This window comes from Schistosoma haematobium, chromosome 2 (assembly GCF_000699445.3).
Source record: "Schistosoma haematobium chromosome 2, whole genome shotgun sequence".
In the NCBI taxonomy this organism is placed as follows: Eukaryota; Metazoa; Platyhelminthes; class Trematoda; order Strigeidida; family Schistosomatidae; genus Schistosoma; species Schistosoma haematobium.
Window position 1 is genome coordinate 33,684,319 of NC_067197.1, and position 144,179 is coordinate 33,828,497.

Sequence of the window (144,179 nt, forward strand, 5' to 3'; positions counted from 1 at the left end):
CTTACTTACCTGTTACTTCTCGTTGAGGAGCATAGGCCTCCCACCAGCACTCCCCATCCAATCCCGTCCTGGGCAACCCTTTCCAGTTGCTATTCATTCTTTTCATGTCTGCCTCAAATTTTCGACGCAATATGTACTTCGGCCTTTCATTTGTCCGTTTCGCTTCCAAATTCCAAGTTAGAGCTTGCTTCGTGATGTAGTTTGATGTTTTCCGAAATGTATGACCTATCCACCTCTATTTTTTTCCTAATTTTTTCCTCAGCCGGAAGCTGGTTTGTCTTCCCTTACAGTAGGCTGTTGCTGATGGTGTCCGGCCACCAGACAATTCAGTATCTTACGTGGACAATTGTTTATAAATACTCATACCTTTCTGATTTTGGTTGTAGTAGTTCTCCACGTTTCAGCTCCGTACAGTAGGACTGTCTTGACATTCGCACTGAAGATTCAGATTTTGATGTTGGTTAACAGTTGTTTTGAGTTCCATATGTTCTTCAATAGTAGGAATGCGGCCCTTGCTTTGCCAATCTTCGCCACTACATCTGCATCGGATCCTTCTTGTTCATCGATGATGCTGACCAGGTGCGTGAAAGATTTCACATCTTCCAGAGCTTCCCCATCAAGTGTGATTGGGTTGGTACTCACTGTGTTGTATTTGAGGATCTTGCTTTTTCTCTTATGTATGTTGAGGCCTACTGATTCAGAGGCTGCTGCTAGTTGGTAATCCAATAAATATTGATGTAGATCATTTCGTCAGTTTTCACTCATCTTTGATTCAATCGATTCCTCTTTTGTACAGGAAGATATATTGAGAGAAACATTCATTAGATATTCCGACCTGATTCGCTTAGTAAGATCTGATGACGACTGGTTACACCACGCATTGCCCCAGTCAGTGAATATTATATGACATTGAAACTTGTTTGATGAAATGAGTTTTTTTTAATATTAGGAACCCTCAAACATACATTAATGAATATTACAAACTACGAATCATTTGTCATGATCAATGAAAACATAATTCAAATTATTACAGAAAGTTCTGATTACAATAAATTGGTGGAAGTTTGTTTACATGAATATTGGTTAATTATCTAAATACACTGTGACAGTCATAAATCCAGTTAATCAAGACTTACTTTTTTAATCAAAGGCAACGAAAATTCCCAAGTATAGAGATATCTATTATATCTTATTGTATAAATTGACATTATGAGTTTGCATAGTCTTCACTATATTTACTCCTGAAACATGCCGTCCACGCATCCATAAGAATATGTACATTAACTTATGTAAACCATTTAATTTTTTCATGTCTTATCTGTCAATATTGTTAACATTTTTGTAATTTGACTCCTGGGATATCTGTAGTGTGATCGCTCAGATTGATATTCAATAAATGTATAAAATCAAAGTAGACTTGAATTACTCATTTCCGAAACCACTGAATGATACTGTGAGTCACGTGAATTCTGCTTGACTTTTTCGTGACAGGGTTACGAAGCGAACAAATATTATAAGCAGAGATGGATGGTAGCTAGCAGTCGAATACAGGAGGTAAGTTTTGTTTTATTTGGGACTTGTTAAATGGATGTACCTGCATTTCACAGTTGATGTTCACACAAGTTAGCTTGTTTGTCACTTGTTTGTGTAATGAAGTAAAGTTTAATTCATCTTCGTATTGGTTGTTTGAATTATCCTATTGATTTGGTATTATTTTACTTGAATCTTCCCATTGTTGTTTAGCACTGTAACTGATCAGTCTCTTATTAGTATATGTGCAAAGTGTGTGTATTGCCTTTATATTGCTTTAATTCACAAGCATTATATGCAAAGATGGATAGTGACTAGCAGTGGAATCCAAGACGCGCGTTTCATCTCTTTTAAGACTCATCAGCCGGACGTACCTGCGTCTCAGAGTTTGTGTTCACCCCGGGACTCGAACTCGGTACCGTTCGTTTCAAACACGAGCGCGTTATCCAATTAGCTACAAAGTCCTGATAACCGCTTGCTTGTGCAATGCGGTGAAGTTTAGATTCAATTGGTATTGTTTTACTTGAATCTTCCGATTGATGTTTAGCACTGGCCCGGATTCCACTGCGAGGCACACTATCCATTTTCGCTTATCATCCTATTGATGTTCAGGACTGTAATTGATCAGTCTCTTATTGGCATATATATATCCTATGTGGATTGCCAACAAGAGACTGATCAATTAGCAGCTCTAAACGTCAATGGGAAAACTCGGACAATCATATATATATATATATATATATATATATATATATATATATATATATATATATGATCAATAAATTGTGATTACATCTCAATCCTACAGGAGGTCAGTGGTAACGTCTATGACTGTGAAGCTGGGTGACACGGGATCGAATCCATCGGGAAGCACCTGGTCCCTCAAGATTACAGGTACACCTTGCTGACGAGTGTCAAGTAGCACGAAACCCGGGTTCAGGGTTTCCTGTTGATAACCTGCAACCATCATCTTACCTAAACCTAAACTTTATTCAAAATTTCTCCAACATCTTAATAAGTAGGATTGTAACTATAACTTCGACAATGTTTACAATCACTGAGAATTTTCGTTAAACAAAAGAAGGATAATTTTTATTCCAATTTACCATTTTATTTATCACGTATCAGCTAGTTCAATGGCAAAGTCTCCGTAAACCTATATTTTACACTAGTACATTATAAGATTTCTACTCTATAGACTAAGTAGTATCTAAATAGCTTAAAAACGTTATGAACTTCTAATGTTTAACAACATATATATGTGATGACTTTGATAGATTGTGGACTGTTTTTGAATAAGATTATCAAATGATAACCTAAATGACTGGAGTCTGTTTACAAAATCAAATAAATTTGTGTCGAATCACAAGTTGAATTATTATTTACTGATAGTTAAGTTTCCCTTCAGTTGATATCGTGGAATTTCGTAGATTAACAGTACTACATTTCAAGATCAGATTGAATTGATCTCAATGCACATTCACTATTCTTCCAGTGTAAACACACATGTTCTCAAACATCTTGCTTTAAACAGTTTGATATTGAAAAAATAATGTAGTATTATCTCAATATGCTACCAAAAACTAAACTATTTTCTCTAACTACAACTGTAGTTTAATGATTTGAACACAAGAGAAAATAAAGGAATACAAAAAATGGTACAAAGTTAGGAGACTTGAATAATACAATATCATTTCCAGATCATATAAACATTCAATGAGCCTTATAATAAGGAACTGGGACAAATCTATCATAAACAGATTTTGAAGTTGTACAACTAACTTGATATTATTTAGTCAATAAGCCAATATGAAACTAATTTTTCCCAGTGTTCAGATAATAAGTAATTTAAAGCAAATGGTCTCTTTTATAAATTTCGATGGAACAATGAGAGGACAGAGTTGATCAGATCGACTTTGTCTTCTCATTGTTCTATCGAAATAAGTAATTTCTTAAAATATATTTTAAATATCCATTTATATACTCATAAGTAAGTCATTGTAGTTTATGAAGAATAACATAAGTTAATTTTCAGTCATACTTCTAATTGGTCATTTTGATAACCAATTGAGGCTATTTATTCATATGTAAACCAAATACAAAGTAAAAATTGGCATAAAACAATTCGTAAAGGAAATATTATTCACAGATATTGACTGAATATGTATGGAAAAATAAACTTCAGGCCTAATTAACTTCAAAAAGAATTTAAATATTTTACTGAACATTGTGAAACATTACCTATTAATTTATAAATTATTGAGCTGATGGGATTTTTAAAGAGTCTTGTTGAAGGACTATTGGAATATGAAACACAGAAAGTGGTACAAATTCATTCAAAGAAAATTGGAGTCACATTTAGACTCATACAATTAGGAATTATTCTCTATGTTGTACTATGGGTGATGATCTATGAAAAAGGTTATCAATCATTTGATCAAGCAGTGAGTGGAGTGACTGCCAAATTGAAAGGTGTCGCTTTTGCCAACGTGACTAATAATCCATCACTTGGAGCCACTGTTTGGGATGCGGCTGATTATGTGATACCACCACAACAGAATTCAGCATTCTTTGTGATGACCAATTTGATTTATACACCTGGACAGACATTGGGACATTGTGAAGAATCGCACGATGTTTTTGGTAATAGTTGTCATAATGATTCACAATGTCACTCTGGACAGTTAGTTCAACGTGGTAGTGGGATACAAACAGGTAAATGTGTGAATTCTACAAGGCAAGCAAATTTACGTGTATGTGAAATATATGGTTGGTGTCCTACAGAACATGGTGTTATTCCGAGACCTCATTTATTATCATCAGCAGAGAATTTCACAGTAATACTGAAAAACAGTATCGAATTTCCACGTTATCGAATAAAGCGCAGGAATATACTTAAATGGATGAGTCGTTTATTTTTGAAAACCTGTTTATATAATCCAAATGATGATAAATTGAAATATTGCCCGATTTTTCGTCTCGGTGATATACTGAAATATTCTGATCCAGTAAATAAAGATATATGGGAGACTGGTGGTATGGTATCAATTCACATTGAATGGAATTGTAATTTAGATTTCGATGAGGAGAAGTGTTTACCGAAATATGTATTTCGTCGATTAGATGACTTTGAGAGTAATGTGGCGAATGGATGGAATTTTCGATTTAGTCAACATTACATTGATGGTGGTGTACGTAAACGTAATTTGATTAAAGCTTATGGTATCCAGTTTTTTATAACAGTGTATGGAACTGGTGGTAAATTCAATATTTTAACATTTTCAATGAACTTTGGTTCTGGATTAGCACTACTCGGTATAGCAACAGTTCTATGTGATATGATCATATTGAATACAACTAGAAAACGTAGTGTATATCGAAAGGCTAAAATTGATTATATTGCTGAAAAACGCCGTAAACAACAAGAAGAAGAGCTGAAGAATAAATGTAAAGAAAATGATTTTGATACAATGAAAAATAACGATAATAAATCGTTTGAATTGAAACTTTATCCCGGTAATTATCATCTTGACGAAATGAATACTGATAAAGTGCGAATTTACGATCGAAATAGTTTATCAATCTATGATCCTGTTTCACACCCCATGTGGGTAGATAATAATAATGAATGTAAAAAACGAGAAATGAGTAAGTGTCATTTACTTATTTCAAAAAATGAACAACTTTCTTTAGATCAACCAAGTTTTCTTGGATTTCATCATACTCCATCAACATCTTCATCACAAATTATCAACAATAAAAGAGAATCAAATAGTGAAAATAATTTAACAAATCGAATAACTAATCCTTTAAATGAATGTTTCACTTCTATTCCTTATAGAAATGAGAATAATAATATCTCTTTTCTTAAAAAGAATACTACATCAATCAATGATCTTATTTACACTACAACTAAGCATTCAATACAAAATTCAAAATATATTCAATGTGATTTAAAGTCAACACAATTGTCAACATTTATGAAAGAGTCAAATTTGAAAGCTACTACTACTACTACTACTCATACTACTAATAATACTACTCATACTGAAATTGAATTATTAAAAACTATCTCAACATTACCAAAGTGTTGTACATCATTTATAAGACCAACAATTAATCCTCAACCAAATATTCTTATCTACCCAAGAAAATAGACTGGAGAAAGAAAAAAAACAAAAAAATTCATACAATCTATTACATGTAAGAGGGTACAAATTGTTTTTTTTTGTTTTTCTTTTTGTGCATCAAATGATTCGTTATTCTATTATAAGAAATGAAAAAGAAACGATTTGAAAGAGTTAAAGAATTTAATACACTTTGATCAAATACTTCAACAATGTTTCTGTTTTTTTTTTGTTTTTTTTTTTGCTTTTTGAAAAATGAATATTTATTTGAACGAGGAATATTCTTTTCCTAAAATTTCTCATCGGGTTCTACAATTATCATATCCAAATTAATAATTCATAAAATTGGCCAGGTTTAAAGCAGAGTACATTATTATCATTATTATTATTATTACACTAGTTAACCTTTTTGAGAGATTTATTCAGTATCCACACCTATGTGCTAATTCTTGCCTAATTCATATTATTCTGTATATTACGTAATTTCTGATCTGTGAACACAACATTCTCTCTCTCTCTCTTTCTTACCCCATGTTGACCGTATTTATTCTGGTCACTATTTATCATACGATTTCATTTCACTTATAAACTAATTCAAGTTAGCACTTCATATTAGTCAGCTCCAACATTAACGATTTGACTAGATTTCTAATGACAAACAATCCTTAATTCACGTGTTACAATTTTATTATTATTATAAGCTTTATTCAACATTATATTTTTGGTACAATATAGAATTCTCAGCATAAAGTATTTCAACAAGTTTCCTTTTCTTATTGCTTGATCGACTGTGACGATAAATTTTGAGTGATGGCCAGTTAGATGTTAGGAGTTCGGCAATCCACATTTGAATAATGTTCATTCGTTTCAATGCATATTGCCAGCCACCATGATGTCGCTGATTATACCTTTTCGTAACCCGTACAGCGAAAGGTTGTAAACGTTTCATAAACGCGCCTGAATAGATTGTGAGCACAGTAGACATAATAATATGCTGAAACAAACAAGAAAACAGATAACGTGATGAAATATCTAGATCGAAGGAACAGGTAGCCCAGATAAATGATGTACTCTACCTTAAACTTGCCCAATTTTATGGATTATTAATTTGGATATGATAATTGTAGAACCTGATGTAAAATTATTGAAAGGAATATTCTTTGTTCATATCATTGTATTTTAGTAAAATGGGATTAGTTCAGCGAATATTTATTCAATAATCAATGATTTTATGTTTTTAATCATGTTTTCATCAACTGGGAAAAAAGCACACTTTTTATTACATAACTAAATATTTTATATTTTAAATGGTTCTTATTGTTGCTGTTTTTCTCCTTTTTTTCCTGTTTAACCTAATCTATCATAATGTGTTATTGAATAATCTTCAATTCGATTGTTTTTTAATCGAGAGAAAAACAAACAAACAAACAACTTCATTGTCTGTTTTACATCACCATAGTAACGTACAAATATTTCTCAAGTTGTATATTTTAATTTTTTTTTAATAAATGGACTTGACAAATATTAAATGTAACTATCATTCATAATGAATTAGGAATATGTAAATTATTATTAGCTTTGCTTCTATTTACTTTTTATTTTATGTCAACATATTCTATTTGAGATTTTTGGTTAATTATTTGTTGTTGTGTGTTCTTACAATGAAATAAACTATAGTTGATAAAACATAAAAGATTTTTAAGTAAAGATGGATAGGTGGCGAGTAGTGCAATCCAGGATGTGCGTTTCATCCTATTTGGGACTCGTCCACTGGATGTATCTGCATATGAGGTTTGATGTTCACTCTGGGACTCGAGATTATGAGTTAAGGCTATATCGAGGCAATCCGTACAGGATGCATATATGCCAACAATAGACTGATCAATTGTAGTCCTAAATAACAATGGGAAACAACACTAGGTGAATATAAATGATTGTTTTTTCATAAACGTCACTTACTAAAACTCTATAATCATATTTTGATTTATTTGACATACATTATAGTCCATTAAGAAATAAAATGAAATCGTCATAGTTGTTTGAAAGTATCGAAAATCGTGAAGTGTTTGTACAGTAATCTGAAGGCTAATAAAGAAAGTGATAAGATCAAGGTGGTCTGAAGATGAGAGATAATTATTCACTTGATGAATATAAAGAAGAAAATTACTGAATATAATAATAACAGTACCAGTTATGAGAAAAATCAAAAAATGTTGCTAAGTACGGAAAATAATAATTGAGGCTAATAAAACTGAAGAACGAGGGACTGAAAATGTTGTCGAAGCCTCTATGGCGTTAGAGATTAACACCATTGGACGACTACTCAGCGCGATGCCGAGGGTCCTGGGGTCGAATCCCGCTAGCGAGATGGCGGATGCGGGTTGCTGAGGTCGCCCACACTAGGACTAAACGACCGTCCAGTGCTTCCAAGTTTTCTATGGTGGTCTAACATTAATTGACTCATGAATTCAACCATTAAATTTCTACAATCTCCACAAAATCCCTTTCTGATAAATCTCATTTTGTTAAGTTAAATCCATCTTCAATGTCATATTCCTATTTGTTATCACATTAAATTTTCATTATTCATGTTATATTTGAGTAGAAATTTAATGTTTTCAGTTATCACTTTTATATTTTGTATTAACCTAACACAAAGTGAGCAGTAAGTTTCATTAGATCCTTTTCTAGAAGATGTCATTCATTTACTGTATTATTAAAATAAAATTACTTGACTTTCATACATTTAAGTGTTGTTTATATAACATAAATGAATGAAGTGTCATTTTCATCTGAAACTTTTGAGGAATCTGAAGCTATTTATTTCAGAAAATGACATCAATGCACAACCATTGAAGATCATAAAAATCTTTAAAGATGCTTTTACTTAAATTGGGGATCTTAATTAGTCTACATTCACAACTATGCACAAATTCGAAACAAAAGTTTTCGATAAGTTGTAATGATATTCTTCCATTGAATGAGTGACCAGTGTTTTATTTTCACATAACTGTATGACACAATTCATATTGCAAATTGGATGTTTGTCTCATTTTTAACTCAAATAATAACAAGTCTGTATCTAGTTATACTACTAATCAGATTGCCATACAGTTTAAAACATATGGAATGTTGTCAAGTGGATTACATTGGAACTTCAATTACCAAATGGTTTAAATGAAATCGTGTTTGAGGCAATTAGTTTAAAATTGTATAAACTTCAATATAGTTTTCAAATGTTTTCAATGCTAACAAGTTATATTTCATCAAAATAATAACAATTATGAAGATAGATTTTATGAATGAAATTTACTTAGGTATTTTCAGTTCATAATTTAGATCATTTTCTTAAAACTAAGAATCAACTGTTCAATTATAACCGATTCATGTACTAAGTAAGCTACCAAACTTATGTATAAGAACTTTCGTTTAAATTTGATCGAATCGTTTCATAGTATTTGAGCGTCAAGTTAATGTGAGACATTAAAGAGGAAGAATGTATTTGTAAAGTCTCAGAGAATGAATTTCAAGTATATTCAACATTTCACCTGGCAATCTGGCTCAAACTTTTTCAAGGAAATATAAACAAACATCAAAATGATCGAACAGCTTGAACCAAGTTGCCAGACGAAAGGTTGAATCTACTACAAATTCATTCACTGAGATTTTACAAATATATTCTTCTTCTTTAATGTACCAAACTTTACTTTTACATTACTTACGCCTGTTACCCTCAATCGAGCATAGGCCGCCGATCAGCATTCTTCCACCCACTCTGTCCTGAGCCTTCCTTTCCAGTTCTGTCCAATTTTTGTTCATTCTTCTCATGTCTGTCTCTATTTCTCGGTGTAATGTGTTCTTTGGTCTCCTCTTCCTGATTTCTTCCTCCTCTGGGGTCTGGTTTGTTCTCTCCCACAATAGGTTGTTGCTGATAGTGTCTGGCCAACAGACCCGAAGTATTTTGTGTAGACAACTGTTAATAAACACTTGTATCTTCTGGACGATGGCTTTCATAGTTCTCCAAGTTTCCGCCTCACGCAGTAAAACTGTCTTGACATTTGTATTGAAAATTCTGACTTTGATGTTAGTTGACAGTTGTTTTGAGTTCCAGATGTTCTTCAGTTGTAAATATGTTGCTCTTGCTTTGTCGACCCGCTCCTTCGCATCTGCATCTGATCCATCGTGTTCACCAATGATGTTGACCAGATATGTAGAGTTTTTTACATTTTCCAAATCTTCTCCGTCAATTTTGATTGGATTGGTGCATGCTGTGTTGTATCGGGGAAATGTACCGAATTCATGATTTGTAAAATGAATACAGTGATTGTTTAATTAAAATGTCCCTTTCTTTTTTATTCATTTCTTATTTGATATTCAATTATTATTGTTGTTCAATGCTCATTTTTATAAAAATCAATAATGTTAATTAATCATTCAAAAAAAATGTTTTTTTTCGTTGAAACTATCATCACAACTATACGATTCAATAAATCAGAAGAAAAAATTATATTGAATTAAATGAACCAGAAACATTTTCCCCGAGTATTATTATCCCATGCATTGAAGAAATCTTTGTTTTCACATATGAGAATAATTTTTTTTAGAAAAAAACGGTGTGGATATTTTAGTCATTTCAATAGTTGAAATCATGAGTCAATTGATGTTGGACATTAACACCGTTGGATGCCGGTTCAGTGCTCTCTCGCAAGACTGATGGGTCTTGGGTTCGAATCTTGAGAGGGGTGAGATTGTGGGTGCGCACTGCTGAGGAGTCCCATACTAGAATGAAATGGTCGTCCAGTGGTACCAGGTTTCTCATGATGGTCTAGCTTGAATTGATTCATGATTTCAAATATTGAAAAAAAACAGTGGTTGATTCTTATCACTAGCTAACATTTGAGTAGAGTAATGTAGACGTTTTACAGTAGTTTGTTTGTTTACATTTTCAGTTAAAATTCTGTTTTGAATAGATATAAATCATTAAAAAAGTGGCGTACTTAACTATTTGGGCTACCTGTTCCTGACATCTAAATGTTTCAATAAGTTATCTGTTTCCCTGTTTGTTTTAACAGATCATTATGTTAATTAATTGTATAACCTATTTAGGTGTGTTTGTGAAATGTTTACGACCTTTCGTTGTACAAGTTATAAAAATGTGCAACCACAAACATCGTGATGGCTGGTAATATGCATTGAAAAGAATGAATATTATTTAGATGTCGACTTCTAAAATGATGATAACTAACTGGCAATCACTCAATATTGATCGTCAGGATCGATCAAGAAATAAGAAAAAACAACTTGTTGAAATACATTGTAAGATTAAACGACTATCCAGTGCTTCCAGGTTTTCCATGGTGGTCTAGCTTTAATTGACTCATGATCTCAACTATTAGAAATACTTTGTACTGAGAATTCTATATTAGACTAAAAATATAATATTGAATAAAGTTATTAATACTAAAAATAATTAACATTTCAGAATAAATTTCTGTGTTAAATTTGTATTGTTTAGTTGTTGTATTCTAATTTGTAATTTCTCAGCAGTTCCTATTTACGATCCTATAAGAATGTTGTTATGATTTTATGTCCAGCTTTTATCACGTGATCTATCTACCAATGAAAATACGACTTATACGATCTTAGCACTATGCCAAACCAATGACGTTCGACCGGTGTGAGCAGCCTAGCGTCCTTATTGGTCCTATGTACGCCTAGCCAGTCCACTTGAGTCCAGAACAACAATACCAGCTTCTGCAATATGAATCATTTGTTTCAAACATAATCGGTTTATATATCAACCAGACAGACCACAACGTACCATAAAATAGAAAATAACATGTGTACACAATAAAGCCAAAAAGTGGCTGTGAATGAGGTAGATAGTAATTAAGAGACAGGCCATAACTCAAGAATGATAAATCGTATAGTAACAGTCTATAGTTGAAATTAAAGCTTATAATAATAAGAATATAAATATACATAATTATTTGTTGAATAGTTACACCATAAGAATATATAGACAATATTAGTCAATTAATGTCTCAGAAGTTACTAGTGATTTAATCTTCGCTCGGATATAACAAATGTAATACATCAACTTTATTCAAATAATGGTAGTGAACAACCATTATCGAATGATCTCTTTTACTCTATGCTTAGATGAACTTCATTAGTCATGATTTGTCCTAATATAATTTAGTTGTTAGTTTTATAGCATTAATTATGAATTATAGCTCGTTTCTTCAAGTGATCACTTACTTATGGAGTTAGAATTATGAACATTAATTATTTTAGGAATTTGTATTGTAGTTCAGTGTTAATTATAATGATCATGACTAGTGTTTAAGAAACTATTAGGGTAGATATTTGATTGTGACTTTTTCTGTGTATCTATTTCATATGAACAATATGAACAAGACTAAACTGAATGGTTTCAGCTAGTAAAACCTGCAATATTAATAGATCCTTCATAAAAATTGTTAAGAATAAAGTCAAGTTACACAATTAGTTAAATAGTTTTCAAGAATGAGTCGAATAAATTTGATTAATATCAAAGATTTTTACAACTACGTTATGAACAGAAAAAGAAAGTCTACAGATTGAATGAGTTAATCAGAACAAAGAAGTGTTTCTGGTACAATTCATCTGTACTGTAAGAAATTCCTAGTTTTTATTTGGGTACGCTCTATACAAAAACCGATCATACTTTACTCATCATTGAATAATCCAAATGAAAATCTTGTCCTGAAGAATAATTGGTAGAGACGAAAAAGATTTATCTAGTAGGTGTCATTATCAAGATTTGACTTCATAATTTCGAATAAATTAAGCATTCGGTAGATTGTTGCAAATAAATAAATGTATAATTGTAATATCCCAATAAATTAAAAAATTAAATTTTCTGACGTTTCGTGACTCAGTGTAAGCCACTTCTTCAGAGGATATAGAAACTTGCATTAATTTTGATTCGGTTATATATTCTATAAAGAAGAGACTTATTTAGACTAATATTGATCATACATAAATATATTCCAAGCATCTTTGAAAAGAAACGTTCATTATTTATGTATGAAAGTGCAATTAACAAATAGGTAAGTAGTAATTTTGTACTTGATGCAACTGAAAAATACCTCAGGACACAATTTTGATTGAAAAGCAGGAATTGAAATTTAAAAAACAAAATAACTAAATGTTGAGTATTATAGTAGTTTTGAGTAAAAATGAAACATTCGCTATAACTTCAAATAATGCTTTTATGAACTATTTGTTTAAAACAAAATAAGTGAATTTCTTGTTGTAAATGAAGACAGTTATGTAATTGATTTCTGAAAAAAGATTGTGGTATTTGTATGAACTAATAATTCCTTTAAACTTGTTGAATGCTTGATTTGGAATTCCAAATACATTACATTCATTCGTGCTTATCTAATACTTCTTGATTCAATTGTGTTATTTCTGGGATTCCTAGTTTATACCATAATTGAAATACTTCTATTTATCATAAAAATGCAGTCAACACATTAAGGTACCTATACGGATGGATGCCGTTAGATGCCGACTCAGTGGTGTAATGGTTAAGTGCTCGCGCACAAGACTGATAGGTCCTAGGTTTGAATCTCGCGGGGAGTGGGATCGTGGGTACGCACTGCTGAGGAGTCCCATACTAGGACGAAAAGGTCGTTCAGTGGTACCAGGTTTTCCATGGTGGTCTAGCTTCAATTGACTTATGATTTCAACTGCTGAAATTACTAAAATCTCCACAAACCCCCTTGTTATCGATTTATGATTAGCTTAAAATATTATTTAACCATAGGTTACATACTCATAGTAAGTGTTTTTAAAACAAGTAGATCAAGTAGACTTAATGGTTCTACGGTCTATTAATGCAATAATATATATGAACCAACGTTTGTTTGTTTTTTTACCTGTAAAGATAGGTTGTGATTGTTACTGTCGTGGCTCATATTATGAACATTGGATAAGTGCATTTTTGTTTATTTCCGGTAACATTTAGTTTTATCTTTAAAGTATAAATGAGTCAACCATTTAAAGAATAAATATAAAAAAACTATCTTTGCTTCATTTGATCATAAATTTCAAATTATTCAAGCATATTAAATGATAAACCTTAGTGACTCAATTTTCTATTTAACAGTTTGTTAAAATTTGGAATCATAGTTATTTCATAATTTTGAAAAGAACAAACTAATCGATAACGCATTATTTGTCTAGAACATAAGATCTGTTAAATGGTTTGAACATATTACAGAAAGAAAAAAACCCAAAAACACGAAGTTTAGCGAGGGGATCTCTTTTCAATGAATTTATTATCAAGCTGTACAATCGTTAAAGTACTAATTCTGTAGTTCTACAAAGGTGAAAGAAAAGCAGTTAGGAGTTCTATACTTGAATACCTAATCGACTGTAACTATTCTACAGATCTGCAGTTTGATTTTAAGGTTGTATATATATATATATATATATATATATATATATATATATATATATGATTCGTTTAAATCTATCTAAATTTCTTCGTATCCAACTCATAAAAATAGCCGAAGCTCTAAACATTCATAAGTTTAAACCAGAACTATGCGTACAAAAGAAGTACGTCTTATCGTTATCGTTACCTTGGCCTTAGTTAATATCATTATTAGTTTACTATTATCATTATTATTACTGCGTTTCCCTTTACTTATGTCTTATATTCTCTTTATTTTATTCATAAATACTCATCATATCGCCCTATTTATTTTTACACCTCTGTGACCTTTAATTATCGTAACAAAAACATGAGTCCTGGGTTCGAATCTCGCGGGGAATGGGATCGTGGATGCGCACTACTGAGGAGTCACATACTAGGACGAAACGGCCGTCCAGTGGTACCAGGTTTTCCATAGTGGCCTAGCTTCAATTGACTCATGATTTCAACTATTGACCTTTCTAAAATCTCCACAAAACCCCTTCTGATAAAAACATTCTAATCACCTTACATCATTCGCGTTATAATTCGTTACTAACATATTCAGTCTATTGTTATTATTCGTATTACGTAATCTAGTATTATAATCTTTTTATTACGTCATCTTGGTTATTCGTGTTCACATTTCCTCATGGAATTAGTACTTTATACAAAGAAAATTTTCGGATATATGCAATTGTACAGCTTGATGATAAATTCGTTGAAAAGAGATCCCTTCGCTGAACTTTGTGTTTTTAATTTTTATTCTTTAAATGGGAATTATCTGTCAATATTACAGAAAGTCTATTAATCATGGTAAACTAGAATGAATTATGAGAATAGGCTGAAAAAATATGATAAATGAAATATATAGATGTCCAAGGATTCATTTTGTTCCATTGAGTAAATATGGAATCTTTGAAAAGTTTCACTCAATTCTACCTATTACTGAGATTGGATTAATAAATTACAACTTTATCGAATCGATGAAAACTTTTTTTTAAAAAAAGTAATGGTTCATGAATTTTATAGTATTTCAACGCTTCCACAATCATGTTAATCGCTCAGTCAGCTGTAACTTTATGTACATCACTACCCAATTAGCATAAATCGATTAAAGTTTTAGGAGAATTCTCACAATTATAGACGTAGTAACAGTATTCATTGCAACTGGAAAGATTAGGTATTGAAAATAATATTCAAGAAAATATAAGTTAGTGAATTAAATAATAGATTGTGAGAAATGTAGAAGCTTAAATTCTGAGAGAAGAGAAAGAGGAGTTGATACACCTTTATTATTTCAAACGATTTTGAGCCACTTGTTACAGCAATCATAAAGATACCAACCAGGTATTCTACACTTATTAATATGTCCATGACTTCGTGGATTACAGTAATCAATCATTTTAACTGTTTCTTCGTTGGAAGAAATAAAACACAAATCTCATCATGTACATTTTTAATCAAAACATATTACTAATCCAGAATTAATTCACTTTTTCTTTAACTCAATCAAGAAACCTTAAGATTGTTTTTCTTCAATTATTTCCTCAGATTTATTTTCATGTTATGGATAAAATCATGCTCGTGTTTCACATAAAAATACATTGTTTTGATCAGTATAAAGTTGTGGAGATTGCTGAGTTTTTATTGAAAGCATGGATCGATCAATGCTAGAACACCATTGACCATCATTTCCACAACTATATACTGACAATTATCATGTGTTCACTAGTGACTTGCTTTGAGAGGTAACTCGTGGAGTTCTAGTGAGAAGTCGTGATCAATGGAGTTCAACCGTGTCGGTTGTGAGGTAGTTACTTATCAAAGGCAATGGAAGATGGTTGCGCAATATCGTGGATTGGTTGAAGTTAGACATAAACACCGTTGGATCCTGGCTCAGTGGTCTAAAGGTTAAGGGTTCGTACGAGACTTTGGGTTTTCATTGTTGAGTAGTCTCATAATAGAACAAAACGACCGTCAGGTGTTTCCAGGTTTTCAATGGTCGTCTAGCATTGATCAGTTTATGTGCAGTGGATTAGCTTTAAGATAATTCATTAGGTCCCGTACATCAATCGCCTAAAGGATTAACGAATTAAGGCATTCGTCTGGTATGCTTGCGAATGCTATTTTCCAACCAATACTCTAAGTAGGTCCTCGGATCACAGGGGTAAGAACCTGCAGTATTCAGTGTTTATCACGCAAAATTATCTGTAGGCATTACGTCATTACCATCTGGATTAAACCATAAGCTGGAAGGCTTGAATGACAGCTCCATAAAAAGATAATGTAACTCAGTTTTTCTTTTAAAATAGTAAAGCAGATAATGCACCACTTAAGGTAATCGTAATGAAGAGAATCAAATGTTCGCTTAACAGACTACCGCTCACAAAAGGTGTATGATTTATAATTTGCTGCTAAAAGATTATGTTAAGTATGTGAAGTATGGGATCAATATTCAGCTATGATGTTTTTTAGTCATTTCTAGACTCACATGAATGGTTAGACGTTTGGATGATTTTTTGTGCTAAAAATTACCGGAATGTGTTGTGGTGCTAGCTTAGGACTTAGATTAGCATCTAAGGCTTTTTGGCATAGAGTTGAATTTTTTCAATGGACAATACGAGTTTGATAGTTCCATATCAAATAATAGAGAACATTTAAAGTATTCAACAGATCTGTGTTATGCAGATATTGACACTGACGTTAATTACTTCAACAATTTTGTTCAAACAGGTTTGTTTGACTACTACTACCACTACTATTAGCAGGTTTATTGACTGCTAATACTTTCTCTGATTACTACTACATACTGTTAAAGATTTCTCAGAGTACTCCTTGTATTGTAAATTATTAGTGTGACAGCACCAAAAACTCTGTCTTCTGTTAGTAAATAATCAATTAGATTATGAAGTTATTATGTTAACGATAAAATCAAAGGTAAATACTTTATAATTATTATTTATTGTTATTCATAGAGGTATTAACTTGTCAGGACAACATCTACATATACGTATATATTAGCTTTATTGAAATGACAGGATAGTTAATTATTATTCATGATGATTATAATCACCAGTCACATATATCCTATAAACTTAAGTGAATACATAGTTTTGTGTTTACCCCAGTTCAATTACATAATGGAATGAAAGTTGAAGATATCTAATTCTAAAATAATATCTGTCTTATTTTGGTGATGAAATATTTGAATCTGTTACAATTTGTGGTGATGCTTTTAAGGAATTATTCACTTCTCCAGAAGGTGTTTCTATGGTATCAGATAGCGTTGTACGAACAGCTGTATCATCAAGATTAGAAATATGATCATCACTGACAATTGATTTCTCATTGAAATCTGTTTCTTCATGTGAATGATTCTTTTGTGGTTCTTGATTTTCTTCTTGTTCATAATGTTGTTGATGATGATGATGATTAGGACTTGTTTTATTTTTTGATGATTTTTTAACAGTTGAATTTTTAACAGCATTGAATTTAACTTTTTCGTGTAATTTTGTCAAATGAACTTTTTCATTTGCTAAAGCTAACCTCCTTATATTACTTATACAACCAGCACTGGCAGTTTGAAGTTCTGGATCCTTTAAAAAATAGAGAAAGAATTAAGTAAATAAATTCATTACATAATGACATTTCTTTAAAAGGATCTATCTTCAGGACAATAATTTGTGGATGAAGTAATCAAGATTGTAACTCATGAACGTTTTCACAAAATTCATTGATCTTTATGGCTGAATAGGATTCTGACATTAAAATTGATGTCATTTTGTTATGAAAACCCGGACTCTAACTCTTAACTATAACGTATGACACTAATTACCAATACCAACTCCTGAGAATAATTCATAACCTTATTTTGGATCTAATAAAAGGTCAGTTTGGAATTGTTCTAGGTTCGTTCATAAATTATAGTCCGGCCAATCTATAGACTCGGAAATTGTATTTATAACAAACCATGGCTAGTTGGAGAGCCATTAAACAATATAGATAAAATGTGAATATTTTGTATATGTTTAAGAATGATAAAATATGTACACACATGAGTCGGCAGACCAGTAAAACAAATGGATACGAATCATACAATGAACACGGTACTATTCAACTATTTTAAGCAAAGATAAGTAGTGGCTGCCAGTGGAATCTAGGACGAACGTTTCGTCCTATTTGGGACTCATCAGATGAATGTAGTTGCATCCCAGAGCCGACGTTCACTCCAGGATTCAAACATCGTATAGTTCACTTCAAACAGCATCGCATCTTGCACTTTGCTATTGAGTGTAGATAGGACAAAACTATATTCCTAAATTTCATTGTTAGCTACTATCTATACCAGCGTAAAATGTTTGTGACTTAATGGTAATATTGAGGCAATCTGCACAGGATACACATATGCTAAAACGAAACTGACCAATTATATACCTAAACAACAATGGGAAGATTTAAACAATCAATATATAAAAAAAGTTTGTTTGAAAGTTTACGAGATACAGATTCCGCTTATCATCGAGGAGGTCAGCAGAGGTAAGTATTAAATGCAATGTTTGGTTGTCTTAAATCGCTTGGTTTTCATGGTTGGCTTCATGAAATACTCGAGAAATTTTGACAGTGAATGACATAGAGTTTTGAATTATAATAAATGGAAAAGTTACTAATGTTTTGTCTTCCATAAGGAAAAGAACTCTATACCTCTATTATCTTGTTAGATTAAAGATGAGATTGTTGACCACTTACTGAAGAGCCGACCATTTGTAATAAATACTTTACCACATTGACTTGATGCATTGAAACACAATTATTTGGATCACGACTGAGTTGAAATAATGCTTTAGCAGTTGACCTATGAACATTTGGATCCGATGATTTAAGATAACGAACAATAGGTATAACAGCACCAGCACGGCCAAAATCAATGCGATTTGTTCCCCATGTACAACACTTTGCTATAGCATCGGTTAATGGACATCGAAGGCGATCATCTTTCTATTAGATTATTTTTAAAAAAGACGATAAGAGTATTTATGGTGAGTTAAAAATGGTATCTGAACTGTTTAATGCAAAACTTTATCTACAGGATATGCTTACTACAGAGCAGTTAATTACATCTGACATATTTTATGCTGAAAAGATGTTTCGTGTAATAGTCAATAAATTATGTGTGAAAATTATATTAAAAATAATCTCAGCGATTGAAATTTTAATAATTCCGACGTTTCGTCCACCAAACTTGTCTGGACTTCTTCAGGGTAATCACAGTCAAAGTGTAAATTTCACATATAGTGTCTTCTCTATACTTGGTGCTCAATCTCTATCAAACTGTTCATTATAATATTGACGAATATTCGTAAAAGTCAATAAATTAGTTTTAATAAAAATTCAGGGAGTATTAACTACCAGGGAAATTGGAGACCGTTGTTTATTGTGATAGCTTGAGTGGCTACTAAAAGATAACAACAATATTTCTACCTTGGTTCCTTGTCGAGTGCTAATTCTTTTGGTTAAATGTGGTTGACTTGAGAACGGATAATTCCATTTTCACAAGATAAACTTCATTTATACTAGTTTGGTCAATGATAAAAAAGTATTTTTGTTATATCCCAATAAGTAGAATTGTATTTATGGAGTTTCGTGACTTCATCTAAGCCGCTTCTTCAGAGTAAATAAATAACCGAATTAACTTAACATCGATGCCGTCTAAGTAAACACGAAAAGCTCTTATAGGATGGGAATCTCATGGATCGAGGATCATCAAAGCATCCCTCAAAGCAAAGAAGGAAAGGATTACAATGAATGTCAACCAGTGCTATGCACTTACATGCGAGGGTGGTGGAGACGATAAAGATCAGTCCGATGGAAAGCTGTAGTTCATCGTACAAAAATGTTCAGTAAAGGACCCAGTCGTTAAGACAGAACTAAACGCCAAAGTCGGAATGGACAACACCAAGTATAAAGATATCATGAGACGACATGGACCCGAAGAAAAGAACGAGGATGAAGAAAGATCGTAAATTTGTATACCTTCAAAAAACGTATACATAAAACCACACTACAGACAACCAAATCGATCACATTTGCATCAATGAAAAATTCGAAAGGTCCATGGAAGACGTAAGAACGAAGAGAGGAGGTGTTTTAGCTTCAGATCACCACTTGGTGGAGACCAAGGTGAAACTAAAGCTAAGGAAGCACTGGATAACAATAGAATTAACGTTACGAAAGTTTAATACAGTATTCCTTCGAGATACTGACTAACTCAAGAAATTCAATATAGCTCTCAGCAACAGGTTCCAAGCATTATACGATCTACTCCAAGAAGAGAAAACCACTATGAACGAGAACTGAAAATGTACAAAAGAAGCAATAACTTCAACATGTCAGGAGATCCTTGGTCACGACAAGCACCAGCATAAAGGGTGGATTTCTATTGATACCCTAAGATTGCTGAAGGGAAGAACACGGAGAAATACGCCTATAGCCTAGCAACGACAGCGGAAGAAGCTAAAAGAGGAGAAAATATGAAGCAGATACATGATACAACGAAGAAACTGGCAGGGAAATATGGTAAACCAGCGTGATCACTTGAAAACAAAGAAGGAAGGGCAAACGCTGAAATTCACGGACTGTGAAACAAGTAGGCAGAACACTTTGAGTAACTCTTGAGTAGACCAGCCTTACGGAACCTACAAGGCATAAAAGCAGCACGCAAAGACTTTCCAATCAATATCAATTCACCAACTATTGAAGAAATTAGAAGTGTGGAAGTATGCCGGCTGATGCACTGAAGTTAGATATAGAGGAACGTGCAAACGTGTTCCATGCTCCTTTCAGGAAAATCTGAGAGGAGAAACAAGTGACGACAGACTGGAAAGAAGGATACCTCAAAAGATACCAGAGAAAGGAGATTTGAGAAAGTTTGAGAACTACAAAGGCATAGGTTGGATGCAACTAGATGAATTGGACTTCGCAAATGACCTGACTATTCTATCCCATACACGCCAACAAATGCGGATGAAGGCAACTAGTTTAGCAGTAGCCTCTGCATCAGCAGTCCTCAACATACACAAATGAAAAAGCGATATCCTCAAACTCAACATGGAGAACACCAACTCAATCACACTTGATGGAGAAGCTCTGGCAGAAGTGGAAACATTCATGTACATGAGCAGTTTCATCGATGAACAAGGAGGATCTGATGGAGATGTGAAGTCATGGATTGACAAAGAAAGTGCAGCGTTTTTACAGTTGAAGAACATATGAAACTCAAAACAACTGTCAAAAAATATCAAAGTCAGAATCTTCAATACGAACGTCAAGACAGTTCTACTGTACGGAGCTGAAACTTGGATTACTACGACAACCCTCATCAAGAAGGTAAAAGTATTTCTAAACAGTTGTCTACGCAAGATACTATATTTCCGCTGGTCAGATACCATCAGCAACAACCTACTGTGAGAGAGAACAAACCAACTTGCTGCTGAAGGGAAAGTTAGGACAAGACGTTGAAAGTGGATAGGACATATGTTTCAGAAATCATCAGACTGAATCAACAGGCAAGGGCTAGCTTAGAATCCTCCAGTTAAAGAAAATAAGGAAAATGAAGGATAAACAGGGGCAAAAATTGTAGTCAGACATAAAAGGAATGAACAGCGCTTGACAACAGCTGGAAGAAGAACCAAAGACAGAGTTGGTTGGAGGATCCTGGTCGAAGACTTATGTTCCTTCATGAGGGGTAACAAGCGTAAATAAAACAAAGTAGATCTTATAATCTAAGACGTAGATAAACCCTCATTGTTAAAATTGCGCGCTAATACGAGTAGTTCATAACTACTTCGTCTATGTTTATTCTGGTTATCCTCATATATTATCTTTGAAAAAATAATTATGAAACATTTTATTACCGTGTGTGTCAAACGTGATAATAATGGGACTACACCATGATCAGTAATTACAGCTAGATTTTCTTCATCCTCTGCAATTTTTGAAACAGCGGCGCAAACAGCAGCTAAGACCTCCAAATCCTTTGAATTTAATAAACTGACAATTAATTCAAGTCCACCAACAAATGAACGTACTAGTTCACCAGCATCCTGTAGTAATAGTGATGAAGAATGACAAAAATTATTTAAAAGTTGTGTTTGGTGAGTTGTTTTGAATATATATATATATATATATATATATAATGTCAGATTACAATTGACTGATCAGTGTCATATTTACCAAGTTCTTCTAGTGTTGACAGAACTTCATTAATCAAGTAAGACTAGGATGATTGTAGGTGAGTCGACATCACGTGCATCATGTTGAAATAACAGGTGGTTTGAGGTAGCCGAATATGAACCGTGGACATAGGTTTCGTGATATTCGATACTAGTCAGCGAGCTATGTCTATAATGTTTAGGAAACTTATGAGCTCTGAAGGAATCAAATCTATGTCATTCATAGTTATACAATATACCCTTGTGGGTCAGGGTAATTTTAAATTGGTTTTCAGGAGAACCAGACACCATCCAGACTTTCATGTGACAACCCAAACAGTTCAGCTAAATCCCGTTTAACAGGAGAGCCAGACACCGCCTAGGCTTTAACGGTACAATCTGAATAGTACAGCTCAATCCTGTGGTGCAACCACACAGGGACCAAGCACCCTGGTGGACCATTCGAACCATTCATATACACATTCACGTCACATGTATAGTTATTCCGATCAATGATCGCGTGTATCTGAACAAACAGGTCAAAGTTGACCTATTCCGCTTATACGACAGTCAAACTCATGAATGTTAGCAATGGCTACATGCCTTACAATGTTCCAGTAACAATGGCCCTTGAGAACACTGAAAAGAAACCACCAGCATGAATGAAATCGGTTAACCAGCAAACCAATTTTGTGCATGAATAGTCAGCAAAACTTGCCAAAGCAATGCCGAACCATCCACAATACCAATGGCGAACCTCCAGTCGCATATGGGACCTTCAGCTCTACATAGCCATATCATTCAGCTACACGGTAAAAGGCGTTGTTATCGGGTAATTATATATATATATATATATATATATATATATATATAGAGAGAGAGAGAGAGAGAGAGAGAGAGAGAAACTGTCGTAAAGACAGTAAGGTTTGCAATGAATATTCTTAGAATAGTCCACTCTTTAATTTACTACTATCACCCAAAAATCCATTTCCGTTATCAAAAGAATTTCAGACGAATTCCTATAGTTTCGTGTAAAACTCATATCAGTGATCAAATAATCTATATGTTCATGTCATTAACATAGGCTTGTAATTTCTCTCAAACTCCAGTTGACGTTATCATTATTTACTAAAGTACATGATCAATGTGAATGATAAATATGTATTCCGCTTACTTACTTTTATCTCAGTATTACTCATTGATTAGTTCTGTAATGAACGAGTACACAAGTAGTGACAATTGAATGTATGTGAATACAAAATTATAAAACGTCTTAGTAAAATCTGATAACCATACAGTGAATATTTCATTCGCAAAATATCAATCAATTGTCTCAAATTTCATTATTCCTTCGTTCCTACACCAATCATTCTCTGTTCTCATTCTCTTTTCTTTGATCTTCTTAACCTACCAGGTATTTCATTTTTGATAGATGATACATACTACTTATATCTACCGACATCAGTAACACACACTACAAAAATTCAACTTTATGCAAATTACAGTGTTTAGTGATTTGTAGTAATTTCAAAACAGTCAATTATTAAATGGTGACTTGAATAGCAAAACTAAATTAACTACCATCACTATGAATATTTGAAGAAAAATAAAACTTTTTATTAACTAAAATATTTGAGAAATTATGGTTTGTTTGGTTTTCCGGAAAAACATATCGAGATCTCGTCAATAAAAATAGGGAATAATAAATGGAGTAATGCAATTCTGTATCTTATATGTAGTTACCTGAATTTCAATGACATAAACATTTTATTCATTATTTGCAATATATATGTATAGCTTATCATGGACATTTATCTATATAATATTTTTGTAGTAAAAATACCCATATATCAAGTCTACCATAAAAGTTCCACTTGATTGAAATCTATTTATTTTCTAATGTTCATCCTTGATAGGATAATGAATGCATATAGATAAGTAGTCCTATACTAGAACGAAACAAGTGTCTAGTGCATCTTGGTTTTCAATGAATGTTTAAATTATATATGTTCGTGATAAGAAAAAATAAACATTCACTGATCTTCATAAACCTCCGTATTGATAAGTAAAATCGTATATTATAATTTAACAGCTGGAAAACGGTATCTATTATTTATTTATTCTATAGCTGATAATAGTTTGATGATTTAAGGAGAGTAGGGGAAGATCATAATGAGCAGTAAATGCAAGATATTTTGTTTATTCTCTTCATTTAACTCCGGAAAAAAACAAAACAGCAAAGCCGATAACTTGACTATTTATTTGTATCACAAAATTAAAATAGACACATCTTTGTTTCTGTTGTACATAAATCTATTTACAGTCTTGTTAAGATTATAGTTACAATACTAGGGATTTAGAACATGATTTAAGAAATAGATAGACAGAAGCTTTAGGAATGATGAAAAATTGAAACTATTGAAGTGAATCCATAGAAAAAGAGATAAGTTCAGAGACGATGACAAATTGATGACAAAAATTTAAGTATATCTTTTGGGTAGATTCGAAAATGAACTATTTAACATTGTTGATAATCTGATAGCTTTTTGAAAGCTAAAACTGTTTTCGTAAAAGACTCATGATTTTAATGACTAAATTATTATAATATCCACAAAAACCCTAGTGACTTGCTTCAAGAGATATTTCTTGGAGTTCTGGTGAAAAGCAGTGACCAGTGGAGTTCAACCAGGTCTATTGTGAGATAACAATGATGGACTTGTCGCTCAATTTTGTGGATTAACTGAAGTTAGACATTAACACCATTGGATGCTGGCTTAGTGGTCTAGAGGTTAAGCGTTCGCACACGAGACCGATGGGTCCTAGGATCGTGGATTCGCACTGCTGAGGAGTCACATACTAGGACAAAACGACAGTCCAGTGGTATCAGGTTTTCCATGGTGGTCTAGCTTCAATTGACTCATGATCTTAACTACTAAAAGCATCAATTGTTTATTTATTTTTAACCAATGTCAATATGAAGATTTATAAAAGTAGGTTTAATGAGTGATTACTTGTTGGTTTTCACTGTTTGAAGAAATCTGTATTCATAATGACCATTTTCTTGAGTTTCTGTGTCATGAAAAACTAAACATGTGTACATATGTCATATGATTATGCGTTCAATTATTCACATTCCCTTCATTGGTTTTTAGTCTCGAACAAAAGAGAAAGATTCTATCTCAATTGCTTGAGAGTTTACTGGTAAATTTTCTCTATGAAGATATCTCTTTAGTTATATAATGTACCGGATGAATAATAAACTGCTATCAAAAAAGACTCAAAATTAGATTTGATTCGGCAGCCATTCATCAAGAGTTGTGTAGTACACAAATAGGGAACTCCACAAACATTCCCTAATGACTCTGATGAGGATATCTTGGAAGTGTTAACAAAATATTTCATTTGATCATTCAGTTGTATGACATGTGAGTATTCATTTGCACGTGGTGAAATGAAAGCGATACTAATCGTCCAACTAATATTATCGTATTCGATTTAATATATCTGTAGAATACTCATAAAAGTAACCGAATGGTTTTTATTCAAGTGTCTCCTGTGGGATTATAATCTACACCTTTTGAAAATACATCGGTATAAATTACACATGATGAATTTCGGACTAATCCAAGTTTATATTATTCACATGTTACAGTATATTCAGCCATGACCACGTTACGAAAAACATTTTATTAAATGTGGTAATCTGTTGACGTATTAGAAACCAGGGAGATGGAATTCATTGGATTTGTTTTGGGGCAGTTGTTATAAAACTGGAAAATGTACTGAATGCAACAGCACTATGATACGAAAACAATTATCCATATCACATAAGAAGTTTAAAGCTGACAAGGGTGTTATATTTTACAATCTAGTAAATTCCTCATCAATTGGATTGTGATCAATTTTATTGTTCTTCAAAATTTGGGCGCTTTGTGTCATACTAGCGGGATAGACACAGCAGTCACTAGCAGATTTAATATGGGACTTGACAGATGATACATAGCAATAAATCGTTCTTATTCAGGGTAGAATATTCATTAACATATATTTTTGACAGCGTGTCCGCTTCTCCATAGTTTTCAGTATAATGGTAATGAATTTTAAAGTCAAATCCCAGTAGAATTAGCTGTTGCACAAGAGTTTGTTTATCTTGGAATACTGCTAAAGTCAGCTGAGGATCTATTGTCATGGAGGCATCAAACTGTACTTACTTATATTAAAAATGCATTATCAGTTTGGGTATATCCTGTCTGCTGAATTCAGCGCCCATGATACTTGCAATAAACCTTTAAATGTACCATGGAGGTAAAACTCACTTTCATTGATTGATTTAAGGCATGCGTTTCACCAATCAGATAATCAAACGTAGATAGCATAAGATGCTATGTAAGCAAGAAAGCTAAACAGCTACTAATGAGCCTAAAAATGACCTGAGTGGAAATAAATCTATGATGATCATTCGTCATATTCCATGAGTGTTTTCTCCATCATATTGGTTACAGTCCATATCAGAGAGAAATACATCAAAGATTTAAACGCGTCATGATTTGTCCTAGTGTAAAGCTTCAGTTTGTTCTGTGTAATCTAGGTTCTGTTGAGTTTCAGAGGTTTGTTCAATAAGATACAACTATTGGGAAAGGATTTACTACAAGAATGTCATTTATAATTATATTCGTTGATTAACAGAAGATGATCGGAATTGTTTTTGAAGCAAAACACATCTAGTTATGTTCAAACATGTTAAAATATTCATAAGATTATTAATTTACCATTTGGGTATAAATTTGTTTTGCATTTTGTGAATAGAATATTATAAAATGGAGAAGAAGAATAATAATAGAGTCATGGAAGTATGGCATACGATTCGATAGAGAAATAAATCTTATATGCGTACTCAGAGCATCAACAGAAAAATTATCAATAATGATAGCTAAACTCTCAACTAGAAGAAGTGAATCCCTTGCATTTGATATTGAAATGTTAACCCTCAAGGAGTACTGGATCAGAATAAAAAAGTTAACTAGATTTTTACATTTTTTGGGTCTTTAATTTACTTTTAATTAGTAATAGAGAATATGCTTATCATATGGTTATAGGATAAGAAAAAACAATTTAATTTTACGATTCTTAAAACATTGATAATAACAATACAAACCTTTGCATTTTGGATACACGGACATAAAGCCCAAGCAGCATAAGATTGTACTTTTGGATTAGGATTTTTTAACAATGACCAAAGTAAACGTACACCATCCAAATTTTCAATGATACTGTAGGAAGAAAATATAACTTATTTATATATAATCCTTAATAATAATAATAATGAAAGGATATATGGTTACATTTCGTAGAGTTTATAATACAGTCAACTACAAAACATTCTTTTATTAAGTCAATACAGTTTACACACAATTTATAGACTTATTTTGATATTATTAGTGATCACAAAAAAAATTATCAACGGTAACATGGAAACAAGTTAATTATACTAATGGAATCCTTATCTAAATCTATACTGATATAAATTCTTTTAGGAACTTTGTAAATGTTTCAATAAAATACAGCCCTCAACTAATTATGGAATCTGTTACTAAGCATGGCAAACACTTCATATTACGTAATACAAACTTGTATGTTAATATGCATTAATTACTATTGATTGTGTACTGAATACATTTCATAAATCAGTTAGTCAAGTTGACAATGCATCTCATTAAGTTTAAAATCGGTAAGTTGTATATTTGTAAAGATAAAAATATATCAACACTACAATGAATAAAATGTTGTCCAACGCTTTCAGTTTTTCAATAGTGGTCTAGCTAAGATTAATTAACGATTTGGACTATGAAAAAAATCGTAAATAAATCTACTGCTTATAAAAATTGTATAGGTAGACAGTCATGATTTTATAGAACAGTCAATGTTTTAAAAATGTGCTCAGTAGTGACTAGCTTTGTGAAGGAATTCTTGAAGTTCTGGTGAGAAGCCATGATTAGTGGAGCTAATCCATGTCACATAGAGACAGGTATCTATCTCAGACAATGGAAGATGGTCGTGCAATTTTGTGAATTGGTTGAAGTTAGACATGAACATCGTTGGTTGCCGGCGCAGATGTCTGGGGGTGCGAGACTGAAATCCCCAATTTCGAATCCCCCTTGCGGGATCGTGAATGTACACTGCTAAGGAGTCCCATATTAAGATGGAACGGCCATCCAGTGCATTCAGGTTTTCAATGATGGTCTAACATCAGTCGACTCATGAATTCAATCAAACACTTTATAATCTCCACAATCCTATACTGATATTAGAAATTCATTTGTGGTATTTTTATTTCCAATATACTGGTGTAGTGAGTAATGGTATAAATGGCTTTGAGATCTGTGTCGCTAGTTAGTGAACACACAAGTATTATAAATAGTACAATGAAATTTAACTATGTACAGAATTCTTCAATAGATTGTAAATTTGTCAAGATTCGTAACAAATTTGATGAACGCATAAATAAAGGATATTTATAAACATGTTGGTTACAGGTGTTCGTTATCCATTAAATCATAGATTGAATGATTTTCCTGTCAATCAATTTGGAATAACCTTAAACAACATCATTTATATTAACTAATCCTGGTAACATAAATGAAATCAGAAAGACATTATCTTATTTGGGTGTTTACACATACGTAATTTAACATCTATTTCAATACGTAACAAAAGACCCTTTCTTATTACCGTTAAGTATTTTAGTTGGTCTGTCAAATAGTTTGTAACTATCTATGAAGGAAATGAGAGTTAGTAGTACGTTTTAAATTTTGCTTGTCAAGGGTTAGAGATTAATGTCTCATTTTTAAATGATCTCACTTTACAACATAATTCCACTGATAAAAACCATAAATGATCATAGTGGATTAGCTTTGACCATTATGTGTTTAACTAATGTCTATTGATGTTTTTAGATATTTGATTAAAGCTTGGGTATTTCTTCTAGTATTACTCAATAAACATTTCAATGACAATAAAGTCAGACTTAAGAGTTCAAGAGAAAAATATAAGTCAGATAACTAATAATAACATTAAAATTTGTAAGTATTGCTGGCGAGAATATAATTTATGGACAAATCAATCAGACATAAAGTAAAAAGTCTTCGACTTTGGCGCGAAATTCATTCATCCATTTCGCTAAATAGCATTTTGGCATTATATTTGATATCGATTCGTGATGAAAACTCTAAATCTAATTCCGACCCCTAACCATCAACTGTAAATCATAATTCTGATTCCTCATACTGGTTTATATTCATCATTTAGTCCTGGATTTTTAGGTGGACATTCACAATGTCACTTTAGCATTATTCAAATGTCTTCCATAAATTATTTTCTCATCAATATTAATTGAATACTTCATTTGAAGAAATAATTTCAATGATTTTTTTACTATCGAGTTACTAATGTTTCCGTTTTAATATAATTAGGTGTCGGGTAGAAACAGGTGTCTACCTCAGTACAATGGAAGATGGTCGCACAATTTCGTGGATTGGTTGAGATTAGACATTAACACCATTGGATGCCGGCTCAGTGGTCTAGTTAGTTAAGCGCCTGGCGTGAGTCTGATAGGTCCTGGATTCGAATCTCGCAGGGGGCGAGTCCGTGGATGCGCACTGCTGAGGAGTCCCCTACCAGGACGAAACGGCCATCCAGTGCATTCAGGTTTTCCATGGTGGTCTAGCTTCAATTGACTCATGATTTCAATCAAAAACTTAACAATCTCCACAATCCCTAAACTGATAAATACGAAATGCCAAAGAAATTATATATATATATATATATATATATATATATATAACTGATTCTTCAGAAATTTCTTAACAGAAAACCTTTTACAACATATATGATTTGTAAAATTCAAACAAATGAAATATTAGAAAGTCTGTCAATTGATCAATTGTCACATAAAAATATTTAAATCAACTACTTAATATGATCATGATAGTTTTAATGCATCTGTAAATTATGTATAGTAACGGCTGTTATTTTGAATATTGGAAAAAATAACTCGGCAACATCAATCTTGTTCTGTTTATCAAGTTTACTATTATTATTATTACTATTATTATTATTATTATTATTATTATTATTATTATTATTATTATTATTAAATACATATCTCATTTCTCTAGTCTGCTTATGCATTAAATAAGTAAAAGACCAAGCTCATACAATCATGATATTAATGAAATATTACATTAATATATTATGTACCTGTTGTATTCATTTACATAGAAATCAGAAAAGAAAAACATGTAGAACTTATTACTGTCATATTAATATTAGTAGTATGTATGTATGTATGTTTATATAAATATGCATGTAAAAAACAACGTTATACGTTTCAAAAGGTAATGTAAATGTCGAATATCCATTTGCACATTATCATAAAATATAATCATATATATAATCCAAAATTGTATACATTAAATATTAAACCTATATATACTACTTATTGATGTGATACTATAGATAAACTACAAGTCTGTGATGTTTTATATAAGTAATATATAAAAATAAATTATTATTATTATTATCAGAATATAATATAAATAATAAATAATATAAAAATGAAAAACGCCACATAATGAATCAATTTTATAATGTGTGATAAAATTATCAAACGTATTAAACGTTTATCATGTATATCAAAAATATATATGTATATATATATATATATATTGATGAGTCGGCTTCCGAGAACTACAACGGGGCCTCCAGTGGCCCTGAAGGAGCCGAAGAGTTTCCAGCCAATCAGAACATAATAGAGCTTTCTAGAATATCAACGTGGGATGGTACTATTGGACAGTAGCATAATATGTCTCTTTGCGAATTGGTCGATTTATAATGTTGATTTAACAAATGCTAACATATATATATATATATATATATATATATATATATAAACTTAACTAGAATGTTGATAATGCAATGAGATGACGAAGATTATCAGAATTATGTGACAGATTTCCGCATAACATTTTGAACAATCTGATCTCACATATACTTGTTAAGACATTTTTATAATAATAGGTCAACTACACAGATTAAAGATAAGCCGTAACAAAGAAAGTAAAATTATGATAAAGTACACAAAAACAATGTGATTACCACACTGGATACTAAATCGGTATTACCAGGGTTGGTTAAGTGTAAGGACAGATTGTTTTTGAACTCATGGATTACAAAAAATTCATAAGCTTAACTAGAATGATGTAATTTTATTTCAACTAATCTATTATTTAAAGAGGAAGAATGTATTTGTGAAATCTCAAATTCTTTCGCTGAGATTTTACAAATACATTCTTCCTCTCTAATGTCTCACATTAACTCGGCGACCAAATATTGTGAAACTATTCGTTCAAATTTAGACGAAAGTTCTTATTTATTATTCCATTATTTAATTATATTACCTTGGTATATTGAATATAAAATATGTTAACATTAATTTTATTAAATTTGTTACTCCTTAATAATACGATAATTACATCGATAATAGTGTGATGTAAGTATTATCAATTGAAAGTGAAACACTTGGCAACAGAATGTTAAAAAGATCAAAGAGAATGAGAACAGAGAATGATTGTTGTGGAAATGAAGGAATAATAAAGTCTGCGACAGTTGATTGACATTTTGTAAATGAAGTATTTATTGTATGGTTCTCACATTTTACTAAGGGATTCTGTAATTTTATGTTCAATTACATTCGATTGTCCTCACTTGTGTTTTTGTTCACTACACTAATTTACTTATTAAGTACGGTTTCGAGTACAAGAACTTAAATCACATTTTAGATATGAAAACCAACAACCGTAGTAGATGGGATTTAACCTTTAATCTAACTAGTAAAAGTCGATTGCTTCAAAAATTAATCAATCGTTCCAGTATAATAATCCAGTACCTTATTATTTTACGAAAATCGTCAGATAATACTATTTTATTTAAATGACAACTTATGAAAGATAACACATCCGTTAAAGTAAAAATATATCAATTACAATGCCTATGTTTATCATTCTGTCATTAAACATAATACAAATATTGGTAACGGTATTAGGTTCGAGTCCCAAAGTGAACATCAACTGTGGGATGCAGGTACATCCAGTTGACGATTCCCAAATAGGACAAAACCTGCGTCCTGGATCCCACTGCTATTCACCATACGTCTTTACTTAAAACGCTTGTGACTTAAGGCATCAACGAAGCTATCCGTACAAGATGCACATATGCCAATAAGAGACTGTTCATTTGCAGTTCTAAGCATCAATGGGAAGATTTAAATAAACAATACAAAATGAATAAGAAAAAATAGAATTCAGAGAAGAGATTTTTCTTTTCGACTAAATCATTTACTTAAGCTGTACATTCGTATATATAGTTATATGGAAAATGTACAACTTAAGTAAATGATTCCGTCGAAAAGAAAATTTTCTCCTCTGAATCCTCTTTTTCTTATTCAATGACATTATGGGTTATTTTAATACAAAATGAATTTAATATTGGTAACTGTTGTAGTGATAATAATAAAAAATTTTCAACCTCAATTCGCTGACATGAATGAGATCAGTGTAAAGTAAAACTTAGAAAATTTATTTAACATAATTGATTTCAGGTGATAAATATAAAGAAAATGAAATTTCCAGAGTTTAAAGAATATGCATTTATTCCATCTCATCAAGTTCTCTTCAGTTAATCATGATTTAATATGCTTTTTAGTTCATGATTTTAAGAAATATTAGCATGAAAAACTTAAGTCCGAGTCAAAGAATACATTTCAAAAAGTTTAAGGTTGAATGGATTAAAAGAATTCAGCAGTATCATCTCAAGACATTTCCTTGACACAAGACACAAGATACATTGAAGTCTTTCAAAGTGATTAACAAACAATCAAACTTCAATATTTTGAAACTTGCCGAAGCGATAGCGATCCAACGTTTAAAACCAGATCTATGTATCTAGAAAGAAGCAGTATTATATCTTTCTTTGCCCTGGTAACATTACACCCCTTCTTTATTTATTACATTATTCATTATTTCAATTTTTTCTGAAGCTTGATTACATCATTGTCAGTTTTCTTTAAGTCATAACTAACTGATTTCAATTCATATATTTCTTTATTACCATTAATCTGTTTTCCATTACTGCATTACATAATCATTTAGTGTTCATTAACTCCATGAGTTCAAATCACTAGTTCAATGTTTTGGAATTTTTCCTCTCAAACTTCATTTATTTGTCCGGAACAAACAATTTTTATAACGTTATTAACTCTATTGGAATCTTCACTCTATCATGATACTTATATTCATCTGTAATCACCCTCGTAGGCATAAGTATGTCAATATCTGGATTAACGTTGATCTTAAGTATTCTAGGATGTAATCAGCTGATGAGAACCTAACGAAATAAAGTGAATTCATAAATTATTCTGCATCAATCTGCGTTCTTGCTCTCTTTAAAGTAATAAAGGGAACTATGTGTATGGAAAGTAGGAATTACATTTTGCATCAAAAAAACAGTAAATTGTTTTTAAAGCTTAATTCGTAAACATTTTGATGAGGCTGTTCTAAGTAATCAGAACTATAATTCTAAAAAATCCTGAAGGTGATGACACGATTCTTACAAGTATAGAACAATAAAATGAATTGGAAAGAGATCTGCCAAATTTGAAATCTTCCAAATATTCTGTAGTTTAGAGTCCTAAACAGCATTATTAACTCAACTATGGATCACCTGGTGAATCTCAAATGCACACAATATTTAACAATCGCATTCATTATCTTCAGCAAGGAGAGAAACAACGACACTGACTTACTTGTAAGAACTATGGCTCTATTTAATACAAAAGCTGGAACTAAGTACTTTCACTTTAAATTATTTTTTTATGTTTGGCATTCTGAAGGATTAACTGTTATGATTTATACAGAGATAAGAATTAAACAAAACCACATGAACTCAGCCTTTAGATATTGAATGAAAATTACTTTGCGACACAGTGCTTGTTCTGTATGTCATCGTGTCGTTTTATTTGGATAAATAACTATTTTGTAAAATAAAAATGAGATAAATGAAGTATTGTAAAACTTTTAATGTTACCTCATACTATCGGCTTCTTCTGCACATTTTCCAACAGCTTTGGTTGTATTCGTAAGGAGTTCTTGATTTGTTCTTGTAAGCAGAGAAACTAATGATGGTATTCCTCCAGCTTTACGTATTGTACTACGATTACTTGAATCTTTGGCCATTTCACTAAGTGCACCGACTACATTTACTAAAACCTAAAATAGAAAACATGTTTCAAGTTAAATATTAGGAAGAGAACATTTACCATTCAATAAATGCACATTGTATTCACAATTAATAGTTTGTAAGGAGTATAGAAACGTACCAGTTGAATATAATTCTAAACAAATCAGATTACAGATAATTAATTTCATATCTTGAAATGTAAACGTCATAGTAACCTTCGTTGACTTCATGAAGAATTTGCAAAAGAGAATTTGATAGATCATTAAATGATGAATAGTGATGAGAGATTTTTATTCCGTATTGGAGTAGAAGTATATTGTATATAGGTAAATAAGCTCTAGACTATAACTTGTAATGATGTCATATGTGTTGTCAGTATCATTTAATGTATACTAGTGTTTTTTTATTATTCATTTAGAGTTAACTGGTATACAAATCACACTACAGTCAAGCACTAACAGTTATATAGTGTATGGATATTAAATTGGTCTCAGATACTAACACTAAATCATTGTTTGGTAATGCCCTGTTCGGCTAGTAGTCATTTAGTATGTAATTTACCATGATGGAACATATACATGTCCTCGTAAAAGATCAATGGGGGACTACTTATTTAGCTTTTATATCAAGTTCGCTCGGTTTTTACGATATGAATGGGGATTGTGAACCATAAAATGACTAATGATGTTTAGAGTACTCAGGTTTCAGTGACTTTCCAACAGATCACTACTTCTAACTACTTGGATGCTCAGTTACTAGTTAGTGGTACACAAGTGTCAAGGACATTTGTTACGTGTCAAAGTATGATACAACTATATCTTCCAAACGAACCACTTTCGTATCCTAGTTTCATCGTTGATCATCTGTTAAGATAGTCAACTTTGACAACAGGAACAACAAACGGCTTTAATATCCTTTGTTTTCTTAGTGCTCACCGAGAACACACGTTGATCATCAGCCATTATCTGTAGGAATACATTAATTGAAATGGCAGATTTCTCTTCGTAATTGGTCTCATGTTTATAAAAAGTGTATTTGGTTCAGTTTTAGCTAAAACAGAATATTTTCATTGCAACTAGATCGCGTTTGAAATCTGTTCGATTTCATTACTCATAATTCATACAAATGATACACCATAGTTTATCAAAGTGCTTATTTACAGTATTGATGAGAGCTTGGATAACAACTTGAGGTTTTAAAAGAAATGTATGAGATTTCTCAGAGTACATAATAATACATGCTTAACTAAACAGACTTTATAAACAGATCATTAGTACTTGAAAATACTACTCATTTTCTTGATAGTAGGGTTAGTTCTAAAAAAAGACTAAATTACATGAAAGCTTTACTGCTAATCATTGTTGACAGAAGTATAACACAATAAGATATTTAATATCGTTTTATATTATACTTGATTTATTTTGAAAAGTGGTCCCTACATTCAATTTTATAAACTCATGAAAGATAATCATATACCACTAGACTATAATTATCTTTCGTATACATGTGCAGTTAACTCTTGACTGATTTCAGTTAATAAACCACTCACACTATTATGAATGATCCAAAAATGAGGTGATTTAAGAATAACAATCATGTAGGGTAAATTTATTTACTAAACATAATACTTTACGCCTAAACATGCGTCTGTTCACCTTGGAAAATACAATGAAAATATTTGAATGTTTTACTAGGAGTAGTAGCTATCAGTATTAAAACTTCTTTAAATAGTGATTTATTTTATTTTCGAAACTAAGGAAATTCCAAATAGTTTTTTTTATACGTTCTGTCCTTGTTTTCCTGATATTCTTTAGAACAGGAAGGTCCTTTTTGACGCCATTGCATTTCACATTAATTTACTTTTGGAGTCACGGAATATCGAATAATTTTTTATTGTCAGAAAGAGGACTTTGTGGAGATTGCAGTAATTTAATATTTGAATTCTTGAGTCGATTAAAGCTAGACCATCATGGTAAACCGGGAAACACTGGGTGATTGTTTCATCATAGTATGGGACTCTTCAGCAATGTGCATCCACAATTCCGCTTGCAGGATTCGAACTTAGCACCTCCGGTCTCATGTGCAAACGCTTGACCTCTAAACCACTGAGCCGATATCTAACGGTTCGAATCCCGCTAGCGCGATCGTGGATGCGCACGGCTGAGGGTTCACATACTACGACGTTCGGTGTTTCCAGGTTTTCCATGGTGGTCTAGCTTCAATTGACTCATGATTTCAACCATTGAACTTTCTAAAATCTCCACAAAACCCCTAACGACAGAAAATCTGGTAGGTCTTTCACCTTACTTACGGATGTGGTATAAAAACTTCCTCTAATCATTTAACATAACATAGAACAAAGGGAATTTGGGTTTCTTGACAGGCAAAGTACAATTTAGCTACTCCGTCAGAATATAACTATCTATATGTCTTAAATTCATAGATTTAGGTATATAGTCTAAGTACCGCTTATTGTTATAAGTGATGACTCGTTTCAGTTCTTGCTTGATTGACTCTATAACTCGGAGTTTCGTACCACAACTTGAAACTTAATACTGAGCAAATCATTCATGATCAAGTAATGATAACTCAATCACTAACCCAACTAATCTGTCCAGCGTTTCAGGATTCCTAATGATTATTTGACTAGTGTTAAACCTTAATGAAAATTCTCCTAGAAATCAGTGACCTTAAATGAGCTTCACCTACTAAACAACCGGAAATGATATAGATAATCAAAATCATTAAGTTGAGTAAATATGTGAAATTAAAAAGTGTTTAAAAAGTAAAATTAGAGAACAAAATAATTTAGTTAATTATCACATTTGCTTTATGACTTATTTAAAGAATAGTCTTAATTCCAATTATTGTTAGTGAAATCTATGTCCTATTAACAATTAGTCTGTACAATAGTAACACTGAAAACATAAACATTCAAGAAAAACTGATATCCTTAATAAGTGAATAGAATTATCTGGTAGCAATTTGAAGGAGTACCGGATATTGTAATAGAGTAATCTGTTATTTTGTATAGTAGTTAAGGTAATGATTTGATGACATAAAAATCAAGTACTGTACTGTATCAAGAACACATATGATGGGACCATAATTTATGGACGACCTTTGAGCAACGATAAAATGACTTGAAAATATCCATCTACTTACCATGGTTAAATCGGAGTTATAAATTAATGCGATGGACTATGATTAGGTTTAAAAATTATATTTAATATTTTCATCACGAACTGACATCAGTTATAATGCCGAAATGGTATTTAGCTATATGAGTGGATGAATCTCGCTTCAAAATCCAAGACCTGCTATCTTTAATCTGATTGGTTCGTCCATAAATTATAGTCTCGCCACACTTTTTCAAATCAACTATTATTTAAGATTGTGAGTAATGATATGTGGTTTTGACTAGGAAAATTTAGAAAAAAGCTTGGAAATTACAATCGAAAAGAGATTTCAGAGAATGAAACAGTCAACTGTTAGACAACAAAGTCTCTTTTATCCAATCACAGTTTATTCATGAATCAAATCATTAATAAATAGTAAAAATAGAATTCAGCTCAATTATAGGTTGGTAATACACGAATTCGGATCAGTTGAGAGAAAATTTGTTTGTCTTGCTGATATGTTAAGTTTGCTCTGAGCATAATTTATTATTCGGAAATCAGAAAGAATAGGTTGACGTCAACATCGAATTAATCCAAGAAAGTTCGATCTTCAAACGATTTCCGCTAAGTGAATGTAATTTTACGTCACTTAGATCAATAGACACTTTACAATTTTGATCAACACTAAAAAGAACTACTAAGCAAACATGACTTGGATCCCTATCAATTGAGGAATCAATTGCATATTTGAGTTATTTACATAACATTCGATTAGCCCCATAGCCAAATGATTGTTATTACTTCTGTCATATATGAAATATAACTAAATTTTAACAAATTTATTAAATACACTTATACGCTTATTGTGTCATTATATCATTCTAGTTTAATGTAAAATGTATCCTTGCTTTTCTATGAGACAATTATTTTAAATATAGTAGGACAGAAAACTACTGCAATGCAATTGTAGTGAACGAGAACAAAAGTGAGAACAATTGTATGTATATGAATACAAAATTACAAAACGTCTTATTAAAATCTGTGAACCATACAATTAATACTTCATTTACCAAATGTCATTCAATCGCCTCGGACTTCATTGTTCCTTCGTTTCCACTGCAATCATTCACTGTTCTCGTTCTCTTTTCTTCGATTTTCTTAATAATCTGTTGACAGGTATTTCACTTTCGATTGTTGGTACATACTACTTATATCTGTCACTATCAGTCGCACATACTACACTACTATTAGATGTCTCAATACAAATATCTAGCAGTCATTATTATCAGTGTTGTGACTTGTGACTGCAGATTAGACGGCAGCAAATTATCGAATGGACCAAAGACGCGTAAACACGTAAGAACGGTCTAGAGTTCTGATTGGTCCGACTTCCCTGTCTAGCCCAGCCAGTTGAGTCCAGAACGTAAGTCTCAGTCTCTGAGATATGAATCATTATATTTCGACCATACTGAGTTTATGTACCAATCAAAACGACCACAATGTACCAATAAAATATGAACAGCATTTGTACAAGAATTAGCCAGATGTGGCTGTGAACGAGGGAAGTAGCGATTAACAGACAGGGAATAGTGCATGAATGGTAAATCGTATAATAATAGTTCATAGGTCAAAATAAAGCTCATGATAAGAGGGGCATGAATATGAACAGTTTATTTACATAACAATTATACGATAAAAATATACTCATAATATTGGTCCATAAATGAATCCAAAAAATTATCATTCATTATTCTTATCGGGATACAACACCTCCCCCTTTTGAAGATCCGGATGATATCCGGATTTTAAAATTTCCGGGTTCATCCTCCCCCGCGAAATAGTGTTGGATCATCATATTCACAAGCTACAATTAATTCGACTTTATTTAAAACATATTTGTTACATTGAACAGAGGATCGACTGAAAGTGACTGAATGGTGAGGCTGAACGACACTTGATATGAGGTGATCGAAGCTGGATTCTTGCGAAACATTTTCACCAGATCTCTTGAAAATTTCATTAGTAGATAATCGATCACTAGGAAAATCAGCATGTATCAAAATTGTATTAGATTTCTGATCATCATTTGATGCATCTGTCATGTTTTCTGGTAAAAGAGAATCTCGATAATAAGATTCGTCAGAAACTCTTGTTGCTGAATGCTGAGGACCATTTGGGACAGCTGGATTCAGTATACTGCCCGATTTGTTTTCTGTTTCTTTGTGGGCGGGTACTGCGACAAATTTATGAGCATTTAATATGACGTCGTCTTCCTGTGGGCTGAACAATCCAGTGTCTGTACACAGTGTTTCGGACTCAAAGGGATTTGAGCCGGATGATATCCGGATTTTAAAAAGGGGGAGGTGTTATATCCCGATAAGAATAATGAACGTTAATATTGGTCCATAAATGAATCCCAAAATTACCATTCATTATTCTTATCGGGATACAACAATCAGCATCATCATTTAAAATTTCATAATAAACGATTTAAATATAATCAACTTATTGCCTTCAATTTAATATTCACACATTTGTCATTTACTTTATATAACTACGTCCAGGACAGAGTGGGTTGGAGAATGCTGGTCAGCGGCCTATGCTCCATTGGGAGTAACAGGCGTAAGTAAGTAAGTTTTTAGTTGGTAATTTCAAGCAATTAATTATTTGTAAATGATAGTGTTGTATATCATAATTTCACTAAGTGAATGAGTACATCATGATTCACTTCGCATTTAATTATCATAATCCTATTTATGTATGTAAACACTGGAGATGATACGTACTGAATGTTACCAACTAGTAAGAAACCTAATTCAAGGAGTTCCTGACGATTATTTGTGATTACTTGATGTCAAAATATCAGAATTATAGTTAAATTTGACTTGATTGATTAAGCATTAAGGACCAGGCACTATAACAGTGGTTCTTAATCAAGGATTAACCAGTGCAAATAACAGTGAGTTCATGTTTTTTCCATACACACGTTACATTATGTCTGAAACGATTAGTATAACACCTTTTTTGATAAAATATCTGCATTTTTGTCAATTTTTAAGTATAAACTATAATTTACAAATTCTCAACCCCTTAGAAAACTAACTTACTAACCAGAAAGCATAATTAAAAAGAAAATCATAAAATGCCGATTTCTAATTATTTTTATGAAACACGATAGTCTTATAATGTCTATTCATGAGATAAAATGTATAACGATACATATCCTGATGTGTGGATGAGGAAAATAATGATTGGTTGTTTGCTTAGTTAGACTAGTAAACAGTCTGACAGGTATTAGATAAGTTATATATTTTCCTGTCTTTATTATTATTGCGTTTGTTTTCAATTTTTAGTGTGGAAATATACTTACTTTGTAGTCGGGTTATTCACATGTCCTTGATCTGAGTTGTGTTGAGGTCCTGTTGAATAGACACTGAGATGGTATCGAGTGTAGATATTCGTCTAAGGTTAATTAACGTCCCATTCGTTTCGACGAAGAAAACCGAGAGTTATAACATATTCTATCCTGCTGCCAGGTATTCCACTTCCAATACGTGTCACATACTACTTATGTCATCAGACATAAGTAGTATGCACAACAAATATACTAAGTTTACAAACCTGGTTTTCAGCTTACATTGTAGACTTTAGGTTACCTTTCTCATTATCATTCATATTATATCGTAGTGAACAAGAACATCAATGGGAGCAATCGAATGTACTTGACACAAATTTACAGAACTTGTTAATAAAATCTAACAATCATAAAGTAAATGCTTAATTTGCAAAATTTCCATCAAATGTCTCAAAATGACTCAGACTTCATTGTTCTTGTATTTTGATACAAATTGTATTCTGTTTCCATTCTTTACTGTTCGATCCTCTTGTCTCTCTGCTGCCAGACCTTCTGTTCACGAATAACATCATATATTACTTATGTCAATATACGTAGCAAACACCGCAATATGACATGTTAATTCCAGATAATTTCAATATGTAGAATATCCGTTTTTCTACATTGCCCCTCGGAATCATATGTATGTGCGGTGTATGCTACTTATGCTGACAGATATAAGTAGTATGTAGCACCAATCATAAGTGCCTGGCAGCAAAAGATTGAGATAAAGAGAGCGGGAAAGAAATCGGAGAGCGATCAAAACAACAATATAATTGAACGAAAAATGAAGTATGCAAATGATAACCCAAATAATCTGTGAGAATTATGTATTTAATGTAGGATTTACATATTTTACTAAGACATTGTGTGGTTTTGCACTTAATAATAAATTAATATTCCTTGCCGAGTCTTCCATTTACTACATACATAGTGAAAAAAAAACCTACTTCTTCTGGTAGTTCACTCAATAAACCAACTAATTGTTCAATTGTTCCAAGTTTTTGAAATTGTTTTACATTTTCTTTCGAAATTGCACATTTCCAAATAGCACCAGTGACAGCTGCTAATAATTCTTTATTAGATTGTTTACTTAACAATGCTACCAATGGTTCTAAACCATTATATGTACGAACTAGATCACGTGTTTCGGGCTCTTCTGCACACTTGATAAGACAAATAAATAAGTTTTAAATTATTAAGAAATATTTATTAAATTTTAATTCCATAGAAAAAAATATTTAGAATTTATACGGTGCTGAGTAGTTGTAACATTCAAACCACCATGTGTGTGGAAGTTATAGTTTTGTAGAAAAATTAAATTTTTCAATTTTCGAATGTTTTATGACTCAGTATAAGTCACTTAAATTGTTCTATTTATCAAGATATTACAAATCTATTACTTTCATTAATAACAATCTACCCAATTAGTATCGGAAGGGTTTTTATGTGGATATTATAGTAATTTAAATAGTTGAGATCATGAGTCAATTGAAACTAGACTACCATGGAAAGCCTGGAAGTACTGAATGGTTGTTTCGTTCTATTGTTGGAGTCCTCAGTGGTCTAGAGGTTAAGAGTTCGTACGCGAAACCGATAGGTCCTGGGACCAAATTTCGCGAGGCGGGATCGTAAATACGCAGTGCTGAGGAGTCCCATAATGAGATGAAACGGTCGTTCAGTACTCCCAGGCTATCTATGGTGATTTAGCTTCAAGTGACTCATGATCTCAACTATTGAAATTATCTTAAATTATCAAGTAAAACCTTAGTAATGACCCCCCCCCTATAAAAATCACATTTTCTATATACAACTTTCAATTCATGATTGTGGTAAATCTTATCATTCATTGAATTTACAAATTATGAAAATAATAAACTTACTTTAAATATTGTAGAGGCACAATGCATTTGAAGTTCATCATTGTCACGTTTTAAATTTTTCACTAAATCACCAATCATACCTTCTGTACGAATAGCAATACGATAGCTTTCCTATTTCAAGAAAAAAAATTTTTTATATGATGCAATGAGAAGACGAAGGTTATCAGAATTATGTGACAGATTTCCGCATAACATTTTGAACAATCTGATCACACATATACTTGTTAAGACATTTTTATAATAATAGGTCAACTACATAGATTAAAGGTAAGCAGTAACAAAGAAAAGAAAATTATGATAAAGTACACAAAAACAATGTGATTACCACACTGGATACTAAATCGGTATTACCAGGGTAGGCTAAGTGTAAGGACAAATTGTTTTTGAACGCATAAAGCGGGTTTCAATTTCCATATAGCCAAGGCTTCAATAAATCTTAGCATACATCCTTGAAGGCTTTTGTATAACACTACAAATGCTGACATGATGTCAACCTTATGACCAGTCTCAATCAAATGTTTCTCAATGGAGGATGATATTTGTCTATCCTGTGATCTTATTTGACCATTGAAATCCATTTGTTTCTGCAGCCATTTTGTTATGTGTTTACCCACCCTTAATTGCAAATCACGATTGCTCCTCCCTATGTACGTGTTTCCGCAGATACAAGTAAATTGATAGATACAATGTGATGTGACACAATCGCTTTCGTGCTGTTTGGGCTTTTGGTGAAACATAGACCCTGTCTTTTCCATAATGACGAGCTGGGCTGTGTAAAATTTCCGGCTGATAGCTAATTTAAGTCTCCGTTTCAGCATGAGACTATTTGTGTCTGTTCTAAATGGTAACGTAATGTAAACTCGCTTTTTGGGTGCCAAAAGCGTCGTAGGTCTAGTCGTATTGCAACCCTTCCAGCAGTTTATGAATTTCAATAAATAACCATTATTCATTAACGTATCAGTCAAGAGCTTCGCCTCTATTTCAACAGTGTCATTAGTACAAATACGATTGATTCTATTGAATAAGCCCTTAATTAATGCACTTTTGTAATGAATTGGGCAGTGACTGTGGAAATTAAGATATTGCACTGTCCATGTTGGCTTTCTATATATAGAACGTTGGATGGAACCATCATCTCTCCTACTGATCAGCATGTCTAGAAATGAAGTAACATATTTTATTATAGTGTATGTATATTTGTTGTCAGTCATGAATGTGGTAAGAACGAAAAAAACAACTCAATAACTAGCACAGCTTAGAATAATCAAATACAGAGTAATGTAGGGGACGAAAACACAAGTGAGGACAAATGAATGTATATGAATACGAAATTACAGAATCTCTTAGAAAAATCTAAGAACTATACAGTAAATACTTCAATTGCAAAATATCAGTCAATTGATTGTCTCAGACTTCATTGTTTCTTTGTTTCCTCATTAATCATTCTCTGTTCTCGTTCTCTTTTCTCTGATCTTCCTAACCTTCTGGCCCCCAGACATTTCAGTTCCGATTGATGATAAATACTATTTATATTTATCAACACCAGTAGCACACACCACAGTAGATTACTGAGGTGTTCATGGTTATTAGTTTTAGAAAACAGAAAATGTGACTAATGTTCGGTTGTAGTAGCGTAGTAACGTTTCTATGTTCTTATAAAGGTTCAATCTTTGCCTGAATATATTTCCTGTTTAATGCAAGATTGAATAGAGTATGCATTTGACTTATATCTTTTTAATGAAACAAGTGGCACATTTTTACGTACCCCTTATTACTGTTTTTCATTTACTAAACTAAGTAAATCTCGTACATTTATTTTAACATCGTAACTATATCGCATCTTTAAGATTTTATTAATTGTGCAGAGTATTTAAGACAACTTCATAGGGTCAAAAGTATTACGGTTGATTATAATTTAAAAATACAAACCATAGAAACTAATTCATTGAGATTTTTTCAAGTAATTTCTAACACTGTTCTATAATTTATGACAACCATAGTTGTATGATGCGTATTATTGAAGATGATTAGGTGAGACTATAATTTATGGAAGACATTTGAGCAATGCTAAAGTGACATTGTGAATGTCCACCTAAAAATCCAGGACTAAATGATGAATATAAACCAGTATGAGGAATCAGAATTATGATTTACAGTTGATGGTTAGGGGTCGGAATTAGATTTAGAGTTTTCATCACGAATCGACATCAAATATAATGTCAGAATGCTATTTGGCGAAATGGATGAATGAATTTCGCGCCAAAGTCGAAGACTTGATACTTTATGTCTGATTGGTTTGTCCATAAATTATAGTCTCGCCGACGATTATTTCGGATCTCTTCACTATGCTCAGCAATACTGGAATAACAAAAAGAATTTATACAAACATGGATCAACTGCTTTGTTTATTTGAACTCACAATCAACGTACTGTAATTGTTTTAACTGTGGAGTGGTGGCTTATTAATTAACAAATTTTCAATCGCTCGAAAATAACTTTGAAAATAACTTTGCATTAAGCAGCCTAGTAATATCAGTAGTTCTCAGACGCCAAAATATGACTGAATTATGAGTACATGAGTCTATAACTGATTACTGATTTATATCAGTGCGTTATTTATTTCAGATTAGATAACATAATGTTTCAAACAAGCTCAGTTCTGTTCAACTACCCAAGAAGACTAGTTAAGATTACAACTGATGATTCAAATTACACATATAAGACACAGGTAGGAATTATATTTCATCGTCTATACATTTCCAAATTGTCATTGTGTTGAAGACATGAAATTTAAGCAGTAAATAACTTACTTCAGAAGCACATTCTTGTAATGTTCCAACAACTGGAATAAGCATATTTTCATGTGGAGATTTTAATAGACGAACCAATAATGGTATGACACCTGCATGTTTCATAGCTAATTTATTCTTTCTAGATTTACTGCATGACCATAAAGCTAATGCACCACATCGTGCTACTTCAATATCTCTTTCAACTTCACTAGTCATTGGTACACTATTTAAGCTTGGACAATCGAGTAAGGCAACCTAAAAGTAAGCAAAATTATGCATGAAAGTCAATAACTATTGAGACATTATATCGGATATAATTGTGATTTTAATTGAAAGTGCATTCAGTCTATAAGACTAATTGTACAAGCAAAGCTATATAACTGAATATGAAAATACTAAAAGGTATATAAACAAAGATGGACGGTGGTTAGCAGTAGAATCCAAGACGCGCGTTTCATCCTATTTGAGACTCGTCAGCTGGATGTACCTGCATCCCAAAGTTGATGTTCACTTCGGGACCCGATCTCAAACAAAACGAAACGCGCGTCTTGGATCCCACTGCTAGCCATCACTCATATTTGCTTATAAAGCTAGTGATTTAAGGCAATATCGAAGCAGTCCTCATAGGATGCACATATGTCAACAAGAGACTGATCAATTGCAGTCCTAGACAACAATGGGAAGATACAAGCAAACAATACCAAGCGAATAACAAAATACATTTTATTAAAAATCGAACTTTTATGAACATTCATTGTTATCAATCTGATCATTTAATTCTGCAGTAAATCACTTTATAACTTTCAAATTGAACTAACTAGATATATAGATTTATCGTACTAAAGCCACTTTTTGTCTCAATCAAAAAGAAGAACTTACTTGAAATATAATGTAACGGTCATTGTGTAACTCATAGCAAAACAGATTAAAGCTTCATTATTGTCAAATATTTTACGTTTTTTTGATAATATAAAATAAGAATTTGTGAACAGTGTAGTTTCTATAACTTATGTGAACATTTACTGATTCATTGTAGAGTCAGCATGAAAATCATGATATGATTTACATCCGTGAATAACGTTGGAAATATTCTATAACGCTGTTACAAATTCATAGGTTAGACAATGACGAATTTAATTTTATTGTCCTAAGTTGGTAATACCCACGATTGTCCGGAAGATAAACTCTACTCTTCTGAAAGAATCATACGATTGATAAATTCACTTGATCTTGTTTACTTGTATCTTCTCGTTGTTATTTAGGATTGCAATTGATCAGTCTCTTGTTGGCATATGTGCATCCTATGAGTACTGCTTCGATATTGCCTTAATTCACAAGCTTTTTTAAGCAAAGATGGATGGTGGCTAGCAGTAGGATCCATGATACACGTTTCGTCCTATTTGAGTTCGAGTCCCGAAGTGCACATCAACTCTGGGATGCAGGTACATCCAGCTAACGAGTCTCAAATGGAACTAATGCGCGTCCTGGATTCCATTGCTGGCCACCATCTACCTTTGCATATAAATCTTACAATTGGTCTATATCCATATACAATAATCACCTTTAAACCTTTGGTACCATTTCAAAAATTTATACGACTCATTTCTTCATAATATCTTGGATAATTATTGGTAACAGTTTCATCTGCCTTACTATTTCATATACCTGAATTCTTTGTCAGTCAGTCAGTTAGCTACAACGTAGGACCAGGTACATATATACATCAGTCCAAGTTGCCATACCGCATTAGCATAGCAAGATGAACACCGGATTCATAGAAGTAGTTAATGATAGTAATATATAAAAGAAAGACTGCATATAAGGATCTAGTAAAGGAAGAAAGATTTAGTTAGTAGAAAGAAAGATATGAAGCGATTTTATTCTCATAGTTTAAGGGAACACAGAGAGTGTATACACCTACACCATTATGATCGATTCTGAGCCATGTCACTCACAGTCTCCAACAATTGGTTACGATAGTCACGCGGACCCCAACCAAGTAGTCTGCATCTACCAACATGACTCACACTACAAGTTAGTGACTTCAAGCACTGATGCCACGTTTGAGTTTGGCCAGCCCTAACTTTCTTCCAGCTGTTTCCAACACCAGTCACCATTGCGCGACGTGGTAATCGATGTTCAGGCATACGTAACACGTGACGCAACCATCTCAATCTATGAACATTCACAACCTCATCAACTGATTTATCATCGTTTCCTAATACTGTGCGTCTAACCTCATTAATACTTACCCGGTGATCCCAGAAGATGCGAGCAGTACTTCTAAGGCATGTGTGGTTAAATACTAGTAGCTTACGATTATCTTCATCTAAAATACAATGAGTATTCAACTGATAACATATATAATTCTATGAATCAAAAAAGAAAAATCAATCCATTGGTTCATCTACATAAACTTACCAAATATTTTATACCACCATATTGTCTAACTGTACGTCTTGCTCGATGACAATTAGCCACATTTGCTATAACTTCAGCGCATAAACATTTCAAATCACGATTTAAACTACGTAACAAGTTGACAAGTGGTTGTAAACCACCAATATCAGTAACAGATTTACGTATTTGTGGATTTTTAGTAATTTCTTTTAAAATTTTCAATGAACCAAGCTGAATTTAAACAAAATATAAATTAATAATATAAATTTAATGGATAATTAGGATTAATCAAATTTTGTCTTAGTTTCATTTCATAACATTCAGATGATAGGTTTCATTATCAAGATTTGACTTGGTAATTTCGGATAAATTGAGCGTTGAATAGATTGTAATAAATAGATTAATATATTTGTAACATTCCAACGAGTAGAAAAACCAGATTTTTTGACGTTTCGTGACTTAGTGTAAGCCGCTTCTTCAGAGAATAATATTTTTCTTGTTCCGTTTGTACTATTTAAACTTGGATTAATTTCGATTTGGTTATTTATTTATTCCCTGAGGAAGTGGCCTATATTGAGTCACGAAACGTCAGGAAATCTCATTTTTCTCCTCACTGGGATATTACAGATATATTATTCATTTATTCAGATAATAGTTTCCATAAGACAAAAATTGGTTGAATATCAATTTGAGATAACATGTTGGTAGATAACTTTAACACAGATCTGAATGGTTACTAAGTAATGGCTCATGTATGAAATGTTTTCTTAGACAAAACCATGTAAAATCAATATGTTATCAATCAGAATGAAATATAAAATAGAATATTGTTTTAGTGTTTCATTCTCTGAATTCTAAGAAGGAAAAGCTTAAGATTATAGCAACTATCCGACAATCATTTTCGATTATGATTAGTTTTGGTTAAGTATTTTTATTAACTTACTTAACAGACGATTTTATTAGAACAGTAACAATCCGTCTATTTGTTTGTTTTGTTATGATCACTAGATCATATGACAGACTCTAACTAAAATGGTGATCCCTTAAATATCAATCGATGATTCATTTTGTTCCCCATGTATATATGTACTCAAATCCTATTATTAGTCTTTGCTTTGCCTTGCTACGCCCTTATGTGATTTGACTATAAATTTGCCTCTGTTATTGCTCACATATACTTATTCGCATCTCTGCTTCAAATTTGCTCGATGTGTTTATAGCATTATGATCTGCGCTATCCGCTAATCAACTGTAGTTGCCTCTTCTCATTGCCTTCTGATTTCAAACACCGTTGAGATTTATATTATAACAGTTATCGAGAGGTGATCGATTAGTGAAGCAAAGCCACTAGAAGATAACTCAATTTCAATCAGAAGTAACTAAATTCAAAGAATAAGTTCATTAAAAACCTTCATTTCAGAAACATTTATTGTTGAATTATTATAATGTTTGTGTATAATTTCACAAAGCCATAGAACATTTATATGAATATTGTTAACTGTGACAGCGGATAATCTCGTTCACTTTACTTGTTGAATAAGGATTTGATAATATATATATTGATGATTAAAACTTCAGCCTAATATTAAATAGTGAGGTCTCATTAATCGTTCAATGATTTTAATTCCTTATTTTTTTAAATGAAATTGCTCAATTTCATCAACGGTACAATTTTGTTTAAATATAATATAAAAACAGTTCACTTGGATTTTGTTATTACTTTATTATTCATTTCAAGTCGAAGAAAGCTATACATGAGTTCAACTTCATTTATAATTGATATTTGATCATATCATATAGTTACCATGACTAGCCTTACTACTAATAGTCGTTCACTTTTAAATGTTTTTGTACCTGTAACATATGAAACTTTGAAAACGAAGTATGTTTAAACCACAGAATGATGTCCGCTAGGGAACTCTATAAGCATCATAAATCTCTATATCTTAGGATTTTAAAACTAGTGCAAAACAACTACTTATCGTTTACTGGTTTCCAATGATGCTCCAAATGATGTCATTTCTAGGCGAGGAAAATTCACATACCAAAAGCTTAGAAATTCAAGTTAAAAATAGCACCAAAATATGGATAAAAGAAATAGATTATTCTCTCGTGAATATATACTCCAGACAGACCCTAATTCTAGTTCTATACATATAGGACTTCATAGACGAACTGTAGTTAAAATACGAGGAAATTTGATACCCTTAAAACAATGATATTTTTAAGGGTAATCTATATTCTGAACACATGTTCATCGTTTTACCAATAGAAATCTTAATTTCGCAGTATTTATAATGTAGCGGCCGTGACCATTCATTCTAAAATTCATATAGTGAACATTAGCCTCTGGCTAAGTTAATAACTCTACTTCATGTAGTCTAATTCTACTTTTATACAAGAATCGGTTAGCCATACCGTTTTGATATATCATATGACCTTGTTATGTATAATCAATTCGATTCAGTAAAAATTTATTTCCTTTTTGTTCATTTATAAAGTTATTTGATTACATAATTGTTATATGATGGAGAGCTTAATTTAATAAAATATTAGACTGAATAAGATGACCAAACGTAGAATCTAGTCACTTAAACGAATAATGACTTAATTAGGCATCAAATAGATAGTAATTCATCGAATCCCAGGAATCTGACAATAACCTATTACATTATTCACCTTTTTCATCTCATAAAAAAAGGTACTATTGGATAATAATCTATTATTTGTTATAGAAAGAAAATAACTCACTTTACAACGAACTTCATCTGTTTCAAGTAAATTAATGAGCAATTCAATTCCTCCAACATCACGAACAGCAAGTTGACAAATTTCAGTTTTTAAAGGCATATCTTTCAAGGCACATAAGGATATGATAGTTGATGTTTGATTTCCACCCTTGTATAGTATGTACAAAAAGATATATTAAAAAGTAAGCATTACGTCATTATAATCAGGCTTTTTAAAGTTCATCTACAGATAGTGGTAAAGTTTTATTTCGTGAAAAAAAAGAAAAGTATCCAACAGGAAACTTGATGTCAACATTTCTCACTTGTTTAAACTCGTCAAGCATACTGTCTAATCGTTCTTAAGCCGACTGAAACGTGTGTAATAGTTACGAGAATGTATTGCCCATCTAACAAAGTAGTTAATAATCTCTTGATTGTGAGGAAAAACATACATTAAGTATTAATTGGTTACATATTTAAAATATATACATATTTGAAGTATATTGAACATTTACGTTACTTTCATACTATTATTTACGTTAAGTTGATGGATTAAATCTTGGTAAATTTGACAGTGATTTTTTCAGGTCGATAATTACATAAAGACCTTTAGAATTACTTTAATCTCGGATAGTTGGTAATCTGTTTCATCATTTAATATCATAGTACATTTAATCAAACTTTGAAGATATTTCAAAATAAGGCCAAATAATAGGTCAATATGTACTCTATTAGTATTCATCGTTCAATCCTCAAAACTATTAACATGAAATTTATATGGAACTCAATACATATTTTGTATAAAGTAGCGGATATCACTTAAAATGAAATCCATATTCACGGTCATTCAGTATTCTCGAACTGGCTAAATCTCTTTTATGTATATAAATTATAACAAATTACAGATGAACGAGACTATTTTCCATTCTCAGGTAAACTACCACATAGACATAGATGTTCTCGCTAAATTAAAAAAACAATAGTATCACAAACCTTTAGATATTTAATTATCTTGCCAACTTGCCAATATTCAGATGGTAAGTCAGCGTTTGCATCTTGTCTACGCTCTGGGATATCATCTTCCAATTCAGTTTCACTTTCTGAGCTTGATTCACTAGAACCGTCACCATGTCTAGAAGAATTGCGTCTATTCAAATAAGCAGAAAATAAATAGAAGCTAGCGTACAATAAAATGAAAGACCAAACAATTTACTATTTATACATAATGTGATTCATCATTATCGAAGTAGATTAGGCCGCAATGACCAGAATGAACACTAAAATTCCAATGAAAAAAACTTTCAGGCAAGTAGACTTTGTAACTATTTACTTTTACGTAGAAACGGACTTAGTGAATAAACCGCCCAACAATTTTTCGAATTCATTTTAAGACTTTACTGACATTGTAGAAAATGCATTAATTAGGAATTCTTTGTCACACATAGTACTTGCAATGATGTAAGTAATAAAATTATGCAACCAACAAACTGGTCTCAGTCTCAATTTTTCACATCTGAATATTGATTATTGGTTTTATGAAGACAATTTGATATAACTGTAGTATTATCGCCAAGGTTCGTCTCATTATCATTTGGTTTACAGTTCTCATCTGAATAAACATTATGAAAGTTTCTGTTGATTGGTTAACTAATACCACTTTGTACATTACTTATAACTTGACAAAACAACTAATTTAACTTGTAAGCACATAGATATATCCCTTACCTTCTGCTACCTATATTTATCCGGGTTATAAATCTGGAAAATCAACTTATGAAGTAGTGAAACTTCATTAGTTGAGATGGCTGAGACATGTGTGACGAATGCCCAACCACTGACTGCCCCATAAAGCAATGTTTTGTGGTGTAGAAGTAGGTGGGAAGAAAGCTAGAGGCGGCCAGACCAAAACGTGGCACAATTCCATGAAGGCACTGACAAGTGGACTGAACCATGTTGGTTAGTGTAGACTATCTGGCTGAGATCCGCAAGATGATAGCAACGGATGGTTAGAGACCTTGGATGACATGGCTCAAAATCGTTTGCAATGGTGCAGGTGCATCCACTCTCTGTATTCTCCCAAATTCTAATATTCTGAATACTTCATGTCCCTTTTTTCTCTTCACAAATTTATAACATCTTCAAACCCTAATTATTGCTTATACTATTACTGCCTCTACCACTATGGGATTCGAATCGATAATTGCATCACTGTGCCAATGTGATATGGCAACTTAAACTGATGTACGTATGTAAGAAGTTGTACGTTGTTGTTGACTGACCTACAGCTATTACTGTTGCTGATTTGTGTCACAAAAGAAAATTACTAGTATTGGTTATTGATTAGTGTCGTGAACTGTTTGGTTGAAGCCTAGTTCTAACGTTTATGTTAAGAAATATATGGACAATAACTGTTTGTTACAAAAATTAAATCAGACTGTTATAGAAATAACTTATTTGTAAGATCATAAATGATGGAATGCTTCATAATTTAGCGAAAATGCATATCTTACAATGGTACGTTACGTTTTTCGATATTAGTAAAATGAAATTGAAATAAGGAGAGAGATAGTAATTTGTGTCATTATATCACAACCTATTTCCATTAATTTAAAAAGACTGAAGGCCCTGGGTTCGAATCCCGCGAGCAGGATCGTGGGTGCGCACTGCTGAGGAGTCCCACAATAGGACGAAACGGTCATCCAGTGCTTCCACGTTTTCAGTGATGGTCTAACATCAATCAGTTCATCATGTCAATCAAATAAAAAGAATATATTGAGGTTAATTCCTCTATATCTAACTCCAGATTAGAAAGCTACATGTTCGGATCACACCTGGCTCACCAACCTTACATATATATATATAGTTGAAAAACTCTCTGACAACATTAACTAAATTTAATTTCTACAAAATGAGATGTAGGTAAGCAACTATTTATTTAATGGGGTTTAGTACATTTCAAGACCGAAGATACACGATGAAGGCCTACACTCTTAATTTCTTTCCAATGCTTGTTTTCTTAGCCTCGACATTTCTCGGCCTAATTTGTCATAAGTAAATTTAAATACTTTTATATGAAACCTTGTTATCACTTAGCAATTTGCAGTCAACATGGACTCAACTACCTTATTTCTGTCAACATTCCAAAACATATTATACTGAGCCACTTCTTTCTTATGAGTTTTGTTGATAAGCTTTAATAGTATGTATTAATATCAAATGGTACAAACAGGATATGTATGCAATTTCGTATAAAATGACGAAATGCAGACATGCCAATGAAATAATAGTTAACTACTGAAAACATTTCAGTAGATACGTAATTAAGACTAAATATAGTTATCCTTTCTCATCAACAAAAGATTTTACTTTGCCTATCGTGAAAAATCCGTAATTTAGCTAATTCTAAGGCCTGTGCAACACAAATTTGTTGGGAGATGTTACCTTGAACTCACTTATGGCCGTGGTTTTGTCTGTATACTTAGGGTCTCATTAACTATTCATCAGGTCAAACACTTCCTTCCGTACACTATCCTTTAAGTTCTTACTTTGTCATCAATTTGCTTAGTAATAAATGTTTTTACAAAAATATATGAAGAACGATCATTAGCCTATCAAAATTCTCTGTCAGTAAGGGAATTATTAATATTATTGATGGCTATGAGCTAACTCATTAAACAAAAAATAAATAACCTGAAAATATAATCTCTTACTTGATTTTTTCCGATTCCACACCCCTAAAAGTTCCAGAAGGTGCAAAAAGCAGTTTTATAAAACATCATAAATAAACGAAGCAACTAGATAAAGAAAATGGTTGTTAAGAAAAAGTCCATTTGTCAAAACTAATTGAACGATTGAAATATTTAGAAGTTCATTGAAAACAATGAGTCCTCGTTTCTACAAATGGATAAATTTTGGTCGTGATTAAACTTAATCACTACCGAAAACCAGCAACAAAATTTTGGCTTGTTGTATCTCTTGATGAACTCAGAAACTGATACGTGATTTCGGCAATTAAATTTGAAAGTGACCTTATGGAATTTTTTCCATAATGAAATATGCCGTGTGTATTAGTCTGTGGGTTGTATTAGGAGTACGTATAAATCTTACATTTTAGTACATAGTCCCCAAATATTCCGATGCCACGTTGTTTGTTAGTTATTCATTTACAGTTTTGTTGGCTCACATAAAGAAATAAGGATATTTTCTCAAAAAGTTAATCAAGATATCTTCGTAAGGAAACTTTCAGGGATCAATGTATTAATGTATATGGTACATACAAGTTTTGTTTCGTGGTAATTATCATCAGAACTGAATCTTTTACAAAAAGACGAGTAATTAAGTGATGGCTGATTGAAGTCGGAGAAGCAGTGAATTGGTCATTGTAAATCGATAGAAATAATAAAATGCATAAAAAGGATAATTAAGAGGTGTTTAATCTAAATCACTTCTAATATTCTACAATTATGTTTAAAAAGTTACTTGTACACTTGTTTCACAAACACTGTCGTGTTTGCCGCTATAAATCAACTCATTAGTTAACTATCTCCGGTAGATAGAATTATATGTTACATTTAAATGACTTGCTGATAGGATGGTTTGATTTATAGATAATTAAGTGTATATAATTGATTTTGGGTCTGACTTGAACAACATCATCCCTCCGGTATACGTTTGGAAGCCCATAGCTCAGACAATCTAGCAAAGGTGGACAACACGTTTTTTTATATATCTGTTCAGGTACATGAATATTAGGCGCATTGTTACTAGTAGCAGAATAGTAAAATAACTGCGTAGACAAATCGCTGCGATGTGTTTAAAGCGGTCTTGCGAGGTACTGGGGAAAAAGTTATATCAAAAACAGCAAATAAAACTATATCTAGATTTTTATTCAGTTAAAATTTCCAAATAAGCATAAATTTAATTTTCTTGTTTCACATACTTTTAGGTCGTACCTGCACTGAGGTCAGATTCTAGTTATGAAAACTAGTGTCACAACCGATTTCTAACTGATCTCATTTTTGAATAAGGGTTAAGAGTAACATTTATTCTCAAAACAAATAACATGTGTTCTACAAAAACAAGGACTGGTATCCGGAGTGACAGTTAGTATAACGACTACCATTATCACCTGTATTAAATCAAGGTATTTTGTGACTATGAAAAACCAACAGTAAGCAGAGAAACCTGAAATGATGGCCGAAAATATTCAACAAGATTGGCATAATCGTTCATAATTCCAATTATTTAGTTAAAACTAACTTATGATCAGGTGAAGATTATTTTTCAGACTCGCTTTTGAAGGAACTAATGGTGCAACAAACCATTAAAAGGCTCTCTTTCAATGAAACAATGTTTACGCTAGACAGGTTTTAATTTGGACGTTCTCTCATTTCGTCAATTTGTTTTACATGATAGCATTTTTAAAAGTTATATTTGATACTGTCGATTCCTTAGACTAAACAGTTGTTACTATATTATATTTGACCAGCAAAATGGTGAAGCAGGGAAAAGTGACTAAAAAATTCGAAAAAGGGGTAGTGCAATACGAAGTGAACGTAAAACAACCTAAACAGTTCTTACGTGTAAGAGAAAGTATTTTTATTTTAACTCGCCACATTCCTTCAACAATACAACAGTAGTACTAAGGTTTTCCCCGCTGAGTAAAGTTGTTTTCTAATGCGTGAACATATGCTATCATGCTTAGTTTTTGAGAGGTTCTCCAGTTTTAATATACCATATGTACTAGGGGATTTTGATGAGGGGTGTATTGGAAAAACAATCTCGGTAAAAGTAGGCTGATGACCCAGTGAGCACATGGATTATACTTACATTTAATGATGAAAGCAACTTATAGAAACAAGACAACGTGAGTGTGATATTGTGACAATCTGATAACAGGATCTAAATGTTGATAAGGTGAAATTTTGAATGAGTTACATTAATTCACCATGAAAACCCAAATGACCTAGAGAATAAATTTCAATTCTCAATTCATGATTGACATTTCTCTAACCCAGAAAAACCGACACAGTTAAGTCACGATAACTAACCAACGAAATAAAATATGTTATTTTATCTGCATCCACGTCACTATATATTTATAGGGAATGAATGTTTTAATTTTCAAATGAATGAATCACATGTTTTATTAGGTGATTAAGTTGCTCGATTGAATGATGAACCCATGATATGTCATAAGTCCACAGCCAAACCACCCAGCCGTTGGGTCACCGAAAGTCGAACAGTTCACGGAGCATCCTCAAGGTCAAGAACAACCAACGAACATTAGTTAATCTCACTCCATGAACTGGCCTATGTGGTGGTGGTCTTGATCTCTTCCGTGTACCTACTCTTGCTAACATGTTTCTGTGCTAACGTTATACGATATTCAACTCAGCCATAGTACTTTGATAAAGCGAAAGAGTAATTCACATTACATATTGACCGCGAGATGTGACTTCAAATTCAGAAGGTTCATTACGCCATTCTTGTTCAACCCACAATCGTCCAACAAAGACCATCTGCTTTAGTGATTTACAGGATTTACCATTGATATGCTACGGTAAATTACCTAGGTGACATCCAAGTTTAGATTGGAATTTCCTTGTCGTTGAAAATTTTCAGAATTCTTAAATCACTCTACCACATCTACAAATGAAATCCTTTGCAGGCAGCCCGTAGAGCCCATGTTTTGCCAATCTTTTGCCAGATTAAGATGGTAAGAAAGACCAACGTCTACTAAAATCAGGAATGATTTTATGAAATTAGTAAAATTGTACATAGGATTTACCTAGACAATGTTCGCTCGATGGAGATAAAACAAAACTGTAATTGAAATCGAATGAATGTAATATTTTTGCACATTAAGACAATAACACAGATGAGCCAAATAGGACATAACAGGGACCGATGGTGGTACATAGTATATTAGTTAATCAGATGTACTGAGAAATCTGGATCTTCCTCACAACGATCAACAATAGTCTTATACATGTAAGTCGATCAGAGTCTTCTTCGCTTACCATCACTGAACCTCAAACATATGCAAATGTCACTCTTTTTAAGTGTATCGGAGAAACTTCTAACGCCCATATAAGGCCAGTCCATAGATTAAACACTCATATAACGATCTATATATAGAATGTAAACGTAAATATACGTCTACACTGCAGAATGAAACATTTCTAGTTTCAAAGTATCTAATATCTTTTAGGCTGAATAAAAACAAATAAAAAGATTATTAGAAGGAAAAGACATTTCTGTGAAGGCTTAGGTCGATGAACGTGAGATTTTTGAACCATTTATCCAATATATGAAAAGTGCTTCTCATCCAGTTTTGTCCAGATTTAGTATTGACACTTGTCTTTCAGCTGTCAGCTAGTAATGTCAACTAAAACTAACAAGGTTAGCATCAGTCTCGAACAATGGTCGCAAAACCGTTTGTTTTGGGACTTTTTTACCATTACATACGTAACCAGCAGTTATTCGCTGTTGATTATAAGCAGTATAAGTAATTTAACTCCCACTGAATTCAAAAGCAACAATATATTTGAACTGATATACCTATGGAAAGTTTGCACCTGCAGTTGCGGTTACATCCTGCGTTCAGAACTGCTACAGATATTTAGAATTTGACAATGCTTTTGCCTGTAAAACCCATATGATTGGGGGATATTAAACAAGTCAAATCAGAAGTCCTAAGTGAAGGAGTTTGAAAATATATTTGCGAAGTAATTGATATATCGAGAAACATTTGATCTAAACTATGTAGTATGAAGTCATAGCACGAAGTTTATACGCGTGTTATGTTGCAGATGTGTGACCGAGAAACTTCAGGTAGGATGTGTCCAGTAAGTTTACTGTGATCGGCATTAATGAAGACTTATGGAAATGTTTATTCTGGCGAATTATTTGCTGCTATACACCCAAAACACATGTGATATAATTCTAAGTGTTATTTAGTGCTTACAATACAAATAATTCAAAGCGATTGAAAGGGCCGTCAGTAGCATTTTTGCTCCATGTTGTACTTTCAGACCCAAATTACATAAAGTTCACAAATTCGGTGAATAAATAGAACAGTTTTAAATATGAAACACTACCTAATTCGAAACCCTACACTACCGGCCTTTGGTTGTAACGACTATATTACCTTTATTTTACCCATTTATTAGAGCTCATCGCTTCGAACCACCTGCCTCACTGGACAGAAGTGCATTCTACAGGCTTACTAAGTTACGATTCACTTTTTCTCATCTACATTCTAACATACGTCACTTTGTACACTTCCATAGAATACAACGTACCTTAGGGCTAGACACAGACATTCAAAAATTCGAAAGTCAAGTCAAACTTGTAGAGAGATGTGGATTACGAATATTTGACCTTGAAGGTCAAGGCGCCATTATTAGGTTCACAGAATGACTAGGGGATCCCCTCATCGATCGCACAAAAAACATCGTCACAAGAATCGTGATAGGTCTCGTTCTCCCTTGGACCAGATTACTGATAGGATTGCTACCAGGCGAGATGATCAATCACCTAGTGATAGTAAGTAAACTTGTATAACCTATTACAACTTATGCTTAGCTGGAGGCACTGGTGTTGATATTTCTCTCTCAGTTGCGGAAACAAAGTAAATATAGGGTAAAATAATATACTTTTTTAGTGCGTTGCGGGCTAAATTGGGTCTTGCTCCTCTGGATGCTGATGATACTTCAAAATCAGAACGAGCAGTAGATAACCAAGCCGATTGCTACGTCCATGCACCAGCTAAAGATATCAGAAAAATAAGGGAATCAGAAGCAATCAAAGAAAAGCTAAATGTCTTGAAAGAGAAAAGGTCACTGTTAGATAAAATTGGGCAGGAAAAACTGTCCACGCCTTCTGCATGTGAATCGGATGTTCAATCATGGGTTGAGAAAATGCGTGAGAAAGAACGAATTCAGAAACAAGCCGAAGAAAGAGTAAGTTCTATGCAGGCTTTGCTCATGTTGATTGCTTTTCTAGGCAAAGCTTTTGTCTGAGATTGACGATCAGTTGGCTGTTTCTGAGTTTGTAGAGTCACGGTTGATTCAAAATGGTAAAAAGTACAAGCCCAATGATTTGGTCGGTCTTCGCGTTGAACACAGCTCATCCCGTTTTGTTGACGGTCAATCAGTTATCTTGACGATTAAAGACTCAGGTTTGCTTGGAAATGTTTTAGTTCATAAAGTCTTTTACATGTAAATGTTTTTGGCTCACATGTATTTACTTGTATCATTTCAGATATCCGATGTATATATTAAGTCATTGTGATATTTAGTTGTCGGCTTGTCATTACTGCTTGTCGCATTTTGTCTTTTTACGGTTTAAATCTGTATAATAACTTGTGAATCGGTCACTGTAGTAGTTTTCGTTTAACATGTTCACTATCTTGGTTTAAGCTTGTTGCAGACTTCAGTTTAAGAATTAGTCTGTTTTTAGCCTATGAATATAGTCCTCACCTTGAGTGATTTGTTTTGTAATGCGCTTGACTTACAGCCATGAAATTGCAAGTTCAAGACCCATTCCATCTGTTTCGGTCCTAACAGTTTAGTGATGTCACTTTCTTTCACTCGAAGTGTAGCTCAAGCATAATTGTGTACTTATTGAGCAATCTACAAATACTCATTTGGAGATCTGCTATTTGGAAATGTTCCAATACTATTATTTTCAGCAGATTACTAAAAAATCAAACATTTTCAGTGAGACTATAATTTATGGACGACCTTTGAGTGACGCTAAAAAGACCTTGAAAATGTCCGCCTACATACTACGGCTAAATGAGGGCTATAAACTAGTGTAAGGAATTAAGATTAATATTTATGTTTAATAGTTGGGGTTAGGCTTTAGGTTTGGGGTTTTTATTGTGAACTGACATCAGCTATAATATAAAAACTATTTAGCCAAATGAATGAAGTTCGCACCGAAATTCAAGACATGTTATTGTAAATCTGATTGGTTTGTCCATAAATTATAGTTTCTCCACATTTTCACTGAGCTTGTTAGACAACTCGTGCTTTCAATCCATCAAGTGTTACTAGTAGTACCACCCTGAAAAATAGCTCGCTTGTTTCCCTTCATGTTTTATGTTAACCGCTTATCCAGGCTTGTAAGATTTGAACCCCATGTAAAATAACTAAACGAAACTCGCCACTTCAAACTAACCTACAATGTAATTTATTTTATTTCTGAAGTACATATACAAGATAGATGCAGTCATTTTGACTTGCTCTATGTAATACATCCGTATTAGCAATTTCTTGTTCATCAGTAGTTTCAGGTTAAAAACGGGAGGGGGATTCTGGCTTTTTCGTTTAGATTCATCGTAGACCTACTGGTGAAAATAACGCTCTCGTCGACTGAATTTTCGGGCATTGATCTCCTACCAGGATGTCCACTTATCGACTTAGAATAGGCAGATGATATAGTCCTGTTTGATGAAGACGCTGATAAAGTGCAGTGTTTTGGTAGCACTGAGCAACAATCCCTGAATGTTCGGGATGCGCTTCTCCCTTTCTAAATGCAAGTTGTTGCTCCAGGACTGGCCTGTGTCAACGCCTGAACTAAGGATAGAAAATGAATTAGTCGGACACGTTAACAACTTCACTTATCTTGGAAGTCTGATCAGCCCTAATAGGTTGGTGTCTGACGAAATCTCAGCACGGGTTCGAAAAGCTCGTTTGGCTTTTGCCAACTTGCGTCACCTATGGCGAAGGCGAGATATCCGTCTATCCGTTCTACTTTACGGCTGCGAAACGTGGCCATTGAGAGTATAAGATACTCGTAAGCTACTAGTATTTAACCACACATGCCTTAGAAGTACTGCTCGCATCTTCTGGGATCACCGGGTAAGTAATAGTGAGATTAGACGCACAGTATTAGGGAACGATGGTAAATCAGTTGATGAGGTTGTGAATGTTCATAGATTGAGATGGTTGGGTCACGTGTTACGTATGCCTGAACACCGATTATCACGACGCGCAATGGTGACTGGTGTTGGAAACAGCTGGAAGAAAGTTAGGGCTGGCCAAACTCAAACGTGGCATCAGTGCTTGAAGTCACTAACTTGTAGTGTGAGTCGTGTTGGTAGATGCAGACTACTTGGTTGGGGTCCGCGTGACTATCGTAACCAATCGCTGGAGACTCTTGGTGACATGGCTCAGAATCGATCATAATGGTGTAGGTGCATATACTCTCTGTGTTCCCTTAAACTATGAGATTAAAATCGCTTCATATCTTTCTGTACCATATCGTTATATGCAGTCTTTCTTTAATGTATTACCAGCATTGAATTAACTACTTCTATGAATCCGGTGTTCACCTTGCTGTGCTAATGAGGGGTAGCAACTTGGATCGATGCATATATGTGCCTGGTCCTACGTTGTAGATGACTGACTTATGTACTTCACCAGACAGTTCCTTGCGAATGCTGTATATTCATTCGAACGTATAAACGATGTTAGAAATACTAACAGTCGAACTAAGATTTCAGGAAGCTATCGATTCTTTAAAGTAATGTGAGTGTTGATTGACACAAAAATATTCATATGATCTTACCAAAACAGAAACAACTTAAATATATAACGATGGATATTAATTTATGGTGAGCGTTGGTTTGCAGAGAAGAAATGATTTATTGACATCCCTAACTTTATTTCAGTCTAATAAGTATCGTGTATTACTGTAAGTGATGACTTATCATGCCTAGCACATGACTAAACTATCCCAATCACTATATACATATAACACCGTTAACTAGTTCGCCTCATCTAGAACATATTGTATAGCTTCTCGACTGCTCTCTCAGTGGTTCCGGTACATGACTCAAAGACACTATCGACCGAATCTTGGATGATCTTGAAGAGCTATTTGAATATGTAGTTTGATACACCACCTGTGGTAAATATATTTTACGAAAACTTGTGTTCCACATTGTTTTATTGCTGATATACTTTTTACTGCAATTTTTTCAATCTTAACTCCAGATAAGTTGTGATTCAGATTAGTGTTACAAGTAACTTCTGCTTATTTTATTTATCATTCTGGAGTTCCATAATAGGTTACTTTGTATCGATCAATGTAAATATTTCTCAAATACTTAAAATCTATGCTATATTACGGGTGTAGAATAATTTACTGACTTCTATCGTGTTTTTCTCGGAGAATGAGTACCATGTAAAAATACTCATTATAAACCACCACAACTTGACTTCACTGTATTGGTGAACTGGAGGTTCTGAATTTATTTCTACTGAGAGTAATTCGAAATCTGTTTCAATCCCCATAAATGTTAACCTCGCTGTGTCATTATTTTAATCAACATTGTAGCGATCATAGGTTCAATATTTGTAATTTTCGCCTTTTAATTTAGGTGTTTTGGATGAATCTGAAGACGTTTTAGTGAATGTAAATATAATTGATGATGAAAAAGCTGATGTCAATAGAGAAAATATAAGAAAGACTACCGGTCTGGCAGGAATTGAAGACGAAGTGGATGAGGATGTACTTCTTGGTTTACGCTCTAAAGGTGTTCTAAGCAAGTATGATTCAGAGATTAATGGCATTAAAAAAGACCACTTTGTTATTAATTCTGATGGCTCTTATAATACAGAGAATGAGCGTTTATTGAAACAACTACAAGCTGAACTGAAAGAAGGACGGGTAAGTATATATTCAAGATTCATGTACATACTAATAAATTTTTCTCATGTTTAACATATTGCCGTGTTTGTTTGGATGCATCACCAACTTATCTTAAATGTTTCATTGTTTGTTAATAGATCATTTTAATCCCATTTCAGCAATCGTTGCCTGATACTGAGCTTCGTATAGCTTCTGAGTACTACAGTACGGAAGAAATGGCTGCGAAATTTAAAAAGCGTAAACGTCGTATCAAAACTATTCGTCAAGCACTGACTGCTGATGAACTTTTGAGTGAATTGCCAGAACAATCAGGGTCTTCTGATTTAGGGAGCCGTTCAACAGTTAGAGAAAAACGCTTAAATAGTAACATCCCATCTGCAAATGACACGTTTCCGGCTGAAGAATTTTCTGCACAAATAATAGATGTCAAAGGTATTATATGTTTTGCTGTTTTGTTACCTTAATAGTTTAATAAGTACATTTAAATAACATTTCATACTAAATGTTACTTTTCAACTTATGAATTTTAGTATCGTTATGATTTTGAATCGATTTAACTAACTGAAAAACCTATAGGCTATACTTTGTAACATAAATAGTCAAAATACAAACATTTATAGCATTCAATAGCCTGTAATGTCATAAAAATTAGACTAAAAATCAAAACGACTATTACCATTCAACTGTAACTGCGAAACCAACACTGTTATTTCACAACTATGTACTGAAGATATTTCTACACTTAAAATTGTATCATTACCTTAAATTGAAAAAACTTTTATAGCAGAGTATTATTTGACAATTCCAAATCCTAACACATCATTCATTTAGTAGACTTTTGGGCAAGTGATTCTACAGTGATAAAAATCTAAGTCTCCATCTATAGAAGGGCTAGGCTGATAGCTATTTATGTAAAAAGTTGTTATTGTTACTTGCTCCAACCTTTTTATCTTCTGTGTCAGCAAATGCGTGACGGATTCGGTTTTCGATTAGTCGAAACAGTTGAGTTATACGAAGTTTGATTACACATGTGTGAAAAGTAATATAACCCAGTGGTATGGGAATGATGCGTATTATGAATACTAACAGCTTCTCTTTTAGACAAAAGAACTAAAATTGTAGAATAATAACGGTTGTGAGGGAAAATCCCAAATCATACACTAATATGTCGTTTACACACACATATAATGGATGAAAGAAACGACTCCAAAAAAGCACTGAGGAAAAAAACCGAAACCCGTGTAAGTAACTTAAAAGTTTGAAAAAGCTTATTATTTTCCAATAATTTTTATCGTTTTGGAAGTGGATGAGTTAGCTATTTGTCAACTTGCAAACTCATGTTGGTACTACACAAGCGAAATTATATGTGTATAATTACTTTCTGATGCTAGGTTTCAATTTGTCACAATATAAACTACAGAACACTTGTTGATCGCTTTAAAATAATCAGTTATTTCAAATGTATGTTTTGCAATTTCTTTTTCTCCTATACTCAGACAGTTACGAAGAATATTGGTCTGCAGCAGATCATATCGATGAACCAGATGAGTTGAGAAGTGAATTAGAGAAAACTATAGGGCGAGTCGTGCAATCGAAGTCACGGGTTGTTTCTAAACCGGAAGAAGTACGTCAATTTTTTTATGACAGCATTCTCGTGAAATGTAGAGATTGTATAATATTAAAATGAATAAATGGGACTTAAGAAATTAGGCTAAATACAAGCTAATAGTGTCCAAACTAATGCCAAGTATATTGACTTTTCAAGTGTTTCTGAATTACATTACGGTTAAAAATCAGTGTGATCATGGTTAAACACGATTGATATGATCCATTGTTAAGCTATGACAGCACTTGAATAATTTCTATGTCTATTTAAAAACCATTTTTTAACTATTACTTCATATAAACTAAGATAAGATTGATTCTCTTCTCACTATACTTTTTGCATTCAAAAGATTACATCACAACTCTTAGCAAAAAATATAGCTACTCATTCATCCGAATCCGTGTCACAGTCACTTGCGTCTGATACATTGACAAATAATAGCAAAAAGGACAATGTTGTGTTCGACTCTACTGCAGAATTTTATAAGTCAATTGGTATTGGTTTTCAAGAAAGTATGAAAAGAAATACTCGTTACAATCAGTTCTTACAAAATCAGTCTAGATTACAGAATAATGGCGGAGCAGTTGGTACTAATGATGATGATAATACGAGTTCATCACCTACAAGATTGCCGTATAAAGAGGGAGAAGAAGAAGAACGAAAACTTGATTATGATTCAGAAGGTAGTTATCGCATGAAAAGTGAAGACTATGATACAAATTATGACGATACAAAGTTGGAAGCATCAAGTAAGTTTCTATTTTCCACTTCATCTATGAATGTTTATTTTTTAAAAATATTTAAGAAATTTACGTATCAGCCATTGGAAAAGAAGTGTAATCATCAAATAAAACAATAGAGGGTAGATTGCAGTTTTTTCTTTTGGAGATAACGCTACCGTCATCTTACTTTTCAGAAAACAATCTTATGTCAAGAGATTCACTTGTTGACTTAATATATCCCGATAACCTAGTTCTATTTGGTGAAGATATCGACAAAATAGTTTGTGATAGCCTTGGGTGATGTTTGAGATGCGATTTCCTTTCTCTAAATTCAAAATGGTGCCTCAGGACTGATCTGCGTCAACCCTAGGCTAATGATAGCGAGTGAAGTAGTTGAGTGCATCAACCACTTCACTTGTCTTGGGAGTCTGATCAACCCTAGTGAGTTGATACCTGATGAAACGTATGGACGCAGAAAACTTGTATGATTTTTGCCAACTTGTGCCACTTGTGGTTTAGGTTAGGTATCAGTCTACCAGCTTCATTAGTTCACTCTCTTCTACCTTATAGTAATGAAATGTGGCCTTTAAAAATACGGGATATTCGTAGTTCACTAGTATTCGATGATAAATGCCTTCGAATCATTGCTGATGTATGTTGAGACCACTGACTGCGCGATGTTGAGTTAAGGCAGGGTACTAGGTAAGGGTCGCGTATCGTTTGACGAGGCACTGCATGTCCATTGATTACAGTAATTGGAATACATATATTACCTATACCCTGCAACCATCTACCTCGGTGCGCGATATTATTTGATATAGGAGTAGGCTGAACGAAAGCTAGGGGTGGCCAAACCAAGTTGTGACGTAAGTCCATTAAGTTACTGACTATTTGATGTGTATATAAGTTCAAACTACCTGTTTTGGGTCCGCACAATTGTTGTAACAATTGGTTAGAGACCTTGGATGAAATGGCTCAATCGTTTACAAGGGTGCAGATACATCCACTCTTTTTCTCTATCAATCGTTTATTCCAGTTCCTCTTCATATATACCTTGCTAGTCTGTCGTTTCGAGCTCTCTCCTTAACACTTAGTTTTTCTCAACATCATTGCTGCTATATCAATTCACTTTATTTTTCTATCTTATGAGTTTCATTCCGATGTGCTAATCTGCTGTGATAACTTGAACTGATACACATATGTGCCAGGTTCCAAGTTTTAAATTACTGATTGACAGTTTATTTCTCTCTATGGTGTTGCTTCTATGTTGTCGTTTAGTATTTTTTCTTAAGTAGCGCTCATTAAAGTCAACTATGTGTATAAATAGAGACGGGAATAGCATATTTATTTCTTTTATTTCTAGACGATCGATGGCATACTGTCGGTAATGATATTCTTGGGAATTCGACTCGAACAGTACCGAAACCAACAGTCAAAAAATCTGGGCAGGAACATTTTAAAGCAGAAAATACTGATATACATGGAGTTTTAGATGATGAACCACGTCTGGATTCAGGAGTATTTTCAGCCATTCGGTTGGCTGAGAAAAAAGGTTATATTGATAAAGAAAAAGAGAAACGAGTGAGTTAACTTCTTACACTTTAATCGATGCGAATTCCTCTTCAATTTTTAAGCATAATATTATATTCGCAACAGTGCTCAACTCTATTTGTTGTTTAAGCTAACCATTTTTATTATCTGTACCCATTCCTTTTATCTTTGTTTTTCTAGACTGGTTCTGGAACTATGGTCAATCTAATGGCTAAACACTTTGTCCAAGAAGATATACGCTATGATGATATTGATGCGAAATTTTACAAGCGTGATCGTTACTCTGGTCCATTATCAGATTTTAAAGAGTTAACGCAATATAAACCGGATATTAAATTAGAATACGTTGATGAGCTAGGACGCGATTTAAGTGCTAAAGAAGCTTTTCGTCAATTAAGTCATAAATTTCATGGAAAGGGTTCCGGTAAGAATAAAACACAGAAACGTATGAAAAAAATCAATGAAGAGTTTGTAAGTTTATGGATTAATTATTAATTTAAACTAACATGTTTACCAATTACAGGTTTTTTACTATTCGATTTAAAGCGATGTTTTTTTACATCATGACCGTTAATACTATTTGACCCACCAAATTGAGCTAGACAGATTTGTATCTGTTGCTTGCAAGGCTAGTAATTTTACAACTAATTGATTGTAAATATCATTTATAGGACCAATAAGTCAGAACGAGTAGAACATTTTGTGATTATTCATCGATATTCGTGTATATATATGTGCGCTGGGATTGTCCTCATATTTTCACGCCTAAGTAAGTGGTTTCCTCAATGGGTTATTCCCTGAACCTATGAATTAAAGGTTTAATTTAGAAGGTATTTGATCGAAATGTCAATAATTCACTGCTTCACTTTTTGTTATAAACTTACAATCGTATGTTAAAATAATCCAACCCACTTTCAGTTTTATTCTAAATAGAAGTTCGTAATATTGTTCATAACTTGATATAAAATTGGTGGTACTCGATTATGCTTGTATTCCTATCACTAAATAAACATGGTTTAACCGCGGCGTTGGTGTGACCTATTAGATACTAGGTAGAGATAGTAAATCGGGTAATAATATTACGGACTTTCGTCCACTGATTTGGTTTCGAACATGTTTTTTACACTAAATGCATGATAATACGTTGGTTGAAGACTAGGTGTGGCAAAAAAACATGGTATCAGCACTTTAAGTTATGGAATCTTGGATGTGTGGCATTCAGTTGAGTCATTTGCTCTTCATCTTGTTAATTTCATGTCTGACTGTGCTGATGTAAGACATGGCAATTTTGTCGAGGTATATTTATTTCAGGTTCCTATTTGTTTATATCTGGTTAAATATTTAACTGGCAGTTGTGAGTGAATTTCATAGCAACATATTTTTCGGAACTAAGCACACTAATTAAAATACAAATACCTAAGAAATTTTAAGAAAAATAGTTTTTGATCTATCGTCATGTTCTATAATGTTGGTAGATAAAAGCGGTAGTGAGACTAAATGAGAAACTTATTTTCGCACAAAAATTCACGATTAAAAAATGTGTGTGTTATGTGTTTGAACACTAAAGTGCATAAGATGTTGACGGTTGATGTTCAACGGAATTATATAAAGAAGAAATAAATATTCCAGTTTATTCAACTGCTATTTTGTTTTTAGTATTTCAACTTTCGGAATTAAGTTGTACTTGCTGACGAATCTATTTCCAGATCCAAATTTTAGTAAAAGTCCCTTATGGATTGCTCCTCACCAAAAATTGAAAATTTACGTCATTTAAATTTGCAAGTTGGTTAAGTGAAATTTTATAAAGCGAACCAAATATTAAAATAGTTGAGATATAATGATATTTTACGACATACTTGTCTCTTCATTACAGAACTACATTAAAGATACCCAACGATCCCTGAAGATTAAGAAAGAGATTTACAGGAGACTTTTTAATGTTTCTAGAAAAGGTCATTATACAAACAGTTTTACTGGTTTTATACTGTTCATATGACCTTGGAATATAGATACGAGATTAGTTGTTAAAAATAAAGCTTGTTCTTAAATAGTCAAACGATAAAAAAATTCTGAAACGAGTTGGATTAGTGATTCTCCGAACACTAAAAGATTTTGTATGAGGGGGTTAATTTGTCGATTAACAACAAATTAATCATAGCATCGCTCTCAACTTTGTAGTAGTCTTAGATTTCAATAGACCTCCATAACATATTACTAATTGTTATAGTAAAGGTGTAGACTATCCGTTTCACTTAATATATAAAATAGTCAAAAATGTTTAAGTTTCTTACCGTTTTATGCTAAAAACCGTAAAAAATCACTAGCTATTAAGGACAGGAGTTTTGTAAATATTATAACTAGCGAAGTGTCTACTTTTCCGCAAAGTTTACCTCTTTGGAGAAAAGCTGTTCAAAACAGGGATGTTTACAAAGATAATTTCAAATTCAACAACCATTCTGTGGTGACTAGGGACTAAATTCAAGAGGTAATTCTTAGAGTTCTATTAAGAAGCATTAAGCATTGGATTTCAACCATGTCGGTCGTCAGTCAAATATTACTAATGGCAATGGATAATGGGTCATGCAATACTTGCATATAATTGGATGCCAGCTCAGTTTTCTGAAGTTTGGACACTTGTCAAGAGGCTTGGAGGCCTTTAGTGCGATCCTTGGTGTAGTTACATAGTAGGACGAAATAGATATTCAGTGCTTCCTGGTTTCAGTGGGCATCTAAGTAAATTTAGCCTGTAATGTAAAACTTCAAATATTAGATTTTATTTCATTTTACTGTTTAAAATGTTGAAGTTTTTTTAATTCTTCTGAGTCATTATAAAGTGATATATTTTGTTAGATCTCTCTGTGCCACAGCTTAAGAGAAACTTTAGTATCGAATTGGTTGATTTTTTAATCCAAGTTCGTATTTTCCTCAATGTCATTTCAAGTATATGTACTTAGTATTTGTTTTACGAAGTAACATCTCGTCTTTCAAGTTGTTTTCACTATTTTAATTTTTGAAAATAATAAAATATTCTTTTCTTTCTATTATGGATTTAGCTTCTTAAAGCCAGCACCAGTTCAGATACTCCACTGGGAACAGTGAACAAACTGAATAAAAAACTAGAAGCGATGTCAATGCCTTATGTAATTTTGAGTGGAAAAAATGCAGCTGTGTAAGTTAATTCATGTTAGGATACGTGTTTTCGTTGCATTTTTGGTTTGATTAATTACTTTAATGATGGTGGTATAGTGAACGAGAACACCAGCGGAGACAACCAAATGTATTTGAACACAAAATTACAGAGCGTCTTAGTAAAATCTTAGAACCACATAGTAAATACTTGATTCGCAAAATGTCAATCAATCGGCTCAGACTTCACTGTTCTTTCATTTCCACAGTAATCATTCTCTGTTCTCGTTCTCGTTTCTTAGATCTTATTAACCATCTGCTGCCAGACATTGCACTTTCGACTGATGATACATACTACTTATATCTGTCGACATCAGTAGCACACACCACAATGGAACTGTCTCGTCCGACCTAAGTGTGAAAACAACTCTGACCTACTTACTGGGTATATTTGGCGATTTCAAAATATCATGTATGTAAATACAATATAACGAAAATTATATATATGAGCTGTTTTTCACGTAACAGAACAGATAAATAAACAATGAAACTACAAGTCGTCAATTGAGTGACCAGTTGTTTTTCACTTTCTCCAACTGTAACCAAACCTTATATTTTGAAAGAAAGATACCTCATTAAGAAGCCAAAGAAAAGTGATTACAACAATTGCAAGAACAACAGAGGCATCACAATACTATCAGTACCAGGAAAAGTTTCAAACAGAATGGTGTTGAGCTGGATGAAAGATTCAATAGATACCCAACTTCGAGATCAACAGGCTGGTTTCCGTAAGGGTTGATCGTGCACGGACCAAATCGCGACACTACGTATTATTCTTAAGCAGTCAATTGAGTGGAACTCGTCACCATACATCAACTTCCTTGACTACGAGAAATTATTTGACAACGTGGATAGGAGAACCTTATAGATCCTCCTTCAGCATTATGGTGCACTGAAAAAGGTGGAAACTTTCACATGTGTGGGCAGTATCATTGATAAACAAGAGGGTTCTAAAGTAGATGTGAAGACACAGATTGACAAAGTGATGGCAGTACGTCTACAAGTGAATAACATATTGAACTCAAGACAACTGTCAGACAACATCATAGTCAGAATTTTAAACACTAACGTTTAAACAGCTCTATTGTACGGAGTTGAGACCTCAAGCATTACGACAACTATCAAACAGCTGTCTATGCAAGATAATCCAGGTCGATTAATCGTATGCCATCAGAAACAACGTACTATGGGAGAGAACAGACCAACTTGCCGCTGAAGAGGGCATTAGGAAAAGACGCTGCAGATGGATAGGACACATTACGGAAACCATCAAACTGCATCACTAGACAACACCTAACTTGGAATCCCCCAGTCGAAAGAAAAAGAGGTAGACTAAAGGATAAATGGGGATGGGAATTGAAGCAAGACATTAAAAAAAGAAGAACAGCACTTGACAACAGTTGAAAGAAGAGCTTAGGACAAAATTGGTTAGTGAATCCTGATGGATGTCGTATGCTTCTCCAGTATTATATATAAAGTAATAAGACTGTCAATAAACAATTAATGGTTAGGGGAGACCAAAGAAAAAGTAACGACTTCAATGTTCGTCGATTGGGTTATGATTACGTCAATCAGTAAAATTAAACATGAGAGTTGTGTGGTAAAGTAATAGTTACTCTTGAGTAATGTTTTTTTTTTGAGAAAACAATTTGGCAATTTTCTTATAAGTTGTGAATTCAGCAGATACAATTTTATTTATCTATACACTTTAGTAGGATATCATATGTAGTCACGTTTGTAAACTGCTTGGAAAGTGATTAAATTTTTTAACCTACATTTATATTTTATCATTGTGACTACGTATCTACTCTCATACACATTGTTTAATTGGTGTACTGTTTGAAACGTAATCATTAAATTCCTTTAACTTAATAAGGCATCACTTTCGGTCCAATTGGAACAGTTACACATTAGCTCTTATCATTATTTGTCACGGTTTGTATCTTTCTGTTTTTGATGTTAAGGTTTGCAATTGATCAATCTCTATTGGTCTATTCAGACCTTGAATAAATTACCTCAATATTATCATATAGTCATTCAGCATGAGTTATACTTGACTAAGTTGTTAGTAGCTCTTAAGTCGTAATCCATGTTCAAAGTCTCCATTTCAACCAACTAATACCAACTGAATATTTAAATTTTCAAACGAGTAAATATCCGTTTGATAAATTTTGTCATACAGTTTCTATTCCACCTGTTTATATGATAATAATCTAGTTTGGATAATTCGACTTTTTTGTAAATAATTGAGTTTAGATTCACGAATAGTGCATCTCGGATTAAGAGTACAAAGCATCCATTTAAATCATATGATCATTTAATCCATTTTTGTAACTTGTTTTCAACTACTTATATCACTCAGTAGTATATTTTTATATGTTTCAAAGTGAATTGTGTTTATTTTATTATAGAAAGAAGCTGACGAAATAATTAACAGCAATAGTAAACAACAATTTGGATGTCATATTCCATAGTTGATATCACTTTACCTGGCATCGATACAATTGTTCATTTGTAATGCGAATCCCCCACTAACCATTATTTTCTCACTTTTTTTCTGGATTGTTATTTCTTGTGTACATACATAATCAATTTTTAAATAAAAACTCTGTTTTATTAATCTGCCTTTAATATTGTTGCAATATTGCTAAATTGTCTTGATCGTTGACGTGTAACATTAATGAAATCCATGTGTCAAGATGAATTTTTCTCTATTCGTCGTTTGTGACATACGTTAACGTTTTTGTCGTGGATGAATGGTTAGGTTTACAAACACTGAATCGAAAAAGCTCAGGCCTCGTCGATAATGTTTTGGCCATATATTCTAATAATTCTTCCCTTAGTATAGTTATGTAAATATCCAAAAGTTTGTTTCCCGTGGAGTAGAAAACCTACTTATTTAAAAGATCTGTCCATTTCTCCATTTTTGCTGGAAACTCCATTAAGTATGTTTTTAGAGGTAACTATTTATTCGTCTGGATACGCAGGGGTTGATCATATTATGTATGAAAACCTCAACTACTTTGTGTTAAGTTGTATTATGTTTGAGGCGTTTCCTTTAGGTATTTGAGACATTTACGAAACTTCAGTGGCAACAAAAACCTTTTTGATATAATGACGAGCAAAAATTCAAAATATATTTTGGAGGTTTTCTATCTCTCATGACATACCAGGTCGTCTAAGTGACATTTTCATCATAGGATTTCAACCGTTTGATACCGACGGGTTCCTGAGAATATGGTAAGATAACATGTTTGTTACCAAATTAAGGAGTCTGTTTTAGTCACTTTAATGCCATTATCTAATCCTATTGTTGATGAGTATAGAAAATATCTGGTTGCTTGTATTGTCCGATACTATATATGATCAGTTCATACTTTATCTTGAGATCGTATGACAGCAATTTCTCTCAGTGATTGTCTGTGTAGTCAGTTTTACTAATTTTGGAAGTATCGGCTCTGGTGTGTCATCTTGTTTATTGTTTTCGAATTACATATTTTGTTTAGTTATCGGCTAGGCAAAATTCATCCCTCTAACAATAGTAATCAACTTTTGGAAACGGTATTTGTAGAGTGAATGATTTAAAAGCAGAACAATAACATGTTTGAAGTTTTTACTGTTAGGAATAAATGATGCTCAACGAAAATGCATAAATTAGGAATGAAGTTTTGTAACTGATTGATCACTGGGTGATGGTCAGTGTCATGTGTGTCAGGTCCCTCTTAGTGCAGATCGAATGCTATCGACCAAGTTGCAATGTGGCCACTAGTCTAGATTACTCGACATTGAAGGTTCGTTCATTTTGGCAACATACGGGATTAATTCATATTTCTTTGAGTAATCTAAATATTTTTATAACACAAAATTTAGTGAGAATTTGATTTAAAAATGTATATTTTTATTGTTTTTCAATAATAGTTTATTCACTCCTGAAGGCTAGCACGTAAACAGTACAAGAGTGTATGGAAACATATTTTTTAATCAAGCATACCTTCCTCAATAAAGTTTGAACTGACATAGATTCAGTCCTCAGAGTGAAGCGCATTTTGATTCAAGGATAATGTTTATAACACGTTTTCTTGCTAGATTCTGAAAACAAGAAAATGAATTGTTATGATTAGTAGTTCCGAATGCAAATGTATCTAAATCATATTATCTTACTTGTGATTCAAATATTTTGACTTGTAACCGATTTTATGAGAAAAGGTTTTTCAGAGTTCAACAGGAAAATCATTTTGTTACTATTTCTTTGTAGGTAAACCTAAACAGTTTGAAAAATCTAGAATTATGTATTGGTTGTGCATGCCATTACCTCTCAACACGTCGCTGCATGTGTTAACACTAATAAATAGATCAACCAAGTTAGAATTATAATACGAAAACATTCTTAAGTCACTAGTCATTGACCTAGTTTCAGAACAGCTTTTAGGATTTTGTTTAGATGACGTAACCGTTGGGACTAAATCATAATAATATTGCGATATATTTTACTAATGGTAAAGAATGGTGCTATCTTAATATTATCAATTGTCTGAATCCGGAAGTGCAGACTGTCGGGAACATATAATTAATGAACTTGCCGCTATATTAAAAAGTCTACATTTGATTCTTTGCATGGTCTTGAGTGTATATACAATCATTGTCATACTATTTTCGTACCTCTTCCAAGTAAAATACAAAAAAAATGGAAGAAGTTCTGTTTTAATTGAGACCATGAATTGACTAATGTTAAACCACAAATGAAGACCTGGAAATCCGTTTTGTCCTGGTCTGGGACTCTTCAGCAGTTTGCATGCCCGATCCCGTACGCGTGATCTGCGGTATTGCGTGCGAACGCTTAACCTCTAGACCACTGAGCTGGCATCCAACGGTGTTAATGTCTAAGTTGATATTACACGACCATCCTCTATTGTTTCCAGTGAGTAACTGTTTCACACCAGACACGTTGAACTGCACTGGTCACGGCTCATCACTAGAACTCTAGGAAATCCATCTTTAACCTAGACACTAGTGAGCACATGATAATTATCAGTATAGGACTGTGGAGATCGTTGAGTTTTGGTTGAGATCATGAGTGGTCGCGCAATATCGTGGATTGGTAATATTAATAGGATTAATTTCTTATGTAAATGGGATAGTTAAAATAACGCATTGTATCACTGGGTAAAAAAGAGAATTCAGAAAAGAAACTTCCTTTATCGACGAAATCATTTACTTAAACTGATTCAAGACTTATTATCAAATGAGGTTACGCAATCATCAACGGGTAAAAGGAGAATATAAGGATGGAAATTATTTTACTGGTCAAAATTACGAAAAATGATTGTCCACTTGACAGTTATGAAGAAAAACGACAAACATAAGTATCATAATAATAAAAGCTGAATAACAATCATGAAAAACTGTTTAAAGGTAATAATAACTGATTACGGTTTAAAATTACGAAACATTTAAAAAACCCAAAATATACTACTGAAGGAAATTAGGGCCAAGGAAGGATGAGAGATTAGACGTATGAAGTTTGCACGCAGAGTTCAGACTTGAATTGGTGGATTGTCAATGCCTCACTAGTAAATAAGTTTTTGATTCGATCTCTATTCTGTCTAACTCCTTTGGTTGTGTAGATCAGGTTGAAGGAACAGGATTAAAATGTACATATATACATAGAGAAATGAATGTATCGTCATATCAATTAAGCGACTAACATTAAAGCTAGCAGGATGAATATGTGCATAAGCGGTAAGCAATACTCAAGCATACATGTTCATACAAGCGAAACAATAATAAAAGTACAGTGGTATAGATTATTGTGACATGTACATTCAGTGATTTTTGTAACGACAAAGTAAAAACCGTTTTTTCTTATTTGTCACACTTTATATGTAACCACATTTATATTCAATATCTATCGTTTCTTTGTATCAATGGTAAAGAAACGGATAAAATTGTTTGGTTATATATATATATATATATATATATATATATATATATATATACTACCGAGGTTGTTGAAAATATGAAACGCTATCTCCGCCGTCTGTTCTTCTGCTTTATTGGCCACAGCTTTTGATTGAAGATTATCATAGTCTTATAACATCCTTTTAGGCCTTCCCACACTACGTTGGACTCCAGTTATCAAATAATGGTTGATATAACTAATTATTTCGAAGACAAACCATTATTTTAAACTTGATACTAACAGATTAGATCCTCTAGCATTATTTTCTAGAGGATGTCATTACTAACTACATGCCTAACCCTCTTTTATCCGGGTTTGGGAGGACTACGTGCAGAACCCTGCTCTGAGGACGAACAAACCAACTTCCGATTGATAAGGGAATTTGGAAAAGACACTGGAGGTGGATAGCTCAAATATTACGGAAATCATTGGGCTGCGTTACAAAGCAAGCGTTAACTCGGGATCCTTAAGGCAAAAGAAAAAGCATTGGGAATCAGAAGCAGACATCAAGATAATAAATAGCACTTATTAAAAACTGGGAGGGAGGTCCCCGGTCGACGGCCTATGGCTCACGAGGCGCAACAGTGTAGGTGAGTAACGCTTATGTCCTTTATCAATAAACTTCATTAGTATACATTGCCTAATTAAAAAAGTAAACTAAACACGAAAAGCATAATTAGGCTGAGTAATTTTATTTACACCAATGTAGTTTAGTATTCTTGAGATAACAAACTAACCGCAAAAATAAAGATGAACAGCCGTTATATCATTGAGGATAGTTAAGTATCACTACCCTAAAACAAGTCCTACTAAAAAGTTCAACAGAGTGGAATAAAATTCACCAATATTTTATCCTTTGGGTGTCAAGTATTGGACGTAATGGTTAACACGCACCCAGGATAAAATATGATACTGACATACAGTAAGAAAGTATGGCAAGCCTGCTGTTATGATCTCTTATTACGACTCAGTTACTCTTATTGCTTAGTATTCTTTGGACAGTTTACTTCACTCGACAAGTCCCCAAATCAGAACACAGTTGAACAAGAACGTAATTATACTCCAAATAAAGAAGGTTGAATAGAAGTACGAATTACAATAAAAACGCTAGTATATTTATAATTTTTACACAAGATTTTAGTCTTCTCCAAGTATCCGATACCGCTGATTGGCTAAGAGATGACCAGCCGAGAAGTATTCTATACCGGATCCCGTTGCTTTTAGTTGGTCAGTATGACGAACTCAAACTTCTGAGTCAACTGAGACTTCGTAAACAACATTACATTTCTTTTGCAGGATTCGACCAGCTGTCCATGTAGGATGTGCGCAGCGATAATCCATAGCAAGTACTTTTTGACCGACAGCGAATAATTGTCTTTGTACCTCATGATGTCGATGGAATCAGATCCCCATAGATCCGTTCTGTTGAGGCTCAAGAGCTGGTATCGGACGAACGTGTTCGTGTTTTTCTCCTGAGTAAAGCTTCTATTGGAGAGACCCCGTTGATCGTTTGAGGATTTGGTGTAGAACGAAAGATAAGCAAGAACCTCTCCAAAATCTCTTGATTTATCCGGAACATCTTTAAATCTACTAACAAAGCATTCAACTTGGCCATTGGATTGGGGATGAAAATGTTTAGAGATGAGTGATTCCATCCACCCGACAAAATTCTGAAGTAGTAGGCGTGAACTGTGTTCCATTGTCGCTAGCTATTAATTCTGGAACCACGAAACGACTGAAAAGTTGATGTAGCCTTTTGACTGCGAAGCTTACAGGCCGTTCCATGAGAAAAATTTATGGCCACTTGCTGTATGCATCAGCTACAAAAAGGTAACTCAACTGAGGGACGATTCGGTATAATTGGATGCGGAGACTTCACGTACTTGTTTTTTCGGGAGATCTCCAGAAGCCGAGTAATACTGAATTGTGACTAATCATGATCATGGTATAACTCCGCCTGTAGCCCTCATAGGGTTACTGCCGGTCCCAAGCCCGGGTAAAGGAGGAGGGCTGGGCATGAGGTTAGCGTCCCCATCCCGTAGAAAACTAACTCGCTAAAAAAACGCTTACCAGAAAAAATAATTCAAACCATTTTAACTCTGCCCTGGGAGTTAGAAGGTCTTCATTTAGAAGAATTATGACGCTTCATGGTGAAAGCCGAGCTCCTTCAGAAGCCACGAGGCCGATGCCCCTCCTAACAACCAGAGCAAAAAATTTTATAGGTACATGGAACGTTCGAACAATGTGGGAAACCGGGAAGACCAGTCAAATAGAAACGGAAATGAGGAGATACAACTTGGCAGTACTGGAAATCAGCGAAACTCACTGGACCCAAGCTGGACAGAAAAGGCTAGCTACGAGAGAGATGCTGCTATACTCCGGTCACGAAGAGGAAAATGCTCCACACACTCAGGGAGTCGCTCTTATGCTGTTCACAGTAGCACGAAATGCACTTGTAGGATGGGAATCTCACGGATCCAGAATCATCAATGCATCATTCAAAACAAAGAAGGAGGGGATCTTAATGAATATTATCCAATGTTATGCACCCACCAATGATAGCAACGACGACATTAAAGATCAGTTCTACGAGCGGCTGCAGTCAATCATTGAGAAATGCCCAAGGAAGGACCTAACTATTCTGATGGGAGATCTAAATGCCAAAGTCGGAATAGACAACTCTGGATATGAAGATATCATGGGACGACATGGACTGGGAGAAAGATTTGCAAATCTATGTGCATTCAACAAATTGGTCATAGGAGGCACAATATTTCCACACAAGCGTATACACAAGGCTACATGGATCTCATCGGACCACACTACAGAGAACCAGATAGATCATATTTGCATCAAAAAATTCCGAGGGACAATGGAAGATGTGAGAACCAGGAGAGGTGCTGACGTAGCTTCAGATCACCACCAAGTTGTAGCCAGTTTAAAACTGAAGCTAAAAAAGAACTGGACAAGTGGACAAACAGCACTACAAAGGTTCAATACAGCCTTCCTTCGAGATATTGACAAACTCAATGAATTCAAGATAGCTCTCAACAACAGGTTCCAAGCCTTACAAGATCTACTGAAAGAAGAAGAAACTAATATAGAGGACAACTGGAAAAGTATCAAAGAAGCCTCAACTTCAACGTGTCAAGAGGTTCTGGGCCTAAAGAAACACCATCATAAGGAATGGATCTCTATAGAAACACTGGACAAGATCAAAGAAAGGAAGAACAAGAAGACAGCAATTAACAACAGCCGAACACGAGCAGAGAAAGTCCAAGCACAAGCTGAATACATAGAAGCAAACAAACAAGTGAAGAGGAGCATTAGAGCCGACAAGAAGAAATACGTGGAAGAATTAGCAACGACGGCAGAAAAAGCTGCTAGAGAAGGAAATATGAAACAGCTTCACGATACAACGAAGAAACTAGCAGGGAAATACAGTAAACCAGAGAGGCCGGTCAAAGACAAAGAAGGCAAGCCAATCACCGAAATTCAACAACAGCGTAACAGATGGGTAGAATACTTCGAGGAACTCCTGAATAGGCCGGCCCCAATGAATCCACCGGACATCGAAGCAGCACACACAGATCTTCCTATAGATGTCAATCCACCAACAACGGAAGAAATTAGAATGGCCATCAGGCAAATCAAGAACGGGAAAGCAGCAGGACCCGACAACATACCAGCTGAAGTACTGAAGTCAGACATCGAAGTAACTATAAACATGCTTTACCTTCTATTCAAAAAGATTTGGGAGGAGGAATAAGTGCCGATGGACTGCAAAGATAGACACCTCATCAAGATTCCAAAGAAAGGAGATCTGAGCAAATGTGAAAACTACAGAGGCATTACACTACTGTCAATACCAGGGAAAGTCTTCAACAGAGTGTTTCTGAACCGGATGAAGGATGCAGTAGACGCCCAACTTCGAGATCAACAAGCTGGATTCCGTAAGGATCGGTCGTGCACAGACCAAATTGCAACACTACGGATCATCGTCGAACAATCAGTTGAGTGGAACTCATCACTATACATCAACTTCATTGATTATGAAAAGGCATTCGACAGTGTAGATAGGAGGACATTATGGAAACTTCTTCGACACTACGGAGTTACTGAGAAGATTGTCAATATTATCCGGAACTCATACGACGGACTACAGTGCAAAGTAGTGCATGGAGGACAGCTGACAGATGCATTCCAAGTAAGGAACGGAGTCAGACAAGGCTGTTTGCTCTCTCCCTTCCTCTTTCTTCTGGTGGTCGACTGGATTATGAAGACCTCGACATCTGAGAGAAAACATGGAATACAATGGACAGCTCAGAACCAATTGGACGATTTGGACTTCACAGATGACCCAGACCTCCTACCGCATACACACGAACAAATGCAGATAAAGACAGCCGGTGTATCAACAGTCTCTGCATCAGTAGACAACAACATAAACAAGGGGAAAACCAATGTCAACCAATATCAAAGTGAGAATCTTCAATACGAACGTCAAGGCAGTTCTACTGTATGGAGCTGAAACTTGGAGAACTACAACAACCACCATCAAGAAGGTACAAGTATTTATAAATAGCTGTCTACGCAAGATACTCAACATCCATTGGCCGGATACCATCAGCAATAGCCTTCTGTGAGAGAGAACAAACCAGCCTCTAGATGAAGAGGAAATTAGTAAAAGACGATGGAAATGGATAGGACATACATTATGCAAATCATCAAAACTGCATCACGAGGCAAGCCCTAACTTGGAATCCTGAAGGGAAGCGAAAAAGAGGAAGGCCAAAGAACACATTACGTCGGGAGATAGAAGCAGATATGAAAAGGATGAATAACAACTGGACGGAGCTAGAAAGGATTGCCCAGGACAGGGTTGGATGGAGAATGCTGGTGAGCGGCCTATGCTCCTTCACGAGGAGTAACAGGCTTCCATTATGACTCTCCATTATTATGATCATGGTATAACGACATGTGACTGAGTGAAATTCAACTTGAGACACGATTTCAGGACCATGTCAATAACATGATTCCATTAAGCGAGCTAGCAGCTTAGTTTCGAGGCTAACTACGAGTTATATAATCAAAGTATAGATACAGAAAGACGTTGATGCCCAATAACAAAATGACTGTCACATTACAAGAAAATGGTGTAACCAATGTACAGTAATGTACGAACTTAAACGGTAACAATCACGAATTAATACCATCTCTGTACAATTAACTTATCAGCAGTGAAATGAATCTTAATTAATCTGAACTGGTTAAACTGATGGGACGTATAGTCTATCCAGTGAATATATGAATAAAGTTACTAAGATTGTTATTTATGGACATAATAACTAATAATAATAAAGCAGGAAATGAAATGCTAAGAAAAATATTCGTAATTTATCTGATCCTGATGGACACCAGTAATACGGCCATTTGTCGGGACAATCAGCAGTGACTGACCGTAAGTTCCCATTATATATTTCGATTACTCTATTCACTAGACTTAGGGCTTTTATTCCTGAAATCCAAGACGACTGTGAAAATGGGGGAATGAAAACGATGTAAAGAAAATAAAACAGAAAAGGAGATAGCTAGAAGGGTTTGACTTTCGAGGATCGCAAAAGATGCTTAGAACAATGGAGGAAGAGATGGAACAAGTATATTGCCATAAATAGAGGGTATTTAAAAGATAGAAGTATCTTGAAATGTGTAAAACAAAGGTATCACAACTTCGGTTACCGAAGTTACCGTACATACCTATGTAAAATGAAAATATCTGGATTTGTGCTTTAAAATTTATTCAAGAAAAGAACAAGAGATTTTTCAACGACAAAAAGAAATATACAAACTACGTGATTTAGAACAAAGACAATTTAGTTTTCAGTAATCAACATCCTCTTTTAAAGCATAAAAATACAATCAAAACTTCATATACAGTCAAAGATAAGATCAAAACAACTATGTACAAATACCGAAAATGAACAAAAGATGAAGAAGCACAGTGATTTAGAGAGATAAGAAGACAACTTATTTATAACTATATGTCATGAGTTAATCACAGGAGATGCTTGTTCCTTATTGTTTGATCCGACAGGTCTCGGTTTCCCATAAGTAAATGGAACGTAGCGATATTTGATCATATGCTGTATCGTACAAAAGAAAAAAAGTCAAACAAGCAACAGAAATGATTAAATGTTACATATTTATAAAGCAATGGAATAAATAATGATGGACTGAATGATGTATTTGACAGAGAAGAACAAGAACAAGTTGTCAGTACCTTTTAAATGTTACAATTAACGTAGCCATCCGTAGTTGAATTTGACTGTCGTTAAATGCAAACAGTCACACAATAAGTTGACATCTCATTTTGTGAACCAATTGTCCGAATGAATTAACTGAAGCATACAACAGGTACTAACTGACAATAGAGTACCTGAGGTAGTCTTTTTATTTATATGTTGGATACTGGTGTACTGATTCAGTTTTAATCCTGAGTGACCTGATTGTATCATAGTATATAAAGGATAAAGTTCTATTCATTGATTTCGTTTGAATATTCTCAATATCAGTGAATACTTTTAATTTTCTCATTTTGTTTCTTTTCTTAGAACCATATTTAATTATTTTATCATTAATATTAACACTACCCATTCGCCAATTATTAATTTTATTTTGCTATATTGAAGTAGTGTGGCAGCTTAGGGAAATGTACATTTGTGCCAGGTTCTATGATGACTAGAACTGAGTAGCTGAAATGAAATAGCAAACAGCAGATTATTGAAATGGTGGCTCTATAACCACAGTAACCAAATTCTAACCATTAGGTCGCAGGTTTAAACTTCAATCTATCTACTTCAATTTCGAAGGTCGGGTAGCATTACTAACCATCACACGGAGTGAAACTCTAATCCGGCTACTCGAACTTTTAACGCGTTAAGTTATCAAGAAATAGGGGGTAAATGGTCTTTCTTAAATAATTAGGGTTTGAAAAGCTTTTCAATATATGAATAGAACAATACTATGGAACATTATCAACAAACACATATGTATATATTCTTCTGTGGAACCTGAGGGTAAAATAGTCATTGCCACAGTACGTGAACTGATCTACAAAACCTGAATATCGCACCTAACAATATAATAAAAGGTAACGAAAAGTTAGCATTTGATATCTGAAGTTTTCCACGTGAAACTCAATGGAGTTATAAAACTTAAAACAAACTGATAGGACGAATAGTGGATTAAACAAATAGGCAATATTAACTGCACATAAGTAAATATTATAAAAAGTGATAAAACAAACCTTAATTTGCTTCTTCATCATAATAGCAAACAACATTATAAAATACATTACTAGTATCGGCCAAAATACTGGAATATCCAAGAATGGAAGATATGTGCAAAATATACTGACTGCAACGGCACGGACGGTGGAGAGCCTGTAATGTATTAGGAAATGCAGTCGTTTGCTAACACGAATGAGAATGATGGGTTTAGATGTTGGGTATCTTTAAAGTGATTTTTAACACACTCTCCAAATAGAGCTAGTTTTAAATGAAGACAATCAACTTACATGGAAGCAATATAGGAATTGTTGTGACTACATACTCGGCTATTACAATTATCATTAGCATAATAGAAGAGAAACCTAGTGAGTTAATGACAAAACCAAGAAACTTAAAACGAAGAATCGAAAACAATAAACAAGATCTTCAGATAATAAACAAAAGGAAATGTATGGTTGGATTACAACTACAGACTTTACCAGTAAAAACCAAGACATAAGTAAAAATAGATGTCAGTGAGTTTGTGACTTGATAGGGTTTCACTTTGGTTAATCAAAGTAATCTCCCAACCTCATGAAGTCGTCGAAGTGATATAAGTAGGAAAAATAGTAACTAGATAAGAGACACTTTAACCAGACTTAATCTATAACACAAAGAATCGAAATAACCAGTTTACTAATAAGTTTTCAAAACAAAATAAATGTTTATTTCTAATGATTCGATTCGTTATAACTAGTGCTTGATGGCACAATGCCTGTGGCACAACCTTAGGAATGACCAACCGTTTCTTGATTCATATGCTAAAGCATAAAAGTAGTCAGTATGTCCAGGTTAATAAGTACTAAGCTTTCGTAAGTTTCATAGATCTGGCAGTGACTCATCTATCTGAAATGAAGCAATTACTGTATGCAAATCTAAAGACGCTTATGTACCTAACATGCCCCAAAATACCCTAGTTCGATCGAGAGTGGGGAGTCAACTCTCCCTTTCGAATAAAATGAAAATGACAATATTTATTGAAAATTCTATTCTCGCTTCGATTTACAGTCAAACGATTCACATTATTATTATTATTTACTATGTCATTTACTCACTCTCTTTTATTCCCACTTTATGTATTCCTATTTTTCGACTTATACAGCAGCTCGCCTATAGTGGGAACTCGGTTCTATCTGAACGTTCTCGATTCACTGCCTGGTTAAAAATTGTATGTTACCACCAAATACGAATACTGAAGCAGTTTTTCTGAAACCACGTGCACCATTCAAACTGGCTGCCTTCAACGTTCGCGCACTTATGCAGGTCGGACAACAGATGGGGCTGGCTATGTCTTTGGAAAGTCTTAATATCGACGTTTGTTGTCTGTCCGAGACCCGTATTCGAGACTCTGATGAAGTGCCACAAGTTCGCTCTCCATCTGTCGCTTCAAAAACCTTGTTTTATGTGCGTTTATCCGGGGTCCCTGTGGCATCTTCGTCTGGTCTTGCTGGCGTTGGTGTCGCACTAAGCGCTAGAGCTGAGGCAGCACTAATCGATTAGATCCCCATCAACAGTCGGCTATGTGCTGTTAGATTAGAAAGTTCCACCAAAGTGAGAAGAAATCGGCGTGAGAAACAATGTCTTTTCGTCATCTCCGCCTATGCCCCGACAGATTGCAGCCCGGATGCAATCAAGTATGAATTCTACCACCAGTTATCTGTTCTTCTCCAGAAAGTGCGTTCGGCAGATATTGTAGTACTAGCCGGAGACTTGAATGCTCAAGTCGGGCGTCTAGACACAGAAGAGAATCGTTTGGGTGGCCTATGGGGACTTGCTGGTCGCAGGACAGATAACGGAGACCGTCTACTGCAACTGTGCACAGACCACAACCTGTTTCTGGCTAGCACTAACTTTCGGCACAGTCATCGCCGATGTGCCACCTGGCGTCCTTCCTCTGCATCTCAAGCATGAACTCAGATTGGTCACATCGCGATCAGCTACCGCTGGCGTGGTTGTTGTCCAGGACTGCCGCTCCTTTTGGAGTACACATCTGGACTCTGATCATGCCTTGGTCTGCGCCAATCTTACCTTACTTTTCAGTGGCCAACGAAGTGACCGCCACCAACGGATTGATGTCAGCAAGTTTGTTGGAACTAAGTATCGAACCGAGCTAGCTTCTAGGCTAGCTACCATCCCACCGAATAGTATAGATGAGCATTGGTTGCAACTTCATGACGCCATCAAAATGGCGAGTAAAACCGCTTGCATCTTTGCAAAATGTCCCGCTTATAAGCACTGGGTTGCTTCAGGCTACTTCTGATTGCGTCCATTGTCATGGCGTCATGAAGTTGCTTATCTTTATTTTTGGGTGGAATGACAGCTAGCCTAAAAGCCAACTCGGTTCGATACTTAGTTCCAACAAACTTGCTGACATCAATCCGTTGGTGGCGGTCACTTTGTTGGCCACTGAAAAGTAAGGTAAGATTGGCGCAGACCAAGGCATGATCAGAGTCCAGATGTGTACTCCAAAAGGAGCGGCAGTCCTGGACAACAACCACGCCAGCGGTAGCTGATCGCGATGTGACCAATCTGAGTTCATGCTTGAGATGCAGAGGAAGGACGCCAGGTGGCACATCGGCGATGACTGTGCCGAAAGTTAGTGCTAGCCAGAAACAGGTTGTGGTCTGTGCACAGTTGCAGTAGACGGTCTCCGTTATCTGTCCTGCGACCAGCAAGTCCCCATAGGCCACCCAAACGATTCTCTTCTGTGTCTAGACGCCCGACTTGAGCATTCAAGTCTCCGGCTAGTACTACAATATCTGCCGAACGCACTTTCTGGAGAAGAACAGATAACTGGTGGTAGAATTCATACTTGATTGCATCCGGGCTGCAATCTGTCGGGGCATAGGCGGAGATGACGAAAAGACATTGTTTCTCACGCCGATTTCTTCTCACTTTGGTGGAACTTTCTAATCTAACAGCACATAGCCGACTGTTGATGGGGATCTAATCGATTAGTGCTGCCTCAGCTCTAGCGCTTAGTGCGACACCAACGCCAGCAAGACCAGACGAAGATGCCACAGGGACCCCGGATAAACGCACATAAAACAAGGTTTTTGAAGCGACAGATGGAGAGCGAACTTGTGGCACTTCATCAGAGTCTCGAATACGGGTCTCGGACAGACAACAAACGTCGATATTAAGACTTTCCAAAGACATAGCCAGCCCCATCTGTTGTCCGACCTGCATAAGTGCGCGAACGTTGAAGGCAGCCAGTTTGAATGGTGCACGTGGTTTCAGAAAAACTGCTTCAGTATTCGTATTTGGTGGTAACATACAATTTTTAACCAGGCAGTGAATCGAGAACGTTCAGATAGAACCGAGTTCCCACTATAGGCGAGCTGCTGTATAAGTCGAAAAATAGGAATACATAAAGTGGGAATAAAAGAGAGTGAGTAAATGACATAGTAAATAATAATAATAATGTGAATCGTTTGACTGTAAATCGAAGCGAGAATAGAATTTTCAATAAATATCACCATTTCATTTTATTTGTGTGTTGGCTGTGATACTGTCCGGATGCCCAAACCGAAGCAGGTGGTTTTCTTAGGGGGCCACATCCCGAGCGTTTGGCCTAAAGGTCTGACACACAAGGCAATCGAGCATCGTGAGGAGATATAGTCTCGTGGTAGCCGGTGACCAACGATTGGTTCATACGCCATTTGTTCCCTCAGGATACTTGAGCCCATGTGCACCATTGGTTTGGGATCCGGATAAAGCGCCGGACATTCGCTGTTTGTTCTCTCATTTTCGTAAACAACACCCCCGCCACGAGAAGGCAGTGAGCAAGACTTCCCTAGCAGAGGTTGTATACGCGTGGCCGTGTGAAAGCATTTTGAGAGGAAGGGCGGGCCAACCCCACTCTCGGCCACACCAGGGCATTTGGGGGCAAGAAAACCGTCTGCTTTAGCTTGGGTGCCCGAGCAGTATTCCAGCCCTCACGCCAAATGATTTGTGTGGTGCATGTTTTGGCACCTTTTGTACCAATGCTATATACTAAATATTGACTGTCCTTATATCAAGCGACACGCTAGGGGCTTTGGTGTCATAGTAACCTATCAAGTCTTCGGAAATCGCCACATGCACTCCGAACCGACAGGGATCGCTTTCTCTTGGCATTAGATCTCTGCCGAATTCGCTAGATGGGACTGTATTCAAAACTGGTTTTTAGTTGCAGATGATGTTTGCAGCAATACGTTGATCGACGATAATATGAGTGTTGACAATAATGAGAAACGTAGTCTAGCACAGTAAAACACTACAAAACTAGCGACGAAATTAGATCAGCTGAGATTCTTAATGGCAAAACTAACAGCTGCATTTCAACCTTCTCAGAATGATGCTGAAATAATCATGATCAACGGAAAAGAGTAGCACGATAGATATATATCCACCACTGAATAATGGAAGTATTCTTTTGTGAAACAAAATACTACGAAAATTTTGCTAAATTATAATCAATTAAGGTAGTAGTCATGTGAATTACGTTTCTGAACTGTTTTACGTATTACTAATACGTATGGCGTGTATGGATAAATCAAAATATAAAACTAACGTTCGAAATACATATAACCTACCACAAAAAAACTAGGAAGCAGAGTCTTACCAGAATTTTGATTCAAGTAATCTTGGTATAAAAGGTCTGAACTCTTCACCTACAGTTCGTGGAAGTGTAGGGATTTCATCTAGTAGCCATTTAGGAATATGAATAGCATACACTTACCCGAATAATCTGCAGCAGCAGGATCTACTTTTGGAGAAATAAATGATATGAATAAACTCAACAAATATATTGCGAGAGTATAGCTAACTATATGAAAGCCCTGAATATAAACATTATGTAACATAAGTCGACGCACCTGAATAGTTGCTATCCGGAGCACGTAAATAGCAAATAACAGCAATGCAAACAGCCATCTAGTTATCCTATACGGATAGAGCTTATCGATTATGGTTTGGTGCATCTGACAAATGATATTAAGGATAATGTACTTCAACGTTAACTAACCACAGTGACCGGGCGACAAACCTTCGACAGGAATGTATTCGACGACTCATCACTTGTTTGATCCAGCTTCATGATAAAGATTTAGAATGATATCCGTTATTCGTGGTAAAGACCATCCAACAGCGACTTTAGTCGATAGGCTCGCAAACTGCCACCACTTTAACAACTCACACAGGTTTGGAAAACCCTCCCTAATCTGCGAGAGAAAAAGTCGTTACTTTGACTATTCAAACACGAAGCTTTACTGAGGTGTAAAAAAATTGTTTATTCCTTGGGTCCTGAATTCGAAAAGTACAAGAGAGAGAGCAATTACAAAGAGGTTTATTCTTCATCCCATTGTTTTTGAATCTGGAGGTTAAAAATTGTTTATCGGAGGGATGAGTGAATAAGTTTCAGAAAGTCCACGTTCTCCTACTTCTAACAAAGATTCTCAGAACCTACAGATTCTAATCATGAAACTGTTCGCACAAGTTTTTTTGCAAGGTTTTTCGTGTACTGAAGATGCCACAGGTATTCGGAGTTTGACAACGCTTTAACCAGTAACACCTTCTACTATGAATCGTACCCACCAAGTGAAATCAAAAGTCAGAAGCGATGAGGTTCGAAGATATATTTGATAGACTATCAATATATCGATGATCCTCTGATCTAATCTGCTTAGTGATTGCAGGGGTTGTTGAGCACGGCGTTCCCACTCGTGATCTGGTGCGGATGAATGACCATGAGCCTTCAGCTAGGTGAGTCCATTAAGACTAACGTGTTCAGCATCCAATGTCGAAAACTTACAGAGCTACTTATTTTCGGCACTTATTTACTGTTGCAGTACTATTCAATGTGTACGATAACTTCGATATGATTTTTGAATAAACTTCATCTGTGATACATTCCAGTCTTTTCCTTTTAAACTTTCTCCAGTACACTAATTAGACGTTCTTTCTCCATCCACGTTTGATAGAGCTAAATTTCTGGTCGAACTGCCTTAACAGAGAGTAACGTCCTTTGTGAATGGAGTTAAGAATTTATTACTTCATAAATGTATTTGGTTATGGTGAAACTCGATAGTTTTCCTTTCACTATATTGGCTTGGCTGAAAGTGGGTGCATATAATGTTCACACGTATTTGAATTATCGTATAAACTAGGAATCCCAGAATTAACGCAATTGAATTAAGAAGTAAGACACAAGCACAAACGAATGTATTGTATTTGGAATTTGAAATCGAGCAATCCACAAGTATCAAGGTATCATTAGTTCGTTCAAACACCACATCCGCCACGGCTTAAATTGGAGTCTAGGTGTCTGTAATCAATCTTACGTTTTCTTCTCAAATTCATCCTAAGTCTGTCTGACATTGTATTAGATAAGGATTCTGTATTATCTAGAATGTGCTCATTAGCATTAGAATTAACAACCGAAATTGGAACTGACTCACCTGGTTCCTGAAATTGTATTTGATCAACATGTCGACTGTGTGTACTTAAGTCGTTGATGTCTAGAACTCACACCATCGATTTTCCGACGTTCTTCAGAACAATACCCGTAGATGATCAAAGATCATTTCCTCGATAGTATGTAACTTCTGCAGACTCCAAACATCTCATATTCGACCGAAGAATTCTTCCTTTCAATAGTTTCGCTGGAGTCTCCTTCGTCACCGAATGTCTGGCATTTCTATATTGCAATAGAAAGGTATCTACTCCCCTCTCCAGCTCATTAAATGTTGAGGCGGCTACAGAATCAATAGCAGTCTTTAATGTCCTGACAAAATTCTCTGCCTGACCATTAGAACACGGATGTCTGGGAGCAGTAAATAGATGTTTGCACCCTATACCGTTCAACCAGGTAGTGACTGCATCTGCAATAAAGTGAGAGCAATTATCAGAGACTAACACCATAGGAACCCCTTCTCGACTAAACACCTTTCTTAATGCTTGGATTGTGAAATTAGAATTTGGTGAAGTTGTGAAGAAAACTTCGAGCCACTTTGAACAAGAATCAATCACTACTAGTGCATAGTATTTACCAAGAAGCGGACCACAATAGTCAGCATGAGTTCTTTGCCAGGCCTCAGACGATACTGGACATGGCGTCCACTTCCAAGGATGATTTATCAACTGATGACATTTCTCACAATTGTTTGCCGTACGACATATATCCGCATTTATCTCTGGCCACCAGCATGTGAGCCTTGCCAAGGACTTCATTTTCTCAACACATGAATGATCACTATGAAGATCTTCAAGAACAGATTTACGCAATGAAGGAAGAATGACAACACGATCATTTAAACACAGAATACCATCAGGAGTAGTAGATAGCTCATCCCGCTTTGAAACATAAACAGGAAATCTACGTTTCAAATTAGTATTCCAGCCTTTCCGTATAGCACTGACTATACATCCAAAATATCTGCGAGTTTCTCTAATGAAATCTGAACGTCTCACTGGTAAAGGTTGTACTAACAAACAGTCTGAAGTATTAACAGGTCTATCTTGTTACGACTGTCGAGAAATGTAGTCAACGTGTTGAATTAGTTTAGCACTTCTGTGCTGAACCGTATAGTGACATGCACTTTAAACAATGCTCTATCGTTGAACCATAGCAGCTGAGGAACGTGCTAAGGATTTTTCAAGATGATAAATAAACTTTAAAGCTTCATGATCCGTAACAATAGTGAATTTCTTTCCGAATAAATATTTATGAAGTCTTTTAACAGGCCAAAACACAGCTAATGCTTCTCACTGAGTCTGTGAATAACCTTGTTCAGTAACAGTAAGTTTGCGTGAAACACAAATAACTGATCTACCTTCCTGCTCCAAAACTGCGTCAATACCCACAGGTGATGCATCAGTAGTAAGCGCAGAATGTACACTAGGGGAGTAGATTCGAAGAACAGCATCACTTTGAGGAAACTTCAGTAGACTTCGTAAGCATGACTCTTGTTCCTCACTCCATTTGAATGAATTGGATGTCAACATATTTAATAAACAATTTACATGACAAGAAAAATTAGGAATAAAACGGGAATAGTATTGAAGAGCACCCACTAGTGAACGTAATTCCGTAAGATTTTTTGGAGACGGTGCATTTGTCAGTGGAGCTAGTCGTTTCATATCTGGTCTAAAACCATTACCATCAACTAGGTATCCAAGGCATTCAAAACTAGATACACAAAATGAACACTTATTTGGATTCACTGTTATATTCTTCTCAATTAAACGACGCAATAAGTCTCTGGTCATGAACTACCTTATTAGAGCCATGAATAATGAGATCATCTTGATAAACTTCAACACCTTCAAGATCACTAACTACTTTATTCATAACTTCCTGAAATATGGCTGGAAAACAACTTAGACCAAATGGAAGGAAACTGTATTTGAACAGACCAAAAGGAATGTTAATTGTCGTCAAAATAGATGAAGATTCATCTAAAGGAATTTGAAGATAAGCATCTTTTAGGTCAACTTCCGAGGACACTTTAGAACCATGAAGTCGATTTAGAATATCTTCAACCTCAATCGTCGTGCACGTTTGCTTCAACAAACGGGAGTTCAGATATCATAGTAGACCATAATTCTACATACCTCATGCTGAAGACTGAATTGGTTCAATTATGCTTTTCGCACACAAATCGTTTAATGTCTTATGTACTGCTTCTCGAAGACCATAAGGAATTATTCGTCTTTTAAGAACGACTGGATCACCCTGTACTTGAAGTTTTATAGGCTGAATTTTCATACCTCCACTGCACTTAGCACACATAGCTATCAAATCTTTAAGTAAAGTATCAGAATTTTCTTTAGAAACTAGGAAGGACAACTCCACCTTAAGCCTTTTCAAATCCTTTAAACCCAGCATTGACAGTCCTGTTTCGCTAACTAAAAATTCACAAGGTATGTATGAAAAATTATCATCTCTTATTAGCAATTCACAGCATCCTCGTATGGGCAGTATGTGTCCAGTAATCCCTAATACTGATACTTCAGCGGGTCGTACCACAACGTTAGGATCTAAAGATTTCAAGTTCTTGAATGAAATGATGGACTCCATACTGCCTGTGTCCACAATAAAGTCATGAAATGAACCAAGCAATGTATATAGTCACTTTTGAATATGAGCATTACCTTTCGAAATGGTAGACAAAGATAAACGATCACTAGAAACATTCGAATTATTGAGATTTAAATTACAACATTTAGTACTACTTGAAGCAAAATGGACAGTAACTTTGCATACTGATTGAATGTGTCCTATCTTACCACATTTAAAACATTTAGCATTACGAAATGCACATGAATTACGAGAATGAAACTTTCCACACGATAAACATTTACCAAACTTGATCTCACCTTTGTGATTTGCTTTGTAATTCTTAGTTGAAACTGCTTTCATATTTACACGAGAATAGGAATCACTGTTAAACGAACGCAAGTTTGATTGACCCCGAGATTGTAGTTCATCATGACGACTAAGCAAAGTATCAGAAATATTCATCGACTGGATATCAAGTTCATTCACTGCCTCGTAGTTAATACACGCAGTTCTAGCATCTTGAAAGGAACAGTTTGGCATTCTTAACAGTTCTCTTTCCGAACCCGGTATGTAAATTCCTGCAATTAATCGATCTCTCAGTTGCACATGAAGTTTATCACTCAAATTACACTTGGCAGCTTGTTTCTGCAATTCAAAGATGAATTCCCGAACGTTTTGGTCATTTTGACGAATCATCTTATGGAATTTTGCCCTTTCACAGCATTCGAAACTGGTGCACTTAACATGATTTAATAATAGCTCCTTAAGAGTTGCGTAAGGGAGTGAGATAGGTTTTTCTGGATATGCCAAAGTTTTTAATAAGCTGTACGCTTCTCTCCCAATGAATGTCAGGATATGTGCCACAATTTTATCACTTTTAACATCTTTCTTTGTCATGCTCCAGATTTTAAACCTTTCCAAATAATCCTCAAAAGCTTCCGAAGTTGAATGAATATCTAACTTTTCCATCGCAGGCTCCATCGCGACGCAGTACAATATTCACGCGTATTTAAATTATCGCATAAACTAGGGATCCCATAATTAACGCAATTGAATTAAGAATTAAGACACAGGCATAAACGAATGTGTTGTATTTGGCATTTGAAATCGAGCAATCCACAAGTATCAAGGTATCATTGGTTCGTTCAAACACCGCAGTGCAATTTGTTGAGGGTCAGTGCAATGAAAATCAAAAGTATGGAGATTATTCATTGCTGATATATTATCGTAAAATTCTAATAACTCAATCGCTAAAGATGGTATTATTATTTTTGTTGTTCTTTTTTCCTGTTGATTTTGTACAGTAAATTTTAGCATAGTGACACCATATATAACGTCTCAGTCACTGTATTTAAGTAATGAACAGCATTTTATATTTCATGTAATCGCTCAACCGCACCCACTGTTGGAACTTGCTTGACATCGTTGAATTATGGTCCTGTTCGGAATTGGTACACTTATCTTGGCTACTAGAATATTATTATTATTATTAGCTTTATTCAACATTATATTTTTGGTACAACATAGAATTCTCAGCATACAATATTTCAACAAGTTTCCTTTTCTTTTATCTTGATCGATTGTGACGATCAATTTTGAATGATGACCAGTTAGATATTAGAAGTTCGGTAATCCATATTTGAATAATGTTCATTCGTTTAAATGCATATTGCCAGTCACGATGATGTCGCTGATTGTACCTTTTTGTATCCCATGTAGCGAAAGGTTTTAAACATTTCATAAACGCGCCTGAATAGATTGTGAGCACAATAGACATAATGATGTGCTAAAACAAACAAGAAAACAGATAACGTGATGAAATATCTAGATCGGAGGAGCAGGTAACCCAGATATTCAAGCAGACCTAATCCTAAAATTGTAGATCTGTCATAATATGATCACCTAATCCATATGATTTCACATGAACTTCACACCATTCTCTGCACTGAATCGTCCTACAGTGACAATCAACAATATGATGCTTAGAACTTCTGGAGAACACATTTGGGCTGTGGACATAATAGTGTATTTTATATGAAAAAGAGTGAGCAGGAAAATGATCACGCCAGCATGGCCGAGCCATGCGACATACCGAGTGAATGTTCACGCATTCACCTTTTTTTTTACCTTCCCTATCGTGCTACATGTTGAATGTAAATCTTCTCACTAATTATATGTTCAGCTTTAAACATCGTGTGGTTGAGAACCAATATCACTACAACATCCTACTTGCTGTAGAAAAACGTTGTGAAAGAGTTTTTACAAACCTGTTCAGAGGTAAACACTGACAATTGGCTTGAACAGTTCAAGAGTTAGCACTTGGCACCTCAGTTCCTCACTCTGCTCTGAAAGTACGAATATGCTATGAACATAAACATTCCATTTAACTCCCTAAATTACCTAGGCTAACCACGTTTGTGTGACAGTGGCAATAAGATCCGCTAGAAAAATTAATTTCGAGCACTCGTTTATACAGACAGACATTCAGAATAAGAAGCAGGAAAGCGAAGGGAAACGAAGCTGAAGAGAGAAGGCTGGTGAGCCAATTTTTTTTTGGTGAAGTTTGACTTGGTATTTATAGTTCGACGAAAACAAGTTACAGTCATGTAAAAAGTAGTATGCAATGCACAGACACGCTCATATAAAAAATTGACAAGGTCAAAATGTCTCGAGGATTATAAATAAGTTGGTCTGTCTAGAAACTAGAATAACCCATGTGGGCTTGGCATAGCACTAGACATTCAAAGCTTGTCACGATTTTTGTAAAAGCCTTTGAAGAATAAATACAGTCACGTTAATACACTTGATTTCAAGGCAAAGAAATGAATTTGGAGTGGCCAAAGGTGTTCGACCGAATCATGCTGCTTCTTGGCCTTAATTGCTTTTGCCAACTATTCAACGTTTAGTATTCTGGCGTCCGATGTAGAAACGATTAATCTCGGTGGATACAGTATTCTACACCGAAGGGCTCAAGATGTTTCATTTCTCTAAAAATCTGGTAACTGTGTTAAAAAACGTTGGTTACATATGCACATCGGTTCTAAAATGCCAGTTCATCAATAATAGTATGAATCTAACTTTTCACAGATGTTAAGTATTGTACCAGATCTTTAAATGCTTTTAGTTTTTGCAATCTGTAATGCTAACTTCATGTGTATAGTCATTTGTAAATACCCAAATTCAGTCTTTTGACGCATTCATGTAAAGATAATAATTTGTGAATGTTTGTTGAATATTCCATATGTAAACTGTTTCAAACTAAAACGTTTCGTCGATGAGTGGCACAGTACACGTTCCTGACATTCATCTTGGGAAACAATCTGATTCCCACGCTAATGGCGTGGTGTTCGTCAACTCCGTTATCGCTGCAGGGCATTATGAATGCCGTACTTTGTCCTGACTTTCGCCTCGTACAGTTTGGAGTCTCGTTCGGGTTGCTGTTTTTTTAAGCGACCCAAATTTACTAATTTTCACTAGATTTGTATTGCTTACATCAATTCACGTAAGCACATATAATAATAATAATTTGTTCTCAAATAACAGTTTGTTACATGAGGCATGCCAGTTTACAGGCAAGATCAAATTGATACAAATGATACAATATCCACTGTAGTAAATTACATAGCTGGGTTGACAATTTATAAGATATGAAAGTAGATGGTTTTAAGCAGTACTACAGTTGGTGCGCTTCATGAAAGTTGCGTTGCGAATGTGCGACTGATGGTCCAGGATAGGTCCATTGAAGGTATGAGCTTCTAGAAATCGCAACCTTATGTCCCTTTGGAATATCCAAGGCTTTAAGGATGGTGCAGGATGAAGTCACCCGTTCCATATCTCAAGGAGGCTGAAGGAGGGAGCAAGTAAAAGAAAACACGAGAGGCAGAGTAGCCAATATTCTTGAAGGAATGCTTAAGGTATGATTACTCAGTCTAATTTTCTTTTATTAAGGTATTTGTTAAGAAAGAGCATTTTAATAGGTTAAAGAAAATAAGTGTTAACAAGGTGTGAGTGGACATATAACTGACAAATGGAGGCGATTCGGAAAGGAGCTGAGAGTATGGGATTATGTGTGATTATAAAATAAAATATAGTGCTAGAAACAGTATTGTGATATACAATTGGCTGTCTTCCTTTTATTATCGAAGCTATTAGAGCCCCTTTCGTTTTTTTGTATTATTATTTTTTTTAGGTATTATAGGGTCTTGAGTAGGCTTCGTATATTAGCGAATTGTCCAGTTTGCTTGTAATAGGATTACTGGGTAGGAAGTGAAACCAATTCAACGTTCGTAACACGATTTAATGAGGTATTTTGCGTGATAAATCAGCATCAATACCATAAGTCCGTGACATCCCACTAGACCATAAGGAGCCGTAATTAAACAAAATGTTCTGCCCTACAGACTTGGGTGGATTGAAGTTATCTCCCCACCTTCATGTTTGCTGGTCAGTAACGCCACCCTCCCTCCTTTTGTGATGTTAGGCTCTCTTACGTTTGTGGTAAGTATGAATACTGCTTTAATCAAAGCCGATAGTTGGAATACACTGTCTCTACTAGGTCCATGTTACAAGCAAATCAGATAGTTGAAAAGTCCGTTTTATGGGTTAGATGTCCATATAGTATATCACACTGCTATGAAGATAACTAATGGTTTAAAGAAGTAAGGACTAATAGCAAATCAAAAGATATGAGAGGGTATAAAATTGTAGAAAGAAAGAAAAAAAAAGATTTCAGGGTAAGACAAATAAAACATTGAGAAACTCACGAGACTTTGTGGCCAAATTTTGAGCTTTGTATGATCGGCCTTAGTAGATCAGCATCCATAAGATTGAGCTATCTGTCTACTTGCAGTAGAAAAAAAGGCATGACTTTTAGGAAGAATAATGTACATTTAGCCTGTAGATATTTGGGGACTGAAAGCTAGGGTTAGGAGCATGAAGTCATGATTAATAAACAATGAATAATAGGAAAGGATAAGCCATATATTCTGTGATTTGGTTATATTCATATTAGTAACAGTCGAACTTGTTATAATTTTGTTTTTTCTAGATACTAGGCGGTCCGTAATAAAGTGCCTCATTGGTGGGCGGGAGTTCAAGGAAATGTTGAAGCTCTTTGGAGTCTAGAAATAGGGTTATTAGCTTTTTGAATCTGGTAAACGTATCACAGTTACGGATAGGCATTGGCAGACTGTTCCACAATAAACTGTACCGTACTGTAAAGAACTTACGACGCATTTGTTTTTGGTGTTTTACGGTAAGTAGTGTATATGCGTTGTTTCTAAGTCTATAAGCTGGGTCGTGGGTGACAGTCGGGCAGGAGGTTAGAAAGGAGAGCCCATATATCGCTTTGTAGAGAAATATTAAATTGTTTTTTAGCCTACGGTGCCATAAAGGTTCTAAAGATAGATGCTCACATCTGTCTGTGTAATCGAGATTCCAGTTACATCCTAGTAGTTGACGTGTGAAACGTCTTTGAACATCTTCTACTCTTATCTTGTCTGCGATATACATATTAGAGAAGACAAAAGAGCAGTATTCAAGGGAGGGTCGTACACATATTTTGTAGAGAGTAAGTTTACCCTCTGTTGTGAAAAAGTTTTTCATTATAAAACCAATTAGCCGTCTAGATTTAGAAATAATAGAGGAGGCATGTTCTTCAAAATTTAGGCTTCCTGTGTAATTAATTCACACATAAATATTATAGCCAAGGCCAAAGATACCAGAGACATATAAAAGATCACATAAAAAGAGATAAAGTTTGAATAGAAATTTTAATGGGTAAAGCTACAAGAATAAAAGTAGGTTCAATTATTACAAGAACTGAAACAGGAACTGCTACTTTATTTAGAGAAGAACGATCATCCAGAAACTTTAATTGTGATGCAAAAGCTATGGAGTCTCTAAACGATTTTACATAAATCTGTTTTCTTGCTTCCTATAAATAAATTCAAATTGTCTCAATAATGGTTGCTTTCGCATCTGCTTTGAAGTGACCTCACAGGATAAAATTTCCAAGCACAATGTCTGGTAGGGAAATTGCGGGATCTGGGCAAACCATTCTATCGTAATTACGAATGAACCGGAAAATATAAGTAATAAGGAGACTGTGAATGCACAAAAAGACAGTTTGGAGAATCTGAATCAAGTGCATTATGCGAATTACTAATAATCTCGGTTGAACCAAGACTTCATCATAACTCAGTAACGAAGCCAAATTCGAGATTAACTGGATATAATATTATTTACCATCATAAAGGATTAAGGCACATAGAACATTTAATTGTACACTGACTATATTAATTATTGACCGCAAATAAGCTCTAATGATCAAAATAACCAGAAGTATCCTCGTGAACCATTTTTAGCAGTCAATTGAGTGTGTAGCGTTAAATAAATGCCCGAAATAAATAGCTCTGTAAGTTTTCGACATTGGATGCTGACCAGATTGGTTTTAGTGTACTCACCTAGCTGAAGGCTCTCGGTCATGCATCCGTACCAGATCACGTGTGGGAACGCTGTGCTCAACATCTACTGCAATCGCTAGCCAGACTAGATCAGACAATTCCGATATATTGGCAAACGTCAAATACAACTTCTGATCTCCTCGACTCTCAACATCGAACGCTTTAAATAATAAACCTGTAAGACATAACTATTCTCAACACTTTCCCATTGGGCAAGATGGATTACTAGGTTACTCAACATCAAACGTTTTAAATAATAAACCTGTAAGACGCAACTTTCCTCAACACTTTCCCATTGGGCAAGATGGATTACTAGGTTACGCACCATCAACCCAACCCCAGCTGGCAGGTGCCTGTCTTAACTGTCCGCCTAATCAAGCTCAACAAATTAACCCACTTTATCAAAATAATGATTTTTTTGGCCTTCAGAAATCCCTGGTCCCACTAGCAATACAGTTTGTTCAAGCGATAGCCCATACGATCAGTCAAACATAATAAACCATAGTCTATGCAAATCCAAACTACATAACATCGATAATGAAGCTCTCGGTTTTTTTACACTCCGCACTCCCTTTTTAAACTTATTACTTATCCTGAATAGTTTACCAGAATCAGTCTGGATATCAGTTAACACCCTGAATCATAGTCTACTACTTGGATGTATATACAGAGCTCCTGATAGTCCGAATAGTGGAAATGATCTTATTATCAATGCATCCATATATACATTCTCTCTAAACTTTAATGCCAAGGTTATCACTGGGGATTTCAATTATACTGGGATCAACTGGAGTACCGGTAGTTGTCAGACATGTAATGATGAGTTCTCGGCAACCATTAACATGCACTGCTGGTCACAGTGGGTTCGTGCCCTAACTAGAGGCGATAGTATACTCGATCTAATATTTAGTAGAGATGTTATCCCACTATCTGTAAAAGTGTATGATGAATTTGAAAGCAGTGACCATAAGATAGTAGTTTGCGCTCTCCCTATCTATCTCTCTTATAACCCACCCATTCAAAAAACCTGCCAATATAGAGACTATAAGCATGCTGACTGGGACCTCCTGCATTCATTGATCAAACTATCAGACTGGGATAACTTTTTTTTCATGTAATAGTCTCATGGATGCTATCGATGAATTCTATCTGATCATTAACTCTTGTTTAGATTCCAGTGTACCTCTTAAAACGTACAGGTTTAGTAAACCTTACGAATTATATATACCATCTAAATATCGTAATAAACTAAAACGCCTACAGAATCGTTATTTTAAGTCAAACGACTTCACAGCAGTTGCACAAATAACAATAATTTTTAATCAAATTAAAGAGAAACGTAGGTTAAAAGCCATTAATGAGGAGCTGTTACCCTTATTACTAACTCGAAAGTACAAAACTTAACTCTCCTTTTCAATAAACGCACTAAAGCAACTCGAAATGTTGATATACCGTGCATCCAGCATAATAGCACTTTTATATACGACTCTAAAACCATGGTCGACCTTTTCAGTAGTATATTCGCGAATGGTGTAGAAAACATAGGTGGCTATGCTTCAAGAGCTATGTGCGTGACTAGCAACTCAATAAAATCTATCGCATTCACATGCATGAAAATTAATAAGGCTATGAATACCCTTAAGCTTTCGAAAGGTCATGGAGTAGACGGGATTTCATCATTTCTCTACAAATATGGTGGTCCAGATATTCCACTTCTTCTTCTCAAGCTGTTTACTCTCTCTATGGAAACTGGTTCTTACCCTTACTGTTGGAAAACCGCGTACACCATACCACGTTACAAATCTGGAGATAAGACTGACATGAACAATTACCGGCCAATAAATATTACTCCAGTTATTTCTAGGATTATGGAAAAAATTATAAGTGATGAACTTTCCAACTATTTACTTGCTGGAAAATTTATCCATGATACTCAACATGGATTTCTTAAAAACCGTTCTTGCATGACATGTCATTTTGACTTCTTTAATCTAGTCTATTCTCTGCGTAGCCAAGGATATCTAGTCTTAGTGCTATATCTGGACATTTCTAAAGCCTTTGACATGGTTAGCCACCAACTTCTTATAGGTAAGCTCGCATCTTATGAGGTTCAAAATCCTTTGCTTGCTTGGTTTGATTCCTTTCTCAGCAATCGACATCAAATAGTTAAAATTAACTCTTCATTGTCTAACACTGTCCCTGTTAGAAGTGGTGTAATACAAGGTAGTGTCTTAGGTCCTTTGCTCTTTTTAGTGTTTATCAATGATATTTGTGAAAGTTTTTGTGTCGGTAAGCTCCTTCTATATCCAGATGATCTTAAAGTAGTATATTCATTTTCTCCACATGAGCTGAAAAATATGCAAAATTGCATCAGCATGGAGCTTAACAAGGTAACACAGTGGTGCTTAGAATGGCAACTGGAGCTTAATACGGTTAAATGTGGATGGATATGCTTCGGCGATACATCACTCAACCTAGACATTACCATAAATGGTGAAGTGTTATCTAGGTTACATACAGTAGTAGACTTAGGACTTAGATATTCCCAAGACTTGTCGTTTACAGAACATATATTAAAACAGACCTCTAAGTCTCAACGTCTAATAGGTTACATAACTCGAAATCTTTACAACACTGAGTCACGTATTCTAATGTACAAAGTTTGTGCTCGACCTCTTCTAGAATATTGCACGTTTATTCTTAGCAGTGCGCTCATAAAGGATAAATTAAGGCTGGAATCAGTACAGAGACGATTTACACTTCGTATTCTTGGAGCTGATTGTACCTTAACTTATAATTCCAGATGTAATAAACTTGGGCTAGACCCTTTATGGAGGAGGAGACTCAAACTAAATCTTATCTTTTTCTTCAAACTACTTCATAAACTATCGTTTACATCCGATCACGCGATTCAATATGCAGAAACCTCTCATTATGACATCCGTAATTCCTTGGCACTAGTGAAACAAAGTCATTCTAAATCATCTCTTTATATGAATTACTTCACCTGTAAATTTTCTAGACTCTGGAATAACCTACCACAATCTATCCGCACGATAAAATCACTCCCATTATTTGTTCGCTGCATCGATGCATACTGTTCTGAAAATGCATTGAATGGTCTAGCGCCTTTAAGTGTATCTCATTCCACAAGTGATATTTTAGGAACCTTAAATGTTTAGCCATCTTCATTAGTGAATTCCTTTAGCAAAACCACCCACGTGCTGTCAATATGTCAACACCGCCCCTAGCAACTTTAACTAATTTGAATAACACAAACAGTATATCACTGTGTCACATGACACACGCATTTAAGTAGACCTGATTGATATATTTTGGTAATTACTTTTTTGTTGTTCCGTGCTCTCTGTTTTCGTTTTAATTTCTCTAGTTGTAGATAATTATCATTATTTCGATCTGGCACACGAATTGACCTTAATTACACCGTTCATAAATCAACAGGCTGTCCATTTAAGAAATATTAAAAATTCCCGGCTGATGCTTTGGATCGCTGTAATGTATGTACTACTTAAACAACTACTGAACTAGTATACTTTAAACTTTCTTTTATCACATGTTTGTTCTGCACGTCTAACGTTATTACTTATATCGAACTGATCATGCCTGTAAACTGGCGTGAATTCTGTGATTATTATTTTTCAGAATATAAACTATTATTATCTGCCGATCGTATCTTAGAACTTACGACATATTCTACCGAGGTTTTTTCAGTCAAAGAAAAGCCTCAAACGAATCAGAATGACATAAACGAGTTATGTCATACACTCACGCGTTATCTTAATTTTCATAACGACCGTAAGCGATCACACACCCCACGTAGAAGCACTTCACGTAAGCGATCTGTCTCTAGACCACGAAAGACGGATAACCCGACTGGTGCCGGTATCACAACCAGTATGGAAGGTCTTCCGGAAATTGCAGAAAACCCTGCAATTTTCCCAACACGAAACCGACTGACTCGAAAAACAACTCGGGAAACTTCCAAGCCGGCACGCGTTAACGGCAACCGTAGCCGGCAAACATAGCTGTCTTTTATACGTCACAGATGTGACAACGAGAGTTCGCTACCTCGTTGACACTGGCGCAGACGTTAGTGTTCTCCCAGAGAATCTCAACGACCGGCTTCACGAATCGGCTTTAAACTTACAGGCGGCAAACGGAAAATCTATCGCTACGTATGGCGAAAGGTACGTTTACTTTGACGTGGGTTTACGCAAACCCATTCACCGAATCTTCGTTGTTGCAGATGTTTCTATGCCAATCATTGGTATGGATCTTCTACAACATCATAATCTAATCATCGATAGGCGTAAACGGAGGCTAGTAGACGGAAACACTAATTTATCCTGGGATACACCAACCGCAACCGAAGTTGCCGTGTGTAACCAGAGACGTTACACATCACATCACGACTACAGGACCACCTTTATTATCTAAAGCACGCCGACTAGTCCCCGAAAAGCTAAGGTTGGCGAAAAACGAGTTCGACCACATGATAGACTTAGTTATCATAAGACCGTCAAATAGCCCATGGGCATCGCCGTTGCACATGGTCCCTAAAAAGGACAGCAACGATTGGCGTCCAACTGGTGACTATCGGCGATTGAATGCGAAAACCATTCCCGATCGTTACCCGTTGCCTCACATTCACGATTTGACAGCTACCTTGAAAGGTACAACTGTCTTTTCGAAAATCGACTTGGTTAAGGTATATAACCAAATTCCCATGACCACAGACGACATACCGAAAACCGCCATCATTACTTCCTTCGGCCTTTCGGTCTAAGAAACGCTGCTCAAACATTCCAAAGATTCATAGACGACGTTTTTCGAGGTCTCAACTTCGTACACGCGTATGTTGACGACTGTCTAATCGCAATTCCGGACAGAGAATCACATCTCAAGCATCTGGATCTTGTTTTCGAACGACTACAAAAACATGGCATTACTGTCAACGTTCAGAAATGCCAATTCGGAGCTGACTCATTAGACTTCCTAGGACACACTATAGATGCTCAAGGCGTTCAACCCCTTAGGACCAAGGTGTCGGCCATTCTGGATTACCCAGAACCGACCACGATCAAGCAGTTACGCACGTTTAACGGCCTGGTAAGTTTCTATAGACGATTCGTACCCAGATGCACTTTACTCATGAAACCTCTAACCGACCAACTTCGTGGAAATGCGAAATCCATTAACTTGGACGACACCGCACGAAAAGCATTCTCCACAATTAAGGAACTCATTGCTAAAGCAACAATGCTTGCACATCAGGACACCCGAGCACCCATTGGTATCGCAGTAGACGCATCCGACTCAGCAATCGGAGGAGTCTTACAACAATTGGTTAATAACTCCTGGCAACCCTTGGCATTTTTCTCTAGACGGTTGCTAGACACCGAATCGAGGTACAGCACATTCGGTAGGGAACCCCTAGCTATGTATTGTGCTGCACGGCATTTTCAACATTATATCGAAGGCCGTGAATTCACCCTTTTCACTGACCATAAACCTCTTACTTTCTCCTTAAGCTCCTCTTCAGACAAGTACTCACCACGTGAGTCTCGACAACTGGACTACATTTCGCAGTTTACTTCAGATATTCAACATATTTCTGGAGCAAACAATGTAGTTGCAGACGCCTTATCTCGCATAACTTCCTTGAACAGTTTCCAAGGAATCGACCTTCTTAAACTCGCCCGTCTTCAAAATAAAGACACTGGTCTTCAGCACGAGTTATCGTCTACAACCCTCAATTTAGGTATCAAACAGATGGGAACAGGTAAGGAAACCTTACTTTGTGACACATCTACAGGTAGGGATCGCCCAATCGTGCCGAAGCATTATCGACGCAATGTCTTCAATACATTGCATAAACTTTCTCATCCAGGCGTTCGTGCAACCATCAAGCTTATAGCTGAACGGTTTTGCCGGCCTGGCATGAATAAAGACGTGAGGGAGTGGGCACGCTCCTGTGTAAGCTGCCGAAAATCTAAGGTTATCAGACACAATAAATGACCCTTAGGCTCATTTAAAACTCCCGATGCCCGTTTCGACCATGTTCATCTGGATTTGGTAGGACCTTTACTAGATTCAAATGGATACCCTTATCTCCTAACCTGCGTAGACCGTTTCACTCGATGACCAGAAGCAGTACCTATCAAGGACACCACCGCTGTAACAGTGGCCCGCGCCTTCGTCAAACGATGGGTAGCAAACTTCGGCTGCCCTTCAACCAGCACTACAGATCGTGGACGACAGTTTGAATCCGAACTTTACCGTTATCTGGCTGCACTATTAGGAATCACTCGCTGCAGTCCAACTCGTTTATGGAACGACACTTCGACTTCCAGGACAATTCGTGGATCCTTCATCCTTTTCAATGAATATGGATCTAACCTCATACACAAACAGGCTTGCAAATGAAATGCGTCCAGTTAAACCTGCTTCCACTCGACCCCAATCAACTGATGTTTTCGTTCAACCTGACGTACGATATAATACTGTAGAGATAGGCTTGAAAAGCTTATTTTGTAATAGTTTTTAATATTATTTGTATTTATTTTGTCAATCTTTCACTGTCTGTATATTTTATCATTAAATGATTGTACCTGTTGTTTTAGTAAATTACCTTGAACACACTTTCCGTTGTGATACTGAAATAGCGTGACATGCTCTTGCTGGCTAACAAATACACTACTACTCACACATTCCTCGTTCTATCTTCGTCTTGTGACTGAGTTAACGGAAGTCTAAATCAAATACTATCTACGTTTATAGACTGTAATTGGAATATATCACATCCTACGTTGGATTATATCACTGGAGAGTTCGTCAACCAGATTGGAATTACCAAGCATTTATAATTGTGATTTCTTAGTATCAGACCAAAGCCGAACACGCATAAATTTGGTGAATCTAAGTAAAGTCCCAACTTTCTATTGTATTTGTAATAATTAGCTTATATATATATTAACATTTTTATTGATCTTTATTAACTTTGTTGATACTTTTTGCGTTTATATATCGTCTGGTCCACTACAGTAAACACGTTTTCGTTTGTGGTGCGTGTTCAGCTTTGGTCTGGTACTAAGAAATCACAATTATAAATGCTTGGTAATTCCAATCTGGTTGACGAACTCTCCAGTGATATAATCCAACGTAGGATGTGATATATTCCAATTACAGTCTATAAACGTAGATAGTATTTGATTTAGACTTCCGTTAACTCAGTCACAAGACGAAGATAGAACGAGGAATGTGTGAGTAGTAGTGTATTTGTTAGCCAGCAAGAGCATGTCACGCTATTTCAGTATCACAACGGAAAGTGTGTTCAAGGTAATTTACTAAAACAACAGGTACAATCATTTAATGATAAAATATACAGACAGTGAAAGATTGACAAAATAAATACAAATAATATTAAAAACTATTTACAAAATAGGCTTGTCAGGCCTATCTCCACACATTTGCCGAGACTCGCATCGACGACCATTCGAATCAGCATACGAAGGACCTTTCTAAGTTCTTCAACTTGAATCTAAGTACTATATAGTCGATAAGAACAGAACAAACTACAGCATCAGCTTCGATCGCTTAAAAGCAGCGTATTTAGGAGGAAATCCTATTCACGTCGATTTCCGTTCTGTGCAATCGCACACCACGACTCCTACGCTTATAATACCCCAACGGACAGGCAACACACACATTGATACTTCAATAGTATCAGAAAATAAACTTAAGACGACGCGTTCTGGAAGAACAGTAAGATTTCCAATACATTCAAACGATTATTGCACGTAAGGCGATACTTGACATTTTATATTATCTCGATTTTTCTTTTTACCATATGTAATATTTTTTAAAAAAACAAGTTTAATATGCTAATATATTTTTATTTAAAAAAACAAAAAAAAGCATAAAAATCCTTTTTTACCGATATTACGTATATATGAGTTTTTTTCCTTTTTTTCGCCGGCGTTGTTTTTTTACGTGCGTACCAGTGTATTTCGACATGCACTTACATTTTCTTCTTTCTTTTCTAGGACGGCTAGAAAAGAACGACGAAGTTTGCGAGGAGCCGAAATTTTCATTGTACTTTTTCTTTTTTTACTATGCTGTACTTCATGGTCCTATATAGTAAGGAAAGACGATCAGACGCTGCTAAACTTAGCAAGCTATCAGAAGAGTGTTTACCAACGACAAACTCGTTGGGTTTAAACTTCTGGCTGGCCACGTCTTAGGGTCATCACTTCCCCACTAGGAGGGGAGTGATCTGTAGCGATAAATAAATGCCGAAAATAAACAGCTCTGTAAGTTTTCGACATTGGATGCTGACCGGATTGGTTTGATATGGATTCGCCTCCGGTAACAACTTTCGTCCCATTGTCGAACTCTACTGAAAATAATTTAAGTTCAGTTAATACTATCTCAGAATTCGGACTCCCAACTTATGGAGCTAATAATCCAAGAGTCTGGTTTGCCCAAATTGAAGCTTTATTCATGGCTAGAGGCATAAGATCTCAGGCAATCAAGTATGCACATGTCGGCACACTTCCCATCGAGATAGCTGCTGAAGTTGGTGATGTAATCGACCACGTGCCAGAATCTGAACCATATGATAAGATAAAGGCAGCAGTAATTCAAAGTACGTCGGTCTCAGATGAGAAAAGACTGCAACAATTGCTAACGTCTTGTGACTTGGGAGACAAGAGACCCTCCCAGCTTCTTCGCCACATGAAACAACTTGCCGGTCCATACAAGCTGGACGAAGCCCTTCTAAAACAAATGTGGTTTCAGAGCCTATCACATAGCGTTAGAAAAATTCTTAGTGTCTCAGGGAAACCCGTCGCCCTTGACGATTTAGCCGACAAGACGGATAAAATGATAGAAGTCTACCACGACAATCACTGTGTAAACTCTTTGCAACCAGTTGAACCAGCAGATATTAGTTGTTTAGCCTCCTTCCAAAGGCAATTAACACAATTAACGAGCCAGCTAGCTTTACTACAGACAGCAATTGCAACCGTCCAAGCTAGACAATTGAGATCCTCTTCCAAACGAAGATCTTTTCCAGACAACGGTCTTGGTCACCGAAGCGAACATCTGAAGTTTGTTGGTACCACCAAAAATACGGCACCAAAGCACGGCGTTGCACACGACCGTGCACATTTTCTGCGGCTGACACAGAGAATCAGGGAAACGGTCCGGCCAGACAGTGATGGCGGCGCCTGTTTCTGGCCACTACCCGAGCCGTCTGTTTCACGTCAGGGATCGAATTTCGAGCTCAGATTTTTTGTTCGATACAGGAGCCGAAATTAGCATTGTCCCACTACACTTCTCTCAACGACGGCACTCTCAGAGTACTAAATTGTCTCTAATCGCAGCCAATAACACAGTCATTAAAACTTATGGCGAACAACCACTTATCTTAGATCTCGGTCTCCGCAGACGTTTCACATGGGTTTTCATCGTAGCTGAAATCAAACAACCCATTCTCGGGGCCGACTTTCTCGGTGCTTACAACCTACTTGTAGATATGGGGAAAAAGAAACTAATTGACAAGAACACAAGCCTACAGGTCAGCGGCACAACTATCTCCAATTACGAAATTCATGGAATCCGAATGTTAAGACCTGAAAACAAAATTTTCACCGATATCCTGTCAAAGTATGAAAGTATAACCAGAGCTGATTACCAAAGCGAACGCTCCACACATCATGTTCAACACAGTATCACTACTACAGGACCACCCATTCGCGCCAGGGCGAGAAGACTCCCTCCAGACAAGTTGCAGTTCGCTAGGAGAGAATTCGAACACATGATGCAACTTCGGATAATCAGACAATCTAACAGTCCTTGGGCCTCGCCGCTGCGTATGGTTCCCAAGAAAGATCAAGACTGGCGCCCATGTGGAGATTATCGCCGATTAAATAACCAGACTATCCCAGACAGGTATCCGATCCCTCATCTGCATGATTTTTCTTTAAATCTACACGGAAAACAGATCTTTTCGAAGTTAGATCTAGTCCGAGCATATCATCAAATACCGATGGCACCTGAAGATATCGAAAAACAGCCGTAATCACACCTTTTGGCTTGTTTGAATTCTTGAGGATGCCTTTCGGACTAAAAAACCCTGCTCAAACCTTTCAGAGATTTATGGATGAAGTAACCAGAGGTTTAGATTTTGTATTTGTCTATGTCGACGACGTTTTAATCGCTAGTTCTTCCACTGAAGAACATGTTAAGCACTTACGCACGCTTTTCGAACGTTTCAAAAGTTATGGTGTTGTAATCAATCCTTCGAAGTGTATATTTGGCGCTCCATCTCTGGAATTCCTGGGACATCACATTGATTCTCAAGGAAGTAAACCGCTTGAAGAAAAAGTCGAAGCCATCACCAGCTACCCAGAACCAACCTCAGTAAAATCACTACGTCGTTTTCTTGGAACATGCAGTTATTATCGACGACTTATACCAAATTGCGCCGATGTACTACAGCCGTTGACGGATTTACTGAAAAACGATAAACCAGGTACCAAGAAAGAAAAGAACCAAATATTCAAGTTACCTTCCGATGCCAAAATAGCATTTGAAAAAGCTAAATCCATGATTGCTAATGCTACCATGCTCCAACACCTAAATACTGACCCCACAACACTGTTGATCCTGTGCACGGATGCTTCACAAAAAGCCGTCGGGGCAGTATTACAACAGCGGGTGAACAACACGATTACCCCCATTGCCTTTTTCTCCAAGAGATTATCGCCAGCACAAGAACGTTATAGTACTTTTGGACGCGAACTCTTAGCTATGTATTTAGCAGTAAAACATTTCAACTTTTTGCTACAGGGTCGTGATTTCATCATTATGACAGATCATAAACCCCTTTGCCATTCTTTTAGCACATCGTATGACAAACACTCCCCACGAGAAGCAAGACAACTTGATTATATCTCCCAATTTACTACAGATATCAGGTTTATCAAAGGTCACACAAACATTGTCGCAGACGCACTATCTAGGAGGGATATCAATACGATGGTACTCAATCATGACATCAGTCTTGAAACCTTGGCTAAATTACAAGTAGACGATACAGAATTGAAAGTCTGCAAAGAAAAGTCCAGCTTAAATCTCAAACCTGTACCAATTCCTCTTTCAGATGCATTCATCATGTGCGACACCTCAACAGGCAACAATCGTCCGTTTGTCCCACACGCCTGCCGACGAAAAATATTTCAGCACTTGCACGGTCTTTCACATCCAGGCATCAGAGCAACAACAAAGCTCATTACCGAACGTTTTGTGTGGCCGAAAATCAACTCGGATTTTAAACGTTGGACACGTAGCTGCCTCCAGTGCCAATGCAGTAAGACGCAGAAACACACCTCCAGTTCAATTTGGAAGTTCCCTATCCCTGACAAACGCTTTCAGCACGTGCATTTAGATTTAGTGGGGCCTCTACCACCATCAAACTCTTTCACGCACATCCTTACTGCAGTAGACAGGTTTACTAGATGCGCCATAGCCTGCTCCATAAAAGACACTTCGGCAGAAACGGTCGCTCCAGTCTTCCTCGACCGCTGGATATCTAACTATGGAGTACCATCAATAATCACAACAGATCGTGGTCCCCGATTTCAATCTGTCCTTTTTCAGGAGTTCACTAAACTTCTAGGGGTCAACCACATTAAAACCACAGCTTACCACTCAGCAGCTAATGGCTTGGTCGAAAGATTTCACCGCGAACTGAAAAGCTCGCTGATGGCACAAGACGACACATCAAAATGGAGTGATGCACTACCCCTTGTACTCCTAGGTATCCGTTCAACCATCAACGAAGACATAGGGTGTACAGCTGCTGAGTTAGTCTATGGTACAACTCTCACATTAACAGGACAACTCGTAGACTCAAATCCAGCAACAGCAACAGACCCAAGCCGTTTCGCCAGCCAATTACTACAAACCATGGATAGAATCAAAGCCACACCGCCTCGGGAACACAACAACCGAGTGCAACTTGACAAAAACCTAGAAACATGCAAGTTTGTTTTCGTCCGTGTTGATGCAGTTAAAAAACCATTGAAGCAACCGTACGAAGGACCATACCAAGTAATCAAACGAACAAGCAAATACTTCGTTATCAACAAAAATGAGAACAAGGAGACAATTTCCATAGACAGAATAAAACCAGCTTTCTACGAAGTCCCTAAAGACAAAGAAGACAATACTGCGAACAAACAATCACTCCCAGCAATTGCTACGAAACAAGAGGAGGATGAAAAACTTAGCACTACACCCTCTTGTTTAACACGTTCTGGGAGACTTATAACAAAACCCAAGCGTTATGTCCGTTTCGTCGATTAAAAAAAAAAAAACAAACAATCAAAGCAAACATCTACCGATGTCCCACACTACTAATTTCACCGAAAAATTTTTTTCTTTTCACAGTGTACGTAATCACATTTTTCCACAATTATTCGTTTTGTCACATTTATTTTTTACTAAAAAATTTTTTGTTACTATAATAAACGAGTAAACTCTATTTAATTATTCATTTATTGTACACAAAAATAAACAGTTCAATTTTTTTGTGGGTCATTAGCAGTTTTGCACATTATTATTATCATCGTTAGCCAAACAAGAGATTAAATGATAGTGTTTTCTTTTTTTGTGTGTGTGTTTATTATGCTATGCTACATCTCTGTTATTTTCACACAGTAACGTACATGTTATACTCATCTCCACATTTCTGTTAGTTATAACTGTAAATATTATTTTTGTATACATGTATATATTATATCCTTACATTTTTTTATTATAACTAGTGTTACCTCCGGATACTCTGGGGGGAGTTATGTGAAGATAGGCCTGACAAGCCTATTTTGTAAATAGTTTTTAATATTATTTGTATTTATTTTGTCAATCTTTCACTGTCTGTATATTTTATCATTAAATGATTGTACCTGTTGTTTTAGTAAATTACCTTGAACACACTTTCCGTTGTGATACTGAAATAGCGTGACATGCTCTTGCTGGCTAACAAATACACTACTACTCACACATTCCTCGTTCTATCTTCGTTTTGTGACTGAGTTAACGGAAGTCTAAATCAATTACTATCTACGTTTATAGACTGTAATTGGAATATATCACATCCTACGTTGGATTATATCACTGGAGAGTTCGTCAACCAGATTGGAATTACCAAGCATTTATAATTGTGGTTTCTTAGTACCAGACGCTGCTAAACTTAGCAAGCTATCAGAAGAGTGTTTACCAACGACAAACTCGTTGGGTTTAAACTTCTGGCTGGCCACGTCCTAGGGTCATCACTACCCCACTAGGAGGGGAGTGATCTGTAGCGATAAATAAATGCCGAAAATAAACAGCTCTGTAAGTCTTCGACATTGGATGCTGACCAGATTGGTTTTAGTGGACTCACCTAGCTGAAGGCGCTCGGTCATGCATCCGTACCAGATCACGTGTGGGAACGCTGTGCTCAACATCTACTGCAATCGCTAGCCAGACTAGATCAGACAATTCCGATATATTGGCAAACGTCAAATACAACTTCTGATCTCCTCGATTCTGTCTTTTGATTTCTCTTGGTGGGTACGAGTTATATTAGAAAGTGTTACTGGTAAAAGCGTTGTCAAACACTGAATACCTGTGCCATCTTCAAGTGGAAACTTCGAAATAAATTACAAAGAGGACAGTGTTTGAGTTTGACAGATAATAATAATATAGTACATCCTAAAAATAATAATTACGGAACTCATGCCAGTTTGCAGGCATGATCAGCTTGATATAAATAGTGACATCAAATGTAGAAAACAAATATTTGATATGACTGTTTCAATATTTTTTTAGTTCAAAAACTGTTTAGGTACTTCATTTCGCACTTTAATTACAACAATGAAAGGCATCGGCCAGGGACTTTAAATACTTTTTAAGTTGACAACTTGTTGATGTATGAACAGTGCATTTAGTGTGATTTCCTGCTCCATAACGAATCGATTATAACCATCTATAACTAGAGAAAATAAAACGAAAGCAGAGACCATGGGACAAAGAAGGGAATAATTACTACGATAGGTTGGTCAGGTCTGCCATAACACATATGTCGGATTATTTTATGGTCTACAATCCTTGTTAGACATTACTCAAATTAGTTGAGGTTTCCAGGGATGGTGTAAGTGTAAAGTAACAGCAGGTAGGTAGGTTTACTAGGTGGATTCAGTGATAAAAATGGTTTAACATTTAAAGTTCCTACAAACCCACCTGTGGAATAAGATTGACTAACATGTTTTAGAACATTTAATGCATTTTCAGAAAAGCCGTAAGCATCAATGCAGTGGACAAAGGATAGGTGTTATTTTACCTAACAGACAGATTCTTACAGACTATTCCATATTCTGGCAAATTAATTTATATGAAGAAATTATTTAAAATATATTTGTTTTACTGATGACGAGGAGTTACGGAGGCAGTAACTGAGAGTTTCTACATGCTGAATTACTTCACTGGATTTAAAGGATAGTTTATTGAGTATTTTGGAAAAAATGATTATATTTAGTTTGAGTCACCTCTCTCATTAAGAACCAAGTTCAAGTTTATTACATCTGAACTGATAATTTAAGGTACAGTCAGTCCCAAAAATGCAAACCATCTCTGGATGAATTCCAGCCTTTATTTATTCATTATGTGAACACTACAAAGAATAAATGTCCAATATTTCCAGAGTGGTCGGACACATAATTTATACATCAAAATGCGTAACTCGTCATAGAGGTTATGAAATATGCAATCTATAAGAGGTTGGGACCTGGAAGTCTGTTTCAAGATCTTTTCTGTGAAGGACATATCGTAAGTGTAACTTAGATAACGCTGAAGATGCCACAGGTATTCGGAGTTTGACAACGCTTTAACCAGTAACACCTTCTACTATGAATCGTACCCACCAAGTGAAATCAAAAGTCAGAAGCGATGAGGTTCGAAGATATATTTGATAGACTATCAATATATCGATGATCCTCTGATCTAATCTGCTTAGTGATTGCAGGGGTTGTTGAGCACGGCGTTCCCACTCGTGATCTGGTGCGGATGAATGACCATGAGCCTTCAGCTAGGTGAGTCCATTAAGACTAACGTGTTCAGCATCCAATGTCGAAGACTTACAGAGCTATTTATTTTCGGCATTTATTTACCAATACACATGAAAATATTTGAAATAATCCCATTACGTAAATTACATCCTTCCATATTAAAAATGTATTGTAAGTGTATATAAAATAAAATATGGTGTCATCAATAACTGGCTTTTTTCTTTACATTTCCAACTAGGTGTTCTATAAATCAACAAAATTAGATTCCACTAAACAGTTCAATGTCCAATAAAATAATGCGACAACACATGAACTATATTTCGTAAATTCATATCATTCTATTTACACAACTTATCATGAATTTCGAAATTATTAGCATACTACTTATGTTTTATGAAGATACTGACTTCAAAAAGATGTAATACTGTAAAATGAAATTATCTTCACATCTGATTTTGATTTAGATCCATATACACGATATATATCCTTAACAATAAAGCACCATTATATCCTTAATTATTTTTAAAGGATAAAACCAACCCAATTTACATTACTTTGTGCCATTAGTCCTTACTAATATGTTTTATCTATTTTTTTCATACGTTTTTCTTTCATTATTTCAATATAACAATAAAAACAAACAATCAGATCAGACCAAATTAAAATACACTATCAAAGAACAGTTACTTAACATACATTTTACTATTTAATTGCTATGAAATTAGGTCATCAAAACAATTCGATTTACATTTTTATGGATATTTCAGTTAATCAGATTGAAAAAAACAATTTAGATTTGGTGCTGATATAATAAAACAATAAAGTCTTCATTAACAATAACAACTATTCAGTAGGTTTGAAATGAAAACCTTTTAACGAGATACTATATATATATATATATATCAGAAAGAGGTATTTTCTGGATATTGTAGTAATTTTAATAGTTAAGATCATGAGTCAATTGAATCTAGACCGTCTTGGAAAACATGAATGCACTGGATGGCCGTTTCGTCCTATTGCAAGACTCCTCAGCAGTGTGCATCCCATTTTGCAATATTAACTCTTCAAAATTCTAATCAAGAAGATTTCGTTTCTTTCATTATCTATTCAACTACAACTGTGAACCTTATTATTCATAGGGTTTCTTTTGGAGATCTCTTAATAAAAACTAAGGATTATGTACTTTGACATAATACCACCATTGATTATTAAAATTTACTGTTGAAAAAAATAAATTTTTATCTAGATATTCAGAAGAAGTCACTATTACTCACTTATAGGCAGTGTCAGATAGGTAAATCATGTGCAAGTTGTTCATATGACTTATGTTATACCGAAACTATTCAATTAAAATCATTTGGAAGTCATTTGAACTCTTTGACTGTTACATCACAGGTGAGATAAATTTTAAATGAGAAAAGTGCCTATGTGATGTTTAAGTAGCGTTGAATCACAATTAATTTTCTACTGTAAGTTTATTAAATTACGTACTTACTTCTACTTGCTTACTTACTTACTTGCCTTGCTTACTCTCCTCACTTGCTTCTTACTTGCCCGCTTGCTTGCTTGCTTGCTTGCTTGCCTTGCGCGCCTTGCTTACTTGCTTGCGCGCACTTGCCGCTTGCCTTGCTTGCTTCCCTTGCACTTGCCTTGCTTACGCACTTGCCTTGCTTGCTTGCTTGCTTGCCTTGCTTCTTGCCCTTGCCTTGCCACTTGCCTTGCTTGCCCCACTTCTTGCTTGCCTACTACTTGCACTTGCCTTGCCTTGCCACTTGCCCTCACTTGCCTTGCCTTGCTTGCTTGCTTGCCTTACTTGCCTTGCCTTACTTGCCTTCTGCTTACTTGCTTGCTTACTTACTTACTTACTTACTTACTTACTTACTTACTTACTTACTTACTTACTTACTTACTTATTCACGCATGATACTCCTCGTGAAGGAGCATAGGCCGATCACCAGCATTCTCCATCCAATCCTGTCCTGAACAATCCTTTCCAGCTCCTTCCAGTTCTTATTCATCCTTTCCATATCTGCTTCTATTTCCTGACGTAATGTGTTCTTTAGCCTTCCGCTTTTCCGCTTCTCTTCAGGATTCCAAGTTAGGGCTTGCCTCGTGATGCAGTTTGATGATTTGCGTAATGTATGTCCTATCCATTTCCATCGTCTTTTACTAATTTCCTCTTCATCTGGAGACTGGTTTGTTCTCTCTCACAGAAGGCTGTTACTGATGGTATCCGGCCAATGGATGTTGAGTATCTTGCGTGGACAACTATTTATAAATACTTGTACCTTCTTGATGGTGGTTGTTGTAGTTCTCAGAACTTCAGCTCCGTACAGTAGAACTGCCCTGACGTTCATATTGAAGATTGTGGCTTTGATATTGGTTGAAAGTTGTTTTGAGTTCCATATGTTCTTCAATTGTAGGAATGCGGCCCTTGCTTTGACAATCCTCTCCTTTACATCTGCATCTGAACCTCCTTGTTCATCGATGATGCTTCCCAGGTATATGAAGGATTCTACATCTTCCATCAAGAGTGATTGGATTGCTGATCTCTGTGAATTTCAGTGATTGACCTGTCTTCTTTGTCCTTGACCGATCTCTCCGGTTTACCATATTTCCCTGCTAGTTTCTTCGTTGTATCGTAAAGCTGTTTTATATTTCCTTCTCTTGCAGCTTTTTCCGTCGTCGTTGCTAGTTCTTCCACGTATTTATGCTTGTCGACCTTAATGCTCTTCTTCACTTTCTTGTTTGTTTCTATGTACTCAGCTTGTGCTTGGGACTTCTCTGTTCGTGTTACGCTGTTGTTAATTGCTGTTTTCTTGTTCTTCCTTTCTTTGATCCTGTCCAGTGTTTCTATAGAGATCCATTCCTCGTGATGATGCTTCTTGAGGCCCAGAACCTCCTGACACGTTGAAGTTAATTCTTTATTTGATATCTTTCCAGTTGTCCTCCATAATAGTTTCTTCTTCCTTCAGTAGATCTTGTAAGGCTTGGAACCTGTTGTTGAGAGCTATCTTGAATTCATCGAGTTTGTCAGTACTTCGAAGTAAGGCTGTATTGAACGTTTGTAATGCTGTTTGTCCAGTTGTCCAGTTCTTCTTTAGTAATGAATTGGCCACAACTAGGTGGTGATCTGAAGTTATGTCAGCTCCTTTCCTGCTTCTCACATCTTCCATTGTCCTTCGGAATTTTTTATTGATGCAAATATGATCTATCTGGTTCTCTGTAGTATGGTCCGGTGAGATCCATGTAGCTTTGTGTATACGTTTGTGTGGAAATATTGTGTCGCCTATGACCAATTTATTGAACGCACACAGATTTGCAAATCTTTCTCCATTTCTGTTTCTCTCTCCCAGTCCATGTCGTCCCATAATATCTTCATATCCGGTGTTGTCTATTCCGACTTTGGCGTTTAGATCTCCCATCAGAATGGTGAGTTCCATTCTTGGGCACTTCTCTATGATTGATTGCAGCCGCTCGTAGAATTGATCTTTAATGTCGTCGTTGCTATCATTGGTGGGTGCATAACATTGGATAATATTCGTTGTGATCTCCTCCTTCTTTGTTTTGAGTGATGTTTTGATGATTTTGGATCAGTTTGATTCCCATCCTACAAGTGCATTTCGTGCTACTGTGGACAGCATAAGAGCGACTCCCTGAGTGTGTGGAGCATTTTTCTCTTCGTGACCGGAGTATAGCAGCATCTCTCCCGTATTTGGCCTTTGTTGTCCAGCTTGGGTCCAGTAGGTTTCGCTGATTCCCAGTACTGTCAAGTTGTATCTCCTCATTTCCATTGCTATTTGACTGGTCTTCCCGGTTTCCCACATTGTTCGAACGTTCCATGTACCTATAAAAATTTTTGCTCTGGTTGTTAGAAGGGGCATCGGCTTCATGAATTCCGAAGTAACTCAGCTTTCACCATGAGGCGTCATAGTTCTTCTAAATGAGGACCTTCTAACTTCCATGGCAGAGTTAAAATGGTTTGAATTATTTTTTCTGATTAACGTTATTTTAGCGAGTTAGTTTTCTACAGGATGGGGTCGCTAACCTCATGTCCAGCTCTCCTCCTTTACCGGGGCTTGGGACCGGTAGTAACTCTAGAAGAGCTACAGGCGGAGTTGTACACCATAATGACAGGATATATAATGAAACTACTTTTAACAACTGTTTGGAAGAAATCAAGTTGTTTGTCAAATATTTGACCGGTCGGTAGTTCTGAGATTCTTAATACAACATGTTTGAAATATATTAGTAATATATGTTAGGAAATTCATGTTGCTGATAGAATTTAGGATGTAGATGTGCAACTGCTTAACCATTTCTTTTGAGGATGAAAGAAAATGGTTAGAAAATAAATAAAAAAGAAAGAAGATCTGTTGAAAAGTGTTTCATAGTATAGACCCATCACATGGAAATATGTAACTGCTATATTCCTCTTCCTACCGAAAAATACAGATGTTTCTTAATTTGGATGAAGAGTAATACTGGGAATCTCTTGCAAAACCACGAAGTAATCATTCGATATTCTCAGCCGTTCACAGCCGACGAAGTAACTAACGCTTATGTGAATCTTTCTCGGTTTCGGTACCACATATTAACACTAGGTGAAAAAAATTAGGAAGATGTAAATCAAGGAACTCTGGTTGATACGATCAATACTGACGAAAATCCGACACTTGGAATTAGTTTTACAAAGACTGAATGATATCAGGAATAGGAATTATGGAGTAATACTATGTTTAACAGTTAAAGAAAATATAAATTGAATCCAACTGCACTATCAAAACTGGTGTTTAGCCACTTCATTTACAGCCACCAACCATAAGTTGGTAACTTTTTACGGGCCCAACCCAAGATGACATCTCTTCCCAACACGCATCAGACTGACAGTTAATGACTTGATATCATATTTTGATCTGGAACCTTCTAGTACTTTTACAACCCACTCCTATTTCAGTCAGTATTGGTTTCCACTGGAAACAGTGGTCAGGAATGAACAGCACGTATATTAACAATCCTAATCTATGATTGTTCACAATACCATCAACCAATTAACTATATCTACCTATTATCGCACACTTAACCTTCGGATTCCTCACTCACCTATGCCATCATGCACAAGTAGTATGCTGTGTTGAGAGGTCGTTGGAGTCTGATGCTAGTGGATATTCTTCCTGTATGCAAACCCAACCAACTACTTGAGTGGGAAACCCAGAATCAGTAGGAACCTGTATTAGCTAACGGGATTTAAATATGTACATAGGCATTCATTACCACAGGTATATGTCTCCTAGAAGATTAAGACAGATTTCCAGTCAGTAGAGTACATCTGTCTCGTAATAATTAAGCCACATTGTAATTAATAATGTGCAATCACTAACATTTCTCATACACCTTTTGACCTTGGACTATTACGTTTGATTGACCTAGCCTATCGCAACCATTCGACCGTATTTAATGATCTACTTATCTTTATTACTTTCATAGACATTAATTAATACACAGTACACTACACTCGAACTCAAAAAGATAAACTAAATTTCAGTCTATATAATAGCAGTCTCAAGTTAATTAAACCTGGTTCATATAAGATTTTTATGACAATGTGTGCTGTATGATACTTATATTGACAGAAATAAGTAGTATGTAACATAATATATTGGTCTTTCACACATGGGTTCTTGTTAACTAGAAATGGAATGGTCAACTTGCACAACTACTTTTCTTTTTATACATATTGATACAGACCAATTATAGAACAGTATTCTTTATTATTATGTTTCTTAACAGGTTTTAGATACTTTCCATTTTGTTCAGATTTATGATCACACTAAACCCATCAATAAATCGATTAAATATGATGTCGAATTGTACATCGGAAGACATTATGCTTCATGCTTCTTTCTTATACATTACTATTGAATACAAGTCTTTGATGAATAAAAGGTAGATAAGATTAAAATACCTAATACATTTTGTTATTTAGTCCTTTTAATTAGGATAAAAAGATTGGAAACTCAGTTTCCCACCATTTAAAACAATAATAAAGTACCAATTTCATAATAATAAAAACAAAATATTTTATAAAGCTATTTCATAAAATTTACACCATTTATTGGTATGAATTATGATACAATTATTGAAACAGTGTATATAATAAATAGTATAGATAATTATCTGTTAATGTCACATATTTCAATGATAGTGTGGTGAATGAGAACAAAAGTGGGGACAATTGAATGTATTTCGACACAAAGTTACAGAACAACTTAGTAAAATCTAAGAACCATACAGTGAATATATCATTTGCGAAATTTCAATCTATCGTCTCAGACTTCATTGTCCTTTCGTTTTCGCACTACTCATACTTTGTTCTCGTTCTCTTTTTATTCATTTTCTTAACATTCTGCTACCAGACATTTCATTTTCGATTGATGATACATACTGCTTATATCTGTCGACATTAGTAACACACACCACAATAGTATTTATCTGAAAAAATCACAATAAATAATTTAATAGCTGAGTTCATGAGTCCATTGAAGCTAGATCACCATAGAAAACCTGAAAGCAATAGACGGCTGTTTCGTCCTAACGTTGGACTTCTCAGCAGTGCGCATTCATGACTCCACTCGCAGGATTTGAACGTAAAACCTATCGATCTTGCGAGCGCTTAACCTCTAAATCACTGAGCCATCATCCAACGGTGTTAATGTTTAACTTCAACCAATCCACGAAAGTGAGCCACTGTCCACTATTGTCTTCAGTAAGTTACTATCTCACAACAAACCCGGTTGAACTTCACTGATCACTGTTTCTCACTAAAACTCCAGGAAATATCACTTGAAACCAGTCACTAATGAGCAGATGATGATTATTATCAGAAAGAGGTTTTTATGACCTAGTCTTAATTGACTCATGAACTCAACTATTAAATTACTATAATATCCACACAAAAAAACTTTTCTGATCATAATAAATAATTTACAAATCCTTTCATCCATAAGAATAAAATCAATGACCAGTATATATATTTTTAATAATCATTCGATAGTAAACTATTCAGTTTAAATTTGCCAAACAAACAAACAAACAGACCCTGATTATCTTTTAAAATATTTTTATTACCTGAGATACCACCAAGAGATTTTAAGAAAGAAAAAGAGAAGATGAAATAAAATTAGTTTTCACTAAAAAAAAAAAGAAGAAAAGCATGGTACTCAGTTTTGATCCAAATTTTTGGAATCTTTTTTATATTTCAGTCATTATAGAACAATCAAATTGAAAGAAAAAAAAGAAAATTTAATTGACCTAAAAAATTAATGGTTTTTACAAAACATTCATAAATATAAAGAATATGTTTATATTTAAGACATTAGTCTGAGGTGTTTTTAATTATTAGTTGCTGGCAGCAATTTTCCATCTTATTTAGACTGATTATCAATAAATTTACCAATTGAAACTCCGCCTGAGTTCCTCTAAGGCTACTGCCTTTTCCAAGACCGGATAAAAAAGGAGGGGGTTGGGCATGGGGTTGGTGACCCTATGACCCGTAGAAAAATAACTCGCCAAAAAAACGCTAACCAGCAAAAATTATTCAAACGCATCATATTCTAACTTGATTTTAATGAGGTATTGTATAAACTAATTTTATATTCGCGTTACTTATAATTGAAAACTAGGAATCACTACAATTCCTTCGATGCGAAGTAGGAACACAAAAGATTAGTATAAGTGAAGAAAAATTCTCCACTAAATACAATAACACTAGACGAAAATACATTCATTTATATCAGTAAAGGGTTGTGGAGATTATTAAGTTTATGAATCAATAAATGTAAGACTATCATTGAAAACATAGAAGCACTAGATGGCCGTTTCATCCTAGTGTAGGACTCCTCAGTGGTCTAAGGTTTAAGAGTTTGCAAACGAAAGTGAAGGTCCTAGGTTCTTAGAGAGTGAAAGTGCACTGCTGAAAAGTCCCACAATAGGACTAAACAGCCATCCAGTGCATCCAGGTTCTCATTGGTTGTCCATTCATGATATCAATGTAAATGCAACACTCCACAACCCCATATCGATGATGCTCACTCATACATTGATTTATACATCCATTTTGTTTATTAATTAGTAAAATGTCACATATACGAAAAATACTCAGAATTACAACAAATCGTATGCTGCCTGTCATGCTGAACATTTAATGCGAAAACATCGTATCTTGCATAACTTGAAACACATTGAAATAAATCAATGTTATACTGAATGAAAATAGCACACCAAAAATACAACGAATATTACAGTGAATAACCATCATAGTGAATTAAAATAACCGAAGTAATGTTAACCAAAAATCATAATGCGTCAAAATGTGATTTTTCTGTTTTTTATTCCGTCATATCAACTAGTAATACTATTACTAAATTAAATGCTAATTCAACACCCGATTTTTCAACTGAGACTGTTGGTGAATTCAAATACACACTATAGACATCATCCTTTCAAGTCGATTTACATTTTGAATTTTGTTGATTGCTTTAAATTTCTTTTTTTCTTTACTACTAAATTTCGGACTCTGATAGTTTTAAATTGTAGATTTTCAGGCTTCAAACTGTATTTTAAAATAACTAGTAATTTTATGCCTCTTGACTGATTCATACTGCCTGTTTTCTTTGTCATTGTTCAAGTCAATTAGCTAGAAACTACGATTGTTGAGGGGTTGGAGTTAGTCTGCAGAAAATCCAGGTTTCGTTCTAGTAGACGATCGTCAGTATAGTATGCCTGAAATCTTGAGGGGTTAAATCTCGCATCACCCAGCTCCACAGTCTGAGTTACCATTGATCTGTTTGGGTCACAAATGACCTTCTGTAGGGACTGAGGTATTCTCAGACTATTAAATAATTTCTGTTGACTAAGATTATTGTATCTTTTGGTGCTTCATGAAAGTACATTAAATCTTAATAAACTGAAAGTGCTAACTTATTCTTTTGCATTCATTGCTGAGTTTCATTTATAAACGATTCAGGAAATTTCACATACATCCTGACAAATAAAACAGACATCAAACTTTTCTACTTTACTGGGTTTTTTTTCATTCTCATTAAACAGAAAAATAAACCTCTAAATGCGTCGTTTTATACTTTTCACATCCATTTTTCATACTACACAATTCGATTTTTTCACACTGATCACACGAAGATGATATTACCAGCAATCAAATTCGTATAGTCAAATAACAGTTTTTAACAGCAATTATATATTTATGTGATAGGTGCTCATTAACACACGAGTAGTATAATGGTAGATAATATTCGTTACAGACTGATATTATCTAGAAAATCAACAAAGCCACCGAGGGTCGACTAGACGTTTTGTTCAAGCTTCAGACTCAGGAGACTGTGATAATTCAATTATCCACTTTTCCAACTTCAGTTAATCAGCTATATAAAGAAACAGTTTCATACACGATGAATGGTTCATGATTTGCCATTATCTCCACAAGCTAAGAATTTATACATGCATATACAAATGCATGAATGCACACAGTCTCATATTAAGAATGATGGAATTCAGCATAGGAATCAAGTATTTTGAACAGTTAAGTCAATTTGTGTTGTTTTTTAGGTTGGGTTCTCTTTCATGTAAATAACTGATTTAAAAAATAGCCTTCAAAGAACATGACAACATTTGTAAATAGAGACAGTATCGTAAACCTAATTTCACGAGAATATACTGCAAACAGTACCAATCTATTGATAATACTATGGTGTATGCTACGGATATCGACAGATATAAATAGTATGTATCATTGATCAAAAATGTAATATCTGGCAACAGAAGGTTAAGAAGATCAAAGAGAAGAGAACGACAACAGAGAATGATAGGTGTGGAAATGAAGGAACAATGAATTCTGAGACGACTGACTGAAATTTTACAAATGAAGTATTCACTGTGTGGTTCTCAGATTTTACTAAGACATTTTGTAATGCTGTATAAAAATTCATTTACTTACTTACGCCTGTTACTCCTAATAGAGCATAGGCCGCCGACCAGCATTCTTCAACTCACTCTGTCCTGGGCCTTCTTTTCTAATCCCATCCAATTCTTGTTCATTTTTTTCATGTCTGTTTCCATTTCCTGGCGTAATGTGTTCTTTGGTCTTCCTCTTTTCCTTTGGCCTTGAGGATTCCATGTGAGGGTTTGTCTTGTGACGCAGTTGGGTGCTTTCCTTAATGTGTGTTCAATCCATTTCCAGCGCTTCTTCCTGATTTCTTCCTCCACCGGGATCTGGTTTGTTCTCTCCGACAGTACGTTGTTGCTAATAGTGTCCGGCCAATGGATCCGAAGTATTTTGCGTAGACAACTGTTAATAAACACCTGTATTTTCTGGATGATGGCTTTTGTAGTTCTCCAGGTTTCTGCCCCATACAGTAGAACTGTCATGACATTTGTATTGAAAATCCTGACCTTGGTGTTGGTTGAGAGTTGCTTTGAGTTCCAGATGTTCCTCAGTTGTAAATATGCTGCTCTCGCTTTTCCGATCTGCGCCTTCACATCTGCATCAGATCCACCGTGTTCATCAATGATGCTGCCCAGATATGTAAAGGTCTTTACATCTTCTAAATCTTCTCCGTCAATTGTGACCGGATGGGTGCATGCTGTGTGGTATCCGAGAATCTTGCTTTTCCCTTTGTGTATATCGAGACCTACTGCTGCTGAGACTGCTGCTACACTGGTCGTTTTCTCCTGCATTCGTTGTTGCGATTGCGATAGGAGAGCCAGATTATCTGCGAAGTCTAGATCGTCTAGCTGCATCCTGGATGTCCACTGTATCCCGTGTTTCCCTTCAGATGTTGACGTCTTCATGATCCAGTCGATCACCAGGAGAAAGAGAAAAGGTGAAAGTAAGCAACCTTGCCTGAGACTGGTCTTTATTTCGAACGACTTTGTCAACTGTCCTCCATGCACGATTTTGCAGTTTAATCCATCATATGAATTCTGTATGATATTGACTATCATCTGAGGCACGCCATGGTGTCGAAGAAGCTTCCATAGTGTTGTCCTATTCACATTATCAAATGCTTTCTCGTAGTCAATGAAGTTGATGTAGAGTGATGAATTCCATTCAATTAATTATTCCACAATGATCCGTAGAGTTGTGATTTGGTCTGTACACGATCTATCCTTACGGAATCCTGCCTGTTGGTCTCGAAGTTGGGCGTCTACGCAGTCCTTCATCCTGTTTAACAATACATTGTTGAAGATTTATCCAGGTATTGAGAGAAGAGTGATGCCCCTGTAGTTATCACACTTGCTGAGATCGCCTTTCTTCGGTATTTTGACCAGAAGTCCTTCTTTCCAGTCTGTTGGTACTTGTTCCTTATCCCAAATCTTATTGAAGAGAATGTGGAGTATCCTTGCACTTGCCACTACGTCTGCTTTTAGTGCCGCTGCTGGAATGTTGTCTAGTCCTGCTGCTTTGCCACTCTCAATTTGTCTGATGGACATGCTGATTTCTTCAATTGTTGTTGGGCCAACATCGATTGGGAGGTCCGTAAGATAAAAATTCATTTGGCTATCCCCATTTATATTTTCATTCACTTCAATAATAAATATTGAAACAAACATTCCAGTAAGGGAAATGTAACTATATGTATGGTAACGTGTTTTTTTGACAGGTTGTTTCCTTATAAAATTATTCCTTTACTCAATAACTTAACACATAACCCGTTGTAATTTAGATCATTAAAATTTAAGTTCAAGCATAAGTAAAAACATGAGGAAAGAAATTGAACCTGACCTATGTGAGAATTCTCTAAAATAAAAAGATAAATTTATTATGTTTTCATTAACCAATAAACTCATGATATATATTTATCCGCTTTATTCATATCTTAATACAATATATTCACGTATATATTCACTGCTTTTTTCCTGCTTTTATATACTGGCCCACTGATGACTGTTAAAGTACATTATGGATAGATATGTCGATTTCTATTTTGTTAATTGCAAGTAATACCATTGGTTATTCCAATACTCCTATATAATTGCTATTTCATGTTCAGTAACTTCATACTGTATTGTATTGTATTTTATTGTATTGCAAATTAGATTATTATTCAATTCAATAGATTGAACCAACGGTTTTTAAGATGATGGCATAGGTTGAAACAGAATTATGAAATTTCTCTAAATTAAATATAAGTTAATGATCATTATATCATTGAACGTTGCGTTATCTAAATGTAAATTTAAGTGGTGTCATCACTGAAAGTTGAAAGTATGTTTAACCACTTTTCGGTGTCAATGTTTAGCATGGCAAGCCCTCACATGGAATCCTCAAGGCCAAAGAAGAAGAGAAAGACCAAAGAACACATTACGCTGAGAAATGGAGACAGACATGAGAAGAATGAACAACAATGGGACAAAATTCGAAGGAAAGGTTCAGGACAGCGTGAGTTGGAGAATGTTGAACGGCGGCCTATGCTCCATTGGGGTTAACAGGCGTAAGTAAGTAAGTAAATAAATAAATAAGTAAGTAAGTAAGTAATTATGGTGTACAATACATATAATTTAGTTCTAGGGATTAATAATGAATAATAATCTAACACTGAATGGTTAAACAATTTTAGTATGCTTGGATATAAGATGTCATATACAGTTAGACAGTTTTAATACCTTATTCTTAGCAACATTCAACTAGCGAGTACTTATTTAGTAAGCTAAAGTTTAGTTTCTGTAACACAATTACATTATTACCTAATACGGTTCAATCAGAAAAAAATATGTTTGATCGTGATAGCATTCCAATACTCACATTTCCGTCAATCATTATCAACTCACATTTCATCACGACAAAATTCATATCACTGCTAAAAATACATTTATTAAAATATTCTAGTGGTCATGATTAGGTAATTATTAAAAAAAGTGGAACAATACATTGGATACTTACTTTGAGATCATGGATTGCTGTTGAAAACTAAAATTCAAAACACTTGACGACTTTTGTCAGAGAATTTTTCTAATGAAATGAAATGTTTTTTTCATTCATTGGATTGGTAAGAATTTTTTCCGATTTTTTAATGTAAACAACAAACTTTACAGTTCAGTTTGTCTGGTAAATCAAAGCCATGTGAATAAACTTTCCGATCAGTTTGCTTTAACATTAACTTCTAGATCAATAACAAGTTTTATTTGTTTTCTAAGTAATTACTGAAAACATCTACTTGAATGCCAACTCTGTCTGAATTATAAGCAAAGATGGATGGGGGATGAAAATGGAATCCAGGATGCGCGTTTCGTCCTAGTTGGGACTCGTCAGTTGGATGTACCTGCATCTCAGAATTGATGTTCACTCCGAATTACCTCACATTAATAAATTAGTATGATTTCAGTGAAATTCAGAAATCTCCACAACCCCATACATCCTAAATAAATATAATGATTTCAAGGAAAAGTCATTAAGTACAAATAAATAAAATCAGTGTAACTCTGGAAAATTTGAAATTCTCCTTCATTTTTCATTTGTTTCAATGCAATTTATCTTGACAGTCAATTTGCCGGAGGACTTTTGAAAATTGAGTCTTACCTACTTACCGTACCTCAAATATAAAAGAATGTAGGAAATCGATATAATATCGGATGAGACTTCACAAAAGTAATTACTTTCAATCCAGTGAAATTTGATTAGGATATCTATGTGAAGTTTTAAACATTGTAGCACTACATGTAAAAACCTGAATCCATCTAAGTTAGATCAACATTGAAAACCTGGAAGTACTAGACGGCCTTTCTTTCTTAGTATGAGACTACTCGGCACTGGGTATCTACAACCCCACACATGGGAATCAAACCCAGGACCTTCAGTCTCGCATTCAAGTGATTGGCCTTTGGACCACTGAGCTTGAATCCAGATGTGTTAATGTCTAACGTCAGTCAGTTGACGACATTGTGCGATCATCTTTCATTGTCTTCAGTCGACAACTTCCTCATACCCAACACGAGTTAAGTCTACGTATCACGGTTTTTCACTTCAATCAAATTCAACAATATCCACAGCCTTATACTTACAAATTTTGCTTTAGTTATCTGTATGTTAAAACGTCCGAAATATAGTTCACAGCCACAACATATTAAGGTAATTTGAATAGAAAAAGCAGTCAATAATGAATCAGTCACATTACTTTATTCATAAACTTCTATTGTAATCATTGATGTGTGAATTATAGTGCATACAGAAATTGAATTTAGAAAATTGATAGAATTATCTACTCATTATAAATTCCTTGAAATGACGATTATAGTGAAAATGAATCTCATACCGACAGAGATGAGTACGTATACTCAAAATATAAACAAGACATCAAATATTGAATTTCACCTCTTTGGAAATGAACACTGAATAAAAATAATTCCATTTTTCTTCATTATCAATTTAACAGTAACAATAATGTAAGTATCTATGGTCCATGTTAATTTTTTTCAAATCTTAGTAAATGATCACAAGTGAATTATCGTGGAAGTTTCAAATGCGGTAAATTGATGAGTGAATTGAAATCCTACATAATTTATCATATTCATAGTAGAACTAGAATGAAATTATATTTCCAATGATTGTCGCTTCAATCACTGAGTATATTTTCATTTCAATAAATCCAACTGTGGGTAAATCAGAACATTTTTTGTAAGTAATATAATAGGAATCATTTTTTGATTGAAATAGATTTACACAGAAGGGGTTTGAATTTTCGTATGGCTAAGGCTTCAATAAACCTTAGTATACACCCTTTTACACTTTTGTACAACACAACAAAAGTCGAGTTAAGATCAATCTTATGTGTTTGGCAATACAGGATGATGGATGTTTATCCTCTATTCTTATTGGGTCACTTGATTCTATTTATTTAGATACATGTTCACATACCCTAACTTTGAGATCACGATTACTCCTCCCTATGTATGTGTGACCACATACATTTAAATTGGTAAACACAGTGAGATGTGACACAATTGTTTTCTTGTCTTATAAGTTTTCGATGAAACATGAACCTCGTTGCTTCCTTGATAATGACCGCTGCACAGTATGTCTTGTTAATGACTGATTTAAGCCTTTGTTTCAATAAAAGGCTATTTGAATCACCTCTGAATGGTAAGGTGATGTAGACAGGCTTTTTTCTGCCAAGGCTACAGTAGGTCTCACTGTACCATGGACTATCCATCTGTTTATGAATTTCAGAGGATAGCCATTTTCTATTAATGTTTTATTTAGCAACGTAACATTATCATCAATGACGTCATTTGTACATATGCGATCAAGCCTGTTAAATATGCACCTTATAAAACCCCGTTTTTATTGCACGGGGCAATAACTATGGTTACTAAGGTATTGACGTATCCACGTTGGTTTTGTAAAAATGAAGCATCTTCCAGTCTACTTAGAGGTATATCTACGAAAATTCAAACCCCCTATGTGTACTCATAAACAGTTTGCACTCACCTTAAACCTACCCTGGTAATATGAGCTTATTATTCAGAGTGATGAGGGTTCAAATGGTTTTCATATTATTTCTTTATTATCCTTGTCTCCTCTTACCCTTCATTTCTAGTCTAGTTGACCTTTTATTTTTATATATAAATGTTCTTAATAATTCTATTACGTGTGATCAGATTGTTATAAATTGTATTGCGTTAATACATAACATAGTTCTGGTAATCCTCGTCTTATTACACAATAGAAATTTATCAAAGGGACTAATTGCTTCAAAGTATATTTACCCTACATATTTTTTTGCTCGTTGGTATTTGCGGATCCTGTAGTGTGCATCCGTTATCATTAGGTGTGCCATTTTTCTTCCACTTTGCTTAGCTATTTCCCATACCAATGGGCAGTTGATTGGAGGTCTATATCTTACACTTGTTAGTAGAACATGCTGGGGAAGATACTCGTGCAGAAAACACAGTTGTTCTCGAGTGGAAGCCTGCATTTTGGCGAAATTCTCCCATTTTCGAACAACGAGAAGCGCATTACGCTCATATGAGCGTAATACCCCACAGATCTATTCAGTTTCGTATTAGAATTTTATACTGAAAGTGGTCATATTAAAACAATATTTTTGTGGTATTCCATAGGTTTGTACACTAAAATTTTGACAAAATTCTCCTGAACGAATCATGAGTTTTCATTCTGAGATAAATTTTTAGACAGTTTCCTCACTTTAAACTGAAACAGTTGTCAGGATTGGGTTGCTGTACTTAGTTTCCTACCTCCAATAAGGGAGATAGGTGTATGATTTCAGTTCATAAAATTTTGCTTAAGTCATTTACTCGAATTAATATTAGTTAGAATTTTGTTCATTTAACACAATTGAGGGTGATATCTCTATTGCTCTAGACTGTTTAAATGCACGCAGTTATGAACATGATGACAAAGCGCGGTTTGTTACAAGTTTGAACTTCACACTTATAGTATAGCTATAGTGTTGGTTGGAAAATTGTTCACCAGCTTCTACTTACATGCAAAGCATTTAAATATGCGAGTAGAAACTAGGAGTCTGGAAATATTCCAATCCAATTCAAAAATATTAAGTAAACACGGGATGTGGGACCGATGACCTCCGCACTACTAAGAGATGCTTTTACGTTCAGCAATTGAGGTGAATAGAAGCTCACTACAATCTACCGAAAAAAGAATTATTGCGGACAAAAATGACTCATTTTCACCTTAAATCACCAATCATCTGATTGTTTTATACCAACCACGTTCAAGAAAGCGTAAACAATTTCAACCTTTATCCACTGAGTTCAATAAGTTTCTCTCAGTTGGAAACACTAAAACCATGATATGTACTTAAAACATTTGTACTATACTTTACGTTTTCCATTTCCATGTAATAATGACAATAAAATTTCAAGTGTGTAAAGTCAGAGACCATATATTTGGGAAACATAAACAAACATATAATATATTAGGTTTATACAGGTTGATTTTTGCACAAAGCTAAACAAACAAAGCTTATGAACATAACATTACATAGCTGATCATAAGAAAGTGAATATTCCATTTAAATGAAATAAAAAGGTTTTGACATAGTAGTTGAGCAATAAGCAACACTGACAAAGAGAAAAGACACTGAACTACTGAGTAGAATGGCAGTGATCATCAAATCACTTGAAAGTTATAATTATTTCGATAGTTCTTCTTAAGAGAGTGAAACTCAAACAAATTCTCAATAGTTAAAGCAGCATATTCATATCATCCTATTGTGGAATCAGATGTAGATACAACCTTCGTATTCACTCGACTTGATGATGATGCACTTTTGGACTCATTTTCTCCTGATCTTGAACGCCTACTAATCAATACGCTAGACCAATTTGGAAATAACTTTGTTTTTGTGGAGTTCATCAAAGAAACGAACCCCAAGGCTGCACCTTGCCCACTACTAACCAGAGCTGCAACACGACTCAGAATGGTTTGCTGAGGTAGGAGACTTGCAAGCAGCTGGAATATCCATACAGCACCCAGAGTGATTGATAAATGCAAGCAAATCTTGGCTACATTGCGATTACTTTTATTAGGTAGCTGAGTAGTTTTTGAGTCCATACTGGCCACTGATTCGTCTTTGATTGGTTCCAGTGTTTTTTTATGGTCTAACAACCAAATATACATGCCAACCATTAGTAGTATGATAGAATTCATTGCCAATAATGCTGTAGTAGGTACCAAAAACCACAGAATGAAAGCCGCATGCACTGTGAACCATGGTCGCTTTCGATATTTCATTAAACAAAAACCTGGATTGAAGTTTGACATTAGACTTGAAGTTTCAGAACAATTGATTCCCTGTTCCCTGCTAACGTAAGTTACATCATGTGTGTAATTGTCACTGTTCGTCTCTGGCTGACATGAATCTGGTTGGTAAACTTGATTAAGAACAAGTGCGGGTATCACAAAAAGTAATGGTAAGGTGATTGCAAATACCGTTGAAAATATGGTACGCTTATGAATAGTGGTCGACTGGTCTCTTAGATTCTTTCGAATCACCATACTCTAGAAACAAAAAAAAGTAGAATAAACTTCAACACAAAGTATAATAAATGACAATAAGGTTCAACAACTATCAAACAACAAATACTTTTCAATCATTCATATACGTATGTTCAGTAGTTAATTTTATATGTATATTCATGATAGAATTTTCAATTCTACTAATCATGTATTAGTCCATTTTATACTTTCAGTATGAATCCCTTATTAAAAAATGATATCACTCTCTGTTGACCATATGATTCGTTGTGAAGTATATTAGTGTTAATGATAATGTAGTCTGTCTTATTAAAATTTACTATTATAATTGTTCATGCTAAGTACTACTTAAAAAAACGTGAGAGCGGAAGTGAAACAACTTTTACATAAAAAAGTGTTTCAATCCTATGCCGAACTGAAAGCCAAAAACTATATCTAAGTAATGTAAATTATCTGTTTTAACTATCCAACATCAAATAGAACGGCAACAAAAAAGAAATATCGCATCATAGACTTACTTTTATGGTGTCTGAGTTTTTCTTCTTCAGCGAATCTTCATCTGTACTTTGACGCGTTATTTTAAACTTTATGTATGCTAAGCACACTTGACATGTGTGAATTCCTCCAAAGGTGTTAATCAAACTCAAACCAAGTGTTAACATCCATGCAAAAGTTGCAAGGAAAAAGTAGTGCAATAAAACTGCAACTGTAAGACAACATCCACTACCCGAATTGTCTCTTTGGTTAATTAGCAATGGCAATGTTAAATAGACCAACAACAAACCAAGCATAGAAGTTGCTAGCCCCATCAACAACTGATTAGAAACTCGACGTCGAAACTCTCGCGTCTTCCCATATACAATTAGTAGCAAGCATAGACTGAATGCAGATAGAATACACACTAGTAACTGGAGTATATCTAAAACAGATTCAATTGTACGAAGAGTTTTACTCCCCTTCATCAAATCATGATTGCTAAAACCATCGAATTCAATGTAGTTTTGTGGCAACACTAAGAATTCATGCCATTTAAACTCACTCAAACTGAACACTTCTTGTGTACTTTGTGGCTTGAGAAATCTTTTCTTTCCACATGGACGTCTCCAACTCCGTGGCAGCATTGAATTGGCAACACATAATCTGTCGGTATCATGAAATGTTCGACAGTGCACAAATACATTGAATAAATCGAGACGTTGTAATAAAACAGATCCCGTCGGTTCTTCATCTGTAACAGTTGAAGTTAACTCATCATGGCAAATGGCACAATCCAAATTAGCATGAACTCGTCCGTTGACTTTAGAAACAACTGGTGCCATTAGTCGAACATCTTCAGTTCGTATACGAAATGTTAGAAAAGCTAAATCCAGCGAAATAAAATGTCTGTTTTTAGCACTAATATTCGATGTGTGCTTTAGTGAAGCGTCATCAAACTTGATGACCAAATCTCTTGATTTACTGCAACGGTTCGCAATCTCACTTGGTGTGCCTAGTGGACAATGTGCAATAGCTTCAAACCAACTACCATGTTTCTCTAGATCAGCAACATCCGAAAATGTTCTAGCTGAGTGAACACAGTCAGACTTAGGTATTGTCGAAAAATCTACTGGTTTGGTATCTTGACGAAAATTCTTAAAATCTACACAACAGTCAGAATTAATTACACACATTTCATCACAAAAGCAATCACCAATTGGAGATTTACAACTTTGAGGACTAGGTGTGATAGATTGTGATTTAAATTCACTGACTGTTGAATCATCGCCATTTAAATTATCAAACCATGACAGTGATAATAATAAGTATATTATTAATTGAAACTGAAAAGTATATGACGAAAATCGTTTTATCATTAAAAGTCCAGTTAGAATATTTCAATTATATTGGTTTCATTTATGAATAAGCAACTAATCAAAAATGTGTTTTTTTTATCTGTTCATATAATTACAACAATATATGTTATGAAACTGATATGTTCAAATGAATAAACTAGTGAATATAAAGTACGTCAACACGATCTTTCTCAGAAGATGAACAATTCATTTTATTCATTTAAATAGTTGATAATATTTATGTTTTTATAGATTTTTTACATGGGAAATTAATATGATTGGATGATGAAAAACAAATATTTGATTGGTTAATTGCCAACCATGATAAAACATAACTTAGTTAAATTATGTTTATTTGTGCTTCAAGTGATGTATTTATTTGAAATGTTGGAAGAGGTCACCTTGGTTATTAATCGGTACAAACTGTATCAACTTTGATACAGTGAATATTAGAATTTTAGAATAATTGCTAAATTATAATCTATGATATCCGAATACACTATTGCCGCTATAAACAATATATATTCAATACCGTTCATTTCGACAATATTATCATGAATAGTGTCTTCCCAGAAAAGTGTGCATATTATAAGTAAGTAATGTTCGAAAAGTGAACTTTTAAGTTACCCAAAGTACAACAGTAAATTTTGACAAGAATCATTCAGTAACTCTATGGATTTAAGACTTGAAATGAAAATTAATATATTTACTATAAATGTATCTATCAGTATGTGGTTGTGGAGATTATTAAGTTTTTTATTGAAATCATGAACCGATTGATGTTAGACCACCATTGAAAACCTGGAAGCACTGGACATCTGTTTCATCCTATTAATGGACTTTTCAGCAGTGAGCATCCACCATCCCGCTCACGAAATTCGAACCAAGAGCCTTCAGTCTCGCTCCCAAATGCTCAACCTCTAGACCACTGAGCTGGCCGGCATCTAATAGTGTTAATGTCTAACTTCAATCAATCCACGAAATTGCGCGACCATCTTCCATTGTACTGAGGTAGATACCTTTCTCTGCCCAACCCAGCTGTAAAACATTAATACTATTCGGAAAGCTTTATTTATTTTAAGGACATTTATATAAGTAAACTATGATCGTTCACTACCTAAATTTAGAAGTGATCAATTTCGAAAATAGATCCATTCCAAGATGAAAATTTAGACAAATTTACAAAGAATTACCCAGTAAATTTACATATAGAAAAATTCAGGATATAAATAAAAATTCTTGGACTTCTTAAGCTAATCATATAATAAGAACAATATATAATTTCTAGGCAAATAATGACTATGTCATCACCAATAATGCAGGTTATTATGAGTAGTTTTATTCATCACATAGTGACTAATTAATTAAGTTATGATGAACAAAGACGAATTGTTGGCTAATCAAAAGAAAATAAACGATTAAATCAATTGATAATAAATATTTTTCAATATCTATGTAAATACTACTTTTAATGGTATCATAGATTAATTCAATTTCACTCAAAAAATAAACTGAGGATTATTTCATCAATTCAAGTATCAGATTACCAAAATTAATCTATCCATAAAAGATAACAAATCATAATAGTTGAGGTTTATTTATGGATCTATATGTAATACAAGAAATTTGATCACAGCTACCAAATGATAGAAATAGGATTAGCAATAAGCAGCACATATCAAATATGAATAAAGAAAATATGGCAAAAGTACGTTCATATTCCAACAGAATACAATGATTCACTAGAATATGTAACTTCTTTTATTTTCTTTTGCACAAAAACAGTTCTAACATATATAAGTGTAATCTGTTCTATTAAACTTAATTGTAAAATAGATAAAAATGTGTCAACTTTAATGAATATGACCAAATTTGATTTGATTTATTTTCAAGTATTTCATTGTGACCAGTACAAAATCTACTTGCACCAGTTACCACTCGTCAAGGAGAATAGATCACCTATCAGCATTCTACATCCAACTCTCTACTCAAGAATCCTTTCCAGTTATTTTCAGTTATTATTCATCCTTTTCATGTCTGCTTCCGATTCCCGACGTAGTCCGTTTCTCGGCCTTATACTTCTCAGTTTCTATCCACGATTACAAGTTAGAGCTTGCTTCGTGATACAGTTTGATAATTTCCGTAATGTGTGTCCTATCCACTTCGAATATCTTTTCCTAATTACCTCTTCATCTGGGAGTACAATTCATTTCGATACTTGAAAACATTTCTGATCATTTTTTATGAGATACAATAAGCATCAGTTGTTCGTGTTTTGAGATCTGATCGAATTATACATGTCGCCAATCGTCGTATATAATCATCAACTTGAACCGCGTTAGTGAATAACAGAATTAAATAAGTCAAATACGGGAATGGATTTTTGAATACGTATATTTTGTACATTGATTGATCTAGACAAACAATCAGAGGAAAGAAACGAAGTGACGCGAAATGGAGAAGGCATGTGAGCCGAATCGATTTAACCAAGCGTGAATCTATGTTTATAGTCAGACAAAAATAAGTTACAGACGTGTGATGAGTAAGATAAGAGATGTACACACATACGCTTATATAAAAGCAGTCAAAGTTGATAAGCGAATAAGTGACAAGGTCAAAATGTAGCTTGAGAAAAATGGATAAATTGGCCTGTCCGGAAGGTAGAATAAGGAATGTAGGCTCGACATAGCAACCGACACTACAATTCTTATTATAGACTATTATGTTCCAATAAACTATAAATGCGAATGTACAGTTTAAATAGTGTAATTGAAAAGAAATTTTTTCATTGAATGGTCATTAAATATTATCCACTGACTCATTAGGTTTTGTTTGTTCGTTTACTTGATAACGCCCTAGATGATTTAAATTTGTTTGGTTAAAATTTCTTCTTTTGAACAAGCTCTAGATCTCATGGCTACGGGATCGATTAATTGTTTGTATTCTTTTGGATGGTAAATAAGGCAGTGAAAATGTTTTTAAACCAATTATTTAGTGATCTTTTGGTTGATTCTCTTCACAAGATTATTAAAGAATAATAATTTAGTAGATTCTCATAAGCTGCTGATACTCTGAATCAGGTAAATGAAATTTATTAAACAGACTGAAATATATCACAATGTTACGTAATCCAGACTGAAGAAGTTGTGTATAGAATAAATAGACTTATTAGAAACATCACCTAAATATGGGATAATTAGAACCATATGATAGTAGGATGAAGGAAATATTAAACGGAAAACATGCATTGAAATTAACGTTTCAGTAAAGTAATCACTTTTAGAAGATATTGAGTAAATGTTTATAACACTATGGATCGGTAATTTAAATTATTATATTTATAACTTGGAAACAATATGTTTCTTCAAAATCAACTGTTAGATATGAAATATTTAGAAACTCGTTTCTATTTTGTTTTTTTGTACTAGTCTGAACGATGGAGATCGAATACAGACGTAAAGGCAACGATTGACAAAGCAAAAACAGCATTTCTACATTTGAAGTACATATGGCACTCAAATCACCTGTCAGCCAACTAATATCAAAGTCACTATCTTCAATACGAACATCAACACAGTTCTACTATACGAAGCGGAAACTTAGAAAACTACCACAACCATCTGCTGTGTTTGAAGTGATTACGAGTTCACCTAGTCTGCAAACGGAACAAAGACTCTGTGACCCAAGACCAATAAGCTCCTGATGTGTCTCAGCCCCGCTAATTAGAGAGAGAAGTCCAAGTTCGAACAAGGAAATATATTCCGCAAGCAGCCAGAAGCACGAGCGAAGACAACAGGCACAAATCAAACGTATATATACGGCATAAAACTGTCCCTGGGAAGCGTTACAAAGTAGCATACTAAAAGATACAACGAACCAATAACGTTTAAGATTCTCCCAAGTGCAAAATACGACATGAAGGTGAAAAGAGTGCTTCTGGCGCGAAAACAAAGAAATTCGAATTTTCAAAATAAAATTACAAAAATAAGGTATTTACCAAGTGAGTTCTGAGAGTCTAACATCCCCAACACCATCATCAAAAATGTACAACTGTTTATAAACAGTTGTCAATGCGAGATACTCAGCTTCCGTTGGCTGGATACCATCAGCAACAGCCTTCTGTGGGAGAGGAAAATCAACTCCCAGATGAAGAGGTAATTAGGAAAAGATATTCGAAGTAGATAGGACACACATTACGGAAATTATCAAACTGCACCACGAAGCAAGCTCTAACTTGTAATCGTGAATAGAAACAGAGAAATAAAAGGCCGAGAAACGGACTACGTCGGGAATCGGAAGCAGACATGAAAAGGATGAATAATAACTGAAAATAACTGGAAAGGATTCTTGAGTAGAGAGTTGGATGTAGAATGCCGATGGGGCGATCTATGCTCCTCAACGGGGGTAACAGGCGTACGTAAGTAACCTATTAAATAAATGATATACTGAGCCTCATATATATATATATATATATATATATATATATATATATTTGTAGTGCTTTTCAAGGAAAAACGGTTGACGATAATATTAACACATAAATACTAAGCTCATAGTATTAATTGTTTGTGCAATAGTGTTCACTTAGAAGACAATAATCATCATCTCAAAACGAAATGGAATACAATTGAAAACCATAATGTGTTGAAACGCTTTATTCTGGTTTGATGATCTTCAAAAATGGGCATCAGTGAAATAACACATATTTGGAAAAGTTTAATCTTCGTCATCTTGATAAGTTATTCAATGATATTGAACTTATGTTCCATTCTCTTGAATTTAAACATCGAGATAAAATAAAGAAATACTATTCCCAAATTCAATAATTAAAATCTCTACAATAATCAGCATTATTTGAAAAAGAATTCAGTGTTTGACAATGTAAAGTTTAATGAATTAAAAGATCTAGTTTATAACAAACTGACAATAAATTGTAGATTAATTCATAAAATAACCAAATTAACTATTGACTGCATAAGAACCGTGTAAAAGTATATAAATTAACTAGTATTATATGTTTAATTTGTGGTAGTGTCGAGTCGCAGTTGACTATGATCACCACTATAGATCGATTACGTGCCAATTACCAGGTCAAATCCCTCCGTAGGATAAATATTAGAAGGACAGTTGTAGATTATAGTTAAGATATGTTTGTTGGTGATCTCGTGGTATCGAAATAATACCGAGATCGTGCCAAAGTTTACAGACGAGACTACCGTGCGTACGTGAGTAAGTTCAAAGTCACAAACAACGGAAAAAGGGTGTTTTTGGTACAATTAAACAAAAAGATACAGTAAAACAATCACTGGTACAATTGGTTATAATAATAACTGTTTCCATTACACCAATCACGTTCTCTTCATAAAAGTAGATCACAACAAATTCATTCACATAACGTTTTTTTTCGGTCAAATCCCAGAATCCACATTTTACCCAAAACATAAATAACTACTGGAATTTATTGACTAGATAAGAAGTTAGTGATTGTATATGTCTTTGAGTCCTTTTTTTATTTGTTTAATGAAAAGTATAAAGAATAATTGTATGTATTTCATGTACATACATTTAACATGTTGTGTAACTTACCATACCAGTAATCTATTATATTCTCAGGAACTCAACAATAGATACTTAAAGCGATCATTTGATAAACATTTAGGAATAAAGTGAAATCAATAACACTGATTGTAAGAAAAAATATGAGGAAATTTAATGATATCCAAGATAAAATTATTTTCAGAAGAGTGGTTTGTAGAGATTTTAGTAATTCAATAATTGAATTCATGAATCCGCGATTCCGCTCATGGGATTCCAACACAGGACTACATTTGATTGACTCATGAATTCAACTGTTAAATTACTACAGTCTCCATGAAACCTCCTTCCGACAATAATCATCCACTCACTAGTGACTGGCTTCAAGTGGGATTTCCTGGAGTTCCAGTGAGATGACGTGACCAATGGAGTTCAACCAGGTCTGTTGTAAGATAGTGACTTATTATCGTGAACTGGTTGAAGTTATAAATTAACACAGTTGGATGCCGGCTCAGTAGTCTACAGATTAGGCAATCGCGGGTTCGCGAGTTCGAGTCCCGAATACAGGATCGTGAATGTGCACTGCTGAGGAGTCCCACAATAAGAAAAAATGGTCGTCCAGTGCTTTCAGATTTTCCATGGTGGTCTAGCATCATTTGACTCATGAATTAAACTATTATATAAAATTGTTTAACAATATTATTTCTTATGTATAATTAATAGTGTTATATGAAAGTTAATGAACTCATGATCTGAAAACATGCACAAACACCATTTGTTTAAACGGGTAACAAACAACTCAATTTCTATGTCATCATAGGATTAAAAATCATTCAATCTTGATTACCGATTCCATTATGGTCAGTAAATTTCATTTCTCTCTATACAACATCATTCATTATCAACTATTCAAATAAGTGTAATTAAACTCCTCCACATCATCACTATCACCATCCAATTATACAGTTAATCTTATCAGAAAATCTAATTTATTCAACTATATATAGATTAACTAATTCACATTCATTTCGTTCAATGTTAAACCACTTAATCATTATCAGTGGATTAAAATATTCAGGTCATCAGCATCAACCTTATTTAATTGTGTACAATAGTCAGAATTAAAATTATCATTAATATTATTATTATTATTCAATATTAGATTTTTGGTACAATATTGAATTCTCAGTACATAGTACTTCGACAAGTTACCATTTCTTATTTCTTGATCGATACTGACGATAAATATTGAGTAATCGCCAGTTAGATGTTAGCAGTTCAGGAATCCACATCTAAATAATGTATATTCTTTTCGATGTGTAATCCCAGCAACCATAATATCTCTGATTGTGCTCTTTCTTAACTTGTACAGGTAGCCCATATATTCAAACAGGACGCCTATATAAAAATGAATTTGAAGTGTAATTGTTGATGTATTTTATTATTGAATGAATGTATTGAAAACACTTTGATGAATATGAAATTGACACAGAGAATAGTTTTTAATTAAACGGTGATCATTTCAATTTTGTGGAAGCCAAAAACCAAACCTCCTCCTCAAATATTAGTTCTCATTATTATTCAGATAATTTTCTTATTTATTACCACATCATGTTACTTCTATTATCAATGATGATGACCAATTAATTTATTAAAAGTCACTTCTATTTAACATGGTTTTAAAAATATTGGATAAATCAATAAAGATATAAACTGAAAATTCTTTTTGAGATAATGAATAACTTTAAAATATTCTGATAATTAAGTTTCATCAGTTGTCTTAGATACACTAAAGTCATGTAGAAATACAATTTCATTAAATCTGATCAATAGTTTCTAAGCAATTCATTATAATCCAATTTTTCTATTTACTTTTTTCTAAACATTGTATTACATTATTGCAGATGAAGATAACTAGTGTATCGGCAGCAGCAGCCTATGCATCAGTAGGCCTCAACATACACAAAGGAAAAAATAAGATCCTCAAATACAATACGGAGAAATTTTGGAAGAGGTGGAAAGTTTTATACATCTAGAAAGTATCGTCGATGAACAAGGAGGATCCGATGCAGATGTAAAGGCAAGGACTGAAAAGCAAGAACAGCATTTCTACAATTGAAGAACATATAGAACTCAAAACAACTGTCTGTCAACCAATATCAAAGTCAACACAGTTCTACTGTACGGAACTGAAACTTGGAAAATCAATACAACCATCATCAAAAATGTACAAGTATTTATAAACAATTGTCTATGCAAGATATTCAATATCCGTTTACTAGATATCATCAGTAACAACCCACTGTGTAGGAGAACAAACCAATTTCCAACTGAAGAGGAAATTAAGATAAGAGATTGGAAGCGGATCGAACATGCATTGTGGAAATCTCTAAACTGTATCACGAGGCAAGCGCTTATTTGGAATGCTAAATGGAAACGGAGAAGAAGAATACCGATGAATACACTGCATCGAGGATCGTAAGCAGGCATGAAAAGGATGAATAACAACTGGAAAGGATTGTCCAGAACAGGGTTGGACGTAGAATGCTGTTGGGCGATTTATGCTCCTCGACGATGAGTAAAAGCATCATTTCATTCACGATTACACTCATTTTACAAATAAACTATAAGTCAATGATTATTCAAAAAATATATTCTTAGATTGCTAAATGATTAGGAAAATAGATCTTATCTTACAGTTGATCATGTCGAGAGATTGATCATCAAATGAAAGACTTTATTCTTATCGATGTACAAATATCTTAATCCCATTACACTTTGTTATTAGAATACATTTCGAAAATGTATTTGATCGTATGGGAACAAAACATTGGAATATAAAATATGTCTAATTTAAAGTTAGAAAAATGTTGGAATAGACGTGTGGAAATTGTAGAATACTTTTGAAAAATGTTAGTCTTCTATAGAAGTAACAACATTAGTTTAGTTAAAAGTGACATTTTTAGCAATTTGATGGAACAGGTTCCTGATTGAAATTGTAGTGGAATTCCAGAGAAACGTGAATATAGAACTAAACAATATTATATTTTATGAATAATATTATTTGATGAAATCATTATAGTTAAAAAACTTCAACCATGCAATGATGGCATTACTATTATAATGAGTATTTATTGTAGGTCTATTGCATTAAGTTATGAACAATTATACATTACGAACCTAAGTATCATACCACCATCAACCTCTAGAAATGAAGCAAAAAAATAGCAGCCTGATTTGTAGTGAAATCTTAGGTGTCAATTGGCTAATCTTCAGATCATCATCATCATTACATCCTTCGTCTGTTCAAACACCAAAAATTACTTGACACCAGTCAATAGTTATCGTACTTCATTTGATGATAACTAGCAGTGGAATACTCGATCAGCATTGCGCCTCATTTAAATCATGTCAACTAACAAATCTTCTAGTATAACTCTAAATAAGTGAATAATACATCAATATTTTAGGTTGATATGAATTGGTTAATCGATTTGCGACGATCAAGAAATTCAAGACATTTGAACAATATGAGTTATTATCGTAGTGTAGGCTGAATTATCTTACTTACTCCTATTACCCCCAATGTAGCACAGGCCGCTGACTAGCATTCTCCAACCCACTCTAGCCTGGGCCTTGGCTGAATAATCTGGTCAAATGTAATATAACTTTTTGAAAATCTAAATTATCATAATATTAATTTTAATCCAAATGAATTTAATACAAGATAATTTAGTCATTAAATTAGAATTCTAAATGTTAACATTAATTATGTTATGTTTAAGAAAAAGATATACATTTAGCATACATTTGATCTAGTTATAAATTGTTTTTCATTTATTATGTAATTGGTTTTTCAAATCTAACCGAACGTGAAAACAACAACAACAACAACAACGAGAATATCATCATTATTTCACTTGATAAGTATTTATTGATTGTTGTTCAACACGAAAAGTATTACATTTATTTACTTAATTCATCAGTAATTTTCATGAAATAGTATCTATCCATCATTCTGTTCATTATACTTAAAACATTTTGATTAGGGAAAATAAATGTCCGATTTTACAAAGTATTCCCATAAATCAACTAAGATATCATGAGTATGTTTAATTTAAGAGTGATAATATCTGTTTTGTATTGAATTATTTACAACAACCATCTTAAAAAAGAAACA

General features: G+C 34.6%; 5 protein-coding genes across 6 annotated transcripts in view; 2 read left to right on the plus strand and 3 right to left on the minus strand.

Annotated features, from left to right (window-relative positions):
- P2RX4_4 (P2X purinoceptor 4) overlaps nucleotides 1-5,759 on the plus strand; it is a gene marked incomplete at both ends in the record, with an annotated part of 12,887 nt that extends 7,128 nt beyond the window's left edge. Inside the window, one exon of the mRNA XM_012941470.2 lies at nucleotides 3,798-5,759. Coding sequence (XP_012796924.1) covers nucleotides 3,798-5,687 — 1,890 coding nt within the window.
- Nucleotides 5,760-17,069: 11,310 nt separating this feature from the next.
- On the minus strand, nucleotides 17,070-56,889 carry ARMC4 (Armadillo repeat-containing protein 4). Its single transcript, XM_051215002.1, has 13 exons — nucleotides 56,772-56,889; nucleotides 54,653-54,676; nucleotides 51,936-52,089; nucleotides 50,965-51,111; nucleotides 48,235-48,444; nucleotides 45,832-46,068; nucleotides 43,022-43,132; nucleotides 42,089-42,304; nucleotides 34,473-34,654; nucleotides 27,490-27,604; nucleotides 22,038-22,226; nucleotides 18,874-19,122; nucleotides 17,070-17,723 (listed from the first exon to the last, which is right to left on the minus strand). Coding segments are annotated over exons 1-13 (2,247 nt in total). The 5' UTR covers nucleotides 56,774-56,889; the 3' UTR covers nucleotides 17,070-17,312.
- A 2,437-nt stretch (nucleotides 56,890-59,326) lies between these two features.
- Nucleotides 59,327-73,544, plus strand: SART1 (U4/U6.U5 tri-snRNP-associated protein 1). The gene is made up of 12 exons (XM_051215003.1): nucleotides 59,327-59,492; nucleotides 59,532-59,577; nucleotides 59,611-59,908; nucleotides 59,952-60,126; nucleotides 63,337-63,626; nucleotides 63,767-64,040; nucleotides 65,105-65,232; nucleotides 65,564-65,963; nucleotides 67,300-67,517; nucleotides 67,668-67,958; nucleotides 70,541-70,656; nucleotides 73,085-73,544. Exons 1-12 carry the CDS (start codon nucleotides 59,363-59,365, stop codon nucleotides 73,101-73,103), a joined length of 2,385 nt encoding a protein of 794 aa, XP_051068190.1. The 5' UTR covers nucleotides 59,327-59,362; the 3' UTR covers nucleotides 73,104-73,544.
- Nucleotides 73,545-81,257: 7,713 nt separating this feature from the next.
- RER1_1 (retention in endoplasmic reticulum protein 1) lies at nucleotides 81,258-89,336 on the minus strand. Of its 2 annotated transcripts, XM_051215005.1 has the most exons (8): nucleotides 89,214-89,336; nucleotides 88,969-89,164; nucleotides 88,820-88,924; nucleotides 88,684-88,783; nucleotides 88,567-88,645; nucleotides 84,209-84,283; nucleotides 83,939-84,074; nucleotides 81,258-82,775 (listed from the first exon to the last, which is right to left on the minus strand). In XM_051215005.1, the coding sequence occupies exons 2-8, from the start codon at nucleotides 89,038-89,040 to the stop codon at nucleotides 82,677-82,679; spliced, it is 666 nt and encodes a 221-aa protein (XP_051068192.1). In that variant the 5' UTR covers nucleotides 89,041-89,164; nucleotides 89,214-89,336; the 3' UTR covers nucleotides 81,258-82,676. The 2 variants fall into 2 exon arrangements, with proteins under 2 accessions (XP_051068192.1, XP_051068191.1); XM_051215004.1 differs by lacking the exon at nucleotides 84,209-84,283.
- Nucleotides 89,337-131,858: 42,522 nt separating this feature from the next.
- Nucleotides 131,859-134,652, minus strand: MS3_00006775 (uncharacterized protein; the record flags this gene model as incomplete). The annotated part of the gene is made up of 2 exons (XM_012942804.3): nucleotides 133,151-134,652; nucleotides 131,859-132,656 (listed from the first exon to the last, which is right to left on the minus strand). The coding sequence occupies exons 1-2, from the start codon at nucleotides 134,483-134,485 to the stop codon at nucleotides 131,859-131,861; spliced, it is 2,133 nt and encodes a 710-aa protein (XP_012798258.1). The 5' UTR covers nucleotides 134,486-134,652.
- Nucleotides 134,653-144,179: the final 9,527 nt, after the last annotated feature.

What these genes read in the sequence shown, in the direction of transcription:
- ARMC4 (XM_051215002.1), bottom strand. An exon ending in TGAGTGAACTACCAGAAGAA is followed by an intron (nt 34,655 to 42,088) that starts GTAGGTTTTTTT and finishes TTTCTATTTTAG; the next exon opens with GTTTTAGTAAATGTAGTCGG. An exon ending in TATCACGTTTGACACACACG is followed by an intron (nt 19,123 to 22,037) that starts GTAATAAAATGT and finishes ATAATCTAATAG; the next exon opens with AAAGATGATCGCCTTCGATG.
- SART1 (XM_051215003.1), top strand. Translation starts at nt 59,363, where the DNA reads ATGACTAGGGGATCCCCTCATCGATCGCACAAAAAACATCGTCACAAG. An exon ending in ACAAATAATAGATGTCAAAG is followed by an intron (nt 64,041 to 65,104) that starts GTATTATATGTT and finishes TCCTATACTCAG; the next exon opens with ACAGTTACGAAGAATATTGG. An exon ending in ATAAAGAAAAAGAGAAACGA is followed by an intron (nt 67,518 to 67,667) that starts GTGAGTTAACTT and finishes TTGTTTTTCTAG; the next exon opens with ACTGGTTCTGGAACTATGGT.
- RER1_1 (XM_051215005.1), bottom strand. Translation starts at nt 89,040, where the DNA reads ATGAAGCTGGATCAAACAAGTGATGAGTCGTCGAATACATTCCTGTCG. An exon ending in TGCTGCTGCAGATTATTCGG is followed by an intron (nt 88,646 to 88,683) that starts GTAAGTGTATGC and finishes AATGGCTACTAG; the next exon opens with ATGAAATCCCTACACTTCCA. An exon ending in TGATGAAGAAGCAAATTAAG is followed by an intron (nt 82,776 to 83,938) that starts GTTTGTTTTATC and finishes TGTACGATACAG; the next exon opens with CATATGATCAAATATCGCTA.